At 45.5% G+C, this 121,896-nt stretch overlaps 4 protein-coding genes across 6 annotated transcripts; 2 read left to right on the top strand and 2 right to left on the bottom strand.

Moving 5' to 3' along the window:
* The first annotated feature begins 500 nt into the window (after positions 1-500).
* On the top strand, positions 501-19,855 carry CHIC1 (cysteine rich hydrophobic domain 1). Its single transcript, XM_014877130.2, has 6 exons — positions 501-701; positions 6,973-7,027; positions 13,296-13,451; positions 15,053-15,109; positions 15,300-15,359; positions 16,047-19,855. The coding sequence occupies exons 1-6, from the start codon at positions 532-534 to the stop codon at positions 16,095-16,097; spliced, it is 549 nt and encodes a 182-aa protein (XP_014732616.1). The 5' UTR covers positions 501-531; the 3' UTR covers positions 16,098-19,855.
* Positions 19,856-23,258: 3,403 nt separating this feature from the next.
* LOC106853708 (uncharacterized) lies at positions 23,259-44,449 on the top strand. The gene is made up of 16 exons (XM_014877133.2): positions 23,259-23,367; positions 24,190-24,229; positions 27,060-27,144; positions 28,276-28,382; positions 29,064-29,122; positions 30,149-30,259; positions 32,476-32,606; positions 33,282-33,406; positions 34,352-34,457; positions 35,448-35,646; positions 36,522-36,548; positions 37,080-37,137; positions 37,601-37,656; positions 38,650-38,854; positions 40,679-40,837; positions 43,353-44,449. Exons 1-16 carry the CDS (start codon positions 23,274-23,276, stop codon positions 43,483-43,485), a joined length of 1,695 nt encoding a protein of 564 aa, XP_014732619.2. The 5' UTR covers positions 23,259-23,273; the 3' UTR covers positions 43,486-44,449.
* A 1,552-nt stretch (positions 44,450-46,001) lies between these two features.
* On the bottom strand, positions 46,002-74,604 carry LOC106853707 (ligand of Numb protein X 2-like). 2 transcript variants are annotated; one of them, XM_088172973.1, is made up of 10 exons: positions 74,486-74,604; positions 62,013-62,453; positions 59,379-59,605; positions 57,909-58,105; positions 56,350-56,715; positions 54,265-54,444; positions 53,103-53,277; positions 52,752-52,962; positions 48,933-49,091; positions 46,002-48,063 (listed from the first exon to the last, which is right to left on the bottom strand). In XM_088172973.1, the coding sequence occupies exons 2-10, from the start codon at positions 62,399-62,401 to the stop codon at positions 47,928-47,930; spliced, it is 2,040 nt and encodes a 679-aa protein (XP_088029099.1). In that variant the 5' UTR covers positions 62,402-62,453; positions 74,486-74,604; the 3' UTR covers positions 46,002-47,927. The 2 variants fall into 2 exon arrangements, with proteins under 2 accessions (XP_088029099.1, XP_088029097.1); XM_088172971.1 differs by lacking the exon at positions 74,486-74,604 and adding an exon at positions 70,146-73,080.
* A 26,807-nt stretch (positions 74,605-101,411) lies between these two features.
* LOC106853766 (ras-like protein family member 11A-like) lies at positions 101,412-119,009 on the bottom strand. Of its 2 annotated transcripts, XR_015806654.1 has the most exons (5): positions 117,872-119,006; positions 116,541-116,597; positions 114,229-114,311; positions 109,011-109,721; positions 101,412-104,448 (listed from the first exon to the last, which is right to left on the bottom strand). XR_015806654.1 is itself a non-coding variant. In XM_014877226.2 (4 exons), exons 1-4 carry the CDS (start codon positions 118,014-118,016, stop codon positions 109,254-109,256), a joined length of 753 nt encoding a protein of 250 aa, XP_014732712.1. In that variant the 5' UTR covers positions 118,017-119,009; the 3' UTR covers positions 103,439-109,253. The 2 variants fall into 2 exon arrangements, 1 of the variants encoding a protein (XP_014732712.1); XM_014877226.2 differs by having other exon boundaries at positions 103,439-109,721; positions 117,872-119,009.
* Between the last annotated feature and the right edge of the window lie 2,887 nt (positions 119,010-121,896).

Raw genomic sequence — 121,896 nt, 5'->3', positions numbered from 1 at the left:
TGAAAATCCAGTAAGGCTTTTTTCCCCGGTTTCCCTGCAATCCGCGACTTCAAACTCCCCTCGGGAGCCGCTCGCGCCGGCTCGTGACCCTCGCGCACCTGAGGGGTGGGAACGGAGCTCGGGGGAGTTATCAACGCTAACGACAGCGGAGCTAATTCCGCTTCCCTGGTAAACGGAATGCTTAGAGCGAGGCTCTGAAAACAAGAGTTGAACGAGGTTACCCCGGCTCCGCTATAACCACCACCATTAACTCCTCTCAGCAGCTCCCCGTGCCGACTCGTTACTCGCCGCCCGAGGGCCGGGCGCGAGCGCACCTGAGCGGCCACCTCCGCTCCCAGCCACCTCGGGGCAACCCGGGGCAACCCGGCCCAGCCCGGCGCCATCCGCCGCCCCTCGCGGCTCGGTACCGAGCTCCCCTCAGCGCTTCCACAGCCCCGCTGCGCCTGCGCGCCGCCCTCCCGCCGCCACCGCGGCCGAGGCGCGGCCCCGCCCCCCGGCGCGCGCTGCGCAGGCGCGGCGGGAGGGCCGGCGATGAGCGTCCTGCTGCCCAATATGGCGGACTTCGACACGATCTACGAGCTGGAGGAGGAGGACGAGGAGGAGCAGGATGAGCCCGAGCCCGTGGTGCGGAGCCAGGAGCTGCCCCGGCCCCGCGACGCGCCCGATCCCGTAGCGGTACGGGGCGCCGGGCACATCACCGTGTAAGGAAGGAGCGGGGGCAGCGTGAGGGGCCGGTGTGGCGGGGCGGTGGAGCCGAGCCGGGAGCGCCGGGAGGGGTGAGGGCAGAGGGAGCACCGTGCCCCGGCCCTGCCGGCCCCAGCCCTGCGCCCCCTTCCCCTGCTGTGTGAGGGGAGCTGTGCTTTCAACGTGCGCATTTTCCGGTAGCTCGAGGGAACCCTCAGCCGTGAATGAACAGCCGGAGTTGGCTGTCGGGTGCAGAGGCTGCAGCGCAGCCCTGGCAGCCCTCCCTGGTTGCTCCTCTTTATCCAAACAATTTGTTAGATAAAAAGCAAAGTCCACGCGATGCGAGGACGGACGGGCTGTTCAAACCATCTCGCTGTGACCCTTGTGTGCCACAGCCGAGCCAGGGAGCCCCCACACTGCACTGCAGAGGAGGCTCCTGCCCGTGCTGTACTTTATCTGCTCCAAACTTAGTTGTGAGTTTGGTTTAGATTGAGTGTTTTTATCGCTGGAACACAGCGTGAGCCAGAATGTTTGCTGCTCATTTAAACAGTTGAACAGAAGACGAGCAAGCTGTGTTTCCTTATATGTAATGTTTACTCGTAGGGATTTTCTTAGTATTCCTGCTCCAGCAAGCTGAAGAATTAATAGAACTAAGCGCATCCTTCACAAGTTGTTGGTTGTCACGTTAATTTTCATGGCAGGGAGGGAAGTATTGAAATTTATGTATTGCAGAGACCCACCAAGCTTGTGTTGCTTCGGCTCTGTCTTTGGATTGGATAAAATTCACATTTCTCTCTGTGGATAGGTGCAGTGTGACCTAGCTCCCTGCAGCAAAAGCACGGGGTGGGGAAGGCTCTCCCATCCCATGGGAAGTGGTCTTGGATCTGCTCCTGTGTCCTCATGGAAGCCTGGAGCAGGCTTGCCTTGAGCTGCTGCCAGTGGGGAGTTGCTCTGCTGCACCGCAGTGCATTTGCTCGTGCAGATGGAATTTCTTTGTGTCCTCACCCCAAATAGCTGCTGGCCTGACTAAAGGAGAGGTGGAACACGAGCAAGATGCTCAGAATACCAAGTACTGTCTTAGGAGTTACCTGATTGGAAGTCCTGAACTGGAAAAAAAACATTACATGCTCATCTGCTTTGCCTTCTGCGATGCTTTTTGTGTGTTAGTGGTGTTACTTGCAGTTCCTCCTTGGCTCCAGCATCGTTTTGGGATGGGCAGGAGCATCTCCAAGAACTAGTGATGGCTACATCAAAAAAAGCACTCTTGTCTTGTCAGTGAACTGGAAATCCTTAGCTAGCTACATGCCCTTGTAACCACCCGAGCTGAATCCCCATCCAGTTTATTTTCCCTTTCTCCCACTCCTCTCAGTTTTCTTCCTGTAACAGGACCTACCTGCATGGTAGGAGGCAGCTTTTATTAGCTCGTGTGTATTTTTAAATCTTCTTATACTGATAAAAACAGTTATTGGATGTTACCAATAAAATGCAAGTAAACCCTGGACACTGGAGTCCATTTTCCTTACCTCTTCTTAAATGGGAACTGGTTTGCTTCCCAAAGAGTTTGTGTGTTGGAGCTCTGTCACTTTTTGATCACACAGATGCTGCTGCTTTTGAAATCAGTTGGCTGCAGAAGCAGCCTGCTCCAGTTACTGAAGGGAGAGACGTCATCCAGGAAAACCTGGGTTTGTTTTCTGAACCTGTCTGGAGTGCTGCTAATGAAAATGTCTGTCCTGACAAGTCAGACATTGTTAAAAAAAGAAAACCAACTCTCTGTATAAAGCCATTGTTTTCCTTGGGTTTTTGTTTCAGATGTCTCCTGTTCCTCAACTGATACTGGCCTTCTTGAATACTTTTGGTGCATAGAGAAGGGATAATTCTCAAATTCCAGAGTCATCTGCTTCAGCTTTTCATGTCCAGTTCTCTTATGAAACTCCCAAGCTGGTAGATTCAAACACCGAGTTTCTTGCATGAGAATTTTTATTGTGACCTTGTCAGTGAGCTGCTCACTCTAACAGAGTAACTATTCTGCAGTATCCAGCAGTACTAAATATAAATTCCAAGAGTTTTCTGAGGCTACTGAGCAGAATCTTGCATTTCCCACTTTACTTTTGCCAGCCCTTCTACCCCTGTGTGTGATAAGAGTGACCATGTAAAGTGTATTTGTTCTATTTTAGTCAGAGAGGATGTGTGTAAAAATGGTTTGCAAAATCTGTTCATCTTGTCCGGGATTCTTTGAAAAAATTCTGTCATATTTATTGGTTTTTAAAGCTTTTGAATTTTAGCACAGATAAATTACTAGGTCCTACTAAATGCCTTTTCTTCTGCAGTTCCATTTTGATGAGTTAAAACCACCTTGTTTGCTGTTTCTCTCATAGTCAGTGTGACTCTGCTTGGTGTATCCAAGTATCTCCACACAGACATTTGTAGTGAAGACTGAGTCATGCCTGGCAAAGCAAAGGCAATAACTTCCAAAAACAGAGCAGTAACCAAACTGTAACCTGGTTATAGAGTTGCATTTATCTGCTATAATTTCTCCATATCATTAAGTCGGTGTGGATGGATGGTAATGAGGTAATGAAATAACCATTAAACATATTTTTGCCATTAGTGTCCAGCTTCCTGCTGAAGTCTGCAAACCTCCTGGTTTTGGCTGGAAGTTACCTTTTGGTATTCTACCCTGTTTTCTGTAGGTGTGTCCCAGGGACCCACAGTCCAGGTGCTGATGAAAAGTCTATTTTCATCAGCTGGAAGACAGTTGAGAGAACATTTGATTATTATCTGGTATTGTTCCACCTTCCACATATTTAAAACAGCAAATGACCTCAGCCTTCCACTTGTTACCAAAAACTTTGTTTTCCAAAACATCATCCATGGGTAAGGATTCTTGGATAGCTCTGTTGGCTTCACAGGAAAATGTTCTGAACTGGGAAATGTTAAAATGTTCAAGGAGATTGCAGCTCTGGGCTCTTGAGGAATGTCATCTTTACCATCTAATGCTGGCCAAAGCTCAGCTGATACCTCCTCAAGAGCAGATCTGGGATCTGAGCTCCACCCTTGCACAGAGGTTCAAAATAACCTGGATTAGGTGTGGGGGAAGGAGCTGTGCTTCCAGGGGCTTGGAGAGCTTCACTAAACAGGTTGAACTTGTGCAGTCTAGTAAGGCTGATTGCTATCTAGAAATACAGGAGTGGGAGAAATGAGAATGAGTGAGGTTTAAGTCAAACAAAATAAAAAGGCAAAGCACCTGTAAATATTTCTCTTCTAGCTGTAGGAAAGTGTTTCCAAAATCTTCCTGTTTCAGTTGTGGGGACAGAAAACCTGAGCTCCTGCCTTGTAAACTAATGAATGTTATCTTGTGGTACCTGTTGCAGGTGAGGTTTGCAACTGGTGGTTCAAGATGTTCATTCCAGCCTTTCAGTGAGGGATTTCTGCATTTCTCTTATTATAGCTCCTAGGACAAGTTGTGTTCTCAGCACTCTACAGATGGAGGAAAATGAGGTGATGGGATTTGCCTGATGCCATCCATGAAAACAGGGAAAGAGGGCCAGAACTGGCAAGTGAGGTCATCCTAGTTCCATTGCAGCCTCTAGGAAACAGTGCCTGGCTTTTCGAGGTACTTGTCATGCAGTGAGAAAAGTGCAACCAAAGGACGTGGGTGACTGAGCTCAATTTCTAAATGTTACACTTTGGGCAGCTTGCACTGAGGAGTCACAGAACTGGCCCAGAAATAAATCACAACCAACTGCTGTTTTAAATGACTTAAAGGACAGCTACTGCAATTGATGTTACAGTGATTTTTAAACATACTGAATTTTAGAAGATTTCACATGCCTGCTCGTGCTAGATCACTAGTCTGTTGTAAGAAGTCTAATTAAGTTCATTACCTCCTCATCAAGAGTTGAGATTTTAACTTCTTTACTTGAAAGATTCTAATAACACGTCAGTACTTTTACAAACTTACCTGTAAACTGTAGAACATCCTGCTTCAATATTTTTATTTTATTTGGTTGTTGAGTCACCCCTGTTCTCCATCTTACAGGAGTTGAACGTTTCTGAACTCTGCAGTAAATAATCACAGAATAGTTTGTAAAATTGTGCTAAAGACCATCAGTGATTCTGACTCAAAATAGTATTTCAAGGAGAGTTAAAACATAAAGTTGAATTCTTTGGCCACTCACAGGGGTCAGTGTGAGAGATGCCTTGCTGTAACTCAGGTTTCCTGGATGTGCTGCCACTGAAAGGAGTGATTTGGCAGCTAATAAAAATTAGGGGGTTTTATTATGTTTCATGACATCAGCTTTGAAATGTAACCCAAAACATACTGTGATCTTGTATTCCTAATCAGATTTATTAATCAGAAAGCACTGCTTTATCTTGTTCTTTATGGAAATTGGGGTGCAATGGGAATTTTAATGAGTGTATGTGATCAGTGAGATAAAAGACACTACCTGTGGCTTAGGAAGTGTTTGAACTCTGAATTGTTGAAGGTCAGAGGAGGGTTCTGAGGAGCAGCTGGTCCATGTTTGTTCTTTTTTTTCATTTCTTTTGCTGTTTCCTAAGCTCCTGCTCCTGGCCTCTGTAAGAATCAGTGCTGTGGACAAGATGGACCTTTGGCATGATTTAGTGGAATTGGTCTGTTATATGGGTGGAGTGAATAATTCTTGAATTTTCTAGTAGTTCTTTTATTGTGTTGTCTGATTGCTTCTACTTTGTGATCATTTCAGGTTGTTCCATTGCTGATGCACAGAATAGTCTGTGTTCCTCAAAGCAAGCTTGTGAATGTGCTTTAAAATTTTAGTCTTTTTTTTTTTTTTTTGAGACTGAAAAGACTATTTCATAGCTCTCCAAGCTTCCTTAAAACTAAATATATAACATTACAAAACCTGGACGATCTCAGCTTAAAAAGAAAAGGTACAAAATGTGGAGGCTGACTTGCCAGATTATAGAGAGAATGGAAATGTGCTATATTAGTAACCTTTGTGCCTGCCTAAAATCTTACTGGTTTTACTGTTTGGGGTGTTTTGTAATGTTTTACACAACTACTGCTCTTTACAAGAGGCTCTAACTTAAATTATTCTTTGAAGGACTGGATTGAACTTCACCAGTGTTGTTGCCAAACATTTCAGTCACTGGGTTTCTAGAGACAGCACAAGTTTTTCTGTTCTGCCTCTCTCTCTTCTTTAAGGTTGATTTGACTTTTTGTTGCTTCTGAACAATTTCCATTGTCAGTTTTGGGTATCTGGGTTGTTACACACTGTATGTGTGATATCATGATGTCCAGGGGAAGGTGCTGGAACCTTTAAGGTCCCTTCCAACCCAAACCATTCCACAATTCTGTGATATTTCAGCAATATTGGTATTGGTAAAAAGGTGTCAGTTTGACTCAAAGCAAAGTTTGTTTCTTCAATAACTCCTTTAATACCAGATGTATTTGTGCTCTTCTTTTTGGCAGTGATTCTTTCAGATATTTTGATTTTTTTGAACACAGATACTCAGGAGATAGTTTAGCAGAGCTGACTTGATGTACAATATATTTAACTTTTCATCAAACATACAGATTGTAGCTGAGGGCCAGCTGCTGCTGTGTTTTGTTAAATTACTGAATTTTAAAGGTTCAGGAGTTCTGGAATAAATGGTAACAGGTTTACAAGCCAAATCCAGCTCCCTGGAGCTTTCACTGGTTGTAATGAAAATATTTTGCTCAAACTCCAGAACACTTCAGTGAAGAGTAGTCACAGTGGTACCCAAAACTTAATTTTCTTGAAGTTCATAGTTGTTGTAAAAGTGTCCTTTGTGTAGGCTGTTACTCATTTTGCATGAGGTACCACAACTCAGCCCAAAGGAAGTTTTTGAAACCACATCTTATCAATTTCTAAGATGATGATGATGAATGGGTTCCTTAAAATAAACATCTATTGCATGTGGAGCAATTGCACGTGTAAGAAAATAAAAGGACTGTTGAACCTGGGATTTCATAGCTGAAGGGTTTTTTCTTACAGAAATCAAAGATTGAAGCTTGCTGCCATCCAATTGGAAAAGAATTTTTGCACTTCTGGAGGTACTGAAGTAAGGCACCAAGCTGTGTTTGTGTCTGAAAATGCCTGGATGGTACACGAGACCTTAGATTAACTTTGATCAAAAGCTCGTGAAATAATGCAAATGTAAGGGCAAAAGAAATTAATAGTGGTTTCTTTTCAAAGTAAAAACTCTTATTGCATTTTTTTTTTAATTAAGGGAAACAAAATAAGTTAGGTGGAATATATTTTGTTTGTCTCTTTTGTTTTCAAGGTTTGGCTTGAGCAACAAGTTTGATACAGAATTTCCTTCTGTTCTGACAGGGAAGGTAAGTGTGAGATTAAACTGTTCTTTTCATTGGGAAGAGCCAGTGCATCCAGTGGTTTCTGTGTTGGGTACCTGAGCATGAACCCACTAAAAACTGTTACCTGTGTGACCCAGCTGCTCAGTGCCCTGAGTGGAGCTGGAAACAAGAAGGATTTGCAGTGATTGTTATCATTATTGACATTCCAAACACAGCAGAGCTCACCATGGATCCCAGTGTTTCCATGCAGACCTGAAAGCAGCACTCACTTAACCTTGCTTTATAAAAACCTGGAGTTTGTGCTCCCTCCTGGCTGAATTAAACCAGCACAAATACTAGACCTCTCTTTTGAGTATGCCTGACAAGCCTTGGGTTTGTTTAGACAAATCTCTGGAATTGAATCTGTTTTATCTGAAGCTTTACAGAACAAAACATAGTGTTAAATCTACAAATTAAATAGGTTTGGAGTACTTTTTCACAAATACTGTTTGGTGTTAATTAGTAGTTAATTCTGAAAATTAGTGGTGACAAGTCTCTTGCTTTCTCTGGAGTCCTGTCATCCTATTTAATGCAAGTGTAAGAAACTGTAATTTGTAGCTATTAATTCAATCTTCACTAAATTCTAAGTTAGTTTTAAATTATTTTTGTAATTGTACTTTTTTAATCTTTTAATTGCTTAATTCTTTTTCTCTTAAACTTTTTTCTTCCTGCTGTTTCACTCTCTAGTGCTTTATTTTTGCTCTGATTTATATTCCCCTCATGTATCTTTTCCAGAATTTGGGAAGAAAAAAGTTTATTTGGCTCTTTCTACCTTGTCTCGTGTCATCCCATAGAGCTGCACTCCCTCTGCAGCCCCTTGCAGAGGTTGAGTCATAGCAACAATCCACTAAACACAGCTGGAAGGTTGTTCCTGCTTCTGCCAGATCCATCTGGGCTTTCTCCTCCTGCATTTTCACACCACAGCACCACGAATAAAATCCTTGTGTTGAGGTTGTCCAGCTGTTCTGACAGCAGGACCCCTGAAAAGCAGCTTTTGCTTGGGGTTTTGGGGTGCTGAAAATCAGCTTGGGAACTCTGCCCTTGCTTTAGGATCTCACTGCTGACAGCACTTTGCATTTCACCACCTTGTCTGAGGTTTATTCTTTTCTGGGAAGCTCCTTTCTGATCACTGAACAGCCACAATACATTTTGGAAAAAACTATGTTCTTTAGTTCAAGTTGTAGCTTATTATAAATAAGCCTCTAGAAAATCCCAGGCAAGAAACATGAAAACTAAATTTGGTTCTATAATTTCATCTCTTTTTATCTCTCTAAAATATATTTGGGTTATTAACAACCAGGTCTCCATTTTTTCATACCAGCATCAATGGCTGTCACATTTTCCACTTGATTGTCCTCCCCTTGTTAAATAGACAGTGAACAAAAGCTTAATTTAAAGTTCACTTGGGTGCTTGGACTTAATTTAGCAAAGAAAGGAAAGAGGAAATTCTTCTGTTGGCATTTACCCTTTGTGTTGTGGGGGTGTAATCAGTGCTACAGGAGTGCCATGGGCAGGGATTTGCTGCATACAGGGATGTTCTATGTTGATATTGTTGATATTCTGTTACCTTGTGGATTTGAGGGGCTTTCTGAGCAAGGAAATGAATTCCCTTTTGTCAGGGGAAAGCACCAATCAAACCAGATAGTAAACACATTTTTCTTCCTGCCTGCCACATGCTGCCATGAAAGACATTAAAAACCACAGTTGTGGGTCTTTTGGTTTTTAATACTTTTGTCAATTGCAAGAAATAAAAAATCTGCTTCTTCCTGTGGTTGAGGCAGTCAATCATTTTAATCCCTATTGAAAATGAAAATTCAGTCATTTTTTCCAGTGAGTTTTCCTTCAAATACCCTGTTAGATAATTCACAATAATCAGTATTGTAGTCAACTGAGACCCCACTTTAAGACCCTCTGTTGTTAAAATGTAATTTTTTTGCTTTTTATGAAATCAAAATTTATGACTAACAGTGATTGTTTATATTTACAAATTGGGATTAAAATGTTTACTCTGAACTTGCATTAGTCCTCAACCTCTGTAAGACAATGTCATAGTTTATTCATATTGCCTGTGTAACATTGAGTTTAATGGCTTTGCTGTCCCCTGTGAATTGATATTAATAATAAATCCCATCTGCTGATGGAGTGTAAGAGATGAAGCCACTAGATGGGCTTGATGGAGTTCTCAGTCCTGGTTTTCTTTAGAATAAATACAGATGTAAAAGAAGTAGCTTTTTAAAGCAGGATGAAAATCCTAATTAGAGAAAACTCTGTAGCCCCACCTTTCTCCCAGAAGCACAAACCTTTGGGATTTATCCACATTCTTGTGTTAGTCATTTACCTAAGCTTCCTCCCCTCAGTTTGCCCATCCAAATAATGGTGGCAGCAAACCTGATTTTCTTTTTGTGAAATCTGGAATCTCCCTCCTCCTTCCCCCATTTTCCCAATCTCCCAGTTTTTACAGAGACTGCAGAGCTGTTACAGGTTAGCCTACAGCTACATGCTTCTAATTACATCTTCAGTGTTTAATTGAGACTTAATTTGTTGCTTTCCTTGGGAGAGGTGAATGTGTACGTTAGAGGGTAAAGCATAGACAATAAAATAATAAAGGAGAGGAAAATCCCAGGTATGTCAGATGTTTGGCCTGGCTAATTCAGCTGGATTAATATTTGTCTTGCAGGATGAGACATAAACTCACCTAGTTTGTAAATCCTGAGCCAGGCTTCTCTCCAATTGAACATTATAAGAAATAAGATTTGACTACACTTAATACAGAGGCAATATTTAACTTTTAATACTGTAATTGGACCTTGGCCTAAATGGGGATGGTAGTTAAATTTAAATCGTGTGTGCTACAGGTTTACAGGCTTATTAATTCTCTTAAACAAGCTTTTAACAAAATATTCTCTGTGATATGGAGCACAATAGCATACACTGCTCCAGGTGACCAGAAAATGATGGAGGCAGTGATCCTTAAGGGGAAAAGTTGAATTTCCTGCTCTGATCTTGAAACAAAAGGGGTCCAGCCCAGAGAGGAGTGTGCAATGTGAGCCATAAAGTGAGGGCTGGGCATTGTGGTGCCTGTGATTGATAGGGCTGCTGATCATGGTGATTGAAGGAGAAAGATCAGGCCTGCTGGGCCTTGCTGGCTCCTTTCCTGTGTTTGGAGATCCCCTGCATCCTGTTGTAAAATATTATGACACCCCCTCCTTTCCTTTTATGTGTTTTTGTTTTTTGCCCTCCTAAAAGGAGCTAATGTCACTTCCCAAGGTGTACAGCACAGCCAGGAGCAAAGTGCTTATCTCATTCTTTTCAAGAGCCAGACACAAACTCTCCAAGAGATTTCCAGAATTAGTCAAAACCAGCATTTCTTAGGGAGCTGTCTTTGTGCAGGAGGAGCTGTTAATTCTGTTTGTTTGAAGTACATCAGGCCCTTCACATACACCTTTCAAAAGCTCTACCTGCAAGAAGACAAGAGTTAAAATTGTGGCAGAAAATCAACAGTTCTGTGGTGACTTTCATTTGGATGCCATTTCATTATTACATTAGAACAGTTATTGACAGGTATTTTGTTCTTAGTCACTGTGTAACAATGTTTAACTGTCACTGAGCTGTAAACTGAGCAACTTAATTGTGATTTCTTCTGTTTATCACAACATGAAGCTTATCTTGGTCTCCAGTTCCTTTAGTTTCACATGAAGATGTGCCATTACTGACAGATATATTTGTTGTGATTCCATTTCCTAAAGGCAGAAACCATCCAATAGTTTGGGTTAGTCAAAAGCATCTTAAGTAATTTCATCTGATGTTGCAGCCAAGAGATTCACCTTTACATGAAAATATTTGGTGAGTTAGCAGGTAGTGGTGCTTTCAGAATATTTTATTAAGGTAAACATCAGACCAAAATTCCTGAAATGGGAATGTTCTGTTGCTTAGTGGCATCCAAAGTTGGTTTCTGGTTTAGCCATTTGCTCTGCAGGAAGGAGAGTACTTCAACTTTCATCTTAAATTGTAGGAACATGTTGACCTGATGTGAACAGTGACTCCCTAAAAATTATCACAGGAACAGGGAATTTCCCTGTGCTTTCTTCTCAGGTCCCAAATTTTTCTGCCAGCTGTGATCTGAGAATCTGGTTGAGTTCTCTTGGTGTTGGATGTTACCACTGATAAGGGTTATTGTTGTTAAACTGAATTCTGGGCTGTGCTGTTCCATTGTCTTTGGCAGGTTTGTTCAGCTGGATTTGGAGGCTGGGCTGTGTTGTTGTCAAGGTCCAGTAAACTTTGTGTCTGAAGGAAAAGGAAACGTTCTCTTTTCTTAGGGAGTCTCATTGCAGAAGTATAAATGGATTCTAGGAAAATAAAACTACTTCTTTTTATATTTCACATAAACAGAATGTAAAATTCTAAAAGATTTATCAAAGGAAGTGCCATTTGTAGATTATAAATATGAGGCCCATGGAAACTTCCTTAGGAGTTGAGAATGCCAATTAATGTAGGAATCTCAGTTTGCTTTGAGGCAGTGACTGCAGCAGCTGTGTGAGGTTACTGCAAACCACCACCCAGATGTTCTTTCCTACAAAACTCTCCCACGTTGAAGATGAAATGGTTTTGCTCATGTGCATCTGGTATTTATTATATCCCAGTACAAGATCTGGCACTGGCAAAGAAATCCATAAAACCTTGTTCCAGAGACATGCAAGTACAGGACAGTTTGCTACATTACAATGAGATTTTTTTTCATTGCAGACGTCTCAGTACAAAGGATCTCAGGGGGTTTCTTTGACCATTTTCTTTTTATTTTTTTTTCTTAAACTAGGGTGTCTCTTGTAAAATAGGCAATTTTTTTAGTTGCTCCATTTGTAGATGTAAAACAAAACAGTCTAATGTGGGGGGGCAAAATAATTCCTTTCTATGTATTTATTCATTCCTGCTATAAAATAATGACACTTAAATTATGCTCTCATGTTATTAACTGTAGGCCTGGCTTGTGTGCAAGCCCAGCTGCCCCCTGACTCTGTAGTGCCTGGTGAGCTGAATGGCCAGGAAACAGATGTTGGATTTATTTACTCCCTTCCCTGCAATACTTTCAAGAATTCAGCTCAATAGGCAGAGGCAGCAGCATCAGGTCCTGTCCATTTCCTGCCCCGTGGCTTTGCCCCTGCTGAAAAGGATCTTTGTCATTTAATGAACTTTTGTTGGTGTTGCTGCCCTTGTTTGCAGAGTCAGATGAGCAGAGTTGGGCTTGCTTGCTTGGGGGTTGTGGAGCAGTTGCACAGCTTTGTGTACAGACTCACTTCGGGGATTTGCAGGAAAGATGGGATTTTTAAAATGGTTTTGAGTTGTGCCTGCCTGGTCAAGTCTCTTGTTGGTCCTGATTTATTCTGCTTTGTGTGTTTGCTGGATTGTGTTAGAGTCAAGGGTGTCATCTTGGAGTCACTGCCTCAAATCCACGTTTGACTTGTCAGATGGAAGTGACTTGGATTCTGTAGGGAGATGAGGGATTTGGGGTATGTGAGTAGGTGAGAAATGCAGTTATTGGAGGAAAAAGTTTTCTGGTACAAAATGGGGGTTCCACTGTGACTCTGCAGTGACAATACAGGTGTAAAATTCCTTAATTTCAAAAAGCTAGTTTTCAAGAAGTAAGCTTTGTTCCTAACCCTGTCCGAGGTGCATTACTCTGCCTTAAATACAATCCAGTGTATTTCTTTGTAGGCTTCCCTATTTTAGGAAGCAGCCACAAGGGAAGCTGTGGCTTCATTATGGGCCACTTCAGGAAGTTCTTTGTGGACAGAGCCTTCACCCAGGCACAGTGTAGCCTTAGAGTGGTGTGACATTAATTTGGACAATGTTCTCCCCTTTCTATTTTTACTGCAAAGCTCCCACATTCCCTTGGAAAGCAGAGATCTGTCATTCTTCCACGTTTTTGCTCAGTGTAGCCAGTGCATGTATTGGCCAGCTGTGTCCCAATTCTGATTTTGTCTGGGCTCACTGTGTTTCCAGGCCCATTGATTAATTACTGCTGCAATAAATATGGAGGAAGCTGTTCATCTAAAAGATTTGGTTTTTTTTAATTCAAGTTTGTGCAGTGCACACAACACAAATGAATTTGTTGCAGGAAAATGACTTTTCATGCTCACTGGGTGACCAGTGCTTTAGAAGATGGTGTCATTTTCTATTTCATTTTAACCTGTAGAGGCAATTTCTGAGAAAATACACCTGTGCTGGCTGTCCCTGAAGTTGAACCCTTGTGTTACAGGTGGCCCCTGAGGAATTCAAGACCAGCATCAGCAGAGTGAACGCCTGCCTGAGGAAGAACCTCCCTGTCAATGTGAAGTGGCTGCTCTGTGGCTGCCTGTGCTGCTGCTGCACTCTGGGCTGCAGCCTGTGGCCTGTGGTGTGTCTAAACAAAAGAGTGAGTCCCTGTTTTACTTTATTCCATGGATTTTTAAATTATTGGTAGGATTAAATAACTTTTCGTAATATCTTCCCTGTTTTAAAACCCTGGTTTGGCCTCACGTTCTAAAAGGTTATTCTGGGTTTCATTTAGAAAATAGAAAAAAAATGAAATTACATCAAATTAGCAGTTGGCTCAATAGTTTTAAGAACAGCAGATCTCATCTCAGTTCAAACAGCATGGAATATATGATACCCTAAATTTCCAGGATTTCTCAAGGTCTAAGAATTGAGAACTGAACCTTCATGACCTTCAAAGAGTGGCAGAATTAGACTGAAAAATCACTTTTCCTCTTGACACCCCCATCCCCACTCCTTCCACCCCCTAAATAAATATTTTTAACATCTGAAAATCACTTTTTTTATATGCAATAGACACCATAACATTTCAGAGCTGGGGTTTATTTGCTATATTTTACCGTGCTGTTTCTGTTAAGAACAATTACAAATTTATTTTCTAAAGACTTCTCCCCCCAACACAAAGTTGACCACTCTTGTAATCAGGTCCAAAGTAATAATTTTGAAAAGCACTTGAGTAATACCAGGTAAACAGGATCTCAGTTACCTCTGTGGTTTACATTTGGAATTGATTTATCACAGCAGTAAATATTGAGGAAGTGCATTAAAGTGTTAACTTGTTGAAATGCTCATCACTGAAGATGCATCACTAAAAAGCTACAGGACTTGTTTTAGTTCATTTTAACTGCCTTTATAAATGTAATTATTGCAGAGGTTTATGCCTGAGAGATACAAAAGGAGTATTTGCAGTTTTAAAGCTACTGTAGCAGTGAAAATCTAAATAAAAGCCCATGTGGTGATGGTGTATTAATTATATGAAATTCTCAAAGCTACAGAGAATATGCACCAAGTAGGGAAAATGATGGCACTTCTGTGGGGTGATAACAATCATGGAGTGATTAAAATTAAATGTACACCGTGCAGGATCATCACAGTTGTCTTTTTGTGACCTTCAAAATCACTGAAACTTGAGAAATCATCTCCTCTCCACAGTCGTGGAAAGAGCAGGACATGAAGGACACATTTGGTAGCCAAGAGCTGAAAATAATTTGTGAACTGGAGTTTGGTAGTGAGAGTTTTTTCCAAGATCCAGATCACAATTCCATTAGCAAAATCTGGAAATTAAAGGTATGGAAATGAGTGTTTTCAGCAAAACACCTACAATGAGTGCAGGATTTGGCCAGGAGAATTTGGCAGACTCTGTTTTGTTGGCCGTGGGAGGTAAAAACACCAAAATCAAAAGGATCTCTTACTAACTAAATGAACTCTGGAAAAGCCACAGGCTTAAGCTGGACTTGATCTTAGACATTTTTCCAGTGATTATAAGTTAACAAAAAACCCACGAGTGTTTCCTTTTTTGAAAAAAAGGGGAGTGGGAGGTTAAAGTGATAAGACTTCCATTTATTTCTTCTTTGCTTCGTTCTACTTTTATAAAACTTAACTTACTATAAATTAAGCTTAGCCAGAAATGCAGCAGTGAGGTCCTTGTGGATGAGACTGGCTGCTGAACCATTCCTGATACACTTCTGACTTCCTTTCTAGACTAGAAGATCAATTCACAAGTTATTAGAATGGGAAAACAACAGACTATATCATAAGGTAAGAAATTTGTAGTTTTGGTTTTTTTCAGCTTGAAGAATATTGGCAATGAAGGATTTTAGAGTCTTGTCATAATTCCATACTTTATCCTGATCCTAAATAACAGATCTGATAATTCAGTATTGCTAATGCTTGTTGCATTACCCATCCAAACAAGGCTGTGCTAATCCTTTGTTAATTATTTCCTTAGCTTGGTTTGCACTGGAAGCTGAGTAAAAGGAAATGTGAAACTAGCAATATGATGGAATATGTGAGTATTGCTTGTTATTATTGCTAGTCAACAGAACTGTGATTAAATAAGAGAAAATCCTTCACTTAATGACCCTGTACAAAAAGATCTCCCAGACAAATGTGCAGTTTGGTTTGTAATTTGGAATGAGGGAGACCCACTGGGACTTTCTGCATTGCAGTGATTCCCACACCAGCACCAGTCCATAGTTCCTTAACACTTACCCACCCTTTCCAGTGGTATTCATCATTCCTTTGATTCAAACAATTGTGCAGGAATACTGCATCTTTATAGTAATGTGGTTTTTTGGTTGGACCTTTCCTTTTGTGTTTTTGTTTTGATTTGGTGGTTTGTTTTTTTTTTGCCAGCTCAAAATTTCACACGGTTGTAAACAAGACAGACTTTGTAGGAAAGCAGAATTACAAATTTTTCTGTGGTTCTGCCACTCCCCTATCCACTTTAACAGGTAGCTAGGAAGGTTGTGGAGGTTTTAGGGAAAGAGATCCACCCCAAAAACAGCCAAGCACCCAGAATCCCTCTATTTCAGAATGAGTGGAATCTCTGTTACCCTGGGGAACATTCCCTCCTCCCAGACTATCTCAGATCTATTTAGTCTTAGGAATTAGCTAATGTTCATGGAAATTGTGTTGAAGCTTTGAACTTTTTGGTTACTGTCTTCAGTTCTTGTCTTTTTCCCTTCTTCAACAGGTAATATTAATAGAGTTCTTACCAAAATACCCCATATTTCGACCTGACTGAGGAACAACATTGGTCTTTCATGTTACCTGTCATTTTCTACCCTTAGTGCCTTGTAGATGATTTTGGAAAGAAGATGGTCTACTTTGCTGTGACTTAAAAATGTTCTTCAGTAGAAATCTTCCTTGCTGTTACTTTCTTTTGTTAAGAAGAGAACAATTTGCACATTTTTTTATGTTAAACGAGGCTTCTATGTTGCACTCTGAATTTTTAACATTACCAATAACTGATAGAGTTGCCACTAGGGATCTTAACATCAGTGCTGCTTAAACTTGTTCTGAGCATGCTGCCTTATTAATTTCTCTCTTTGCTGTCCTCCAACGTGCATCCTAAAGCTGTGTCATCCTATATTTCATCCTAAATGTTGCAATCCTAGAAACCCTCAGTAGGAATGTCCAGGTAAACTCCAGTAGTAATGATTTTAGTAGAACCTGCTTGCATAGGACTTGCAATCAACAGCACTGGTTTTGTCCTGCACTTTGCAAAATCATCATTTACATTTAAGGGGGGTTCATTATTTTACCCACTATGGATTTGTAAATATTGACTCTTTGCATAATGTAAAGTGTGGTATGCCAAGGTTTACAGAATGTATTATAGCTCTTATTCTATTGCCAACAGTCCCCCAGCATCTGGTCCATGTGCTCGTTCCCCTGGGATTGTACAGCCCCACCCACACTGGTTTTATGGGAAAGCCATAAAGAGTTTGTACATATGTCAGATGTGTAGGGCTCAGTTGCACTTTGTTTAGTAAATGGATGAAAAATGCATAGCATTTCTGTCTTTTATTTGGAAAAGTATTTCAGGTGGTGCTTGCAGCACCTGAAATACAAAGCTGAAATCTTCACCTCTGCAAAAGCTGTGTTTGTGGGGTAGATGGCAGCTGCTGTTAACAAAATACCCTCAAGTCTCTTTTGAAGTGAGGAATCTATGGATGTTAAGTTCTGTTTTGTTTTGAAGTCAGGAAAGATTGAGCTCGAATTGGAGATCTTTGTTACAAAGGGGAAAAATTAGGAACAGCCAAATCCAAGCTGAAGTAGCACCTTTGTTATTGTGGTGTGGTTGTACTTCAGCATTTTCACAGCCCAGTGGCATGAAGTCCCTTCCAGTGGAAATAGGTTTTATCTCAGTCAAAGTGGAGTTTCAAAACATGCTGAGGAGAGGAAGTGCAGCAGTTGAAAGGGCTCCTGAATATGTTTTGGCAGTCAGGCTCTGTCTGGAGAGCCAGGAAAGCCTTGTGGAATTCAGTATTATTTTGGATTCTTCCCTGTTTGCCTGATCTCAGGAAGGGAAGTCATTGTAGAAAACTTCCTCTAATGGCTGACCTAAGCAAGAGCCCTCGATAAAAGAAAGCAAATGGAAATTGTTGCCAGTTCCCTGCCTTTCCTAACTAGAAACAACACAGCCCAGCAGATAACTGAGCATCTGCAAGTCGTGGTGGATTTCATTATCAGTGTCCAGGCATTTCTTTGCAGCATCTTGACTCCCTGCAGCATCATCCCAAGTTGCTTTTTAGTTTCAGGGTGACTTGGGGTTTCCTCTGAATGTATTTGCATCTCTCCAGTTTGCAATATGCTATTCAAATACAGTATTTGTAAGACCATTGCATTCTAATACCTGTAGTAGGTCAGATTCCTTGTACACAGTGTTTACAGAAGGCCAGTTTTATGCAAGTTGTTACTGAAAGGGAGTTTGTGCTGTTTCCAGTCCCAGACTGATGGTTCAGAGTCTGAAATCTGCACATTTCATGCAGAAACTTTGTTTGACTGGTAGATTGGTGACAACTAAATGTGTAATTGCATTTGTAACATGAATAAAAACCTCCTGTGTTGTTTGAAATTATCATTAGCTACACCTTGCAATCAGAGTTCCTTTGCAGAACCAAGCAAAGTGTTGTCTCCAATTTATTTCCTTTTTTTTGGGGATGAGTGTTAACTGGAAGCAGAGAAAATAATGGCAGAAAAAGGCAGAGTAAACCAAAACTGAAGTGGCACACCCAGTTCTTTCTTTGGGTTTCCCTGACAAATGAGTTTCTGGAGTAATTAACAGAACAATGAAGGTTTCTTACTGTTCTGCCAGAACTTTGTTGTGCAAAAAAACTCCAAAAAATCTCAGCAGGTTCTGATTTTCTTCTTCAGTGACTGTTTTCTCCCTCTGCTTTTCCAAGTGGGAGAACAGGCACTTCCCATGGAACCACAGAATGGGTTGGGTGGAAGGGACCCCAAAGCTCCTGTCATTCCACCCCCTCCTTCCACTAGCCCAGAGCTCCATCCAAACTGGCCTTGAACACTTAAGCACATAATATTCATTTGTAAAGTTTACATAAATCCTATATATTTTAATTTGTCCTTAATTATTAATTGTGCAGTCTTCAAACCATGAATGGGTCTCGTCTTTGTGTTTTAATTGACATTTAATTATGTGGCCATAAAGGAACTGGTAAAGAACCAGAGCCAAACCTGTCATTTACAGTAAGCTCCATGTTTTAATAAGCAGATAAATTTGCATTAAAATGCAAAACCAGCAGCAGTATTATATTTGCATGTGAAAGACACAGGATTCATAGCTCACAGAAAGGTGAAGGCAGCTGGCAGCACTGCTGTGAACTCTATACACAGGTTCTTTTTACTTGGGCTGTCCTTTAATACAAAAACATCACAAGTAATTCTGTGTCCCAAGACTGGAAATCTCATTTTCGACAGTAAATGATCAGCATGAGTTGGTGAAGTGTTCCATGGAGGATATCTGTCAGAATTTGTAGCAATGTAACAGATTAATGTCAGCAGAGTGAGTGCAAGTGCTGGAGAAAGTGCCTTGGCTGGTTCCAACACCATTGTGAGAGAAGGAGAAAAGGGATCTGGTCCCTCTCAGGAGTGGGAGTTTGCAGCAGATTTTTAAAAGCAGCTACTGTCTACCAAATCAGTGTTTATTTCTTCACATCAACATGTTGACACTAATTTTGTTTCTAGATTTTATCCAGGAAATCTTTGGGGTTATATCTAGAAAGTTTTGTGTCTGGAGAGTGCTGAAGGAGTGCAGAACTCTGGCAGAGGATCAGAGCTCTCCTTAGTGATTGGCCACCTGCTCCTGCAAAGGTGTTTTCCCAGAGGAGGAACACAAAAGTGTTCAAACATGCACACCCAAGTCTAGGGAATGTGGGTTCAGTTGTAAATGGGTGACTTTAAAACAGGAAAAAAACATTATTACATTAGTATGGTTTTGATAAATACAAAAAAAAAGTTCCTATGTTTTTCTTCATAGGTACAAAACTCCGTATGCAAAACCATAAATTGGTATTTATTATTGTCCCACTGACAGTTTACTACATTTTCTTGTCAACACACTACCATTGGAGCAATAAAAATGTCGAGCTATTAACATTCACCATCAATTATTTATCACTTTAGTAAGCAATGTTATGTGATTCTTCTGCCATTCTTTTGTTTTCTGCTTTTGGTGTTCTTACAGTGTTGTAACATACTTGTATTGCTTCTGAAAAGTGGTTTTGTTTAAGCTGTATGAAACTGTGTTCTTAACACTTTTATTCTGTTTACAAGTGAACAGCCACTTTTTTAACAGGACCTCACATCTGGAGAGTTTTCTCTCTATTTTTTATTTTAAATGAAAATAAAATTCTAACTGAGCTTGCTTTCTACAATTTACTGCACTGGCTTGTGCCATTGAAAGAAGCTGGAAGTCAGACATGCTTCATCACTTTGAGACATTTTTCTTTAATTAAATTCAAAGATGAAAACCTTGAATAGTGCAATGTGTTTATGGGAAAAAAAAATTGGAAATTTTCTGCATCTTTGGGATGGCAGCAGTGGTGGGGTGTGTCTGAGACACACCTGCTACAGCCTTGGCTGCCTCAAACAACAAGACTTGGAAAGCTTAGGAAGGATTTCCAAAGGTGAAAACTGCAGAATGATCATCCAGTCTGATTTTCCTGGTGCTCTACCTTCCTGCCAGGACAGTGCTGGAGTCCCCATCCCTGGAAGTATTGGAAAACGTGTGGAAGTGGCCCTGGAGGACGTGGTTTAGTGGTGACCAAGGTGCTGCTGCTGCTTGATGGCTGCACTTGGGGATCTCTGAAGTCTTTGCCAGCCTTAACAATTCCATGGTTTGGTTGGTGCCTCACAGACCCTCCCTTGTAAGGACTTCTGGAAGGAATCTGTCCCTGCAGCATTCCTCTCCAAAAGCAGAGGTTTGCTCCCAGCTCCCAGCTCACCAGCCCGAGCAGGGACAGCGTGTGAGGGTGAACAAATCCCTGCCTTCCAGAGGGGTTTGTGCCCAGCACAACGCAGCCCTTTGTGTGTGTGACCAGCCTGGCTTTGGAGCTGTGAAAGCAGCGCTTCAAACCAAAGCCTCTGGCTCATCCCTGAGGGAAAAGCTCACATTCCTGACAGGGGCACGTGCAGTGTTTTTGTTGGAAGTGGTTTTGGGCAAACCCAGGAGCCGGCGGGGCTGACTGGAGCACCGAGCTGATTCTGGATGTTGGCAGGGAATGTTCCTGGGGTGTTCAGCCAAAACAGGGATGAGGGGCTGAGTCAGGAGTCAATCCCCTCGGGGGCTTTAGGAGATGGAATTGCCCAGACTTAGCAGCAAAGGCCTGTGTTAAGGATATTTGGGATTTGGCCCTGGCTATTGGAAGGCAGTCTCAGACCTGTTGGTAGAGTAGCTTTGCTGTGCTGTCTGTGCCAGTGTATTTATAATGCTGTGTCTGTCAGCACTTGAACTGTTCTAGCTGAGTTTATTTTTCTAGTGAAGCTTGGAGAGACTTAAACCCTTCATTTCTTAGACCAAATTAAACGTTAGCCTCCTCTCAAAAGCCAAGTTCTGTTCCTGTGCATCCTGCTTGCATTTATTTGAATTAATTTTCCTGGAATAGGAGTGACCAGGAACAATATTCCAGTTAGTGGCTCATGGCCAAGGTATTTATTTCAGTGTTGATAGTTTCCTCTCTTGTGTGACAAGAATGTGATCCATTAAATCTAAAGGGTCCCATTTGTCTCCTTCGTGGCTGTATTGTATTTCTGATCCATAGCTGTTCTGTGATAAATCTGGGGCTATTTCTCTTCAGCCACTTGTAGTTTATACAAGTTCCCTGCAGACATTCTCATTATCAGTCCAGACTCAGCATCTGACACTTTGTACTGGTGAATCTCTCAATATTTCCATTACTGTGTCTTCCCAGTCCTCCATTTCTCCTTGTATTTGTGTTCCCAGTCTTCCTGTAAAAAGTGTTTGCCACAGGCTGATTCAGTCTGCAAAATTAACACAAATGAGTTTACTAAAAAGATTAGTTCACAGATTGATGCCTGAATTTTGCTTATGATTTTCTAAATGCCCATTTACTTACTTAGTCCCTGACCTGCTTGAAATATTTCTGTTATTTCTTCATCTGACTGAATCAGTAATTTCCTTGTTGTGGTTTATCTGAGAGATCGAATCTACCTGGACTTGGTTGATTTTCATCTGTTTATTTTAGAAACGTGCAAACAGCAGATTTGGGTCTGGGCTAAACTGCTGAATTCTACATTTTCCCTAATCGCTGATTGTGTTTGGAGAATGATCCTTTCAACATATTCACATTTTATTTCACATGCTTTATGTAAACCTTACGATCTCTAGTAGCCTTTCTTGAGCAGTAAATTAAAATTTCTGCAGGAAATAGGTTTGTATATTTCTATTCAGTGATTACAAATATAACCTGAGATTTTGGCTAGAAAAGAAACTTCTTTACAACAGTGTTGGTCCCATGGGATAGGTAATAAAATTGGAAAGAGGAATTACAGTAGCTCTCAGACTAGTAAGAATTTAAAATTAAAAGGCAAATATTAATCAAAAGGTGATGACTGATCTGTATTTACTGTAAATCATACGGTGTGCAAGCTTGGAGGAGTAATTGAAAACTACTGGTTCTCCAGAGAGTTTCTACAGGGATCTCCTTGGACTTTTTTGACAGTGAAGTGTCTGAATAGAGCAGCAAAATTCATAAGGAATTCTGGTTCTATTGGAAATGGAAAACAGTGGAAAATGGAAAGCCACTGTTGAGGTTTGTTGGGGAGCAGCACTTTCCCACCTCTGGAGAGTTAACCTGGATCCTTGGGTATCACCAGGCATCAACTCCCGGTGATTTTTGGATTTTGGATCCAGTTTTATGGTGAGTATTCGTTCAGCATTCCCAGTGTAGGGTCCAGCAGGGCACAAGGAGCAGGAATGGACCCCAGCCACACCGGAACCACAGGGTGGAGAGAGGGAGTATTTTAACCCGGGATTTTTCTGGCACTGTTCAGTGCATGGAACAGGTAACTTGCTTCAGGACTCTCTATAGTTTTTGTGAGCATTAGTGCTGAAAATCAGCTTGCTCTGAATTTCCCTGTGGCACTGATGGAGTTGAGGGCTCTGGACGAGAAGAGGGTGATGCTCCCACTGATGGAGCTGCAGAAGGAGCCTCAGGCTCTGCATCTCCAGGCTGTGAAATCCAACACAACATCCACCGAGGAGCCGCACAGGTGCCAGCCGCACGCAGCCAGTCCCGCCCGTGTCCCCAGTGCTGGGGAGCAGTGACACGGAGCGGCGTCCAGCGCTGCCCGCCAGTGCTGCGGGACTGCTCACGCCCTTCCCGCGGGACACCCCTTTCCGGGGCGCCTCAGCCCGGCGACACTGCCGGCGAGAGGCCGAGAGGTGAAAATCCCGGAAAGGTGAAAATGCCGGAAAGGTGAAAATTCCGCTTTATGGGAGACCCGGCCGGCGGAGCCGCGGGCAGGGCCGCGCTCCCCTCACGGCGCATGCGCGCGGGGTTGGCGGGGCGGGTTTGGCGGGCGAGCGGCACCGGGGCCCGGCGGGGCTCGGAGCGCGGCTTTAGGGCCCGGCTTTAGGCGCCGTGAGCGCGGCTCAGCGGCTCTGTGACCCGGCGGCGCTAGGGCCCTGCGGGGCGCTCGTCGGGCGGCGTTAGGGCCCGGCGGGACAGCGCGGGCGGCTCTGGGGCCCTGCGCGCCCACGCCGGGGGTCTCGCCACCCCCCCCCCTCCCGCCATAGAAGGAGCAATGGCGGCGCCGTAGCGCGGCCGCCGAACCCCCGCCCGAGCGCCGCGCCCGGGCCCGGCGGGAGCCGAGCGGGGCCGCCGCTCCTCCTCCTCCTCCCGCTGCCGCTGCTCCCCGCAGCCCCGCGGCCGCCATGGCCACCGAGCTGGAGCCGCCGGCCGCCGGCGCCGTGACGGGCGCGGCGCCGCTGGAGGCGGAGGAGGACGAGGAGCACTGGCTGTACGGGGGTAGGTACCGCCGGCCGCGGGGGCAGCGCGGGGCCCCGGCCGGCAGCGGGCCCGGCCCCGCCTCAGGGCCGCCCCCGCCTGCGGGGCCGTGCGGGACCGGGGGCGGCCCCGCGGGAGGGAGGGACCGACCGGGCATCCCTCCATGGGCCCCTCAGAGCCACCGGGCATCTCTGCCTAGGCCCCCTCAGAGCCACCGGGCATCCCTCCATGGGCCCCTCAGAGCCACCGGCCTGTGCCCCCCGGGCCCACAGAGGCACCGGCGGCCGCCCCCGGCCTCCCTCTCTGGGCGGCTGGCGGAGTGTTATTGTCCTTTATCAGTAACACGGATGCACAGAGGTTAAGGCGATGCTTTGTTAAGAGTTTCAGGTCGCTAATCACCCAAACCGTGTGAACCCCTGGGCTAACGGGGCTGGGATGTGGCCAGTATAAACCACAGGATTTTATTGAAACGTCTTTGTCCTCCCCATAGGCTTTCCACATGATTGCTTTTATGTTTCTTCTTCCCTGGCACGTTGAAATTCTATATAAAGACCTTCATAAGTGACTTCAGTTCCTGTCAGATAGTTGTCTCTGTTCTCTGAGACTCAAGATATATATTTTGTTTGGTGTGAGGCATCACCTCTGCAGATGGGTGGTGTTTGTTGGTTGGAGTTTATTTTTAGTTGTTCCATTTCTAGTTGAACTTTGTTGAAGAGAGAGCATTAGGGTTATAGTGCCTTGGCACCACTGAGTATTTCTGTACCTGTGATGCCTTTTGTGCTTGAATTTATCTTTTTTCCTTTCACTTGAATAATTCCTTTGTTCTTACTATTGTTTTTGCAGATGACACCACTGGTAAGCAAGAAGATGGACCAATTTCTGGGTGAGTCCTGAGGCTGTTTATTCATTATAACAATACATGGTGTAAAGATTGAGCCTTGTTGAGCAGAGCTCTGTGAATGCTTTGGAGCAGTGCTGCTGCCAGGAACAGCAGCCTGTCCTTGCCCCATCCCATGGGATCATCCCCAGCTGAGGGTGGCAGGCATTTATGGATGTGGAAGCTGAACTGAATGAGTGGACTGGTTTGATTTAGAGCTAACTTTTAGCCCTTTTTTTTTTTTTTTTTTTTTTTTTTTTCTCTCAGCAGTTAGTTTCAAACCAGATCTATTTTCCAGTTTAATTCCCTGGGAAAAACGATGCCCTGAGTGAGGACTGGCATTGTGCTGGCCTGGCACTGGTAAAGTTGGGCTGTGCTTTAGTCTGGGAAAGGTAAAAACTTTGAGCTTGGGTTAAAATACTCAAACCAGCTCATTCTGTGAGATCTCTCAAGTGGTGTGGGTAAGACTTGGAGGTAAAACCAATAATCAGTTTGGCTTTCTGTGTGTGGAAGGGATTGTCTGTCCTAGGTTATATTTCCTTTCTGTTTGTAGCTATGTGTTCAGCAGAGCTTGGTCTCAGCACAGGATTAGCTGTTTGCTGTTTTAAATGTAACATTTTTCAGAAGGCTTGGTTTTCCCTGGGCTTGTGTGTGTTCAGCCCCTTCCAAAGTTCAGTTTAGTGTTTATTATCATTGTAGGTGCAGTGTCTGGAATGTTGAGGTAGTTACAGACACTGTCCTACTTTTGTGCTTAAGGAATATGAAAACTTGTTCAAATAAATGAGTGGTAAAAAACATGGTAAGTTGTTACCTAAAAACATCAAATGTGCTTTGTGAGGAGGAACAACTTTTAGAGAGAAATTTACAGCTGCTTTACATAAATCTGCTGTTCCTTGTCACATTCATCTGAATGTAATTTTACTTTACAAGCAGGACTAAAAATCTGAATTTTCAGCAACTGTCTCCAATAACTGCAAAATGCAGGAAGGAAGAATATTAGTGGCCATGCTGGCTTTCTTTTTTCCCCCCCCTTTTTATTTTTTTCCCCATATTTCTTTGTTGCACAATGAGAATGTACCTAAATGAAGAGCTGTGGGGTGTTTTAAGAAAAATGACTCTTTGTTTGCTCTGCTGTCAGCAGCTGCAGCTCCAGGGATGCACTGCTGGCTTGTCTGGGGTATTTGTCCCCAGCCAGGGAGCAGAAATCTGCAGAGTTTGGGATGCAGCATCATTGATATTCCCAAGCCTAAGGGATGTGTTAAATGCCAGCAGGATGCTGTGCTGTCAGCAGTGCCCAGGATTGTGTTGGCATTCTGGGGAAGTGAAATCTCTGCCATGTTTTTGTGTGCCCAGATGATGCTGGGGACCTGTCAGAGGGGTTAGGAAAAGGCTCCTGGTTCCCAAGTGTCTCCCTGAACTCCAGTTCATACATTTTAATGCACACCCACAGATGCTTCATGTGACTTGCAGCTGAAGGTAGCACTTGTCACTGTTCCTGAGCACAGTCATCTCAGAGTTCTGAGGAGATTCAGGGCTGGAGGTCAGTGCTTGGATTGGGCAAAAAGGTTTTGGATCCATCAGAGAGATTTTCTTCAGTGGTCCATGCTTTGGTCCTCACATCACAGCCTGTGTCTGCAGCATGGAAACACCTGGAGGCAGATTTTCCCTCTGACACCTTGGCTGCCTTTTATACCTGCAAGTGTGTGCAGGTGTCACATCAGGAGCTTGGCACCCATGGGACCTGTGCTTGGTCAGCTGCCCGACCTTCAGCCCTCTTTTTCATCTCAGCCTGATGAGTTTCTTTGTATATGGGACTTCCCCAAAATGGGGCTTCAGTTATGCTCAGATTGTTTGTTCTTTGTTTCACACTCAGTAGCTGTTGTGTTGTTTTGCCTTTCTCGTGTGGTATCTCGTGTCACTCTGAGGTGGCTTTGATGTGACCAGTGTTTGGATTCTCTGAGATGTTGCCTGCTCCTTTTTGAAGACAATCCTGTGGATGTCTGACAGGGGATTTTAAATTAATAGCAACATCTCCACAAAACACCGGTGGAGAATTAGGTTGGCCTGAGCTGTTCTGATTGTCCCTCTTGAAAATCTCAGAATTATTTTGAAGTTCTGCTAAGTTTTACCTATGACATTAGAGACAAATAAGGTCTCTGTATTTCGGTTCTGTAACACTTGGCACACTCTTTTTTAGCATGTTTACATCAGTTCCACTTTCTTGCTTGGCCAGTGCAATAAACAATGTTAACATTTGTACAAACTCTTTAAACTGGAGGTAAATCCAAACCTGACCACTGTTTGATCAGGTCTAATTTGTAATGAGTGAGAAGAATGGGTGCATAACTATCTGACTTTTCCTTTTGGAATTTGAACTACTTACTGTAAACTATTTGTAGAAATATTTGTAAAATCACTTTTTCTTTAATTTCTCTGGGACAGATGCCTTTGCTGCTGACTAAATGCACGTGTAATTATTAGCATCCTTAAGGAGGAGGTGAAATTTTGCTTATTATGGTCTTATTCTTATCAGTTGTGATTGTGCCAAATCTGAGCTGAGCCAGCTGCCACTGAGCTGTTGAGTGCTGTCAGGTGCTCTCTGGATGTGTGAAACTGATTCTTCCCAGCAAAAGCAAAGCCAAGGCAGGAGGATGGATTTTTTTGTCAGGTGGTTGAGCAAATGCCAGCAGAACAATCACACAACAAGAATAAAGCATTGTGTGAAAGTCACCTGGGTAAAGGCTTTAGAACTGGTTGTAGGTGACCCTCCAGGCTGGGCTTGTCCATTTTCTGTTCTGTGTCGTGGTCACTTTGTTTTCTCTGTCCCCTTCTGCAGACACACAGAATCTGCTCACCCTCTGCAGGATGCCCCCCAGGAGAGCCGGCCTGTCAACAACGAGGACAGGGAGATGTCCCAGCATGTACGTGGGGATTTCTGTGCTTCTCAGCACTCCTGGGGACAAACAGGGAGTCTGAAGATCCTGGTACTGCCTAACACTTTATATTTGCAGTGTTGGGATGTACTGCCAGCCATTCCCAAGCAGCTCCAGCAACAGCCTTGTCTTACCCTGCCTTGAGTGGTGGGGAGGGAGCCCTGGTGCAGGCTCTGCTCTTACCCTCTCAGGAGGCAGATCAGGGTCTCTGATGCTGCAGTCTGGTAGGAAAAGCAGAACACGATGTGTTCCAGCTCAACATTCAGTGTGACTTCTGAAGGACATGTAAAATATGGGAAATACTGGGATAGAAAGCCCAGGGTGCTGGGAATGAGTTTAGGTTCAGGCTCAGACCTCTTAGAATGCAATCTGATGGCTTGGTGCTGAAAGAGGAGGAGGAGGAGGGTTGATTCTCTCCACCCTCCTCTCCTGGGCTCTTTGATGGGTTTGTTTTCTGCCACATCAAGAGGGTTCATGCAGGGTTCTGACAGACCCACATGCTGTGGAAAAGGAGGAAGGGTGAGGGACACCTTCCTCATGCAGGGTGAGGTGTTAATTCAGCCTGTGCTTCTCACAAAACTGCACTTGCTGCAGATCTGCAAGATTTCTTTCCTATTCCTTTTGTGCCCAGCACTGGGGTTGCACTGGAGTCAGATCTGTAAAGTGAAGTGACTTGGGGGCTGATTGTGCTGAATCAGCCAAACCAAACTCCTCAGCAGCTCTCTACCACAGAAATTGTGGTGAGAGAATATTTACCTTGAGGTTCTTAGGTGAAGCCTGGTGAAAATGTATTTTGGTGGTTTTCATTTGTGGTTGTGTATTTGACCATGGCCCTGGTGAAGGACGTGTGTCAAAAAAGCCCCAGCTCTGAAAAAGAGTGGGGCAGAGGAGCTGAGGGATGTGGTGAAATTCTTAGAACTGAGCTAAACCTTCCCCAGGTTCACAAATATTACCTCAAATTTCATGTAGGGCTAAATCTTCAAAGGACACGGGAGTTTCTCTGTGGGCAGCTGCCCGTCGTTGTTGAAGGCTGTTCAGGAAGCTCCCTGAGATTTGGCTGTGCTGGAGAATTCTCAGTTGTGTGCATTGATGAGCTCCTGTGTGCCTGTGCTGTTGCAGGCCCTTCCCAGTGGTGAGGATGATGAGGATGACAGCGACAGTGACAGCGATGACGACGACGTGAAGGTCACGATTGGCAACATCAAGACGGGAGCGCCGTCCTACATGTGGGTACTGCTGGCTGTGGGGTTTGCTGAGGGAGCCCAGCATGTTGGGGTGGAAAGGGGGTGAGCTGAGAGCTGCTCTGGCTCAGGACACCACCATGGGCTCAGCAGCTGATGGGCAGCTCTGCCCTGCAATTGCTTGTTGGAGAATCCATCTGGAGAATGGGAATGGTGATGCTGCTGGAAAATTAACTTACTAATTCCTGGGCAGAATCGAGGGTGGGAAGTTCTGTTTAACCCATCTGTGAAAACTTCCAGAAGTAAAATCTGTATTGCTAAGAATTTGCATCAGCTGTGAATTTACTAACTTCCAGCTGTCTGATTTTTCTGTGGCTCAGAAATGGCGAGGCTGGATTTGAGAAGCAGAAAATTATATTTTTTACAACTCTGCCTAATGTGCATTGAACAAAAATAGTAAGACAGCACTTTTGCTTGCTGCTAGCAGCCTTCCTCTTACACAAGCTACTTACCTGTGCTTTGCTGCATACTCTAATTTTTCCACTTTATGGATAATTTCCTTCTCTTGTTGTAGAGGTGGTTTCACTCTGATGGATGACTCTGAATAGCAAACCCAGGTGAAATAAAGCATCTCCTGAAGGGTGTCAGGGCTTGAATATATTTTGCATGAGAATCTGTAGCCAAGTAATTTGTTCAAATGCCAATGTAGTGATTCTTTTCCAATAGGGGAACTCCTATGAATCTAAACTTAAAAACGGGTAGAGGCTATGGAGCGTCAGCTTCAGGTATTGCTGTTATTTTTATCCTTCACCTTTGCAGTATTTCACCTACCTGGCACTGAGAGCTGCAGCAGCTGCAAATTTGGCTCTGTTTGAAAGGATATAGAGTTAATGTATACCAGGAATAGGAAGTGCATTCCCTAAAAATCGGTGTTCCCAGCATAGTCTGAGGGGCAGGATGCAATGGAGTGATTTAATTACTCATCACTGAGCAAGGTGATAATAATTCTGTTCCAACTAGGAAAAAAATACATTGATTGATACTTTTACTATAAAACCCAGAATATTTCTAAAATATATTGTTGCACTGGGGCTGAGCTTTTCAGCCCTGGAAGGAACTGGAACTCAGAGTCCTGAGCTACTTGCAGAATAAAATTCTAAAAGAAACAAACTCTGGCCTTGAGTATCAGCTGTGTTTATTGGGCTGCTGAAATTTTCCCCACCATTCAGTTTAGTTTCTACTATAAATTGACTCTTGGGTTCTGTCCTTCCACATATGTGAGACTGTCTTTTCCTGGGCTTCATCTACTCCCTTCCACTAATTGCTTTATCCAAATGAATTATCTTCTGATTGAGAAAATAAGAACAGATTCCCCTTGTAGATTCTGTACCTGAGTTTTGCAGGCTCCTCTTAGTCCACTAAAGACTGGTCCTGAAAAAGTCTCTTGTTAGGAGAAAATGTGTCTGTCTTAGGAGGGGAAAATAAATACTTTGCCTGGGGATAAAAAAATAATTTAATTTTATTTTCATTTGGGATAAATTTCATGCATATCCTAATGATTTGCTCTGTCTGTAGTACCAATCTGGGTTGAATTTGCTTCTCTGCTGTTCAGCTGCAGGTGCTGCACACCCTGTTTGTTTATGGAGTGACTGGAGTCCTTTTTATTAAAAAGCTGATTGTGGTTACCTGCGTGCTGTAAAGCCAGTGATTAATTCACTGCAGTGCTTTGTTTTTGCTGGATTAATTTGCTGAGCAAATGAGTGGATTAAAGGCATTGCATTAAAAGTTGTAACATCCCTCTCTCCCCAAAGCCAAGCTGCAGCCCAAAGGTATTGACTTGGATGCTGCAGGGAATATAAATGGATTGCCTGTGATAGAAGTGGATTTGGATTCATTTGAAGACAAACCGTGGAGGAAGCCAGGTGAGGCCTCACAGTTCCTTGTGGTAAATATTTTCTGCAGTTCTACTTGTGTCTCTTTATTTTCACATGTAATTTCTGTCCATTTATTGTTGCCAGGGAACAGGGAAGCTGGAACAATGTGTGTTGCTCAGCCTCTGCTGCCTGGCTAGACAATCAATGGCATTTACTGATTGAACAAGCCATGCTCTACGTAAAATTGGGTTGCATTTATTGCAGTAATTGAACTTCCCTAAAGGGAGCAGCTATTTTTTTTTAAATGGTCTGTTTTATTAATTCCCTACTTCCAGAGAACATTGCACTGATACCAATCCAATAATGCTTGGCCTTAAAGGCAGCTGTGTGGGGTCAGGATTTGGGTGTTGATATTTGTGCAGGAGCTTGTTCTGTGTCCCCAGGCCAAGCCCAGAGTTGTCCCTGTGGTCCCTCCTCATTTGGGTCCTGGGGCTGCCCACACTTATTTGTAGGAGGGAGATTTCTCCTCTTACAGCTGTAGGATGCTACAAATCAATTGCTGTTTTTCTCCTGATACAAAAATAATTGAAGGAACTAGACATCCAGATTTTTGCTGTGCTATTCTCATAAAATGTGCTGTGATTAAACGTCAACTGAAACAAAAAGTCCACTTAACCTTTTCTCAGCCATCATTTTTCTCCCTGCCAGCCCCTGTATTTTATTTATCTTTCAGCAGTATTGCTGTGCTGAGTAAGTAGAGCTTTCCTGAGGTTGCCTGTGCTGTGGTCTGGGTATCTCTTGCCCACAAGAAGGGCACTCCAGTGCTGAAAGCTCCATGGGCATGTCCAGGTATCAAACCAGCACTGAAGCACCCTGCAGACAGTGCAGGCAGAATGGAACAGAAGCTTTTCTTCTGCAGGGATATTTTCTCCTTGAGTGCCAAGTGAGACAGAGGGGAATGGGAAGAAAATCAGTTAGAAAGGATACAGTGAAGTTCAAAGATAAAGCATGGACACGGTTGTGGCCATGCTGACATCCCTGGACCAAGATAGAGCCAGCTGGCCCTAAAACAGTGTTGGAATGCAATAGAGGGAAGATTTCTGCAGAGCTGTGTGGTCTGTAAGTTTATTTTAGATAGCAAGTAACTCATTACTCAACAGCCTTTCAAGTTTATATCCTTTACAGTTAATTGTTCAGCAGCTTGGTATGTCTTTGAGTGAGGGAGTGGAAGGAGAAATCCAGTGTGGAAGAACTGATAGAGGCCTGAAATAGAGGCTGATAAAATCGACGAGTAAATGTTGTGTTGCTGAGTCTGTGTGGATGCAGTTTGCATGTTTGGGTGGTACAGCAGGAAGAGTGGCCAGCCCAGGAGATAAACCTCACTGCTTAGACCTCACAGTTAAACTAAGCTCAGCTTGGGCAGAGTTCTGCTTTGCCCTTGTAGCAGCTCTTTGTTTTGGTCTGTGTAGGAATATCTTTGTGTGGGGGATGTTTGAGGGACACCTCAGCAGGGCAGGAGTTGCTTTGTAGTGCTGGGAGGTGGGAGGGGAGCTCCTGGAATTCCTGCAGCTGGAATTGCCCCTCTGCATCTCTGGGTTCTTGGCAAGCAGTTTGTGGTCACCTCTTATTCAGAAGTGCTCGTGCTGAATTAGCACATTGCACAGGAGACTGGCAGTGGGAGATAACACTCTGGGATGGCTAATTAGGGTTGTGACTGAACTTTAGTTACTTGTGCAGTCCGAGGTGCATCAATACAAACCTTCCACTTGAGCTGCCTTTCACAAAATGGGCGAGCCCCAGAATCTCCTCTCCAAACAGCAAAGGCACTGATGGTCAGCAGGGGAATGTGTGGGCTTAGTTCTGCCAGGAAAAAGGTTCTGTGGCTCCACCCCATTTTTGTGGTGGGGGCTGGAACTGTCACTCCTGTGCTGTGCCCAGCATTCAGCTCGTGTGGACAGTTGGAAAAAACCAGCCTGAAAAAATCAGGCTGGTGAATAAGTGATTGCAGGGAGCTCCCGATGGCCTGTGGAGGTGCTGTGCTGTGTGTCCCAGGGGTCCCACTGCTGCTCAGGCCATGTCCCCCTCCCACCCAAGGTGCAGCCACTGTCTCCTCTGTGGCACCCACAATTCTATGCCAAGGAAAGGCACAAGCTGGGCTCTCTGGAAAACTTCTGTTGCTTTAACTCTTTATGTAAGCACTTAAAGGACAGCTTGAGAATGCAAATGAACAGAACCTCTGTGTTAACTCCTGCTCCCTCTGCCAGGTGCTGATCTTTCTGATTACTTTAATTATGGATTCAATGAAGAAACATGGAAAGCTTATTGTGAAAAGCAGCGGCGGCTTCAGCTGGGGCTGGACCCTGCTCCTCCCATCAGCACTGAGAACAAGATCACGGTGGGTGACTTGTGACTCCTGCTCCTGCCTCCAGGAAAACTGGGATTATGGTTGTAGTCACAGAGATGAGGGTGTAAGAGCACGAGATATCTCAGTTCTGAACTGTTCTGTGTTCTTTCAGCAAGGAGAAATGCAAAAATGAATCATTAAAGATTCGATCTCTGTTGAAAATCTTTTCTGTGTGGAAGGAATAGTTCCATCAGCCTGACAGGTTTGAACCACTACAGCAGAGTGAATTTCCAATTGACTTTTAGGGGTGTCTGCTTGGAAAACTCTCTGGATGATAGAGGTGCAGGGAGGGGAGCTGGGCCCCCAGGGTTGTTTTGCTCACTGCTGATGCTGCAGTGGTGTGGCTGCCTTTTGTGTTTGCAGACTGCTTTGGCCATCAGCCTTGCAGGAATCCACGGTGGCCATCAGAACTTGAGCCAAATTGTCAGTACAGCAGGTATTGCTCATTCCAGTTTTGACTTAGTGACTCCATGGAAAATGATATGAGTTGAATAAACTCATTACAGGACTTCTGATGGGAGACAGTGGACAGCAGGCTGAGGCTGGAATGGCCACTAGGTGCCAGAAATGGCTGTGCCTTGACTGAAGAATGGGTTGCTGTGATTGTTCCTTTTCTCTGGCTGAGGGTTAATCTCCATCTTGTGTGTTATCTATTTCCTTCCATAGGTTCAGCAGGGAAGAACAGGCAATGCTGAAAAAGAAGTGGAAAACAACATCATCAAAACAGAGTTCAAAACAGACTTCTTGGCTCTGGTGGGAGGACGAATGAAGGCTGGGCCTCCTCCCAACAGGTAAGAGAGGAGCATGTTTTTTATGGGGGCACCTGGGAACCACCTGGGCCATGGCTGAGTCTCCTCAAACTTCAAAGAGAACTTTTTAAGCTTGGCAGGAAGCCAAGTGTCACCTGCAGCAGGGCAAGCCCTGCCTGCCCATTGCCCCCTCCTTGGTGCAGGGAGGGAATCCTGGATCCCAGCTGATGGGACACATCTCTGGGAATGGAAGGAGCCAGGCAAACACCCCAGCTTTGAGGGCTCACACTGCTGACATTGCTTGTGCTTGCTTGGCTTATTCCCACTCCCACGATGTTAATCTTTGCCTCCTCAAGTGGAAGTGGATTACGAGTTTGGCAGAGGATAAGAGGAGCTGTTGGTTCCTGAGCCTGTGTGCGACGCTGCTGGATGTGTGGTAAAACAACTGAGTCATTCTGAGGGGCAGCCTCTGCTGGGGAAAGCACTTGGCCCTTAGCACATCAATGGGGTTTTATCAAAAGCTTCAGAAGAACACACCAGAGGAGCCTGAGCTTTGGGCTCGGGGTGTTTCTGTTGCTTCACTCACAAAACAGCTTTTGCACACCTGCCTTGCAGAAAGCAGCCCTGCATCCCAGCTTTACCCCTTGGCTGGGAACCAACTCTGTGCTTCAAGGATGAGCCTTAAAGCTCTGCTCAGTCTGTTGGATTTGAGCACTTTGGGGGCATTTCTGTCCCGGTGTGCAATCCCTGTTTTGACACCTATTCGTGGTGGCTCTTTGGATCACTCTGGGTGTTCAGAGAGCCCAAACTCACCCCTGCTCAGAGGGAAATTGTTCAGGAATGCAAACGGGTTTCTCATCTTCTCATCCCAATTTGAGAGCTGTTTCCCTAGTGGGAAAGAAAGCATGAAAGAAATCTGCTGACAGCAGGGAGAATTGCTCCTTCTGCTGCTTGTGAGCCTAAAAAGATGCGTGTGCTTTGTCCCAGGAAGCTGGGTGGGACCATCGATGTGATCGGGGGCCAGGCAGGCACGATCCGCAGGGTGGAGGGGAGACGTCGGGATAAACACGCCTCGGAGGAAAACCCCATCCAGGTAAAGCTCTGTGCTGCCTCGGCAAATTGCTGATTTTATTGCACTTCTGCTGAACCCTGGGCAAAAGTGTGTGTGTTCCTCATCTCCCACGTCTCAGTTCATACCTGCAGAGCAGCAGGTAAAACACGGACCCTGTGTGAGGTGTGTGCATGTATCATTCCCTTCTGCGGGCTCAGTTAGTTTCTGAGTTAAAAGCTTGGTCTTGCTAGGAGCTAGATTTGTCCTTTAAAGACCAGTTCTCCCTTTGGAATGGTAAGGCTTGAGTTCTTTCATCATCAGCTCTCCCAAAGTATTTCTAGGAATGTGTAGCTGGGAATGTGTTCTGTTGATTATTCCCTTCCACTGTGGGTTTGGAATCTTCAGATCTGCAGTGAAGTGCTTGTACCTGGAGCTGGTGTTTCTCTGTAGTTTAAAGTAACATTTAGTTTTAAAGCAGTTGGTGCAGCCCACACCTCAGACTGAGCCTGGGCCTGTGTTACTGGATCTAGTCCCTTGTAAGAAATGAAAGCCTGAGTTTAAAGCTGGTCTCAGTTCTGGGCTTCCCTGCCCAGTGTGTGACCATAATGTTCTGGCTGGTTCCAAGGCAGGAAGCTGCAGGGTCTGAGGACCATCAGGGGCCAAACCCCCTTCTCTTAACCACCTTCCTCCTGCCAGCACTGCTAACTTACCATAAAAACCTGAACATGGAACCTTCCCCTTCTAGGCCCAATCCCTTGGGTTTTTCTCCATGGTTGTGTGGTCTGTTTATTTTTTAGTAGTCGGTTTTCCAGATTTTGCCAAGAAAAGAGTTAGCTGGGAAAGGGTTGTTTGCTGTTCTCCCCCTCACAAGCACTGCCAGCTTCACTTCAGGTCACTGTGCTGCCTCTGCATTTTGGTCACTCTTCAGGCATGGCCACAGTCCTGTTGTGGTGATGCTGCCAGCACTCTGAGGGTCCTGCTGCAGGAGCCAAGGAATTAAAATGCTCTTTTCTCATTCCTGTACCCCCTAAGGTCCTGGGAGACCATGGCAGTAAGCCCCAGCCCCCCCAGCAGCCCCAGCAGCCCTCCCAGCCCCAGCAGCCTCCTCAGCAGCAGCCCTTCGCTCCACCGGCAGGGCCCCCGCCTCCCCCGCTCGCCGGGCCTCCTCCTCCTCACTTCCTGCACCCTCCTCCTCCGGTGACTTCTGTTCCTCCTCCCCTGCATCCTCCAGGTACGTGGGCGCTCCGTGGAATGGGGGTTGGGATGTTCCAGCCTTGGAGCACATCAGAGGTGTCAAGGTTCAGTGCCATGGGAGGGGTGAGCACTCAGGGGACAGATCCTTACCCTGGCCAGCCTTTGTTCAGTCTCCATCAGCCTATTTAATGTTTGCCCTGAATGCTTAAAAATGGCTTGGGGAAAAAAAAAAAAATCTCTGGGCTCTGTTTCCCTGAGGGAACCTCCCAGTGCTACTGATCCATTTGCTTTATTGATGGAAGTCAAGAAGCAGGTTCCTGTTTCTCTGGAGGAAGCTGAGAACTGTGGTTTCTGGATTAAACTTTTGAAGTGGGGGGGCACATTCTGGGCTTCTGCTGGTCCTGGAGCAGCAGCCAGGATCTGGAGAAGGCACCAGGAGCACTTCATGTACTGACTCCTGCCTGGGGAGGATTCACTGCAGCACTCAGGGGTTCTTTTCCCTATAACTTCTCCATGGTAGCTTTTCCTACTGCCTTGGATTAAAATGCTTGGCAAAATGGAGAAATGGAGATGGAGACACTGGAGTGGAACCTGCAGCAGATTCTCCTCTCCAGCTCCTTCAGTTGTTCTGAATCAATTGTTTGTGTGTTCACACTCAGGAAAGGAGTTCCCCAGTGTAAGAGAACAGCAACATTTTAAATTACAAAGGTAAAGAGATCATAATTTGAGAAAATTGTATCATTTATAGACTAATTCCCACTTAGTAGCACCAATTTTTCTGCTGCTCTCTTTGCTCCAGTATGTGAGATTTATTCAAAGTTGTGCTTTGAGGTTTAGCAGAGAGTCCATGAAGTGCAGAGAGGCCACACTTTCCCTATTGGCCTCACTTGTTTTTCCTGCTTATTTCCACAGGCCTGCCACCTCCAGGTCCAATTCCAGGTAGGTGTTACCTTGTTCTTAATAACAGCAGCAATTTTGATCACACAGGTTCAGAGCATTTGGACTAAGTAACATGAAATAGGATGGCAGCAGTTTAGAGCACAGTTAATTTGAGATAAACTCCAACTGAGCATTGAAGCTGGGCTGTTTATCTTCTACTCTGACATAAATCTGTAGGTCAGAATATTGATTGTTATATTCTGATCAGAATGCAATGTGTCTGCATCCTCAGAACCACTTTTCCTCCATAGAGCTGTAAGAGTTAATTGTTACTCCTTGATGGATCTCATGTTCAGTATTTATAAGCCAAAATAGAAAGTAGTTTTTGCTGTTTTTCTTCCCATATCCCTAACAAAAACTAACTAGAACTTTAGGGTGGGAATTTGAGGGGACCATCCTACCCTGAAGGAAAATTATTCCATTTTAAACAGGGTCTTGTTTAGAGTAAAAAGATGCTTTAATGCTTTTGAACTGTGAACAGCACTTGTGAAGCTGCAAGATCTTGGTGCTGATTTACCCCTCTGTGTTTAGGGTTGTTCCCACCCCCTCTGGCACCACCACCAGCTCTCCTCATCCCAACCTTGGATGGGTAAGACCACACCTGGGTAAGATCATGCCATGGGAGCAGCTCCCCTGGAGGAAGGGAGGAAGGGAGGAGAACAGAATCAGAGCTGGGGATGCATGGTCTGCTCTTGGGTTGGGTGAGGGATGAGAGCAGAGTCTTGTCAGGAATCCTCTGTGCATTCACCTGGATTTGTCATGTTCAGGGCACAGGAAGGAGCCAATAAAATCTGGGTAAAGCCTAGAGTAGTTGATGGCATGATTTCTCTGGAGGTGCTCCAGGTATTTTGTGAGCACTGGTGCTTTCCCAAGGCAAGCAGAGGGATCATGGCAGGTTTGGAAGCTGTGGCAAAAGCCTTGAGCATTTCTGGTAGTGGGATTCCCATAGGAGTGCTCCACAAACCTCCAGGAAAAACAGGGTGGAGCTGCAGCACAGCCAGAGCCGTGGGGGTCCCTGATGTCAGTAACTCACCCCCTTTTCTCTCCCAAAGGCAGCCAGCCAGCTACAACAACAGGCAGCCACCTCCCTTTGGCTACAACTCTGCAGGTGAGCACCAGCAGGACCCATCCCACTGCTGCTCTCTCTTGCCTGGCTCTTGGCAGCCCAGGCTTCTCTGAGGCTGACACACACCATGGCTGCTCCCAGACAATCCCAGGCAGGGGCACAGCCAGGCTGGCTTTGGTGCACTGGGTGTTGTGCAGATGTGGTGCTGCAGTTTTGTGGCTGAGTGCTGAGGCTCAGGTCACTGTTCCAGTGTTCCAGGGCAGATCCCCAGCACAGAGAAGCTTCCCCAGTGCCTCAGCAGTGTTCTCCTGCCCATTTGCACACACTTGAGCTCGCCCTCACTCACAAATTCTCCCTTTTCCCCACTCTCATGGATTAGCACAACCATCCACAACTCCTGAGCTGGCATCTCCTCCCCGAGCTTTTGAATCCCTCCTCCCCCCCGTCACCCTCTCCCTTGCCTACAGGCACCATCTCCTGTGGTTCTGTGATGGAGAGGCAGTGCCAGGATTTCAGCAGATTCCCTTCCCTGGTGCAGCCCCAGTTCTCTCCCAGTCCTGTAGTGCCCAGCTGGGAGTGGCTGCTCGTGGCTGTGCTGAGCGCTGGGAGCTCAGGGAGCCCTGCAGGGCAGGGTTGGGGGAGTGGCAGTGCCAGCCCTTCCCAAGGAGAGGAGTGCTGCCAGATGTGGCACTGCTTTGGGATACAGCCTCACTGCTCCAGCAGTGACATCCTTCACTGGCCCTCCCCAGGTGCCACCCTAGAGCAGAAGGTACCCAGTGGGACGTGGGACCCTGTACAGGTGACCAAGAGCCCAGGGCTGACAGAGACTGTGCAGTGCTGCCTGTAAATGCCTGCTCTCAGAGAAAAAGTGTTCCCTGTCCTTAGCAAAGTGCTGGAAGGGAAGGGGAGGACAGCAGGGAGTTGGGCCATTGTCCCCTTGGATCTCTGCTGCCAGAGGGGGTTTTTGGAAGGGGAGGGACACGGGGGATGCTGGCCTTGCTCTGGCTGACGGAGGGTTCTGCTCTCTGGCTGCAGATTCAGGTTTCATCAGCTACCCCCCCATCTCCACGTCCCACACGCCCTGGGTGACCACGGTGGACAAGGGCACGAGCAGCTCCAGCAGCAGCCACTGGGAATACTCGGGCTCCAGGCGGGACAGGGAACGGGAGCGCGAGCGGGAGCGGGACAGGGAGCGCGACCGGGACCGCGACCGCACCCCGACCACCAGTGAATACAACAAGTGAGTGCCGCCCTCCTGCCGCCCTCCTGCTGCTCCCTGCACCGCCCTGGGACACCTCGGGGTCTGGCCAAGCCGTGGGTGATAGGGGACGCCAGCTGAATTCTCTGGAATGTCTGGGGAAGAGCTCCCTTGGATCAATAACTACAGCCCAGAGCAGGGGCTGTGTCACTGATTTCCTGTCTCTGGGTCTGGGCTTTTTTGTTTCAATCCAGCAGAACCAGTTCCTCTTGCTCTCCCGCGAGGCCAGTCAATGAAATAGCCCCTCTGTGTTTACTCAGTGTTTCACAGTTCAGTGTGAAGCACTGGCTGCAGGAGCTGCTGCTTCTTGTCTTCTAAATGTCACTGTCAGATCAAAGGACAAACAGCCTGCTCTGCTCTGCTCTCCTGTGGGGCTGGGAGTGCCATTCCCTGGGAGTCAGCCAGGAAATGGGAGCAGGACTGCAGAGACCACCTTGGTGGGAGCACTTGGGAAAGGACAGGAGGCTCGGAGCCTCCCTGTGTTATCTGACGTGGAGGCTGGGCTGCACAGACTTCCCAAACCCATCCCTTTGGTGTTCAGTCAGCAGCAGCCTCGGTGTTTTGCAGGCTCCAGGCTCAGAAATGCCAATAATCACTCAAAACATGATCAGAATGTGCATTCCTGGCACAGAGTGCTTCCTGCCAGGGAGCTTCCCAGCACAGGGAGGGAGAAAACAGGGCAGTGTGCTCCTAATTTTTTTTTTTACTTTATAATCTTTGGGGCACTGTGGATGGGAGTGAGGTGGGGGGGGGGGGGAAGAGAACAGAAGACAAACTTGCTAAAATTGGAAAAGCTCAGACTCCCCCACTTCCTTGTGCTGGAGCCAAGGCCAGGGATCAGCTCTCCTGAGCACATTGCTGGCATTTCTAGGTGGTGTTGGAGCACCCTGGTGCAGGTCAAAGCAGGGCAAGTGGCCTTTGGAGCACTCCCAGCTCATTGATCCTGGATATTTGTTTGTCCAGCCTGCTTCCAGAAGTGTCAGAACTTCCTTTCTTCCAAGTCTGAGTATTGTTCCCACAGAGGGACTTGTTAACCCTTCAGATTTTGCCTTTCAGGAGTTTACCAGGGGGATGTACAGATGTTTCTGGGTGGGAAGAACAGGGGAAATAATTTTGAGGGGTTTTGGTCTGTTTGGTACTTGGGCTTGTTCTGTTCGTGTGAGTCCACCAATGTCTCATTTTCCTCTGACTTGTTATTTAAAACTGTCTGAAATATTTGTCCTAAAATAATATGGTTCTGAAATGCTCTGTATTTTTTGGTATTGTAAGCTTGGAAGTCTTGAGTGTGCTGGGAAGTGTCCAACCCGTGCCAGGAGAGCCCTTTGGTTCAGTTCAACATTGTGACAGTGCAGTGATGGGTTTGGAAGTGCAGGGCCCAGGGCACTTCTGCTGGGTTTTGGTTTTCATGGAGTTTTATTTTAATGTGCTTGAGCTCCTGGGAAATGTGTGTGCCCTGAGCCAGGGTTAGAGGGGAGTGTGGGATGTGCCTCAGTTTGGGGCACACCCTGCCCGCTCCTGGGCATTGAATGCGGTGCTTTGAGCAGGTACAGAGGTGCAGACAGAAACTGTGCTCACAATTTGGGGTTTTGAGCTCGTGGAGAAGAAAACAGAAAGGAGACAAAGGCTGGGAGGTTTTCTGGGCCGTGTGTGCAGAGGGAAGCCCAGCAGCGATGCGAGGAGCCGTGTTCCTGTCCCCGAGGCTTCAGGAGCACCCGCGGGCAGTGAGAGGTGCCGGCTGTCGCTGGTGACAGCGGCTCAGGCGCAGGGGCCGTGTCCCTGTGCCCACAGTGTCCCTTGTCCCCGCAGTGACGACGAGCGGTACCGCTACTACAGCCGCGAGCGCAGCTACGACTTCGAGCGCGATTATCGGCGCAGCCGCGACCGCAGCCGCGAGCGAGAGGAGCGACACCGCGAGCGCCGCCACCGCGACAAGGACGACAGCAGCAAACACAAATCCTCCCGCAGGTCAGTCCGGGCTCGGGACACTCTCGGGATGCAGTGACAGCTCCCTGTGTCCCACAGCCTGGGGCGGGAGGGACCCTCTGGGACAGGGAGGGGAGACATCGCGGGGGAGTTCCCACTCAGGACTGAGCTGGGCTCAGCCTCCAGCAGAGCTCCCGTCTTAAAAGGACTCACAAAGGCGGTGCGAGGTCATGACAGACATCTCTGGGGACAGTGACTCCATCACCTCCCTGGGCAGCCCATTCCAATGCCCAATCACTCCTGTGAAGAATTTCCTTCTGCCTGCACTCAGGAATTGAGCAGGAGGAGCAGAGCTCTTGCCCAGAGCCTGATAGTGAGGGAGGTGATGGTCTGCACGAAGGTGAAACTCCTGGGGCAGAGCAGCCTGTCCTGAAATCACAGCTTTTCTGCAGAAAGTGGATTTACAACAGATGATCTTCCTGGAAGAGCAATCCCCAGCACAGCAGCAGCTCTGTTCTCTGGGCTGAGATAGGTCCTGTGTCACTTCACACCCCATTCATGACTTGTCCTTTTTTCTTTATGCTTCATCTCCCTTCTTTGAGATGAAATTCCTGTCAGCTCTGTAGGTAATTACCCTTATTTTGAAACTGGTATCAGAAAAACTCCTCTGTAGTGACTGGAGGAAAAAGGCAGTTTTTATCCTTAAGGAGATGAGTAAGTTTTCAAGGAAGGATTGATTGCTGAAGGGTTGGAAGCAAAATGATAGGAAGAAAGACTAAGACCATAATAAAAATAGAATACAGAACAACTGGAAGCTGAGCTGGTATCAGACAAACAAGTCATTGGCTTTAGGGTTATTTCTCAGCTGCTTCTATTCAGAATTGAAACCTTGGAGTAGATACCTCACTGTAGGAATCCAGCCCATGGTCCCCTCCAACCCAAACCAATCTGGGATTGCCTGCTTGAGGCACACTGAGGTTTGAGCCTGTTTGAGGCATCTGCAGATGAAAGGGTTTCATTTCCAGCTTCCTGCAAACTGAGCAGTCTGCAGGAAATCACTGACGCTGCTTTCAGTATTAAAGGACAGTGACATTGTCCCAGCATCAGCCACTGACACATCGGCCACGAGGTGGCTGAAGGTGTTTTGTGGAGAGGCAGCAGCCTTTTATTTTTTCCCTTTTTTTTTTTTTTTTTTTTTTTTGCTTTTAATGACTGTGAAACCATTTATTAAACCAGTCAGAAAATTCCTTGAAGCCAGGAGGTTTTCAGCCAGGTTCAGCCAGTTCTGTCTCTGCTGCTAAACTGGAATTCCAGCTGTGCTAAGAATTGCTCTGTACACCTGATGCTGTCCCTGCTCATGGAGCTGTGCCTGCACAGTCACAGTTCATCCTGGGATAAATTCATCTGCTTGTTCCTGCACTCTGGGCTGTGCTTTAATTCTGCCACTTCACACCACAGTCAGCTCCTGAGAGCTCCCTTGGTTTGAACCTGGTAGAGAAGCAGCAGAAAATCTCCAAATGGAGGGGCCAAACCAGAGCTGCCCCCTTTTCCTGGGGCAGGCAGAGCTGCTCCTGGGGCTGTGTTGGCTGCGTGGAGCAGTGGCAGAGCACAGGCTCAGGGCATGCACAGCCTGTTCAGGCCTCTTCTGCCTGGGATTGCTCCCACATCACAGAAATCCTGGGTGAACATCCCCACTTATCCACCCACGTGTGGAAAACTGGGTGAGATAAAGGAGTTCCAAAGCACGAAGGCAGTGAAGAGCCAGGTCAGGTGTGAGGCAGCAGAAGCAGAAACAGGATCTGCCTCCCATGGGGAACCCACATTTCTCTCACTCCATTGATCTCTTTGCTGCCTCTTGTCCAGGGATTTCCCCAGCAAGTCCAGGGATTTCCCCAGCACACTGAGGGAGTGAAAGCTTTAAACAGGGCTCAAGTTTAGGACTCCTCCTCTTCCCCCTCCCAGCCTCGGTGCTGTGTCAGAATTGTTGGAGCTCACTCAGGAGTGGAAGAACAACAGGTGTTGCATGTGGACACTGCCAGGAGTGGCAGAGTGTGGCAGTGGCAGTGTGACAAGGGCAGTGTGCGACTGTGGCAGAGCGTGGCAGTGTGTGACAGTGTGGCAGTGGCAGTGTGACAGTGTGTGGCAGTGGCAGAGTGTGACAGTGGCAGTGTGACAGTGTGTGACAATGGCAGTGTGTGACAATGGCAGTGTGTGACAGTGGCAGTGTGACAGTGTGTGACAGTGGCAGAGTGTGACAGTGTGTGACTGTGGCAGTGTGACTGTGGCAGTGTGTGACAGTGGCAGAGTGTGGCAGTGTGACAGTGACAGAGGCAGAGTGTGGCATTGTATGACAGTGGCAGTGTGACAGTGGCAGTGTGACATTGACAGTGTGTGACGAGTGTGGCAGTGCTGATGAATCTCAAAAATCGCCGCCGTGCCCTCGGCACCGCTGAGGTGGCTCCCATGGGTGGGGATCAAAGCCCCCGTGCCCATCACTGGGTCCCTGCTGTGGCAGGGCTGTGTCTGATGTCACTTTGTCGCCCGTGTCCCCTCTCAGGAAGCAGCACGAGAGCGAGGAGGGGGAGAGCCACCGGCGCCACAAGCACAAAAAGAACAAGCGGAGCAAGGAGGAGAAGGAGGCGAGCGAGGACGGTGCCCAGGAGGGAGAGGAGCAGGACACCAAGGAGTGAGGCAGGGCCCCCACCGGGAACTCACTCCTGTGGAACCAGCATGGCATTGGTGATGTTTTGCTTGGGGGGGTGATTTTTTTTTATTATTATTTTTTACTTTTTTCCAAGGGAAGAGGCTGACTGGGCGAGCCGTGGCACAGCCGGCAGTGCTTCGGGAGCCGAGGCTGCACGTGCCCTTAAACTTCCTTTTTTTTGTTTGATTTTGATACAAGACAATACAGCAGTACTAGTTACAAAGCACTGAGCTACTCTACTCATCCACATCCCTAGGGAGAACTTTGGTGTATCAGATCCTATGGTTTCTGATGGAAGATGGCTTCAGCTGAAACTAATGCAATTAGGTCATAGTTCTTGGTTCTTTTTGTCATCATCATTCCTTTTTGAGAACTAGGACAGTAAGTGCAACTTGAAATTTATTGTCCAAAGAACAGCGTGACTTAGATCCCAGGAGCCAGCTTAGAGTCTGGTGTCCAGTAGTAAAAAGTCTCATCCCCAAATAAATTTCTTTATAGCTACAAAAACAGCTTCTGATTTCTCCGTGGCCAGCTGGGTGTGTCAGGAGGAGCTGCAGGATCTGCTCCAGGTGGGCACAGGGGCCTGCCTGGATGTGGCAGCTTCCAGAAGCTGCTGAGGGAGTTCACGCAGCACAGTGTGCAGAGACTCCAAAACTGGCTTTTTTTATCCATTGCAAAGGTAGTTGTGTCATGTTACTCCTCTGCGTGGGGAATCAATGAAGATCCATAGCAAGAGCATGAATTTCTCTTTAATTCCTTTTGACTTAACTATTTTATTTCCTTTTTTTACTAAGAGTTGACTGAATAACCTAGAGTGCAGTAGAGAACACCAAGTCCCAGTTAGCAGTTTGCCCTCGTGGGGTTGGCGTTTCTATTTGGGTATCACCAACACTCCTGTCCAATGCATTCCTTTCCCTTAGATCCCAAAATAAATTTAGTCAAATTCCAAAGTTTCTTTGGACTTAGTATTGGTTGGGGAAGGGGCAACAGAGATGTTTCTGGGTGGGAAATAATTTTGAGGGGTTTTAGTCTGTTTGGTCCTGGGGATCCTGCCCTTCTGTTCGTGTGAGTCCACCAATGTCTCATTTTCCTTTTACTTGTTATTTAAAAGTGTCTGAAATGTTTGTCCTAAAATAATATGGTTCTGAAATGCTCTGTATTTTTTGGTATTGTAAGCTTGGAAGTCCTGAGTGTGCTGGGAAGTGTCCAACCCGTGCCAGGAGAGCCCTTTGGTTCAGTTCAACATTGTGACAGTGCAGTGATGGGTTTGGAAGTGCAGAGCCCAGGGCACTTTTGCTGGGTTTTGGTTTTCATGGAGTTTTATTTTAATGTGCATGAGCTCCTGGGAAATGTGTGTGCACTGAGCCAGGGTTAGCTGGGATCAGGCTGCAGGGTGTTCCTGCCTGTGCAGCCACACTGGAGCCCAGATTGGGGAATATCACTCAGTGCCCCTGGGCAGCTCTGCAAGCTGCAGCACTCCCAGCTCCTGGCACCGGGTGTGCAGGGAACAAGGGAATCCTCCTGGCAGCTGCTGCTCAGGGCAGGGCTTCAGCTGGCAGTGCCCAAAAGCTTTCAGGAGAATGGAATGAACTTTCTGTGCCCCAGGAGAAATCCAGACCAGAGTGGTGAGGAGGAGTCGGGGGTGCTTGGTCTGTGCTCACTGGCACCACACAGGACAGAGGTGCCCCCTTCCCTCAGGGGGGGCATTTGGTGCTGGCATTTTCCAGCACAGGAGCTAACCTGGCTGGGGCAGCCAGTGCCAGAGGGGGCCTGGGCAGTGCCCCCAGGCCCTCTGAGCTGGCTCTTCTGCCCCTGGAATGTTGCAGCCAGGTGAGGGGGTTGGTCCCAGCCGAGGACCTTTCTCCCAGCTCTGCATGCCCAGGTGTCCCCGGTGCCTCTCCAGGGGCGGCCAGGGCTGTTCACAGCCACTCCCCGAGCTCCTGCACTGTTGGAGTGACACAATTAATGGTGGGCACACCCAGTCTGCATCCCACCAGTCCTGGTGCTGCTGTGGGACTGGGAATTGGGAATCCAGCATGGATTCAGTCAGGGCTGCACCTCCTCCTGTGTTACTTCAATGAGCTGGAGCCAAGTCACAGGATATGCTGAGGTGCAGGAGACCTTCACTAATGGGGGCAGGCAAAAGCAGGCAAAGCCCCAAAAGGGGCCAGGAGCAGCTGGGAATTTAAGGTAAATAGTTTTAAATTGGTTTCATTAGGTAGAGATAAACTGTTTGCCTTTACTATCAGGGAAATGTAAAGGTTTGTTGGAAAATATTTGTGTTTGCATCAGGAAGCTGCTGCAGGTTTACTGCTGTTGGGATGTGGGGTTTAGTGTTGTTGAGGGATTTTTCCCAGCCAGCTCCTTTCCTGGGAGAAGCAAAGACAAATTTCACTGTTTCCTGCCATGGGGTCACTTTTTGGAGCAGTCTTGCTGAGATGACCTGGGGGCATAAGCTGCTACATGGAAAGAAGGGGTTAAAGACCACACCTCTAATGCACATTTTTCAGCAATATTACAATAATTTATAAAGGCATCAAAACAAATTCAACATCTATTAACAAGCTGATTTCGGAAACAAAATTTAAATTACGAGGACATTTTGGTGAAGTTGAAGGCACCTTGAAAGGAGATGGAGTAAAAAAGGTTCTGCAGCCTCCTCCTCCCTCCACTGCCAGCCCAGCAGCTCCTCCCTCCTGCCCCACGTTTGGGGCAGGCAGTGGGAATCACCCTCTCTGTGTCCACATCAATATTTACTGTTCCAGGCACAGATTCTGCACATTGATTGGAAAGAGATAAAAAATTGCTTCATGTTTTTATGTCCCAGCGAGGTCAATGATGAGTTTTCCCTTTGGGGATTATTTTGCTCTCAGCATTCAGTAGAAGAAGAGGAAAGCAGCCCTGGAGCCCAGGTAGCCCCAGAGGTGCTGTCAGAGTCCCCAGAGGTGTTGCTCAGCCCAGCCAAGGCTGCTGGGAGGGTGGAGCCGAGGTTCCTGCAGTGTCCTGGGCTCTGGGACAGGCCCTGCTGTCCCTGCTGCAGCTCCCAGAGCAGGAGGTGAAGTCACTGTGTGTAAACAAGGCCCAGGGACAGCAAATGCCAAACTGCCAGCCCAGGAGAAGCCTCAGCCAGGGCTGCTACAAGGAATTGAACATTCATTCGAGGCAGCATTGACACAGGGGACACACTCCTTGGATTCTTACTAAGCTGGTCCTGCAAAAGGTGCAGCAGAGGCAGCACAGGAGAAAAGATCTCTCAGTGCAACCTGGTTTGAGGAAAAAAACCCATCATTTCTACTGCTCATGAAGCTGCTAAAAAAGGGAATTGCTTCAGATGGAGTTTGCATTAGGAACTTTCACAGTGTCAGAGGTCAAACCACCCTGCCTGGGCTTCAGTTCTTTAATTCTAAATTTTAACTGCACAGTGGGTTTGAACTGAAGCCAGGCTGGGCACAGTCACCTTCTGGAGGTGACTTTTCCTGGAGCCAAGGATCCTTTGAGCTTCCCCTGATCCCATGAGTGGATATTTTGCTCCAGCTGGAAGAGGGACAGGAACAGAACTGGAGGAGAAATCTCACCTGACAGTACAGGTGCTCCTGTCCCTGCCTGAACTCTGCCCCTCATCACTGGAAACATAAAAATAAGACAGGCATCAAGCTGGGCCAGGGCTGTCTGATCCCAGCCCGTTCCCTTCCTCATCTTCCTTCTGGGGAAAAGCTGCTTTAATCAATCCTAAAACCAGGAAAACTTGTGGGCTTTAAATGAACCTTGCCCCTTGACCTTTGGTAAAGTCACATTTTGCAACATGGTATTTCAATGAAACCCCTATTGCTGATACCTTTGAGTGGTTCAAGCTGTTGAAATTGTCCCTTTGAAATAAGTCAGTGGAGTTGGCAGGATCCTAAATTGGGGTTTGTGACAGGACCCTCATACAGGTAACAGCTCTGAGTTACCCTGGGGTTTTAATGGCTGAACACATTCCTGGGGTTATTGACACATAAACATGAGCACTGGGAAATCCTGATAGGTACAAGTGCCTAAATTGGGTCCCCCATCCTTACAGATTTAGTAGCTGCTTCTAAAAGCTTCTGTTTTGACCCATTCAGATACTCAGTGGAAAGCAGAGCCCTCAAATCAAGGCAAGCCTCAGCAGCCTCCAGGGCAGGCTGTGGAGAAACACTGGGATGAGCTTTCTGTGCACCACCAATCCTAAGGGGCTTTGAGGAGCCTGGGAAGCTCCACCAGCTGTTGCATGAACCCTTACTTTGAATTCAACATCCAGATTTGTTGGTAAAGTGTTGTCCATGAAAAGGAAGCAAGGAGTCTTCCATGGCAGTGCACCAGGAGCAGGAGTGGAGCAGTCCCTGTTTCCCTGTCAGGTGTGGCCACTGCTGTTGGATACCTGGAAGTGTTGGGGGTTTGCTGGAGCTGTCACACGAGGCTGCCTGGCCAGGACACCACAGTCAGGGTCACTTTGTTCCTCTGCTCCTTCAGCATTGGGATTAATTCCGAGTTGCTCATTCCTATTGCTGGCACTCCGTTCACTGCCACGATTTCATCTCCACACCTGCCCAAAGACAGGATCCAGTCAGGATAATGAACCCAGGTTCATTAACCCTGTACCCCCGGTCCCCCTGAGCCCACCCTGAGCCAAATCATCAACTCTTGAAAGAACTTTTTCCCTTGGGGCAGAGGGGAGGAGAAAAGGAGGACACTGCTGGTGCTGGGTGGCAGCATAGGGAGCTCTGCTGGTAAAACACTGATGCCCCACGTCCCTCCTGCTACTCCCCAGCAGCCCCACTGCCACCATCAGAGGTGTGACAGGGACCTGTCCCCTCCTGAGGGGGGCTGAGGCCCCACAGCCCTGGCCCAGTGCTCCCACCTCAGCTCTGGGAGCAAAGCCCAGCTCCCTGCACCCAGCTGGGTCCCCTCCCTGTGTCTGTGGCAGCCCTTGGTGCCCAGGAGCCAGCCCAGCACCCCAGAGATGCCTGTGGGGCCGTGCAGCCCCACCCTGCTCCTCTCACCGGGATCTCTCACCAACAACCAGATCAGCAAAGCTCCAGTTAAGGTTCCTGCACAGGCGGGCTTTTGTTGCTTGTGTTGGGATACTTTTCCTAATTTTCCTAATTTTTTATACTCTGGAACCTCCAAGATTCATCTCAAACATCCCCTTTCTACTTTTTCCTAATGACTCAATTAAACCCTTCACAGTTAGGTTTTAAAGGGCTGTAAATTCCTTTTGTTGCACCTTTATGGAGAAACCAAAACACCACTTAACGCAGGGTTTACTTTGTTACAAGTTTGGCAACAGCATTACCTCCCAAATGAGTGATGACAGAGTCATTAACCTGGAGCTGAGCTCCTTCCAAGGGTCAGAGTCTGGAAACCCCCCCAGCCCTGGTGGTGCTGATGATTCCCCGGGTGCCTCACACCTACTTGAGTTTCCTGTCCCGGAACGCAGGAGTCCCGGGCACGATGGTTTTGATGAAGAAGGGTTGGTTTCCTTTGCTTTCCTCAAAGCCTCCCACGATGCTGAAGCCCCAACTTTCCAGGTTTCCTTTACTAAGGACAATATCTTGACAGAAGTGAAGGTAGCTGTGTCAAAAACAGAGAAGTTATGAGGAAAATTGCCTGACCAGGAATTTATGTTTTCCCTTATGGAAAGCACAGCTCTGAACAGCCTCATTTTCCTGTATTTAGGATTTGAGACACCCCTTTGCAAGGCATGTCAGAGGGTTAATTTTCAAATGGGATGATGCCAGTCCTTTAGAAATCTTTTTTGAGTATTGAGTTAAGAGCTAAGAGGAAATCACCACTCTCTAAAAGGTTTTGGGACCCGCAAGACTCCTGAAAAACTTAATGAATTCTGCTAATGAACACCCAGTGACAAACCCAATTAACTGAGCAGCAGCTACACCCATGCAGTTAATGGCAGTAGAGGGTTTTAATCCCCTCTGCACTGCACTGGGACAAGGAAGGTTTTCAGCATCACTGGCAGCAGGTGTGAGGTGCAGCAGCTGCCAGGTCAGAGCAGGGAGGGGTTCAGGAGGATCCAGGATGTCCAGTTCTCACACTGGGCTCCTTGCTGAGAGCTCAGTTCTGGATGCTGCCCAGCGAGGTTTGTCTCCTCAGGGAGCCTGGGCAATGTGAGATGGAAGTGCCAGCAGCACTGCCCGAGCTGGTGGCACAGAGCCCCTGGAGCCCTGGCGAGGTGACACAGGAGGTGTCACACGGGAGGTGTGGCAGCAGCGTCTGTGTGTCCTGGCTCCCAGTCCGGCTGCAGCTCAGGTTACATCCTGGCACCGCCGAGCTGTGAAACTGCTGCTCATCATCACCTCGCTGAGCTATTCCAGCAGCTAAACTTTTCCTAATAAACGTTTTTGCCTCAAGGGCTTTGCTTGAGCGGTTTGCAGAAGAGTTTCAGATTTCAAAAGCCTTCCCAGTTAACTTCTCACCACGAGAAAGATCCAATTATCTACTTTCAAACTGTAATTTACTTTTGTAGGAGTTTTTCACACATAAACACCAGGAGACCCAGCTCGAGCTTACTGATTCCTCCATGGTTTCCTTCCACAGGTACCACACAAAAACACAGCTCTGAGCCATGGCTGTGCTTCTGCAAATAAATAGCCCCGAGAGCAACAGTGGCAAGGGCTACATCAGCACAGAACATAAATAAAAACATCAGGGACATTCTCCAGGAGCTGGAAAGGGCTGTTTGCTAGGAATCCGTTTTCCATATTAAAAAAAAAAAGGTTCTAGGAAGAGAAACTTTACTTTACTACGATCAAAAATGACTGTGGGAAAAGAATTTGGGAGTTTAGGGAAGGTCGAGGTGCAGGTTTTATGGTGCCAAGCACGCTGCTGAGCTGGCAGTTCCTGGTCCCTGGTGGAGTTTGCAGCTGCAGCAGGGCCAGGACTGGGAGCTCCACATGGTTCTTGTGGGAAGAGTCAGACTGGAGTCAGATAAAGCCCAGGGAAGAGGGTGGCAGGAAAACTGCCCCCTGAAACGTCACAAGCCACACAGTGCACTGGGTTTTCAAGAGGCAGAGGTTTCAGAGAGGAAAAATAAATCAATCTCTAAAGTTTTGGATCCAGGGTATGTTGGATTAGAACACGGGCCCAGTCCAAACCAGCTTTTGAGCTGGTTAAATCCAGTGGCTGGATTTAACACAATGCTAGGAAGAAATCAAAGTTTCTCTTTGACAGAAAGAGAAATCACAGATACAAGAATCAAGGCCTGAATGAAACACTGTGGGCTCAAGTGTTACAAGGATGAAATACACTTCCCTAGCCCTGAGCACTCGTTTCAACTCACACCTTTCAGCATCAAATCTGGATTCAAACTAGAAAAATTACATTCCTCTCAAAGGAAAGGGATATTTCTGCTGGAGCAGAGGAATAACTGAGGAAAAAAAAAGCTGAACAAACCCTAAACTGCATATGCAATTAGCTTTGAGCTTTCAGCCTGCAGGACATTCCAACACAGCGAGGCCAGGGCAGCCAAAAGGAGCAGATCCCAGTGGAACAGCTGGTGCTGGGTCCAGTTTGGGCACTTTTTGGGGATTTTCTGTGTCAGTGTGGTGCACACACAGGGTCTGTCAGGGCCACAGAGCAATGGACATTCCCCTGCAAAGGAAACCTGGTTTGGGTGGGTCAGGACCTCTCTGCAATGGGAACCACAGCACAGCAGGTGAGGGCACAGGGATCTCAGAGCACCTCCCTGAGCCAGCCTCAAGTGCCAGAGGCACCTGAGCGTGCCCAGGTGACAAACAGGGGTTCTGTGGGTGACCAGCCAGTGGCTCCCAGGTGCCACTGGGAGCAGGTGGGAAAAGCAGTGAGGAAGCACAGGAATTACAGCCCTTCTTAGTGCTGGAAACAGGAGCAAGATCCTGTCAGATCCCAGAGTGGAATAACCTTGCTGTGTGCCTCCTACCAACCCTCACAGCCAGAGCTGCAGACACATTCCAAGGCCAGAATTCAGGCTGGAGTAAAAGGAAGTGAAGAGCAGAAAGGGCACCTGGAATCACTGCTTGCTGCAGGGGAAGTCAAATGAAGGGGGAGCATCAATACCAGCAGCAAAGGAATTTCCAGCAATGCATTAAATGGAGGTAATGTCAGCACACTCCTGAAATGAAGGCAGGAGATCCAGGAGAAGAGAAGACTCCAGTCCCTGCAAGTCACCTGAGAGCCAGAAAAACTGGGAAAGGAAGAAAAGCCCAGCCAGGTTTTTCCTTGCTGAAGTTCACTGCAGCAGCAGCACAAGGAACAAACACCAGGCAGCACCTCAGGGTTTGTACCCAGGTTTGGGCTCTGCAGGTGCAGCCAGGGCCAGCTCACAGCAGAGCTGCCTGGAGCAGCCAGGCCAGTTCCTGGGGGAGCACAGGGAGAGGGGAGGAGCTGCTGAGCACAGGCCAAACACAGGAGACACAAAAGCTGCCTTTCCTTGGGCTGCTTTGTTGAGCAGGCTGCTAAGTAACACAACAGAGGCTTTGTGAGTGCTGCTTCTTTAGATGTCTCAAGGAACAAGGCTGTAAATGATCCAGGTTTCCCACAGGGGGTTTGGCTTTATGTTCCACCTGCAGATGCTGCTGCAGTCAGCTGGGATGACAACAGACCCTGCTTTTCACAGTGTTTGATGTAACTGCTAAAGGGAGGGAGCCCGAGGTTCACCTCTCCAGGAAGGAGAGGGAAATTCAAGCTTCTCTTGGAACTTACCAGGTTAAAACCTGGGCTAAGCCTGTGCTGCAAAGCTTTGGAAAACTCAACTGTGCAGATTCATTTCTGCTTCGTGCTGAAGATGACACAGTTACAACAGCCAAGAAGAGTTAGACTGAAAGAATGTCTGCCCCTAAGTGAGATGATCAGATCAGAAATTCCCAGACAGCCCAGGGCTCTTGGCTTGTGTTAGGGGGTGCAGAAAGAGCCACAGAGAAATTTCAGTCAGTACTTTAGCAAGGACTGTATCTAACACTGACTATTTCTCTTTTAAAAGGGGGGTTTCAGGGCTTCTAAAGCATGGTCACTCTACAATAGGAGTGTGGGAATGATGGGTCACTCCAGAAAAACAGTGGAAATTCCTTATGTACTCATCATTCTATGATCTCATTGGAATGGGGCTTTCCACTGCCTTTCAGCTAAACGGGAATACCAGGAATGCTTCCAAGTTCATCAACAAAGTAATTAGTTGCTAGTGTTTGAGTGAAAGTCAACCCTGTAATTAGCAGCTCTCCATCCAGTCCATGACAAACCTACCTGGGCAATCCAAGCCACGTGATCCAGAGGGGAGACCAGCTGAATCCCTGCTCCCTGATGTCCAGGGATGGCTCTGGGGAGTTCAAGGAGAGGATTTCCAGGGCTTTCAGTGTCACTGAGTGGGAAGCTGCATTGGATTTCAGTGCTGAGACAGCTTCATAGTAGTTCAGATGAGTCAAATCAATGCCATTGATGCTCAGAAGTACATCCCCTGTTGATGAAATAAAATGGGATTATTACAGACCCTTGGCTATGGAGCCCATTTCAGCCTCTCCTTAGTGTCCCAGTCCATCTTCCACTGAAAATATCCCACAATTCCTAAAGGATAAAGGGTCTGAGAGCCTCCCTTACCTCTCTTGATTCTGCCATCCCTGAAGAGGCATCCAATGGGCTGCACACTTGTCACATAGATAGGGAGCTTGTTTTTGTTATCCCTTCCACCTCCAATCGTGATTCCCAAAGATTCCTTTGGCTCCTTTTTTATTGCAACTGTCTTCTCATGACTTACATACCCCTGAGGCAAATCCTACAAAGCAATGACAGCACAAAATGCAGCTTCATTAATGCATTGAACAGGAGAAGCCCAGCTCTGGAAGACAACAACGTTTGTCTCCTTCATCCAGAGCATTCCAGCAGCGTTGCTGGAGGGCAAAGTCAGCTTCCCATGTCCTTGCTGTGGGTGGGAATACAGAGCAGCATTTCTAAGGTGAGCCATCAGTGCTGTCCCAGTGATCCCAAATCCATTTGCTGCAGGGAGATGCTCCCTCTGAGGAGGGGGATTTTGCACTGAGGAACAAGCTGTGAGCTCATCTCAAGACTGCTCATGCCAAGCAATGAAGCTCTCCCTGGCTGAATTTAGGTTGCAGTGAAGGCACACAGAGCACAGGCTGTACAACAGGGTGTAAATGCTACTCAGGGATTGAAATGCAGGAACCACACTCCAGCCATGCAGGAGAGCAACTCCCTGAGCTCCAGGGACACTGAAACACACCACTCCAAGTTCTACACACAGATTTTCTCTCTGGGTTCAGCACACTGGGGATTGTCCTCTTGCTCCTGCTGTTTGTTGTGCCCCACAAAGGGGTGGCAGACCCACACTGCAGCCACAGCAGCACCACGGGGCCACCTGGGGATTCTTCTCCTGGACCATAAAGGCCTCTGGCTCCACACCAGCTCAACTGCGTGTCACTGCAACACCCTCGGTGTGTGGGGCTTGATGGATGGCAAGAAGCAAATCCCAAAAAATCTCATGGCTGGCAAATTTCTCATTGCCCTTTCCAGACAAAAAAAGGATTAAACACCAGCTCTGTATCAACACTGAAGAAATTTTGAAACACCTTTTTCCCTTAAAGTGATATTTCCCCTGGTTCTTCAGTACCAAAAGCCCCAAACCTGCCCAAGCAGCAATGGAGCTGCTGATCAGCCTTCTGTGATAAAGCACCATCACAGAACAACACCATGCATTTACTAAAGCAGGAATAAGCAGCAGCTTGGCCTCATTTCCCAGCCCCACCTTCTGGTAGTTGGATTTCCTTCTGTAGTGGGTCTGGTCTGGTCGTCTCCTGTGGTGCACTGGGCTCCCCCCATTGCTGCTGCTGCTGCTGCTGTTGGAGGTGCTGCCATCCTCCACTGGCTCCCCCAGCTGCACCCCAGGCTGCCTCAGGATCACAAAGTTCACTCTGGATTCCGTGGTCTGCCCAGAGCAACAGGGAGTGGAAATTAAAAAGACAGAAAAAATGGGTTAGAAATGAGGGACAGCCCTCATTGCCTTGGGGAGAGAGAAGGGCTGGCATCAGTTCCTACAGAGGTTCTCCAACAGGTCTTCAGTGTGATGCAAAGTCTTTTGTGATGAGCCAGGGAATGTGATTGGAAAAAGAAAAAGGGAATTAGCAAACATGAGTCAGAAGGAACAGGAGTAGAGGCAGGCTTCACTCGTGCCTCCCTCCCCCACAACGCCAAACAAGAGAAGTGGAAAGGGATGATTAATTCCTGCACTTCGGTGCAAACAACCAAAATAGCATCTTGTGTTGTGCTACAGAGTGAACAGAGCTGGAACCCTGGCTGGTCCACACACAGTGACATGACAAGCCCTGGATGCTTTTATTGCATAGGAAGTTGTTAAAGCTCTTTCCCTTCCAGCTTTGATCATCTATTGTTCACCTTCTCCTATCCATGTTTTCCCCAGAGTAGCTCTGGTTAAACACTTCAGCAGCTGCATGTCTGGCCTTGGCAGGGCTGCAGGGGAAGTGCTCCCATTGTTCCTGCTGCTCTCATTGGGTTTGTTCCTTCAGATCACCTGATAGGACCTCATTGTGAAGGACTCACTGGGGGAAGGCCCACGGCTCGCTCGGGGCGTTTCCTGCCCTGGGTGACAGAAATGAGGTTGCTGCTCTCACTCCTTGTCACAGGACCCTTCTTCCCTGGCCTTGGAAAAGGGACTCTTTAAGTTACATTTAAGCAAAGATTTCAATTAGCCCTCAAAGGAACAGATCATGTTTTCCAAACAGTCGCAGTTTTACACAAATGTCACTTCCAAAGAGATTCAACCCCCAAACTTCATTAAGCCAGTTCTGAGACTTTGGTTGTTGCTTCCAGTGGGATCAAAAGAGTTCCTCATCCGGGAGCTGTGTGTGCACATTGCAACAGGAATGCAGCAGCACTTGTGGGATGCAAACAAATTCTGAGAGGCCACAGAACGGAAGCACAACATGAAAAAGGATCTCAGGGCTGGAACTCTGCTCTTTCTCCCATGGCACTGCACTCCTCTGATAACTGTGAGGAGAACTGGCCCTCCCTCCTGCTGACCTCACATCCTTTCTGGGATATAAACAGAATGGGATGAGGTGCATTGTGTCAGGATCTGTAGATAGAAACACAGACTGGAGGCACTCGCCTGGGGAGATAAAGAATTTAAACTGATCTGTGTGATATCTGCTGCACATGCAGCAAGCCTTAATCCTTTAACTAGAATTCCTTGCCCACTCCTTCCACCAACATCTGGCATGCTGCAACAGGAGCACATTCCACAGGGAAAGACCACCCTTCTACCCATTTAGTACCTGGGAATGTTTTTAGCCTGAGGTGCCTTACATCTTTTCCAGTCTCTCTTCACAAATACGGGTAAAATGGGGAGAAAGGGCTTCAAATCAGTGCACAGGGATCTGTTCTGTGCTGCCAGCCCATCCCATCTCCCAGCCAGCACCTTCAGCGTGACTGTTGGAAGGACAAGAGGCTGCCCTGATGCCTCCCTGTCTGCTGCATGAATCCACACAATGCATCCCAAATTCCCTCTGCAAGGCTGAGAGGCTGCAGACACCTCACAGGAGATGCAATCTCCTCAGATGAACTCCTGTGCCATGAGCCACTGCTTCCCCTCAGACCTGTCAGGGATGACTCACCATGGATTCCCACTCCTCGTGTTTATCTTCATTTGGAAGTGGTGCTTCCCACACATCCAGAGGGGAGTCACTTTCCATGAGAGAGATTTGGGGGAATGCAGCTTGCCCTGGTGTGTTCTGTTAGCCCTGGCTCAGAACAGGAGCCCTGCCATCAGCCACTCTCAGCCATTTCCACACAGCCTCTCCATGTTTGAGCTCACCTGGATTATCTGGGCAGCAGCCTCAGGAGTTCCTTGCCTCAAATCCTGGCCATTTATTGACAGGACTCTGTCATTCCGACTCAGCTTCCCATTCTTGGCTGCCAAGCCTCCCTCTAAGAGATCCAGAATAAAGATCCCTGCCTCGTCAGTCTTCCTGATCAGTTTGATTCCCAAGGGTTCTGAGCGGTCTCTCTTTACCAAGGTGACATGGATCACTTCCCGGGCCGTGGAGCTGCAATCCTGCTGTGCAGCCTTGGTGGAAAAGCCCTTCTCCTGCAGGACCATGAGGTGGAGAACAGGGCCTGGGTGGCGCAGGAAGGAGACAGCCTGGCAGTGAGTCACACTGCTGATGTTGACGCCATTCACCTACAAAGACAAACAAAGCACTCACTAATCAGAGCCCACGTTAATTAGGCACTGTCCACAGTGTGGGGCATGGCCAGGATGGAGCAGGATGGAAAACTCCCTGTGCAATCTCTGACTCTGATGCACATTAGGGAGCAAAGTTTTCAAAAAAAGAATGAAGAAAGCTGATGGAATCAGACTGTAATTGGTGAATAACTAAGGACAGGGACAAGACAGGACAACCCACACAACTAACAACTCTAAAAATGTTCAGTCATTCCTTCCATGCCATGTAAATGCAGATCTGCTTTTCTTTAATTTCCAGCATTCAAAGTACAGGCTTGGAGAAGACCCAAACCTCCACTTTTGAGTGGTCCATAGTCTACAAGCTTCTGGAATCATCCATCTAATTATGCTTTTACCAGGGTGACTCTGAGAAGGCAACGTTTTGCTTTGCCTTTTTTCACATAATATTCTGTGCAGTCTTTTAGGATACTAAGAGGGCTCCTAAGTGTGGGACCTGTCTATTTGCTGAGACTGAGACATGGACAATCCAACTGGATAAAACAGGAATCACTCCATTGATCCACCTGAGAAACCAACTCAGAGATCTCATCAGCCACTCGTGTGGGGGCTGCCAGCCCTTCCTGATGCCCAATCCCACGGGATAATGAGGATTTATGGCTTGGGAGATGATTGGGCTGCCATGGCTGGAGGTGCTAACAGTTGTCACCGTGTGTACAAGGTGTCACCTTGGTCACCAGGGCCACACAGCCGTGCCAGAGTGGGCAGTGCCCTGGCTGTGGGTCAGGCTGGGGCTGGAGCTCTGCATTACTCACATTTTGGAGCTGATACTCACTGCCAGTCAGCAGCTCTCACCCCGGACCTGCCCACGGAGAATATGCAGCTTAAGCAACACGGTGGAACAAGCAATTGTGAGACTTCCTAACTAAAGCAGAGAAATGGGGCTGCTGTGTGAAATCTTTTACTTTATCCAAAGCAGCCTGAATTCCAAAAAGCTGTCAAATATGCAAGAGAAATATAAGTCTGGCTGGAAGGAATGCCAGAAGTGTTCCTGAGCCCCAGCAGACACACAAAGCTGCTGACACAGAGCAGTGCTCTAAAACCCTCAGCTGCAGAGATTCCCCAGCTTTTCCAGGCACGCTCCTCCCCCAGCCAGTGGAAGCAATGGGGCAGCCAGGGGGTTTCCCTACCTCAAGGATGTGGTCTCCAGGAGCAATTCTTCCATCAGCAGCAATCACAGAGTCCCTCAGCACTTCCTGAACAACGATGTTCCCTAGGGGGGTGTCCTTACCCCCAACAATCCTCATCCCCAGCTCTTCCTCTGGATCTTCCCTGTGGATTTCGATGGTGGTAGTTTCAGCCACAAGACTGGTTCTATGAGGAAGATCTGGTTGTGGAAATTCAAGAGAAAAAGCAACACATTAACAGATTTTTCCTTCAAGAGTCAAACCCCTGGCAGGTTGTGTTCAAGGTAGCATCTGGAAGGGAAACAGCTATCAGGAGACCTAGGGTCACATAAAAAGCTTAAAACCCCTCTGTTTCTTTAGAGTTCCTCCAGAATTTTCCCCATTTTCTCCAACTCTTTATTGTTGCTGCTTGGGGTTTATTAAAAGGCATTCAGTATGGTTTGGCTATATTTAGAGATTTATTTTTCTCCTGTGACAGCTGGCCTGCTAGAAGCACGCACATAACAAATTCCAGTTTCCATGATGCCCATGAGGGAAAGGGACTACCCAGCTGTAATTACTGCTCTGCAACTTCCTTCCTCTAATTTCCTTTGCTCCCCTTTTCCCTTCCCCCCTGTAAAACAGGAGGAATGTTTGGCTGTTTCACAGCATACTGGAGATGAAGCAATGCTGCACTTTGGAGATGAAAATTGTTGTCAGCAAGTCCCAGCACAGGGACACTCAGGCAGGCCCAGCACTGCCTGGCAGGGTGAGGGGCAGATGTCACACCAGGGATGCAAAACCTGCTCCAGGTGTGCTTTGGGAAAAAGCCAACAGGGAACTGAACTGACCTGTGGGTTCCTCTGTCCCAGGCACAGGGGGTGGAAGCTGAGCCTAACTTTGAGACAAGGCACTGAGGTTTCCATGTTGCTGCCTCCTAACCAAGCTGAGCCAAGCACTGCTACCCTGGAGTGGAGATGGTGATTGGATGTGCAAGGCTTTCGGAGCTGCCTGTTAATCCAAAACCTAACTAATGCTAGCAAAACACCAGGAGGGAGGTACTGACCACTCCAGCAAACTGACTGTATATTTAACTTTCCTAACAAAATGAAAAAGAACCTGGAACACTTCCTAGTTACTAATTATCTGGCTTCTGCAAGGGCTTTAAGTGTTCCAGGTTCACATGGACAGGGACTGCCTTTGTTTCCCCACAGAATGCTGCAAACACTCACTGCAATCTAACAGTGAGTTTCTCCAAATGGTTTTGTACAGTTCTGTGCTTGTGAGCAGATTCTGCCACCCCTGATGCACACAAATGCATCTCCCTTCTGCTCAAGGAAGAGATGCCTCTGATGGCTACTACAATGGCTGAGTAGCATCAAGGATGTCTGACAGGGCTGGGGACGCTTAAAAAATGAATTTTCTGAGATAACTGCCTCATTTGTCTATTATGAAAGGTAAATACATAGTTCCACTTCTGTACCAAACTCTCACCTTCTTCAGTCTCCTCAAAAGCTGGATTAACCAGTCCAGGCTCTGCAGTCCCCAGTGACACCACAGCAGCTCCAGAGCTTTCTGCCACAAGTGAGGAGCCTCCACCTGGGACCTCTGGATCCTTGGGTATGTTGGTCTCCCCCTTGGCAGAAGGATCTTCCTTCCCTTTGGAAATGGGATTCTTTTTCCTCTGGAGTTCAGATTTGTATTTCTTAAACCCAGGACACCTGGAGAGAGATTGTTGCTGTCAGTGACTGTGTCTGCCTGGGCAGGTGACCCAGCACATGAAAGCTCTGTGGGAGAAGCTGGTTCCAGATCTCACCAGTGCAGTGCTGGTTTCTCAGATGATAAAATTGGTTCTCATTTCACCTTCAGTTTCTACTTAGGCAAGTATCAGCTTAAGTGCAGGCTTGTTATTTCACTACTTTTGAAATTATTAAGCAAATTAATTGAAAAAAAAGAACATAATAGAAACAGGAGTCTCCCTTGCTAAATATTTACCTGGCAAACACTCCATGAAGAAAACAATCTTTCTTAAATAGAAGCAAATACTGAGCTCTGACGTTGTAGAGATCACTATGAATTGTACCTTGATGCAAAGAAAGTGGCTCAAGTTTCAAGCTCAGCTTTGAATTAGGCTTTGTTTTAACACACAAGAGCAGCAAGGGAGGATTGGGCATTTTCTGTTGTGGACTGAGACCTGACCCTGGAGCTGGTGCACTCCCAGTCCATGCAGGGGATGGCTCTACCTGAATGGGAGCAATTGAATTCCTAATCCCACTGTCTGCTCCCCACAGAGATCCCAGAACTGGGATGTAATTGTACCCACAAAATGTGCCCTGGATGCAGATACATCACCAGCCTGTCTCAGCACTAATGGGTAAGGAAGAACAGCTCTGTTATCACCAGTATTTATATAAAAGGTGACAGGTGAGGAGGTGATAAATGCAAAAACATCACTTTCAGAGACAGGAGTAGTATTGGTGTTTATCAGAGTCACTTTTCCATTTAAACTGAACTATTTACATTCTGGCTAAAGAAGTCTCATCTCACTATTACTTTCTCTGGCTTATTCCTACTCATTTATTCTCCAAGCAGTAAAATAACCCTGAACTTAATGACAGAAGCTGAATGATCCACTTGTGCACATGTCCCTCTTAAGATACCAAAACACAAATTCAATTTGCAAAAGGCAAAGGAAATCCTCCAAGAAAATAAGTTACTATGTGCTTCTTATTTCCTTAAATCTTTTCCTATCAGTTAATCTCACTTAAAACAAGAAAACACCCAAATCCCAGTGCAATTTTCTTATCTGTATTTTTTTTTCCTCCCTATTTTTCAGTCTGACTGTGCCCACAGCTTCAAATCTTAGGCTACTCTGTCCCCAAGATAGATTCAAGCAACTGTGGAATATATGGGGGAATGATATAGTTTCCAGGCAGGTCTGTAATGTAAACATTTGAGGTGCCTCCCTCCCTGCCCTGTGTGTAACTCCAGTGCCAGAGGGATTACTGAGTGACAGGAGTTTACTGATAACAGGGCAGATTTGCAGAGCAGAGGAAGGCCCAGCCCTGGTGTGAGCCATGGCCCCAGCCCCAGCAGCCAGGACAAAGGGCTGCTTCCAGAAAAAGGAGATTATCAACTTTCACTGCAGGGAAAGGGGCACCCAAGCACCTTCCACCCCTTCCCCTGGCTCTAACACGAGCTCTCAGCTGTGGGGACTGAAGACAAGCAAACACCACAAGGGCACATCCTTGGCTGGAGCTGCAAAGGTATCCTAAGTGTACCTGTTCCTTCGCTGGCTTATTTTTAAAACGTGTCATTGCCACAACAAACTACAGCTGAATGGATCAAGCCTGTGGCATTTCTCACTGCTGACAAATACACCCTGCCAAGGAAGGTCTGTTCCACCTGCAGCAGGGCTTGCACTTAGCTCCCTTCCCTGCAAATCATTAACTAGGTAGGAACAAGGGTTCTCCACACACTACTGCAAGAGCTGTGTCACCTGCACTCCTTTTAAAGTGACAACGTCCTGCCTGCCAACAGCTCAACCAGCAGTGAAGCACCAAAAATCTCCCTTCCTCTACACAAGAGGAACAGAAAAAAAACATAGTGATTTTCATTTGCTTCTGTTTCTCAGCAAAAGAATGAGAAGATAATGGAATTATAAGTAGGTGATTCAGCAAGTGCATAATGTGCAGCTTGGAGGGACCTGCACTATTTGAATCACAGCCTTATGTACTGCACATCTTAATTGGACCAATTAAACTGGCAGCACTGCACAATCCCTTGTTTTCAGAGCCTTGACTTTGTGCCTTTCTTCTCTGCACAAGGGAAACAAGAATAAGCTTGTTTGTAACAATTCCAGAGCCGGTGCCCCAGTTCAGGACCCACAAATGTCTGGGTATTTGACAGGTTTAGTGTCTGCAGACGGCCTGAGGTGAGCAGCTCACCCTTCTCCTCCAGAGCACACACACACACAATTACACTGTCCTCAGCCACCCACTCTGCAGCCTCACCCTGGCATCTCTGCTGTCCCACCTTGCCCCAGTTTAGGAAACTGCTCTGAGAATGGCTGGTTCTGCCGAGCAGCACAACAGCCCTGGCAATAACAGGATGGAAAGGGGAATGCACCTGTTGTGCAGGTGAGCTTCCAGCTCACAGCGCTGCATGGTCTGCTGGCACTCAGCCTTGAAGGGACACAGCACAATCAGCTTATCCAGCAGGTTCCTCACCAGCAGGCTGGACTTGTGGCACTGCTGGAAGGAGAGCTTCTTACGATCCATGGGACAGAAGTTATACTCCTGCATGAAGTTCTCAAGGCACTTGAAACAGTACGTGTGCCCACAGGGCGTGTCCATGGGCTGCAGCAGGGGCTGCAGGCAGATGTGGCAGATGAGCTCATCGTCCACCTCGTCCTGGAAGTTGTACAGGTGATTGTCCAGCAAGGGGTGGGCCTGGCCACACTCACAGCACAGCTCGGGGACTTGGCACACGTTTTCCTCAGTGACGGGGTCAGCCATGGCAGCCAGCAGCAGGGAGGAGATTGTCACACAGCAGCACTGCCACGGACCTCTAGGGAAAGGGAGAGAGAGAGATTTCCAGCCATGCTTTAAATCCAGCAATTAAAAATTAAATTGTATTCCTGCCTTGAGCTTCCTCCCCCAGAATGTGCACCCCCACCTGCCCCCCGTAGGGCTCTTCCTTCCAGAACCACCCTGTGAATGAACAGCCCAGGGATCAGAGGGTGCAGGGACTTCATTCAGCACGGGGATAAACCAGAGACAGACTAAATAAACCCTGCCCAACACAGGGACAAGAAAAGCTGAGACAAAAACTGCATGTTCTTGAGGGAGAACAACCCAGAGAGGGAAGGGGAAGGAAGGATACACAAGACAGTGATTTTCAAACTTCCTCTGGCTTTCCAGATTATACCAAATCCTTTAAAGACGTGTGTGGTGAAAAGCCAGTTTGGGGACTGCTGGTTGTTAGGATTTTTGTTTTGTATTTGGGGGGTGGGGAGGATGAGGCAAAAGAAGAGGAAGAAATTTCAAAAGAAACTTAAATCTAAACCACATTTCCTTCCTTTCAAGCCCACTCCCTTCAAAAAAATTTGTTTTAACAAACAATGCATTGTTCCCCACTCATCCATGCCGAAGTTCCCCCATGGAAACAAATTTCCTATAAAAAGACTGAAGCTTCCTAAGTGGAAAAAACGTAAAGAATAGTCAACATCATTTGTTGTAATATTGGGAAAGAGGATTGAGCCTCACTCAGCTCCTTCCAGCCAAGGAGAGCAGGATAAGAACAAACTGAGTCCTTGTAGCTGCTGCTCTGATTTTAACAGAAATGTGTTCAGTCACATCCATTTTGAATCTTGCCTGTTGTAATTAAATATAAAATTCACTTGAGTTTCCTAGCAGATTACAGACACAGGGATGACTGCAGGGAGGATTTTTTTAACCTGGCAGTTATTTTAATGAAGTAGGAAATGTGGTATTAAAGGAAGCAAACTACATTACACAGTGGGAGGGGGTTGTGGTGATATTTTGAGGAGTTTGTGATTGGTGGGGTTTTTTTAAGCAAAGAATCCCAGCCTCTGAAAACACACAAAAAAATTGCAAAACTGTGATGAAATGGAAATTTTTGAAAGATGATGTGGAAAATCGCTGAAAACAATGACTTTATCTGGAACAGGTAAAAGCCCAAGCAAGAGGGAACACTGGTCTGCACCAGTGCCTGGAGGACACAGCTGGCACACAGCAGAACTCAGGAGGGGGGAGACAAGAACAATAAGATAGCAGGAACAGCAAGAAAAAATTAGTCATGGGTTTCTTATAAAAATCATACATCACTCCAATTAATTGTCAAGGTAAGTCAGCTATTTAATTAGAGGGAGAATGTATCACCAACAGAATCAGGCATTTCACAGGCGGATTTTACCCAGCCACAGGAACTTGTTCAGTTCAAAAGATGAAAACATCACTGTCACAGTTCCAGGTGGGTACAGCAGGAGTTGTTTGCTCTTCTCTCCCCTGCTGCAGAGCCAAGAAAGCATCTTCCCCCTTGAGGGAAGCACTCAGGCTGGCTGAACATCCCTGACTCTTCTGCTTGCCTTCCCTCCTTAACTCCTGCCTGGCTGACTCAGTGCTCCCCAAAACAAAGCACCCATGGAAATGAGAGCAGGTATGTCCATGCTCTCCTCTCTCAGAAACCTCCCTGCTGTTTGGTGCTTGCCTCCACCTAAAACAGGCAGCCCTTGGACTTTTTATCAGTCTTCAGCTGATCTTGAACGATCTTACAGGTGCAAAAGGAACATTTCAACATCAGACCATCACTTAACATCTCCTACCAATTCTAATCAATCAGCTCAGCACCAGCAGTTAATGAAACAAGGAGCTTCCAAGGCAAACACTACCCATCAGAAATACTTGTGCTTCGGGTTGGACTATTTGCATAAAACTTTGGCAGGTGATGAAACAAATCCACTTTCTCAGCAAAAAACAAACCCCACAGTAATTTTGCTGATAAACTACTTTTATTGGGGGTTTTTCGGATTATTTACCAAATTCATTCTCTACTCTGTGTTTAAAGGTTACACAAGATGAATCCCATTGATGAGTAATTTCTGAGCAACAACTTTGGAAGATAAAAATGTCACCACAATTTTGCTGCTCCAAGCTGATTTGCTGTCTCACTCCTAGATCCTCAAAAACAAGGGGTGAAGATTTCATTTAAAGGTGCCCAGGTGAATTTTACTTTGACACCACTGTCCCTTCAATCAGGAGGACACTGCTGCAGACACCAGGGAATCCAAGGCTGACACCTCAGTGATGAAACCCAGCCCAGAGCCTTGGGCAAGGCAGGGCTGAGTGAGCAGCATGGGGAGGGCAGCAGGCTCAAACAAGCCTCAAAGCAGAACTTCTGCAAGGGGAGAATTGCTAAAATCTCACCCAGCACGGATGTTGCTGCAGCCCAACAAGGCACAGTTGAAATGTATAAAAAAAATCAGTTTCATCACTGACCCAGCTCCCCTCAGCTTCAATGAGCCACCTCAAAAGTCACAAAGAGTCCACAAGATTCCAGCTTTGATACAAATTCAATCCTCAGCAACCCAACCTCAGCTCCTCTTCTGACCTCCAAAGGTCAGACCAACCCAACCAACCCCTCCATCCTTGTGTTGCTTTTTTTGTTCCATCATTCCTCACTCTCCAGCTTCCTTCTACCAAAGGCTGGCACCTTCCCTGCTCCTGCCTTTCTGCAAAGTACTGGAATCTCTCCATGCCTTCTCACTCACATCAGGATCCAGCTTGGTCCCCAGTCACTACACACTGACTGCATGAAATTGTTAAAGCCTGACAAGTGCATGTGCTGCTCTAATGGACTCTGCTGTTCTTAATACTGGAAATTCCTTTATTATTCTAAATAATAAAGAATTCTTCATTATTTCGAGAGTAACACACCCCACCCCCGTGCATCACAAAGAGTTGAAGGAAACAGACCAGCAGAAATCTCTTTATAATTCCTAATTTCTTATCCCATAAGAATTTATTTGGGATCACCTTTATCTTTATTACAAAAAATTAGAAAATCACTGTTGGCTTTTTTTTTTTTTTTTTTTTTTTTAATAATAGGATTCCTGGTACAGTAACACTGACTCAAAGACTAGACTTTTTTTTTTAAGATGACTTATCAGGTAGCCTAATCTGTATTCCTGCCAAAGCAAGACTATTCCTGACAATATTAGCACATTGCCTATTCTTGTTTTAGCTCTGCCAGGGCCCAGAGCCACAGATCTGCCTCCCTTGCACATCTACAACACTGTTAATAGCTCTGGGAGGGGTCTGCCAAGAACCACACCAGCACTGAACCCCTGGGCACCGTTCCTGGTGGGCAAACTGCTCATTCCCTGCTCAGCAGCCCAGACTTGGAAACAGAACTGATGACTCACTTCTACAGCTTAAAAAAAAAAAAAAAAAAAATTAAAAGCCTTTTTAAAATCGTGATTATCTAAGAAATCTTCCCAAGCCCGTGCCTCCACTTGTGCTGTGACTGAGCAGGAGCTGTGCCTGTGGTACCTGGCTGCCCCAAGAGCAGCATTCCAGCTCCCCAAGCACAGCTCTGCCTCCTGCGTTTAAGGCATTGCACCACTGTTAGTGAGGAGCACAAATTCAAGTTCCATTCACTCCGGGCCTGCCTGCTCACACAATTCCACTTTGGCCATAATGGATCTACCTGAATTTCATTTCTTTGAGAGGTAACATTGCTGCTATTCCCATTTAAAAATTGAGAAATTCCATCAGCAGAGGCTAAAACAGACCCAGAGAGGCAGCAGCTCCTGGGAATTGAACACTTTGTTATGGCTCTGAAGAGGGACCTACCTAAAACCACATAGGAAACTCTGGGGGGAAAAGAACAAAATCATTCTGTTCTTTTAACTGACTGATTTCTAAAACCACAAATATGGTGAGTAAGCAGAGCACATTCCATATTGCAAAACACAGAATCATGCAGCCAGTCTGCAGCAAGGACACAAAACACAAGTGTCAAATTCTTCCTGAAGGATATGGGTGACCAGACAATGTCTCAAACACCTGAAGTTAATAACTAATTTAAAATTTAAAAAAAAATCAAATAATTGGTTCTCAATATGAAAAAAAACCAGTTGTACTGTGGGAAATATTTTAGAAATGCCATGGTTTCTGCTTTTGGGCAGCTGTAGGTTAGCACTGGCATGTTGATATAGAAATACTGGGCTGAAAACCCAAATAAAAGCTGGTTTGGGAACTGTGGGGCACGTGCCCCACATCTCCTGCTATGTAACACTTCACTGCAATAATTGTGTCAGTTATTATATTTATAACAACATTTCCCTGGGAGACTGGAATTGCAACATTCCAACTAAAGGCTAAACAATTAATTAATTTTTTTGGGGTGGACAAAACAAGCCAGCACAATCTGGATGAAGATGGCTGAGGGCACTGACCAAACCTAAAAGCAAGTTCCAGGTGGATTCTGATGGAGCAAACCCAATCCTCTAGAAATAAAATAGGAGAAAAGGGGACAGAGCTTTTCCTAAATTTTTTCAAACAGTTTTCACTCCTTTAAGAAGTTTTGGGTTTCACAGAATGGCTTCTTTTTTTTTTTTTTTTCCATTCCAGAGACAGAAAAAAGTGCATTGAAAATGTGTTCTGTAACAGGGGGGTTTTGCTGAATTTCATCACTGCTGTGATGGAGGGTTCATGAAATGAGACAGGTTTTATAGGACAGGCACTGCAGTCCTGGCTGAACACTTCCAGTGTGTTACCACAGCATTTCACAACCAGCACTGAGCTGTCCTTAGTTTACACAGTGGCACAGAAAAGTGTTGAAATAGCAGAGGAATTTTATAAACAATATTGAAGGGCGCCAATTTTACAAAAAAAAAACCCACAACATCAAACCCAAGAATGGTTTCAGGTGTTGATACAATTTCCTCTTATCTTTATTATTTTCTGATATGGCTGAAGATCAGGCCATTGAATGTAAAAATCTGGAAATGGTGCATTTATACAGCTAAATAAGAAGTAACCCTTTCACTAATTGAGCTTGCCTTGAAGCCACAGGATTTCTAATGAGCCACCTCCAAGAACTGCTCAACACTTGTGTGAACAGTTTGACTCAGAAACTCTAAATCAAAGCTGCTTTACTGTAATCAATATCAAGAGAAATGGAAATTTAAATTTCCATTGTCCTCGTCATTTTTTATACCCATTCTTTAACCAGAAATGTGAAAATAAGTTGTATTTACCTCCCTGGTGTTTCTGTGCTCGTTAAACAATTTGGTATTTTATCTGCCTCAGCTTTCTCCACCAGAAAACAGAAAGGCAATTGTATTTTCATTAATTCTAATCAGAATCATTATCCTGTTAGAGCAGAAAAGGGTTTTTATCCCAGGAAACCCTATCCTGAGAGATGAGCTAAAAGCCTTGAGTAGAGCAGCACAATCCCAAGGAGTTTTCTGCTGAGCAACTTTTGCAGGATCAGCTCTGCAGCATTGATGGATCTCCATTTTCGACATAACTCACTTTGACAGATTTATAAAACTTTTATAAAAATCCTCCAGACTTTTATAAAAATCCTGTCTGGTTAGTATATCTGAAAGTTCAACACAGGGAAAGATCTGTAATACTCACTTTAAAAATCTTGCTAGCAATCAACAGCTTAAATTGCAAGCATTTTTAATTTGAGGAGAATGAAAAGCTGACATGAAAACTTAAGAAATTCTAATTTATTTCTCTCACTACCACATGCTCAGAACATTTGCTTCTGTCTCAGTTAATGATTGCACAGAACAGTAACTGTCTCACAGGACCCAGAGTGCTAAAATAGCAGGGTTAAACAAATGTAATCTCAAAAATTAATCCCAGTTCTTTCTGCAGAGCAGGAGGTGCTGGTGTTATCATTCTGTTCATATTATCTGGTCAACAAGAGCCAATAAATTTCCTCTCTCCTCCCTTCTTAAGGAATTAAGCTTTCCACCTACACTCTTCTTCCAAAGGGGATCCAACAGTAACTATTTTAACAGTGCTCAGAAAAATGGATACATTGAATGCCATCAAATTGAAGACAAGTGCTGCAGAAAAAGCTGTTTTATTGATGTATTTCTTCCTGCTTTCTCACCCTTGCAAGATGCTTGCACTGTATCCACCCTCCTTTCTACACCATATTCCACACAAACACACAAGTTGCTCATTTTGTGCTCACAGGAATTCTTCAGTCACTTAAATCAATTTGCTTCTTTGCAGAATTTGATCCAAATATTCCTATGGAAGTTTTACCACCACAGGGGTAGATTGTCTTTTTTTTTTTTTCTATTGTGTATATAATCATCTCTCCAGGAAATTAAATACTCCCACCTCCACCCTCACCTACATTTCCAATTTGGCAGCTATCTGCAACTCTATCCCTAAAAATCAGTTTGACGTTTGTGGGAGAAGCTTTCCACAGAGAAAGAAGGAACGGATTTAATCAGTAATTAATAACCAAAGCTTCTCCCACAACTCAAAAAGCCCAAAACCAAACAAAGAGGGATTAGGAGATGTGATGTTAAGATTTGGGTTCACCTGAATGAGGTGAGCACCTCACTTTCCAAAGAGCTGTGTTCTGGGAACAGGAGGTCAACACTGAGTGTCTAATGGCAATAAATGAGTGTCAGATGCTGTTACCTCATCACTGTCTGTGTGTCTAACTCCAAATTCCTTCATTCTAGAGAGAGATGCAAGCAAACCTGCACAGCACTGTCCATTTGTGATCTGTATTTGTCACACAGCTCAGAAACAGGCAATGCTTTCTCAGCACAGCACTTCCAAAGGATACGGGGCAAGCAGCAGACTGTGCACAGTATTTTATTTAACTGGATGTGTTAAAAGTCCCTGTTTGAATATCTTCACCAGGGTGGTCACATCAGAGATATTTAAAAGTAATGTGAGAAGAGAGGAGGTGGGAAGAGAGAGACTCTTGCATTTGGGAGACAAAAGGTATTTCTGTAGCTCTAAGCTTTGCTGTCTTGTGAGAAACTCCTACAGAGCTTTAATCTTTATCACATTCTATCAAAGTGCTACTTTAAAATGAATTTCAGTTAAAAGAAATTAATCTTGGCTACTCTCAGCCTTAAGCATGAAATAACTCATTTTCTAAGTTCGTTAAAACACAAACAAGGAACTCTTGTTTTCTACAAAACTTTACCACAAGCAATCCAGCAGCATGAAAGCACTTTTGCACCTGGAGATGAAATATTTCCTATCAACAGACCCAGTTTCTAACATCAGAAACACCAGATTAAGGCTTTGCTGTAGGATAAAATAGCACAGAACTCCTCATTACCTGGTCCAAGTCTCAGTTTCAGCAGCATTATTTTTTTGAATGGTGTTCTGTTTAAAGAGTTTGGCACTTGGAATCTCAGCTCCACAGAATAAACCCAAGGCAGGATGGCTGAGAGTCACTGTAGAGGAACCAGCACGTTTCCTCTGGCTGGCTCTTCTTTCCAAACAGCTCCTGTGCCCGATGCCATGGGTGACAGCAGGGTGACAGCAGGACACATTACCCTGCTCAGACTTCCTTCCACGGGGTAAGAGGGCTTTTTATGCAAAGTACCTTCCAGCCCAAGCTTGTTCACACTTACTAAAAAAGCTGAATTAAGAGCTAATTAAGTCTGTAATTCCCCTTTACATTCCATCTCACCCTCAGATCGTGGTAAAGGGGAAGGAAAGAAAGAAAACAAGTTACCTTCATTTAAACAAAACGAAACCTTCTCAAACTGTGGCTCCCCAGGGCAGCTGCAGCTGAGTTCGAAGTGAACTTAAACTCTGCCAGTGCCTCTGGGTAGGCAGAGCTGTGCAACCAGGAGCTGAAATGCCCTTCACCACAGGTGACAGCTCCTAAGTAAATAATGAAACAGCAGAAGTCAAAAAAATAACAAATAAAAGTCTCTGGATTAAGATTACCTTCCCCTAGAGACAGACAGAACAGTATTATATCTCATTTTTAGAAGACTTGAGACACATTCTGCTGTTTAAGACATCTGTGTTAATGGTTTATGAACTTACACAGGTGCACATGGAATTGAAGGTGCCTTTTCATCCAATTTCGTGCCGTTTCTCCTGCTGTATCTTACTGACTTCAAACAGCCCTCACAGCTGCGGGAAGCAAAACTGCAAGAGGCATTTTGTATTTGGGATGTGTTTCTTTTCAAACCTTATCGGGATTTAAGGCTGTGTCCAAGCTGGTAGCAGCACTTTAAAACCCATTGTTACGTTGCCGTATGGGGCACGCACTTGCAATATGGGCGAATTGATAATTGTATTTTCCCTTGTTCTAAAAATAATTTTCAAACGGGAGGGGCTGCCCTATCGCCTAAAGGAATTGAAGCAACAGAGCAAAGTCCTTGAGCTGTTCCCAAATGAGTGCAGCAGCCACATTCCTCCTGAGCCGGCCGTGAACGACCTGCCTGGGGAGGGAAGGGAAGGGAAGGGGGAGGAATCTCCTTTCTCCGCTCGGTTTTCACCCCCGGAGATTCGGATTAAAGGAGCTCCTGGTGTTGCTCTCACAGGGAATTGGGGTTTAGCCTAAGGACTAAAAGGCCCAGGAGAGCCGTTATGTTTATTTTTATGTATCCTCCTCGAAATAATCACGCGGCAATTTTTGTTCCCCATCAGTTGTGATCACGCACAAGAGGAAAGAAATGCTCAGCTCTCAGTCGCAGGGCAGGGACTGCCGCCGTTATTTGCGGCGTAGAGATCTGTAATAGCATTTATTAGGTGAGAACAATTTCTCTGTTATCAACCCCCCAGCTTAGATAAGTCAGAGAACTTTACAAATAGGGCTGCTCGTGATTTACTGGGCTTTCAGCAACGGCCACACTGATGTCACAGGGATGTGAGTCCCTTGAACCCTCAGGGGAACAGGGCAAGTTTTATCTCAACTCCTTTTTAACTGTCAGAAACTCAGCTTTTAAAGAGACTTCCATGATTTAAGGTAGAGGCAAAAATTAGGCAAAGTTAAGACAACGCTTTTAAAAACCACATAATCCCGTCTAGTGCTTCCCTTCCAGAATATTCCAAATAAGGAACACTGCAGTCTCCAAACAAAATTTGCACAGGGAGCCTCTAAACTTAGGGGATCACTATATAAATATATATATATATTTAATTTTTTTAAGCCTTTGCCTGTAAGCTGCTGATTGTCTCTCCAAATTCATCCAGCTTTATTCCATTTCTCTTCTTCCAGCCTCAAGTGCTTTTTCCTGGACCTGCACATTAATTCTTACTGCTCATTCATCTAAATCTCCTCTAACCCTTCAGATGGCTTATGAGATACTGACTCATGGGCAATTTCTTATCTGCAATATCAGAAAAACTGCCGGATATTTTCATATTTTCAAACTTCATTCACGTCAAGAAATTTCTAAGCCAAGAGCAACGTTTTATGTGCTATAAATCAGGGACTATAAACTGATGTGGGACTGTCAAATGCAATTCCTAACAACTGTATGAGCAGCACCACTAAAGTAAACTGAGAAGGAAAAGCCAAACAAGAGGGTTTTGTATTAAAGCAGCAAAACATATTCAGGCCTGTGAGTAAGGCAACAGCTGCAACTCCTCTGGGGAGATCCACACGAGCAGAATGAAATGATGCAGCTTCATTTTCAAAGTGAAATCAATAGAGCTGTTGCAGCAGGAAGTTTTTATTTTAATGCAGAAAATAAGATATATATGGCAGTGCAAGGAGAAAATACAGCAGGGGTGTTTTGTGAGCTACAGGTATTTTATTATGCAGGGATATATACTCTTTTAGGTATGGAAGTCTAAGACTCAACAATCCCATATAAATGTGTAAATTCTTTTATTAACCACATTTGGGGAAGTACTGCACTACTGTAGTTTACAAACTCATTAATTAAAATTTCCAGGAGTTACTGGAATTGCCGTTCAGGGAGCACTAAGTTTATCCAGAATCAATCTCACCCTGTTTCATCAGGTATCTTCAAACCTCAGGGAAGTTTTTTTGGAGGTCATGTAGCTGCCAGGTCCCTTCTGGAACTGTTTCTTCCACCTTTTGGAGCCCTCATTCCCCAGGCCATACGGTTGGGTTGGTTTCTTAACTCTTGCTCACCTCTCTCAGTAATCATTTGGTTAAAAACTTGAAATTTGTCATTCAACAGATGTTCCTTTCTGCTGCACACCACAGGTCCTCCTCTCCCATTCATCCCACGGCTTTTATGCCAGTGCATCCCTGTAATTTAAATGAATCCCATCTGCACCCAGCTTGCATGCTAACACTTCCACAGGGAGAGTGAAGGTGTGGATTTCCAGCACAGCTGAGTTTTCCAACTGGGGAGTCCCCAGAGAAGGTTGGCCTCCTGTTTATCATTTCCCTGCTCCATCCCCAGCCATATGACCCCTTTGTTTTGCCCTGCACAAGCACTGGTGCTGTTCTGACTCCATAAGCTGGTCCAGGGAGCAAATCCCTTTGGGAGAAGGAATAAATATTCCCACTGCCTTAGGCCCTTTCAGCAGCAGACACACTACATCTGCTCAGGGAAACCGTGAAAGACGACGTGGAGTGTGCAACATCAGAGAAAGAAGTTTTGTTTTGAAGGAGCCATGTGTGCAATCTGCTCTCCCTTCGCTGGAGAGCTGCCAAAAGAGCTGCGGCATCAAGGACAAACGTCAGCGCCGTCCCTCAAAGGCACAGCACACAACTGGAGCTGCTGCGGGAGAGCTCCAGTCCTCTCCACCACCCAAACCTTGGGCTGCTTGAGCCCCCAGGGCCTCAAGGATTACACAGGACAACTCTGGGGTTCTGTGACAGTGACAGAAACCTCGCCAGGCTGCCAATTATCTCCACTGTGCCCCTGCTGTGACACACCTTCTGCACAGCAGAGACCTCCCCCACCACTTACACCTGCGCTTGAGCTGAAGTAATTTTTCCTGTGGAAACTTTATGTTCTGGTCCTTTCGCCTTGGCTAAAAAACTGGAGCAGAAGTTTAAATATGACACTTTTTCGGCTTGGTAAGCAGCAGGGAAGCACTCATTTTGCATTTCTGACTTTCCCGAGATAAAGTAGGTCCCAAAAACCGCTCAAGGAGTTGAAAATGCCGTTTCAAGTGGGGCTTAAAGCAAACTAAGCCTGCAGTGCCACCGAAAGGGGCAGTCCCGCTGTTCCTGCCACCTCCTGCGCTGGCATCAGCTGCCTGATCTGCTCCTTTTGACATTATTCTCGAGATAACAAGTGCACGCAGCCAAGATGAGCATGATCACCCCTTCAGCAGCACACAGTTTCACCCTGCTTTACACTCCTCATTAAAAAAAAAAAAAAACAACAAACCCTTCTTAAATAAAAATCTTTCCAGACAGATGGTTACTCTTCGGGTTAAACTGAGCCTTATCATCACCTGTACCTCCTACCTTTAAAGTATTTCCAAAAGGTCCACGTCCTCCCCTTGCTGTGCCTGTTTATCTCAACTTCTATTTATAGGCTCTTTTCCCCCTGCATTAATTACCAGCAAACTCGCCGACTTTGCCGCTCTCCGTCTCCTAGCAAAGACATTTTTGTCCCGCTGCCTCCCTGCGACCCCCACAAGCAGAAAATCGCTGGGTTTGGTGGGGAAGAACTATGAAGAGTTAAACCCTGGGGCGAGCAGCCTTCACCTGCGCTGCCCGTGTCACTGATAAGGGACATTGGCTGCGGTCACGGCCGGGAGCCCTCGGGACGGCTCCGCTGGGAGAACAGGAGATTCGGGGATCCGACCTCAGCCCGGCGGGACCCTCAAGGGACCCCGCATTCCGTCAGGGACCCCCGTGTCCCCTCAGGGACTCCACATCCCGTCAGGAACCCCTGTCACCCTCAGGGACTCCATATCCCTCAGCCCTGCGGGACCCCCCGAGCCCCTTAAGGGACTCCGCATCCTTTCAGCCCCGGTGGGACACCCCAAGCCCCGCATGGACTCCCGCACTCAGCCGGTCCGGGCTCCCCGAGTCCCTCAGGGAACCGCAGCCCGGTGGGAGCCCCTCGCCTCCTCAGGGACTCCCAGGTTCCTCAGTCCCCCTACACCGTCCCCGCTCACCTGCGGCCGCCGGGGACAGGAAAGGGCTCGCTCGCCGCCGGGATGGGGAAGGGAAGAGGCGCTGGAAGCCCAGCGCCAACCCGGCCTGCGACGGCGGCGAGCGCGGCGCCTCCACCAAGTTTCCGGGCGGGGAAGAAAGTCGAAACCTACGTGAGAGGAGGAGGAGGCAGCGCAGCCGCCCAGGTGTCACTCGCTCGCCCGCCCGGCACGGCTCGGCCCAGCCCTGCCCTCCCCTCACCGCCTCCGCCTCCTCCTCCTCCTCCGCCGCCGCCGCCTCCCCGGGCCGCGCACACCCGGCGGCCTTGGCCCGCCCCGCCAGAGGAGCCGCGGGGGCTGGGGCGGGACCCGGGCCTCGACCGCCCGCTGCCCTCAGGGCATCCCCGCTCCCCTCGGAGCGTTCCTCCTTCCCTCAGGGCATGCCCGCTCCCCTCAAAGCGTGTCCTGGTCCCCCCCGGCTTCCCGCTGCCCTCAGTGCAATTCCCCCTTCCCTCAGGGCATCCCCGCAGCCCTCAAGGCAATCCCCATCCCCTAGGGCCATCCCTGCTTCCCTCAGGTCAATTTCCCTTCCCTTCGTGGCAATTGCCACGGCCCTCGGGAAATTCCTGCTCCCCTCAGGGGCAATTCCTGCACCCCTCAGGTCCATCCCCCCAGAGGCAATTCCTTCTCTGCACAGAGGCAATTCCCCCTCCCCTGAGGGCGTCCCCCTCCCCTCAGGGTATCCCTCTTCCCTTCAAAGCATTCCTGCTCCCCTCAGGGACAATTCCTTCTTCCCTCAGGTCCATTCCCATCCTCTCAGGGGTAATTCCTGCTCCCCTCAGGGACAATTCCCCCTTCCCTCAGGAGGAAGGATGGCACTGGGGACAAGGAGTGCTGATATCCCTGTTGTTTCTATAAATTCCAAGCATGTCCAAATTCCAGTGTTCCTATTGAACTCCTGGGAATTCTCCCGCTTCAAACCAGCAAAATGACAAACCACACATGTGGGGTTTTAAAGTTTCCAAGTTGTGTTAGCACTGTGTCCAAGTTAGGAATTCCTCCCAAAGGAAGAGACCGACCCCACAAGACACAACCCATCATAGTTTCTGGGTTCTAATTTCTTTCTTCTGTTCATTACACAGCCTTGGAATTGCTCTTTCTGCAGACAAGAAGGTCATGAAGTAATAAAGAAGATGACGTTCTGACAATAAAGAAAACAGAACTTTAAACCAGTGGTTTAGAGGAGGATTTATTAGGAAGGGAACCTTTGTACACTGAAAGGTAACGTAGTGTAGATGGAACGAGCACACGCCTGTCTGCATTTGATCATTTAGGATATCCCAGAGTCGCTGATACAGACCTAAATGGAGGGAGGAGAAAGTGCTTTTTATGTCCTGAAAATACCTTCTCTGCTTTCATAGGGCTGGGGATCTGCATTATTCAATAATATTCAATTAATGAGAGAAGAGACCATCTTTTATTTGGACACTGGAACTAAATTACGTATAAGATCTTTTACAATGCAAGTCATTCTATGGTTTTATATCAGTTTTTTAAATTCAGGTTGTCCATTTTGTGTCAAATTTTCTATGGAGTCTTTCTGGTTCTTTGCTACCTCATTAATTCCTTCTGTTCCCTGTTTTTGTCTGTTGAAGTCTTCCAGTGAGGGACTGTGAGCTGTTTGGAAGTGAGTGAGGGATCTTTGTGTTGCACAGGTGAGGCTGTAGGAGGTACACCAAAGAGCAGCAAGGGCCTTTCATTATTTTATTTAGATTATTGTTGGAAATCTAATGGAATTGGGGCACACCAACAATCCATCTTTGCCCACATGAGATCCGTGTTTCCCCGGGACATGAAGTGTAAGATGTTTTTATAGGGCTCAGCTGAGAACTATGATCCAGCTTTGCAAACCCATCGATTTTGGTTAGGATAAATTCAATGTCAGATAGGATTTCCTCTGAAGCACCAAGGCTGAGGAGGCTGGGTAGCATCCATCAGATGATTGTAAATAAGAAATACTTTAGGAATAAATCTGTAAGTGTATTGCCAGCTCAGATATGAGCACCAGAATCTGGTGTAGAGACATCAGGCTGGATCTGCACCCCAAACTCACACCTGAGCCTGAACTCCTTAATCCAGAACTCATTTACACTGAGCAGCCTGGCCTGTAAATAGGCAAAGCTTAAGCTGAGCTCAGTAGAGCTGGAGCACTCCCGAGGGGAGAGGCTTAAACCTTAGCACAGAACCATTCCCTCTTCTGTGCAGCTCCGGGGTGAGGACAGGAAATGTGTGGGTGAGCTTGAGGTACTGGGGAGACAAACCCCAGGGAAATCTCAAATGGATGCAAATCTTCAAAATGAGGAATTCTGTCGAGTTAGCACTCGCTGGAGATTTTTATCAGGTGTTTCTGAGTGGACAGCGTGGCCATACATAATTAAGATCTGGTGAAAGTTTATTGTATAAGCGTGCTGGAATTCTGGTTTGGTTTTGTAATAAAGGAATCCCACTGAGTCATGGCTCCTAAATGGACTCATAGAGGACACAGGTCTCTTCTGCACAGCTAACACAAATTGAAGGAACTGAAATTAATTTGTTTTTTAGCCCAGGCGAAAGCAGCCACATCTTAAATAAGGCTTGGCTTGATGACATGAAGTCTTTGCTGTATTACTGGTTCCTGCCCTGGCAACAAGGCACACCAACCCTTAGCTCTGCACTGTGAGCCAGATCAGGACACTGATCCAGCTGAAAAACAAACCAGGTGAAAATCTCTAGAAATACATTTTATATTAAATATAAAAACACGTTTAAAATAGATGGATATCTTTTTAAAGCCAGATAGAGTTCCCCAATCTAGTTTATAATTCAGAAGTGGAATGGATGGATGAGATTCTTCCCAAGAAATGCTAAGGAAGCAAGAAGAGCAAAGTGGCTAAATATGAGACTGATCCTGGTGAAAAAGGATCCCAAACCACAGCTGAATATTCAGTTTGCAAAGTGTAAATTAATTGCTGCACTGGATTGTTGTGCTGGCAGTTAATGTGTTGTGTAAACCTGAAGAGAAGGCTCAGATGTGAGTGTTTTGCATGGAAAACATCTCAATATTTGGGAGAGAAATAGTTTCTGGGGTAACACTCAAATGGTGACTTTGGTTAAATTGTTGTTGGTGAGAATCTCAGTCAGCTGTGCCTTCTCTCTCTCACAACCTCACACTCTGATCTCCATTATTGAACACCAAAATTATGCACAACTCAAGGAGTTTCTATTTACTAGCAGTTCTGCTGAATTACTTGTGTGGTTTTGAGAGCTACAAAGACTCCCTGTCATAAAATCCAGCAATCTCAGGTCGAGTTTTATCTGCTTTCACTGCTGATAATTTCCTGTGTGTGATTTGTACAGTAACCACAGTGTGGGAAAGATTATTATTGTCCACACACCTGTGCAGTGCATGTGTCTGGATTAAAATGCAGCTTTTTAGCAAACAGAATTTAAAATATCAACTGAATAAAGTTGCATGTTTACAGATTATGAATTCTTTTATTTCAGAAGATTCAGCTTTTTTTTTTTAATCTGAAAAGAAGTATTCAATAATCAAAATAATCGGAAAAATAACAGCAGGAAAATTGGATGAGAAAGCAAAAAAACACCACACAAAGATTTATAGATGAGCTTAATCCCATTAAAGTTGCATAAAACTTGGTAACTGTGTGTGTGGCTGTCCTCTTGTGGGAAGGTGCAAGGAATATACGAGTGCACAGCATTAATTTGGGACTCAACTTTGATGTTTCATCACAAACAAACCGAAATTCCCAACCCACACAAGAATGTAAACACAATTAAAAAACAAATCCCACAAACAAGGAGAGAGAGTCATCCCAGGAATTTATGATTAAATGCCCTGGAATCTCCCTTTTGTGAAAAGATGGAAACGTGTGTGTGTGAGGACTGAGGGCATTCTGGTGAACACAAGGTCCTGAACACTTTGTTTGGATTCATTCTGACAGATTCTATAACTTTTTTGTTGTTGTTTTTGCAGTATTTTCTGCAAAATATTGTTACCCGTGCATTGCTTACTGTGTTTCCAAAGTCCCAGTATTTGAAATTTAAAAATGGGAGCCAACAGACTATTAAGGAATAAAACACAAGAACCTTGTATGTGTTAGTAATGATTTAGGACTATTTTACATTATCTTTCCTCGTGGTGTTTTATTAACAGTGGGCAGTTATTAACAATGTTGGAGTACTTTATTTGATGGATCTGTAGGATGTTTTCATTAGATGTAAACAGACTGATTCTCTGCTTCCACAAAAGTGCCTCTTGGCAGATATAAAGAGGGCATCTGGATTTTCTTAGGAGGGGAAAAACCCATCTGGCTTTTTGCAGTGAAGCAGATATGATAATATAAGGATTAAAAAAAAAATACATGAAGATAATCACTTTCTGGGTTTGTTGTGAATACTGAAGTTTCTCCCTTAATTTTTAAATGATACTGTTGAAATGCTGCAGCTGCTTTGTAACCAACTCAGATTTCTTTTTATCACAATGCTTCTGTTGCAGTATTTTCACGGAGAGTTCAGAAATACTTCACTTACTAAAAAAAGATAGTGTAGCAATAAATAAAATAATATTTCATTAGGCCAATTTCAGGTCCCACAGAATTCTCCTTTATTATTTTACAGGAGTGGACTTGATCTTTGTGATGCTTAAAAAGCCTGACTCCCTTTCCTTATAAATTTCTTGAAGAAAAGAGATAAGGTACCAAGTTTCCAGCAATTATTTCTATATAGCAAGTATGGTGCTCAATTTACTTTATAGCCTGTAATTACATCACAATTCTCTTAGTTAAAACTGATAACAGATACTGAGGAGACTTGATGCAATTCAGGAATATTATCTATACAGTTTTGTGCCTGGGAGCCACTGCTGCTCTCTGATAGAGAGTCTGTAATAAATAATGTGTTCCTGCAGGGTTTAGAATTTGACCTCCAGCCACTTTTGTTCTGCTAACTGGTTAAAAACAAACCTGATTTTCTGTCTGTGTTTACGAGCTCCTTGGGCAGCTGGGCCAGAGGAAAGGGCTGTGTGTGTCCAGGGGTGTTATCCTGTCCCTGACAGGAAACAATTCCCCTTGGGGTCCTGAGTGAGGCTGTGCAGCTCTGATCTTCCTGGAGAGGCAGGAGGCACAGGAAATCTGCAGCGCTGCTCCTGTGGGGGGCCCAAACTCCCTGCCACGAGGTTTGGGGGGAGCAGGAGTGACCATGGAATCCAGAGCACAGTGTGAAATTCCTGGAGCACCTTCAGGGCTTGCTCTGTCATTGCTGCAAGGTAATAGAGCACCTTTATTTCTCCAGCATAAATGCAAAATCCTCAGTAGGTGTGAGTTTAAGGATTTGATCACCTTTTATTTGGAGTTGTCTGCCAGAGGATAATGCTTGGCCCAGGCTTTCTCCAGTTTTCTGCTTCAGCAGGGGCTGCTTGGCCATACAATGTGTTGAAGACACCTCCATTTGGGAAACTAAACCAGAGATCTCCTTGGTTCATGCCACCACAAAATCTTTCAAACCATTTGCAAAAGAGAATCTCTCAAGGTGTCTCTTGTTTTGTGGTATTTCACTCAGCCATGCATTTACAGCCCACACTGGGCTCAAGAAATAACTGCAGCAAGTCCTGAGTGTCAAACCAGCCATCAGCAGTGGGACCAGGAACTGTGACAGCTGTGCAAAGAATGGAAAAGGATAAAGATAACGGTCCTAAAACTCATAAAAACTGACAGGTTCCTCTCATCACTTCTTCATCCACAGCTTGCTGCAAGCCCTTCAGCACAGCAGGTGCCAGAGCAATTTAAATGTGCATGTAGAAAATATCTCCATAGGGATTACTCCTCTGATGCCTGATTTTCACTCACTTCTGGAGCAGGAGAGGCTCAGTGTCCATTTATTTAACAGTGTTTAGCACCATCCTCCAACAGGGTGAAGAAGCATCACAGTATCAGGAAATGTTGAGATGTTTGTGAGAGAAACAAAATGTACTGAGATAATTTGATATCTCTTTTCTCCCTGGAGTTTCCAGTTACTAACGTTGCCCTGGAATACCTTAGGTATTTACAAATCAATTTTTAATAACAGCAATATACATCCCAAAGGAATGTGGCATGGCTGCAAGTCTCATCAAGCTCTAACACAGATCTGGAGCCATACTAGTTAAACACATTTTTCTTCAAAACTTTGCTCAGGCAAAGTGACATATTTGTAGTGAGACTGTTCAGTCTACACCAAAAAAAGAGACATATCCTGAGGAAAAACAAGATCCATCCAACTAATTGCTATGTTCTGCAGCTGGAGCTCTGTTTCCAGAAAATAGCTAAATATAGACATTCCTGACTGGATGGGTGGGAAGCCAAGGCTCCCTTACAGCACAGATACCCACTAAATAGGATTATCTATTAAAAAGATAATCCACAAGAATTCATTCTGCACTGAGAGGAGCTCAGAGAATGAAGCAATACAGCTGCTTCCAGTACAATTATGTAATTAATAGGACTTCTCTGAAAATGCCACTGTGAGCTCTGCTAGGAGTTATTTCTCACATCCCTGGACCAAGCTGCTTCATTTCCACATGCAGAGGTTCCATTTTGTCAGCTGTCAGTCAGGAGCTCTGCACTGTCCCAGCTGACCTGCAGCTCTGGGTTTCCTGTGCCTGCTGCAGTGCCACTGGAGGTGATGTGAGAAGGAGCCACAAATTCGGTGCTGCTGTCCCAGATTCCTTGGGAAGGACACTGCAACCCCAGCTCTAGGATTTTACATAATCTTGGTACTTGTACATCACTTCTGCTTTTCTAGGTGACCTCTAAAATAGAAGTCTGAAGTGTCACAACAACAATACAGATGTAAAAATAGAATAAACTTTTCATAGGAATATTTTAACACAGTTCTGTCACAGCTTGGAGCTGGGTTTTGGCAGACCCAGTCATTAAACCCTAGATACTTCTGTAACCTGCACTTCAGGGTCTTTTCTGGGGAAATGTAATTCTGCAGAGTTGCCACCTGAAATTCTGGACCAGATGCCACAGATTTTCTGAGGGTTTTCATGGATGTATTACACGAGTTTGCTGGCCATAATTATGGGTCGTTGCAGTAATGGAAGTCCTCTGGGGTGCTTCCTCATTAAGCTGAATTCAGCTGCAAAGGATGGTGCTAAATCCAGTTAAAAACAAAGTGCTGCCTGGGACACAGGACATCCCAACAGTGACTCTCAGTGATTCTGCCAGGTCTTGTCCTGAACACTCAAGTCATCATCCCCGGAAACCAAGGATTTTGTGCTTTTGTCCACAAGACAATTTGAGGATATTTCATAGGCCCATCTTGTCAAACGCCAGAGCAGCCCTCAGAGACTGTTCTGACCAGTTTTATCGGCCTGGCTTGAATTTAAACTATGCATGACTTAGGAAGAACGAGCTCGTTAAATACATTCCAGAGGTGACTTAGCATAAGAAAAAAACACACCTCTTCCGTGCAGGGCTAGCAAATGTGCTGCTAAGTCAGGTGGGGTTGGCCTGTGAATAATTTGCTTGGCTCAAGTGAAGATTTTGCTGTCTGAACATAATAAAAGAGGTTGGGATGAGGCACCTCTGCCTCCAGCCCAGTCATCCACACTTGTAAGATCTTCAAAATACTGAAAGAAATAATAATAGTTTTAAAGGAAGAATGAAGGGATCTGGTCTGAGAGTTACTTTCAGAAATGGAATATGTCTGTGACTGCAGATATTTTAAATAGATCTTCACCAGAAGAGCTTCCATTTGTGTTTTGATCAAAGTGTTCCTATGATGGACCTGGACAGAGCCTGCTCTGTTTCAATACTCTCCTCATTATTGCACAGTAAAACAAGAAATGTACTCAAGAAATGAATAATAATTTTAATAAAAACTTAAGGGATGCTGGGTGAATTGGAACAGAGATCTGTGATACAATATTCACCGAAGTACATAAATTAAATCTGTTCTTTTGGTCATAACCCACTTTAATTCCCCTTTTGGTTGAAATTCTTCTCTGAATTGAGAAGAAATGCAACAGCTACATTGTTTGTTCTCCTCAGAGAAGGGGTGTTCAGGAACCAGGTGCTCTGGGAATATCATCTGCTATATCCCAGTGTGTTTGCTGACATTTGACATTAAATCTATTCAAGATCAGAAATCGCTGCTCACTTCTAGTGTTATCCTTTCTACATTTTCAGAAGATTCAATGGTCAAAGTAATGATCATTATACATTAAAAACTGAAAAAACCCAAATAAAAAAACCAACCAAGCAAGCAAAAATGCCAAACCCACAAATTCTACATCCCTGCTTAAGTGAGGGATATCCAAATTATTAATCTGCCTACCAGGGCTTAGCTAGTTAAGAATTTCTTCAGCTGTGGGACTGAAATATATCCCCAAAACTGAATTACCCAAACAATATTTCCAACTGTCAACTCCATCTCGTAGATCCAGCAATTCCCTGCTGTGGCTGAAGATGTTTTTTTTTTTGGTTGTGCAGCTCACAGGCCATATTTTATCCCAGGACATCTTTTGCTTTCTGGCCCAGCTGCATTCCTCAGCAGCCATGGCAGTTCCCCTCTGCTGATGAGTCCACTGGCAAGTTTATCTTCTTTTCTCATAACCCTTGGTCTTTCTTCATCTTTTTCCCAGTCATCAAAAAGCATTTTGCAAATATTGATGTGCAGATTTGCCTGCTGGCAGCCTCCCAGTTTCCAGTTCAGGTTACTGATTTAGAAGCTGTAGTTTAGTCACTACAGGACAACAAAGAACGTGTTTAATAGAACTCGAGGAGCTGCTTTTATTCTTATTTACATCTGCTTCTCTTTGTCTTTATTCTTTTGCTAATTGTGGAAATTAGCTCAGCATTCCTCTTTCCTTCTACAAGAAGGAAGCTTCCTAAGTGACTTGATTTGCTGCTGGGGAGAGGAAGGCTCATGTGTGGAATTTTGGGAAGAATTTGCCAGATAAGGCCCCAAGTCCAAGCCAGGCCTGCTATTTTTATCCCTGATAGGACTCTGAGCTGCAGTAGTGATGTTACAGTAGCAGTTAATTTAGGGTTCAAAGCAAGGTGAAAGGCAACTTGATACTCTGTAATTTTCTATTATTAAACATTGCTTATGAAATGTTACTTCTGAAAAGGCTATTTTGTAAGTACATCACAAAGAAATTCCTTTTTCTTGGCATGGAGATCTTGCTCCTTGTGGATCTTGGCACAGAGCTGTGTGAATCTATCACATTGTTGCAATCCAAAGCAAAGTTTGGTTCACATAAAATAATGATAAAATGAAATAAGGGAAATAATCTGCGTTAATTAGGGCCATTTGTCTATGTACAAACAAAAATGCTGACACCAACACAGACTCTTCAGTTCAGCAGAACCTCTGCAAACAGGGGAGTTCTCTGCCTGACTACAACAACTCTGCAGGGGTGGCTGTGAGTAAAGGAGCAGGACAAAAACCTGGCCCTGGATGACACCAAGAGTTCTCAAGCCCCTGCCCTGTGTGGTCAGAGTAGAGCAAATTAAGATGAGGTTACCCTGAGCATCATGTGGTAGCTGAGGTATGAACTTTCTTTCTGCTCTCTGCTCTCAAGTTGCCTTTATAATAAAATTCTCAGTGCCTTCTTTCCCTTTTCCCTGAGGAATGGTTGGGTTTGGGCTTTCTGCTGGATATTCTGGCTACTCTGAGCTCAGCCCTATGGGGGAAGCAGGATGGAGAATGAGCCCTGCTCAAACCCCAGGTTTTGTAGTGGTTTCGCTGCTTCAGCAGAGAGATTTGTGGATTTATTTTCAAATCAATTAATGCCTGCATTATTTTAGTATTTATACAGTCTCAATTTATGCCTACAAGCATAGGAGGTAAAGTGCTCCTATTCAGTTTTTTCCAATCTGCATTGCTATGAGCACATACACTGCTAATATTACTTACATTTGGACTTTTATTCCTTTACCTGTAACATTTTAGCTACAAAGCATAAAAAATCCATGAGGATAATCCCATCAATCCAGCTGTTTGTAATAGTTGTGACTTTCTGCTTGTCCTGGAAACCTGATGGTTAAAACGCAGCTTTTTGGAAACAACTCATTATGTTTGGTAACAATTTCAAAGTTCTTTCCCTTGCCCATTACTAACGAAGCTCCTTAGTGGCAGGAGAGCCGTGAAGTTTCTTTGCTTGTCCCTGAAGGTCGCCTGCTGTGCCCAGGGGCTGTCCCTCCCTTGGGAGCAGTGCGGAGGTGAAGTAGGAGTACCCTCTGCTGGCACATTTTGTGCTGGGCTCTGTCCCACAGCTCTCCAGCCTGCTTCTCTTAGTCCATAGCACATTTCCCAGCTATCCTTGACACACTCCCCTTCAGAGGCATTTTTATACTTTAGTAACTTTTACTATTCTACCTAAATTTGGTATTTTTTCATCCTAGTGTGGTGGTGGTGTTGTAAATAATTTCTTTCCCTGCTTGGCTTTCAGATCCTTGAGTTAAATGTTTTTTCCAACAGTCAGCACCTGGACAAAACATATTATGATTTGTTTTTAAGTGCTGATACACTTGATATCATACATTAAATATGGAATGCTGATGGGATTCCAGATCACATTCCAGGGATCACAGATAAACAGTAAGAGTCTTGAAGAAGTTTCTACAGCAGAAATCTAAGGGGGAGAAGAGTTTTGGTTTCTTTTCAACCACAAAAGCAAATCGCAGAGAAGAATCGCTCTTCTGAGACTAGGAACTAAAAATTGTCTCGGGTTAGAGGTGAATCCAGGCCCTCTAAGAGTTTAGCCACTCTTAGCTGAAATTCAGAGAGGAAATCCTGGGATCTGAGTCCTTTGGTGAGTCTTGAATACAATGGACATCGAGCATAGCTGGGAGAAATGAGGAGTTGCAAATCAAGATTAGAAATCCCCTTGGGGGAGAAGGAGGAACAGATTGTGCTGCCTGTGGTTTGCCCCAGGGCTGGTTCTGAGCATTCCCTCTCCCAAACGCTTCAGTAGATTTTTAGGAAAGAAAAGCCCCAGTTCCCTCGGGGCCCTCATTGTCCTGCTGTGTTTAACTCTGCTGTCTGCCCATCTCTGGCACAGAGGAGCCTCCTGCCTGCTCTGGGGCCCCTCGCAGATGTTTGTAGGGATGTTTTATAACGGGGCAGCTGCCGTCCATTGATGGAAAGGCCCAGAAAACCACGGCAGTTGCTCTTTCAGCTTCTTCAGTGACAAGTGTCTAAAGCAAAACTTGTTCTGTAACAGCATAAACCCACCCAGAACATCAAAGCTGTCACTGAGCAAGCAACACAGAGGACACGACAAAATCACACATAAAATAGTAAATGATTGTATTTATTTTCGATGTTTACCTCAAATAATCCTTTGGGGGTCTGAAACAAAAGCAAGGCAGTGCTCGGTAGGTGTCAGTCCTTTGACACTCATTCCACAGCCCCAGCGCCGCACCCATCAATTGGGTAACAGCTGAGCTGAGGAGGAAAACAACACAGCTGGGTTTCCTCTGCTGTCCTTGACACCCGGGCATCTCTGGTGACTGGCACGGCCCTGCTTGGATGTGTCACCTTGTGAGACAGCACTTCTTGGGGCAGCACCTTCCAGAGGTGTTGCATCAAAGAGGAATTCACTTCGGAGTGTCTGTGTTTCTGTGGTTGGTATTGGCTATGAATTATTAATCACAGCTTTGCAGTTTACACTGCAGCCCAAAATTCCATTGTGTTCCCAATTCTGTCTAAAATAACCATTTCAAAATGTTTTGACATCTGCTTTTTTTGGAGAAATGGGATCTGCTTTCTTTCCTGATAGCCCTGTCACACTGTGAAAGGTAGCTGGGAAATACCTGGTGCTTTACAAATCCAACAGAATTTGCAAGTCTGAAGCTGTGTGATTACTGCAGATTGAGAAGTCTGTTAAAGGAATAGATTTGAATTTTCTCTTTCCAGGATGGAAGTTGTGAATCTGGCTTTGCTTTGCTGCTCTGATTCGTATTTAGAATCAGACATAAGTAGAGCTCACCTCAGCCCCTTCTTTCTTGGATTCAAAATCTTAGTGAGGTGGCAGATTTTTGACTTGAGATTACTTGGCTTCTTTTGTAGGGTCTTGTGATTTGAACGATTTGTTTTGAGGAGGCTTTATCTGTCTTTACCGGGGCTTTGTAAACTGAGGGGCCAGATCCAGCTGAGATCAAAAGGTTCCCATCAGATTAAGGGAGGGAGGTAAATGAGACCCCTTTCAGAATTCAGAGACACAGACAGAGCTGTCATTAGCAAAGCAGACAGTGGGATTTCTCTTCTCAAGCCATAATTATTGGCCCTCTCACACTCATATGTGGTTATCAAACCTTGTACCATAATAGGCTATTGATATCTCATCCAGTATCCCACACTAAGTTATGTTGGATAACTGCAGACTACAGGAAGTGTGTTCATCTGAAGGACAGAAAACAGAAATGGGAAATACCTGTTATTGTATTGGTCCAGTAATGCATTCATTAGGGCCTTGTCAGATGAGGGTGGAAAAAGGTTTAGTGTTTCTTGGCTTGACACTTTCTGAATCCTTCTTTAGCTTCCCTCTTCTTCCTCATCCTCCCAAAAACAACACTCACACCAAAGTGCTTTGACTTCAGAACTTCAATCTTGAAATACAGTTCCATGATTTTCACATCTCCATCCCCAAAAGTCTCACCCAGATCACCTAAGCTATTCCCTGAGCATATGCGTTGAAAATGATACAACTTTTTGAAGTTTTTTTAAAGTAACTTTAGTCACGGGTTTGTTGGCAGTTTTTGTGACATCTGCAGACCCCCTTAAAGTAAATGAATATGGCAAACTTCCAGCAAATTTAGAGATTTGGGTCCCATCCTTGCCCCCAATGTAGTGTCAACAACACACTCAACATTTATCATTTTCAGCTATCAAAAGGCAGTCACAATATTTGCCCGACTTCTTGAAATGACCGGAAATCCTTCAAGGAATTAAACCTACGTATTAAATCCCTCATGTAGCTGGGTAAGTGGTAATTGAAATATCTGTAAGTGCACGGCACGGTGTCCAAGAGCCTGCCAACGACCTCGCTGCCATTCCCGAGTACCCAGCCGAGAGACAGCGAGCGTGTGTGAGTGTCTGCGAGAGGGTGGGGTGGAATATTCATGCCATTGAAAAGACTCACGTTGTTACTTAACAGCTACATTAACCTCCTGTCACAAGTCATGACCTTGTGCTGACCCTGGCCAGCAGAACAGCCCAGCTCTGAAGTACAAAACATGAAAGTGCGAGAAGGAAGGAGCAGAGGAGGAGGAAAGCTCGGCTCTTCACGGCAGAGGCTTCCAAAGGCATTCAGACAAACGCGGAACAAAAGCCGCTGTGCACGGGCCATCCCCACCCAGGCACTCACTCGCTGGGAAGGGTTTTCCTGGGGAGCCTTTCAGAGCCAGCTGCAGCCTCGCACGACCTTTCAACTGCGAGCTTCCTTTTAATGTCATGCTTTGGTAAAGCCAAGAGAAGAGGCCGAGAGCACACAGACAGCAGCCTTTAGATCTCTTGTTTCTGTCCTGTTTGCACAAGTGCTGCTGGAAGCTCGTCCCACCTGAATTTCCAAAATTCGGGGGAGGTAAAAACTTCACTATCCGAAGATGCTTCTTCTATAGCTTTTTGGTCCCTGGAGTAGTTCTGATAGCAGTGGTGGGAATGAAAAGCCCAACTCTGCAATGGCAGTATCAGGAAATGGGCAAAGTGACCCCAGTTTTTGAAGCAAGAAGGAAGAAGGTGGGATCTGATCGGTACAGATGAAAGGTAGCAGGAATTTATTTTGCAAAGAACAGCTGGAAAAGTTCTGTGGAGCTATAAAAGGGTACTTTGAAGGCAGGCTGGGAATCTCAGTGAGGGCTGTGGAAAGATGATGAGAAATTCCTCCTGGTGAAAGGCTCTGAGGGGAAATATCAGCTCACAGAACTCACAGAAGCTTAGGCAAAGTGGGTTTTTTCCCTTTTATTTTCTAACAGAGTGGCAACAAAAGTGGTGACACCTCAGGGTGGCTTCAATGAGCCTCGAGGAATTATTCCCATGTTTTGCTGACCACAGATTTTGGTCAGCAGGCACCTCACTGCTTGGGGAAGTGCTGACCCATCTGACCAGTGGCTTATTTATTCATTTGTCCTCTCCAGCAGACGTCAGGACAGGATGTTTTAGAGGAATTTCCATAAAGAGCCTTTCTAAAATAACCTGCTTCAAAAAGAGGCTCTTGGTGCAAGCAGAGATTGGCTTCTGTTCTGAAGCTTGAGGTTTATGAAAATCGCTGTTTCTCTTTGATTTTCCAGTAGTAAATAATTATAGGTTTGACATCCTCAAGCTTTTAAGTATCATGAGTCAGACATCCAGCTATGAGATGGTTCATAAAATTCTCACTAACCTAAAAATAATAAACACTGGGCTATTTTTGCTTTCTTCCTGGATTTGTATCCTTTAGGGTTACAGGTTTTGGGTTTTCTCCTGTGGCTTTTTAAATTGTCCTCCTTATTCTGAAGGCTGAGGACTACATGTGCACAGCAAATTCCAGCAGTGAGGTCACCCAGAGAAGCTGGACAGCTCTCAGGAATTACAACCAAACCCTGTCAGCAAGCAAAGGAGCCCTGGCACAAAATGCTAGAGGGTAACCAGGTGCCAGGCCAGGAAGTTCCCAGATGTATAAAGCCATATATTGTCCGAGGGCTGTGTGCTCTGTTTGATGTCCAGGAGGCAGCAGCACAGAGCCCTTCCCTGTGACAACAGCCAGGCCAGGCCAGCTGGGCCCTGCTCCCCTCCCACTTCCCTCTGCAGCTCCTGCCTTCAGCTCAAAGCTGCTGGCCCGGCTCTCCCTGTTTACATGTTTCCAAATTCAAGGAGGAAAAGGGAATATCAAACAGACCTGGGCTCTTTTGAAGTGGCTGGAGGATGCTATCAGGTCCAGGGGGTGTGTTGTGCCTTTGAGGCTTGTTTGTCTTTCCCTGCTCCTTTAACCATTCCAGTCTCCAAACCACCCTAATCCCAAAGGAGTTGGAACCATTCAAATTCCCAAAGCCATCCCAATCCCAATGGAGCAACCCCATTACAGGGCTGGGGTGGTCTGTGTTAAACCCTTCTCTGTGTGTTTTTCAGACATGGAAGTTTCTTTATTTTGTTGAAATCAATGACTGGACTGAAATAAATTATTGTCTGCCAGGAAGAAAATAAGGGATTTGATTTGTTTTTTAAGGAGAAGGCTTTGTCCCTTGGCACAGAACTTCCTCCTTTAATGTCAGCTGCAATTTTAGCCATTTGGGGACCTTCAATCATACCCACATACCATTAAATAATGGCCTGAAAATCACCCTGCTCCTTCTCTCAGCTTTAGGATTTAAACCAGGAGCTCGCTGTGACTTCGGCTGCATCCTCAACCCCTTGTCTGTGCCTGCTCTCTCCTGGTCGCTGCCTGGAATTGCTGCTCGAGCACTCAGGAGCGTGTTAAAGGTGAAACTCAAAGCACCTGGAATTTCTTGGGGTGTATTTCAGGACAGCCCCACTTTGCCAAATCTCCTTTAATGTCAAAACTCTTTTATAGGTGAAAAAGGGTGTTTATTTCAATCAGAAAGTAGCGAGGAAGATAAAATTTTGAAACTCCAAATTCTTGAAGTTACAGTCTTGAATATCAATATTAGGGGGGAAAAAGCCCAATAAAAATATTTTCAATTCATTACTGAAAGCTTTGTTAAATCCAGGCTCTGATTCAGCGAGCCTTTTTATAGATTTTTATAGATTTTCCAGGAACTGGACTAAAAGCAGCTCAGACATAGAATCACAGAATAATTGAGGTTGGAAAAGACCCTTAAGATCATTGAGTCCAGCCACTAACCCATGTCCCCAAGTGCCACATTTACACATCTTTTAAATCTCTCCAGGAATGGGAACTTCCCTATCCAGCCTGTTCCCTCCTTCTGCTCTGCTTGTTGCAGCCAGCAACAAGTTGAAATGTCCTCACTTTGATTCCATGTACCCTTGTGCTGTGCTACTTGCATAAAATATAAAAGTTAAAATTAATTTTAAAAATTGTTTGAAAACTAAAATGATCAACAATGTCTCTGGAAAAAAACTCCCCCCGAAAAAGATGAAAACATTTCTTGACTGTTATTTAAGTTTATTTTTCCCCTTTGTTTTCACTTTAAAAGTATGAAAAGTATCTGTTTTGTTTATATGAATAATTGTAGGTATTTGAGGTTTTAGGCAGCTGCTATTTCTGTTTGTAGATCGATTAGTTATGCCCTAAATGGAAAGCAACAAGAATTTTTCTTTCTTTAGTGTTCTAGCCAGTGAGTCCAGGTAACCAGGAAAGGCAGCAGGGCTGAAGTTTTGCACAAGCTGGATTCTTTATTATCTGGGCTTTAATCTTGCTGTGATCAGCCTTTTGTTCTCACCTCTCTAGGCCTGGTGAAGGCAAAGCTGGGTTCTACAGGATCCTCCTTTAATTTTCAGATTCCTGGGACACCTCTGCAGAGCTTAGAGTGCAGCAATAGGGGAAAAGTAACTTTTCAGCTAAAATCATTTTTCACATCTCGTTCCTTACCTGGAAAGGGTTTCCTCTGTTGTTGAAAATCACTGTTGGGTGATTTTTATGTAGGAACAATTTTCAAAGGTTTGGATTTTGAAACCAAGCCCTGGTGATTGCACAGGGTGTCTATAACAGAAAAAGTCTGCACAATTCAGATTTGAATGATCAGAAATCTTCCTGAGAACTTTATGTTCTGGTGTGGCTTGTTCTTAGATTTTGGGGTGTAATGCTTAGGAAAAAAAGGTTGGAAGCAGCCTGAGATGTCCTGGCTAATCTTCCCTGGATGATATAGAGGGATTGCATTGAATCCTGTAAAAAATTACCTCCTATAGATTGGTAGACTTTGTACTTGACTGGTTATAAAGCATGGGCAGAGATTAAAGAGTCATCTTTAATTGGATGCCTTTTTAGGGTCCAAAAACATTGTGTGATTTCTTTTCCTTCTGACTATTGTCTTATGCCAAAATATTCTCCTCTATCTCCTGTGATTTGTCATAAAATTGCTATCCTACTCTTAGGGACGTGGTGATAATTTCCATGACAACACAGAAAGCTTCCAGAAACAGAGATTTCTGACTAAATATATGAAGGTTGTTGAAAAGCACAACTGCGAGAATTCTGCCTACCCACTGTAAATAACAGGCAGGAAAGGTTACATGATCTCATCTTTTGAAACTGAAATGTTCTTCACATCATGTTGATTTACTGAATGTTGGAATTTTTTTTTTTAATTGGGTGAACAAACATCTCTCCAAACAATAGCAATAAGCCCTTAACATGCTGATCCACAAAGCCTTGCTCTGTGTCATGGTCTTAAATAAAAATACACAGAACAAATACCCAGAACTGAGGCTTTCTGACAAGATGGCTGGAAACAATTGGAACACTTCTAATCCAGCATTTGACCTGAATGGAAAACTCTGTAAAAGTGCAAATGTAAATGAAAAATATGCTCAGATCTCAGCCTGCAGTTTAAACCCGTGATAAACTAAATCCTAAAGGCTCGTGTTTGGAAATGTTCAAAAACAAAGAGACTCCAACCCAGAGCTGGCATTTTCCTTGTTGGCTGATCGACCTTTGATGGAGTATCCAGTTGTCTTGGTGTCAAATGGCTTTTTAGAGCATTTTTCCAGGATTTTAACCCTCATTCCCTGTTACATGCACAACACCCCTGTGTTTGATGCATTCTGAGGCAGGATCAAGCCAAGCCTTCAGCATCTTAAAAAGAGAAGAAGTCACTGGGCCATGCCCAGGGTGCAGCAGGGTCAATTCCATGGAGTTCTGTGCTGGGGAAGGAGTCAACTTTTGAATAAATGTATTTATGGGTTTAGAAAAGCTCTCCCTGAAAGCAATGCTGATCATTGCCTGCGTGCTGCACCCACACTCTGCAGTGACTAACAGCTCCTAATTCATGCTAATAACTTCCCAGAGGAAAATGGCAATGCTTGGCCTTTCACCCTGCCTTGCTCTTTTATTGTGGTTCCTCTTTACACATCTCAAGCCATGCAATTTAACCTGGTGAGAGAACTGGTGGCCATTGCCATTGCCACCTTTCTGCTGCCTTGATAAATGCTCCATTTGCATGGAAAATCATGCAAATCAGCTGTTGAATTTTTGCCTTACTTAATTGCAAATCTGGTTACTGCTCTGTGTAAACAAGCTGGTGGCGTTTTGTTTGCTGACAGAAAAAAAAAACAAAACCAGAATTAGGACAGTTTATATTTGGCAATGCTTGGTTTTTGTGGGTGGCTTATGGCCTAATCCTGATGGAGACATTTGGTTTCTATTGTATGCTAGAAAATAACAAGATTTTAGGAAAGAAATCCTGACTCTTCTCGGTGTGAAGTGTTTGACTCAGCCCTGATCCATTTTTTTCCCTTCTGTTATATTAATAAAATCTGAAGTAGCAAATGAAAAGGGATTAATTGCATACTGGCATCCAGCAGCTTTGGTTCTGTTTTCCCAAATTTTCTGTTGCTACTTTCATCGCTAAAAGGCTGTAAAATGTTACAATGCTCTGTGGGTGAAATTTCATCTGTTTCCCTTTTCTTTGCAGAGGTAGAAATAATTCCAAACGGGGAGGAAAAACACTTTTGCAGATTAGTTTTCCTGTTCCTTAGTTTTCCTGAGAAAATCCAGGAACAATATCTCTGTATATGGAGATGCAGCATGGATATCTATGTATATTTATATGCAGCATCCAGGGACACCACCCCTCTGCCCACAGCACAAGGATAATCTCAGGATTGGGGTTTGAGGGGGAAAAGGTCCCTGGGAAGGGCTGGGGGACTGTGCTGTGCTGTGTGAGGCTCTGGCCTTTGCCAAGCAGTCTCAGGTTCTCCAGAATCAATTCCCACCTCTCCTGGTTTGCTGTCACAGCGTGGCTCAGGATGCTCTGAGTGCTGCCTCTGAGCAGACTTTTCACAGAGTTCCTTTGGAGGTGTCTGTCACATTCCAGGGAATTATGCAATAAAAGCCACCCTCATTTCCCCTGCAGATTTTGTGTGTGTGTATGTGAGACTCAGGAGATAAATTCAGGAGATTCCCATCTCCTGCTTATCCCAGACAGCCACAGAAATGGGAGCTGGGCACCTCCATTCAGGTTCTTCAGGACCTGATCCACAGAGAAACACCTGGCTGGACAAATATTAATGGTGATGTGATTTGGGGGGAAAAAAGGAAATCCATTTTTTCATACAACAGAATCTTAAATTGGATCAGCCTCTCAGATTTGCAGTGATCCAAAGGACATTGGCTTAGCCCTATGACTCCTTTTCATTCCACAACAGCCTGTGGTATTTTAGTGATAGGGAACTGTGGGGAGCTACATAAGCCTTGCTGTTCTGGGCCAAAAATAGTTTCACAAGAAGTGATTCCTGCCAAAGAATTGGTTCTCTTAAGTCGCAGGCTTTGGCCTCAAAGTGTTGTGGAATGCCATGAGCTCTAAATGCAGGAGGAAAAACATATTTGCAGTCAGAGTTTTCATTTCATTCTATCAGTGGGGACGCCGAGTAGTATAAATAAATGAATTTCAGGAACAGGCTGTATCTAGCTCTCATTAAAGGAAGATTTCAAAAATTGACAGATGAAGTAAATACTGTATTAGCTCTGCCTGTTACAGCCATGGCAAAGCAGCCCATTTGGAAGCTGAATTGTTTCCTGGAAGCACATAAGAAAAGAATGTGTTCTACATGTTATTTTAGCACAGAAAGTTTGGGATGAGCAAAGTCCTCCTTATGCCCAAATTAAGAGCCCAAATGCTGCTCTGCAGCCTGTGATGGTTTTTTGTGCTGGGCAGGAATTGCCCATCAGTGACTGTAGTTACTCAGCTCCCAGAAATATTGAATGCAAGGGAAAACTCCTGGGAACTGCTGCAGGAAATTTCACCTCCAGCTCATTTTGCTTCTGATGTCTCAAAATAGAGAGACCCTGAACCATGGGGAGATTTGATAGAAAAACAAGACAAATATGATGCAGTTGTACTCCTCATCTGTGCCAGCTCCTTGGCTCAGAGGTTCTGTGCCACAGGAAGAGCCACTGGATCTTTGAGTGCCCAGCTCTTGTCGTTTGTCCCACTTGAATTTTTCAAGGAAGTAATGGCCAGCATTAAAATATGTGGGTTAATGAGATCATATCAAACCTATTCCAGCTGAAAATTTAATTTTAAAAAATTGTAATCTCTTCATAAAATGAACTAGCAGGGCCTCTCTTTAGGTCTTTGCAGTAGAAGTTCATGCAATGTACAGCAAATGCTGAGGCAAGAAAATCTCTCCTGTAACATGAGGGCAGAGCTCATCTCTCCACACTAAATATTTGCCACACCAGAGAGTTGTCCAGACTCTCCTTACAGGGTCTTTTAGACAAGGTTTTATATCTATTGTGTAAGGTTGATATATATGATGTGTCCAAATAAGGGAAAAATAGGTTCCTCTCTGAGACACAATTCATCTCACCCTGGCAGAGATATTTCCAGATGTCCAGGATAAGACAAAATGTGCCCTTCAAGTGCTCACTTCTCCCAGTTGTAGAGAGAAGTTGGAAAACTTCTGGCCCTTAGATATATTTATGTGTGCTCTGGAGAGATCCAGGGGTACTGACATTAATCTAGGCTGTGTGCTCTTCAGGGGTGCCAGCAGATAATCCCCCTGTCCAGCTCTCTACCTATTAACAATTACAGAACATTCTCAGCTTGGATTTTCTTTCTTGCAAATGAATAATTTCAAGTGTTACAGTCTTAGGAATAATTTAGGGGACTTTCATTATTTGTGCATGGTTGTAGTGTCACCCAGAAATATGTTAGAAAAAGACAAAGGAGACCAATTTAAAATTCGGGACAAATCTGAGGAATTCAGTAAGAAACTCTCAACTGGGATTCCTGAGTCTAATTACTTTGCTTGAATTTCTCCTGTAATTTATGGCAGCCTGTCCAAGCAGAAATCATTCTGGCAGTGCTCCAGCAGACTGACAGGATACAGGTTAAAACCCATCCAGCTTCCAAAGAGGTGGTTCCTCCCTCCCCACTCCCTTTTTTTCCACATTATATCTCCGAAATGAGCAAGCCCAGTGCTGAATCTGAGCTGAGGACTGAGGTTTTGCACAGTCTGGCCACATCTCCTGCTCTCCTCTGCCTGGTGAAGTGCTCAGTCCTCCACAGATTTGGTCAAAGTCTTCATCTTAAGGTGGGGAAAAATGAGAGTTTTGAGGGAAATATTATCACTGGCTCTGAGACTTTCCAGTGTAAGATCAAGCACCCTTGTTTTCCATTGCTGTCTGCATTAGGATTATTTTACTGGAAGTGGTGCTTGCTTCATGTCACCAGTTCAGGGATGATCTGGCTGTTACCTGTGACACCTGCAGATAAAGAGGGTCACCTTCCAAGGCTTTCAGGGAGCAGGTGTGCTAAGGAGGAAGTTTTTGGGTAACTCCTGCCCAGAAGAACAGAACCATTAGTGTGAAAACACAGGAGTGGTCCAGGAGGTGTCCACAGCATCCACAGCTGCCCGGGCTCCCACTGGGCACACACTGAAAACTCCAACATGGATCTTTCAGCTCAGACCAGGAGACAGAAATTGAAAATGAGTGGTTTGAAAATGTGGCTAAGCAGAGCCCAGGATGTACAACACCCCTGTGGGGAACCTTGGTGCTGGAAAGGCAGGATATGGAATAAATCTCTTCGGTTGGGAAGCAGGAACATCTTGGCTACCAGTAGGTGTCATTGCAGGTTTGCAGTCACTGGGGCTCCAGCCCTTGTGACAAGCACCCAAGCCACGGTCCTGCTTCTTGGAACTTCACCTGCTGCCATGGATGGAGCCAGCTTCTAATTCCCACGGCACTGGGAATCCGTGGCCACTTTCCTCAGTAATTCCTGCTCAGCGTTGTTCCTTAGCTAACAAACTTGTGTTCAGCACTCCAAGGGGTGTGTAGCAAGCAGTTTTGTTTCTTCTGGGCATACATTCCACACACCCAAAGAGGGCACCTTTGGGAAGGCCTCTCTCTACAATGGAAATGTGACTTGGCCAAGATTCCTAAATCATTGTCCACTGAGCCAGTCTCAGATTTCAAAGCAGCCCAGGCTGCTTGACTGTCTGGAGACTGGATCTAGAAATACAGCCTTGGTATTGCTGCTGTACTGCTCTTTGGGTGGATCAGTTTTCTGCCTCCCTTGCCAGGTGGCTGCAGGATGTTTGTGTCAGCAGCAGGGAGAGGAGCAGCCCGTGGGGCAGAACAAGCAGGTGGAGGTTGCAGTGGGGCCCTACTCCCAAACATCCAACCCCACCTGAGCTCCTATTTCCATGTGCTATCTCACATGGACATAAACCCACATTTGTACCCGCTCCAGGCTCTTTGGATGTCACAGATAAAAAATACAATCACAGCTTCAGCCTCCTGTGGTGGGACAGGTTTCCTGCTCCCAGTTACTCCTGTCCCACACTGACTATGGGTGGCCAGGGCCAGGGCCAGGGCCAGGGAAGGTCTCAGGCAGCCCCATAAGTGCCACTCCCACCCCCAGCTCTGCTGTAATTATTTCACTCTCAGATTGCATTTCCTGTTTCAGAGCTGCAGCACAATGACATCCATACATGTGCTGGAATATACTCTGGCCTTTCTCTTCCTGTGTTTCTCCTGACTGATTAGAGAAGAAATTCTTGTTCTCAGTCCCAAGGCATTTGTTCTTGCATCCCATTACCGTGATCCAATTCTCCAGAGGAATGCCATTCTTCCTGTAGGGCTCTGTATATGAATGGTGCCTCCCGACTTTACAGCACCAGCGAGTTTCACTCATGTGTTCTGACAGTCCATGCCAGGGTCCTGCAGAAAAAATATTTTACAAGATTGGTTGCAAGTCTGATCCTTCAGCAATTCGAGTAACTGGCCAATACCAGCCCAGCCCTTTTTAGTCCATTCTGTTATCATTTATTTTTTAAATACTTTCCTATCTACAGCAAAATTCCTACAGCAAGTCTTGTTTTCTGTGGTTTAACTGTGATGTCCCAGCTGATATTTTGCCACATTCTGCCCTGATGTCTACATGGATCAATTACACACCCATGGAGATCTGGTGAGCTGCCATTCCCTTCCATTCCATCCCCACATGCTTGTTTGGATGCCTGAGTGGGAGCAGTCAAAGCACATAGTTTGGGACTTTAGTAGTGGAAAATATTGGCCCTAAAGTCTGGTATAAAGAACCCCCCTCCACACAGCCCTTCTGTCCCTCACAAGTGGCACAACATAAACCTGAGTGTTCAGTGACACAGAAAATGGAAAATGTAGGGAGGATGCTACAGAAATGAGGTACCAATGAAGAACCAAGAATAATTACTTACATTATAATTGACTTAATAGAATGCAGAACTAACTTGCTGTTATCCTTCCTTTAAAGCCTAACCTAGCCTAGACTCCCAAGTCTCAGATTTGTGGGACTATAGAGTTATTTTAGCCAGATAGAAAGGACTGCCATGCACCTGCCCAGCATCTTCAGCTGAAGGATTGAAAAAAACCTTGTTGATCTGCAGGGCAGCTGCAGATCTTTTCTCATGGCCTTGTAAACCCATCAGTGATCTGGGAAGCACAGCTGTGGCACCAGACAAGGTTCAAGCTCCTTTCTTCTCCTTCTTAGAATTCAAATTAAATTATCTTTCTTAAAAGAGGGTGGAATTTCAAGGCAAAAATTTGTTCAAGAAGCCGATCCACTGAAATCAAGTGAAAAATCTCATGCACACAGAAGTACTAATAGAAAAATGGGTTGACAATGGCAATGTAGGGGTTTTTTTGGGCTGGGTTGGCTTTTTTGTTTGTTTGTTTGTGATTTTTTGCTTTGTAGTTGCTTGAAATATGATCCTACTAAATTCATGTTTTTTAAAATTCCTAGATGTCATGAAACTCACATAATGGACTGGGCCAAGTGGCTCCTTATAGTTCATTTTATTTCCTGCTCTTTTCTTCACAGGTAGTGATGATCTCTTTTTGGAGCATCTGGACTCACTGCAACACTGAGAGGTAAGTTTGGTGTGAAGAATCAGAAAAGCACTCAGAAATCTTGGTGTTTATGCAGCTGCCTCCAGCATCAGAAACAGCAGAGGGAGGGAGACACACCAAAGAAGGAACATAATCAGAAAACTGAATTTAAATAGTATGACCCAAATTTTCCATGACTGGTTTCATCAGTATCTCCTCAGTTGCTTTTATGCCCTGCTAAGTAACAGCCCAAGAGAGTCCTGTTTATTTTTATGTGAGAGCTCTTTCTGAGACCTGGATTTCTGGGCAGGCACAGCTCCTGCCATCACTGATGTTGTAATAAATGAAGATGTTTGGTGAGCTGGGATGTTCCCAGGACACTGCCACATCTCCAACTCACAGCACTGGGAGAGCTCATAGCAGAGAACATCTTTTAAACACTGCTTGAGCTTTAAAGGCAGGGAGATGCTGCTGCTGCTGCTGGATTCAGGCTTTGTTTGGCTCCCTGAATTCTTGTGGTCAGATTATTTACTTTATTGTGCCATTCAAAAGCAGCAGGGAGGTAAATTCTTTGTCTGTGTATTTTTCCATTGATGTTGAGCAGGGCTGGATGATTACATGGGTTGTGCTTTGTTAATTATGAGCACTTAGAGAAAAACCCCATTGCATTGTTGCTGCGGAGGGCGGGTGAGTGTGCAGCCTTTCCAGAACAAATTCCCAGCTGTGCAGCTCCAAGGGCACGGCCACATCACACCATGGTGTGGATTGTGACCAAACCAGCTCCCAACCTGGCAGCAGCAGGGCTGTGTGAGCATTTTGCAGCCAGGATTGTTAATTAGGACGCAGCTTTCTGCTAACGGAGCTCTGCTGCTTGCAGGGCTGGGTCTGGCGTGGCTGCACTCCCTGGATGCACCAGCAGGACCCCACAACCTTCTGCACCACACAGAACCCCTATGCACCTATAAATAACCCCTTTGGCTGCTGCTGCAAGAGCAGATTTGTTATGTGATAGTCCCACAGGTGGATCAGGGCTCCCACATCCCTTGGAGCCATCTGGTCCTGCACAAAAGGGAACTGGATATCCCAAAGGCATCAATCCCAGTCGCCAGGAATTCTTGGGCCAGGGTGAATCTCACTGGGCTATTCCTGGAAAGTGAATGCAAAATATGCACGAGGAGCTTAAAGCAAATCGGAGCAGAGTTTTGTTTACACAGCTCTGAAACTTTTTCCGTGTGATTTCATGGAGACTCTCAGAAGATTCCAAGGCTGCCCTGAGAAGGGTGCCCTGCTTCACCTGCAAATGTGGAACTGCCTCCCCAGCCTCAGAGATGGCTTTTGCTAGGGATGATTTACAGTCTGGGTTAAATCCTCAGCTGGTAAATCCTCAGTTAAAGCCAACAGCTGGATTTCTTTTGATCCCCAAAACTCTCGTGGTGCTACAGCAATTTACACCACTTGAAAATGTGGCTTAGGCACATATTAAAAAAAACCTCCCAGGCTGCAGAGAGCATTTGCAACAGGAAACCCTGTGTCAGAGCAGTTATATTCCAGATCCCTCCCCTGGAGAATATTCACAAGGTGAAGAGGAGGCAGCCTGCCAGCCCGACCCTGTTTTAATTCAATTCCCTGTGAGGCATCAATCTGGGTTTCTACTTCTGGGATTCACTTGCCTTAGAAACAGTTGCTCATTCCTAGGTTTATCCAGAAGCTACAGAGCTCTTGTAGCTTTTGTTTGTAATTAGAGAGCAAAGTTTAATCCCCACTTCCTGCTCTATTAATAACAAACCATCAGCTCTTCTCCTGCACAAGGGAGCAGCAATTGAATATTGAAAACACTCTGACACCTGGCTTGCACACAGGGGTTTTGATCAATAGGTCTCGAAACACTTAGCAAAGGAAGGAAAAATCAATTTAATTTCACTGCAACTGAAGCACAGGGGTGGGACAATCCCTCTGCAGTGCTCCTGGCCCCTTGGATTACACTGCACCAAAACATGCCCAGCAGACAGGGAATGTGAAGACATGGGATCAGAGAAACTGCTAGTGCCCCATAAAGGACATTCCAAAACACACAGAGAAGCACTAAAAAAGAGATTTTAACGAGGATCTTTCAGTTCTGTTCAAAGGCTGAAGCTGGATGCTGAAAACTGGTGGGTCTGGCCTAGGGAATTTTTATGTGGCCAGTTTTAGAAACAGAATGTTTGGAGCTGTGGGCAGGAGTTTGACCTTTTCCTAAATCACTCCTAAAAAGAGTTCTAGAATCCTCCTGCATCTTGAGCCTGCATCTTTATCCTGAAAGCATTAGAAGCCACGTCTGCCTTAAAAATAGGATTTGTACCTCTCAGCCCACTGAAATGCTCGCTGTCCAGCTTTCCTGGCTGTATCATTCACCACTCAAAATCCACTGTTAGCAGCTCTGTTATTTAAATCTGTCTGAATCCCGGTGACAAACTGGTCTGAGGATTTCCTGCCATGAAAGGAGTTTGTTTTTTCCATGCAGCTTAGGGACGAGGGGTGTTGAGCAAGAGGATTTGTCAGCTGATTCCCTTCAGACGTTTGTTATCATTTGGTGGGAAGATGCAGAATTTACTATTCTCAGCAGTAGGTTGATCTACCAAATGTCTCTGTGTTCCTGCCATGGGCTGGGGAGGGGGATGTCCTTATCTTTGCTCCTTGGAACGAGTGTTTGGGGCATAAATTGTGGGGTCACTGCACTGATGTGCCAGCAGCCAGGGGCTGCAGAGGTGACCCCGGGGGGAGACCATGTTCCTGTCACACCCCATCACATGCCAAAACATCAGCCCCACAAAGCAGCACGTGGTGCCCTTGCTCAGATATGCTTCAGGAAGAAAAACAAGGATTTGGGGTGGGCTGAGTAACCCAGGGTGAAAGGAGGTCGAGACTGTTGTGCTTGGCTTAAGAGGGAAGGCACATAGTGCATTTAATTGTTTGTGTAATTGTTTACATTTTCTCAATCCTTGTATCAGTGATTAGAAGTTTATGCTGATGGGCAAAAAATTCAGTAATTACCCAAACGAAAACTTTTTGTCCCTGGCAGAAGAGGTGAAAACTACAAGGAAAAAGACAAACGTGATGCTCTGATCTGTAGAAATGCGTTTTGACATGGAGACAGCCATGACTGAGTGTTCTGTCCTTGTAGGAGGGCCTACAAATGAAATCAAACCAGGCCACTCTTGGTGTAAGAAGTGATGGTTGGTCCAAAAAATCAAATTAATTTGAAGTCTGCTTTAAATTGACGTTTTCTGCACTGGGTGGGGCACTTTGGTGCACAGAACAGACCTGGTTTCATAGGAAAAGATCCACACAGGAAGGGAAAACAAATACAGCCAGCAGTACCCCCAGAGGAATCCCATGTCCTGCATGTGCAGGGTGCAGGAAGGACTGGAGCTGCACTTTGGGCAGAGCAGCTGTGAGAAACTCGAGGTGCATTTTGCAACGTGGCGTGGGAACCGTGCCTGGAGCCGAGCAGGAGCACGAGGGAGAAGCAGAGGGAGCCTGGAGCAGGAAATCCTTCAAGTCCCACACATTTGCCCATGGCTCCACCACAGCCATCCCAGCTGGGTCGGGGCTGCTGGAGAATCCATCTCTTTTATTTCTCTGGATGTGTCTCTCTGGATTTAGCAGCTCACCACTCCATGCTCCCCCTCTCCTCTCCCCATCTCTCCCACACTTTGACCTCACACCACGAAGCTGTCAGAGTGAGGAAACAGTTTGAGCTGAAACATTCATTCCACATTACGTGATTCTAGATTAAAGGCAGGAAGCGTTTAACCCTTTGAGAGCCTTTCCTCTCATCCTGGGATGCCTTGGCTTTCAAACTCCTTGCAAACCATGTGTAAGTGGGTGATGAGCATTGATGCCTTTCAAATGTCTTGTCTCACCAGTGGCTCTTCCCAGAAGCCACAGCACTGGGATTCAGGAGTGTCTGGACTTTGCAAACTGAGCATATTCTCTCAGCCCTACTCAAGATTTTTGATTCTTTCGGTGCTGAGATGGATTTGCAGTGTGGGGAAAATGTGCATTTCCAAATGTGTGAAGGGATGAACCTCTGGCTCCACGTGTTTCACTTCATTCCACGGTTTGAGGTTCAGAAGTGCAAATGGCTAAAATTAAAGCTACAAAAATAGAAAAAAATGAGGACTTTCAGCGACTAGCACTCAGGATTTAGAAACAAAACTTCTTGCTTTCTTTAAAGCTGCCTAATAAATAACTCCCACAGAACAGCACTTCCATATAAAATGTATCATTTCACAGGCCTGACACAAATATGTATTCTGGGCTTTAAAAGCTGCTCTTTTGGCAGATCAGGCCTCTCCTGAGAGCCAGCTCCTGCTCTCCAGCACAGACTGATGAACACTTGTCACATATATTTGGCATCGGGTGCTAACTCGGGTTCTGCACTTCATAGGTGGTCTTGGCAGCTAAAAGGGTGGAGGAGAATGGCAACTCCAAGCCTCCATTGCCAGTGCTTGCCCTGGGAACAGCAGCACCATGGCACACCTTCAGGAGCAGAAGTGACTTTGACATGGGCCTGATGGAACCCCGTGGGCTGCAAGGTGATGGAGACCTGGGGATTCACCACTGCTCTGAATGGATGTGGATGGGAAACACCAATGGCTCTCCCAGGCCTGGATTCTGAGCTTCCTTTCCAGCAAAGCATCTCCAGATGTGTAGTTCACAGAAAGAACATTTTGGTTCAGCCTCAGAGAGATGATAGTTCCCAGTAACCTTTTTTTTGGGCATTTGGGAGGTTCCTACAGATGTTGACCTCTGGCACGGTTCCCAGGTGGAGGGATTGGAGCACAGACTGTGGAGGCAGAATTGTCACCATCACTTCCTCTATATCCAGCCTGTCACCTTTCCCAGAGCTTGAGGGAGGGTCAGTCTCCCTTATGGAAAATCAAAGGCAGACAGGAGAGTAATTGAAAGATTGGATTTCTCTTTTATTCCCTGACCCCACTGCTCTTTGCTGACAGTCACAGAACTGCTAGGTAGAGAATGAAGAGCCTTGTTCATTCAAAACCCAGAGTTATGGAATGGTTTGGGTTGGAAGGGACCTTAAATCCCATCCAGTCCCACCCTTTGCCACGGGCAGGGACAGTTCCCAGTATCTCAGGTTGCTCCAAGCCCTGGCCAGCCTGGCCTTGGACACTGCCAGGGATCCAGGGGCAGCCACAGCTGCTCTGGGCAGCCTGGTCAAACACCTTTGCTGACAGAGCATGAGTTTGAGTTCAGGTCCCCAACAAATGCAAAGCCACGACCTTCATCAAAAAGAGGGCATCAAGAGAATTGGCTGTTACATTATTAATGTGATGTTCCAAATCAGCTTTTTCATCATGGCATAGGAAAATAGTGGGTTTTGAAGTGAAATAGAATGCAGAACAGAGAAGAGTGGTGGGCTCTGCAAGCATGTGGAAACCTGGATCACAGTCAAAAGTGAAATAATTCAACTCTCTCTGTGAGAGTTCAAAGACAACCTCAGAAAAAACCCAACCTCTGCTTATCTGGTGAGCTTTCTAACCAGCAGAGAAGGTACAGAATGTCTCCAGATTCAGCAAAACCCCCTGTAATATCTTTTCCAAACGACCAGTTACTGATTGTGAGTGTTCTGCATTACTGCCCAGAGAGAAGAAAAACGTCCTTAGGAACAGTCTCCACAATCATCCCTCATAACAGCACAGACATGCATAGTTTCACCCATCATCCTTGGAAAATGTGCAGCTTCCCCCTGACCTGCTGGAGGGGATGGGAAGTGTCTGTGTGATGAGATGCAGAGGCTCAGTCTTGAAATCCTTCTTGGATAAGAGGGAAAATGTTAAAAATGTATCTTCTAAAGGAGAGAGGATTGGTGTGACAGCTCCTGAATGAATTGGATCCCAGGGTTTACAGTCTATCAGCTCAGCTCTCTGCTTCATATTTGGTGTTTTTCCATCTGTAGGAAAAAGCATTATCATTTAGGATGAACTTTGTCCACTTCATGACAGATAAAATTATTGCACCAGCTACAGATGAAGGGAGATGAGAAGTGGGTTTGCTGCATCATTTTCCATGCTCCTGTTTATTCCAAAATCTTCAATAATGGGCAAAAATCTGACAGAGCAGAAAATCGCCAGCTGTTCTGAGCTCCTTTTTCACTTGCACAGCTGCTTAGAGAAGAGAATCTGTCTGGTTAAACCAAAGGGATTTCAGAAGAGAGCAGCAAAATTTAAGAACTAAACAGGTTTAAATAAGCAATGACTCTGCAAGATAATAAGCTCAACATTTTAAGTACAAAACAAGGGGAGGAAATATTGAGCTAAGTCAGTGAGAGCTCTTGGGGAGAAGTGGCAGGAATTCAAAGCACAGAGTTGTAGCAGTGCTTTAAAATTCTTTAGGTAAATAAGGTCAAAAGACTAAGTAGACACTCTTGTCTTGTTATAAACCGTGTTTGGAGTTCAAATATTTGGAAATAAATTTTAAACTAGCCAGCAAAAGTATGTTTCTAAGCCAAAGGAAGAAGAATTGCAGTAGTTTTTGCTTGCTAAGTTAAATGAGAACAAAGGCATGAATGGAAAGGGGCAAGGAGGGCAGAGCCAGTGAGAAGTTATCAAAGGAAGAGTCTTGCTTTGTCTCCATTGCTGATAGATTGGATCATCTTCTCTACCCCATTGTCCCTGCTTTGGAGCTTTTCAAGTGAAGCTGGAGATCTATTTTAACTTTCATTGCGTGGTTTTCCTGTGTGAGCCCCAGAGGAGACGAGCACAGCTCAGCAGAGCTCTGAGAATCCACGAACATGAAATATTAGCAAGCATTTCTTTGTGTTCTGCTGCCTCAGGGCCGTGTGCTGGCTCTGCAAACACAGCAGTGGGATTTTGACCCCAAATCTACTTTGCCAGTGGGCAGAGGGGAATCCAGCAATAACAATCAGCTGGCAGCCACCCAGCATGCCTTGGAAAACAATTAGACAACTGTTTTCTGGTCCAGAGCAAGTTTCTTTTGGTATCTCAGAAAATTATTCCTTCTTCTTCATTTGTGCACCTGGCACAAATCTTGGGAGCAGCCAGGTACCCTGGATACAAATATTTCTGTCTGACCTATTCCCTGAAAACAGGATCTGAATTTTCTGGTTTTCTCCTCTGCTCCAGGTGTAAATGTGGGATCCAAACAACAACAGAGTTCTAAAGGAATGCAGAAGCAGGATGTGAGTTCAGATGTAAATATTTCAGCCATCCCTATGCAAATGGGGGCAATTCCTGGATTTCTCCTTGGTGATTCTCTCCCGTGGATACTGGAGTGTGTGACAGGTATCTGTGACCTACAGGCAGAGTTATTCAGATGGAGAGATCTGGCCAAGATCATCAAGCAAGTCACAGGAAAAGTTGAAAATAGAGCCTGATTTTCCCTTTTCCCAGATCACACTGTGTTTCCATGGGGAACCACTGGGCATGTGTGAGAAATGCAGCTGACAGGAACACAGAAATAACCATTAAGAAATATTTGCAGTGACTCCCAAGCCTGTCTTGGTGTTGCTGTAATTGTGAGGTGCCAGCCTGTCACTGTGGCTTTGCTCAGTCCCTAACACAGCTGAAACTGAAGAGACTTTTCCCAACTTTTAATGACATTCCTGTGCAATGCAACTCACTGTGCATACCTTGAGGGAGGGGTACAGCCTGTGAGTTGTTGTAGAGAGTTGGGAATTAATTACAAAGGACACAGGGTTGGAGTTCCTCTCAAGTACTTGCTCAGCTGTGTAACCTTGGGGCAAATCACTCAACTGCTTTGTGCCCAAGTAAACCCAGCTGTAAAACCATCTTGAAAACCAGATGGTGCTTAAAGATTTAAAATGCTCAGGAGAACGATGGGGGATGAGAAAAAAAAAATTAAAAGAAGGAATTCTGCAGCTCACTGCTGTTGGTATTGATTCCAGTGGAGTTAATCTGAGCTAAATCAATAGAACTGAGAGGAGAATTTTCTTTGTTATCTAAAAATCACCCCACGCTCTTAAATCCTTGTTTTCCCTCTTCCCTCCTTTATGGCAGTACTTTCTCTCTAGAGGGTTAATTTTAAACCTTCAGTAGAATACATGTTTTCCCCTGGCAGCCTGAAGTTTCTAATTCAGGATCAGGTTCTACATGGCTAAACTTTGATCTCGTACAGGATTATTTTTAGGCACTTAATTCTATAGCATTCTTTTCTCCCTGCTTTTCGTGCTGCCATTCAGCCTTGCCTTTGGGGCACAGTGAGGTGTCCTGGGGCTCATCTGTTGCACCCCAAATAAAAATTCTGAGCTTTATTGCCTTCTGTTAGATGGTTAGTCCTGGCTTAAAACCAGTATTTGTACTCCTGGTCAATGAACAAAGGAAATACTAAAGTTTCTGGAGCAGAATAAATGTTTGCCACATGTTAGTACCTAAGAGAAAACTTAAATGTTTCAATACTTTTTGGCTTTAGCAAAAATGTAGGGTTTTTTTCCCCCCCACAGGAGTGTGGGAATACTTATTTGCATAAGGAATATTTCCAAAGCAGGGTATCTTAGGTTGTAAGATGGGAAAACAATAGATTTTAATGTAAACAAGGAATATTTAAATACGTGACACATGAAGCAGCCATTTTATTCACTACTCAGGGAAGACCTTGCATGTTTTAATTAATCACTAACGAAACTAAAACACTGACAGGTTTGAATTTTGGTGACATTTCTTCCCAAATCAGAAAGGATTTGAGCTGAAGGAAGTTGCAAACTTCCAAGAGCTGGAGCACAAATTCAAACCAATGTCAGCAAATTGTTTTCAGCAAATCTAGCCCTTGTCATACAGTACTGGAGTGGCAAAGTTGTTCATTGCTATTCAAAATTGGTGATCATTTTTCCAACACAAAAATAGCTCTGTTTCTGTGTGTCCTGCAAACTTCTCTATTTCTTGTTATTGAATCTTTAGACTCGATATTTGAGTCCTCCAATCTCTAGATTCAATATTTGAGCTGTGCTATCATTAATTTAAAACATTGAAATTCCATGCCATAAATATCAAAGTGCCTGGGATGATTAATGACACTGCTCAAACACTAAATTGTTAATTAAGCACAAGGCAAAGTAAAAATTCTCTGATATAATTTGAGTCCCTTTTTGGATGATCCAACCTTTCCCCTCCTACTACCACTTGAAACTGAATTTAAAACCAGGTGCAGGGCATTTGTGGGAATGAAAGACTCTTCAATGAATCAGAACACAAGACATTCTCAGATGAGCAGCTGTGGAAAACAATAAATAAAACAGAAAGTGAGCTGGAGATAAGACAAATCCAGGTGATAAAATCATGGCTAGAGCTGTCTAATGTAGGGAAATGAAGAATACAAAGCACATTTTAAAGCCCTGAGCTATACAAATACTCATCAGACTCTATTTCCATTTTTGCTGCTCCTAATGAGGAAAAGGTTGATTTAGCTCAGTCTTGCCAGATGAAAGTGCAGCTGGGAGTGTTTTTCCATATCCATCAAACTCGGGTTTCCCTCCAGTGTCCCTGAGTATAAATCGCTGAGCTTGACTTCATTTCATGGTCCTTGAATTGCTGTGTTTGAAGAAGAGGTTGGTGCATCCTGAATTTGACATGGCCAAGCCCTTTCCTCCCCATCTCACAGAGAACAGAGTGCTGGGAGCTCTGTGCTGGTTTATTGGTTCCAGAAATCACTTTATGGGACACAGCCCCAAATCCCTGGATGTGCTGAGGCACAGGCAGACTCTGCTGCTGGGATATGTCCTGACAGGCTGGGATGCTCTGGGAGCTGCTCAGGGGAGCCTGGGTTTCACTCAAACAACAAAATAATGAATTCCCCAAGCCAAACATTTCAGGCATCATAAAATCTTTTCTTCTTAAAAAAACCCCAGACAACCTAATGATGTAAATATGTTTCATGTGAAGGCTTTGTTTCTTTGAAAGTATTTTGAACTTGAAGTCTAACTTTAAAAAATTAAGAGTTTTAGGTGACCTCCTTGCTCTTGATCAGTGCTATTTTTGGGCAAGTTTTAAACCACTCTGATCTCTTTCTCCCTTTTGCCATGTATGAAACATTCAGAAAAATGAGAAATGCCGTGGAGAAACTGACTACAAAATGCCGTCACGAGTTTGTATTTTGCCCAAATAATCGCTTTCAGAAGCAGTCACTGTGCTTTCAAACAAAAATAATCTGAAAAAATAGTGATTTTTAAAAAATCTCCCTTTAAAGAGACATTGTAAGGCTGAAGTTTGCATATGAACAGATCTCTCCACATTGCTCAGAGCTCTTTCTTTCAATTGATACTTCTCACTATTTGTGCTCTTGGTTTAAATGAATTAAATCATTTTTTTCCAGTCTTGCAATGAAGCAGATCCTGGTCCATTTTTCTTGCTCGGTACAGCTCCCATCACTCTCCTCATGTCCTTCTGTAATTCACTGCCTGTGTTTGGGACCACAACCATTCCCAAGGGGAGTCACATCTCTTATAAGCAGGATTTCATTATTCTCAGTAACAAAACCTACCTTTTAACACCAAGATATTTGACTGCACCCCTTTCAAACAAAAAAAAAATTTGGGACGATCTCTTTTTTTAAACCACAGTTTCGAAATCCCTGCCCCAGAGAACAAATTCTGCGAGTTCCTTTGCTGAGTGAGCAGAGGCTTTTGGAGAAAGATGTGAAAGGGTCTCTCACACAGCCCCATGGCTGAATTGATGCCCCTTTTTTCCACCCAGGGCTCTGGAACACAACTCCCGGGCGGCCTCATCAAAGCGCGGTGGCCGATTTGCCTTTGGAAGTCAGAGCCTGCTTCAAACGCCTCTTCAAGTCCTGCATGTTGGGCGACTTGGGCCTCACGAGGTGGAGTCCTCTCCTCTTCTCCCCGTTGCAGCTGCTGCTGCTCCTGCTCAGCTCCTGGCACAGCTGCTGGAAAGCCTCGTGCACGCCGTCGCAGTTCTCCCGCGCCGACACCTCGCTGTACGTGCCGCCCAGCTCGGTGGCCAGCTGCAGCCCTTCCTTGGAGGACACCTGCCTGGCCCTCAGCAGGTCCCCTTTGTTGGCCATGAGCAGCAGGGGGATGTTGGCGTTGGGGTGGATCCTGCGGATGTGCTGGTGCAGGGGTCGCAGCAGGCGGAAGCTCTCGTAGTCCGTGATGGAATAAACGAACACGAAGCCGTCGGCCCAATAGATCGAGCGGTTTATCTGCTCCTGGCAGCAGATGCTGTCTGTGTCATCCTGAAAAAACAACAGGATTTGCATGTCAGGGAACAGCCCCAGACACAGCTGGATTTTAACATGGGGCTGTTTGTTCTTTTACTGCCAGAAACCTCACTGGGTGTATCAGAGAAATTCCCAGTGCCAGCGTGTCCAGCCTGGAGAAAAGGAGATTCAGGGGGTGCTGATGCCTAGAGGAGCTGGAACAGAGGCTACACAGAGTTAAGGGAATAAAATAGATATTTATTGAGAGGCCTTCAAAGGCCACAGCCTGGCAGTACAAGTCCCTCTGCCTGGACGATTCCAAGATGGAAGCAAAAGAGAGCTTGGTCACGAGATCTCACACCTTTATGGGTTTCAGTCCATTTGCATGCAGGAGTCACTTGTCCAATTAATAGCCTCAAATCGTGACTTTTCATCCTCCTTGCTTGCCTGCTTGCCCACCCTCCTCTTTTCACGTTGTTTATGCTTAGAGCCTGAAGTTTGAAGCAGTTGTCCTTGAGTCCTTAGCTGGACTAGGACTGTTTTGTCTTCACCACCCAAGCACAACAGCAAAGCACACCCAAGCAGAACAGAAAAACCTAAAACTTAAGGTATCAGGGCCTGGTCACTCCTTACAACTCCCTGAAAGGAGGTTGTAGCCAAGTCTGCTCCCTGTGACAGGACAAGAGGAAACAGCCTCAAGCTGCACCAGGGGAGGTTTAGGTTGGGTATCAGGAGGAATTTCTCCATGGAAAGGGTGGTCAGGCTTTGGAAGGGGCTGCCCAGGGAGGTTTGGTGTCCCCATCCCTGGAAGTGTTCAAGGAATGACTGGATGTGGCACTCAGTGCAAGGTGGGGATCATTCACCCCTGGAGGTCTTTTCCATCAGTCCCTGATCCCACACTGCAGGAAAGCAGTAATGTGGGGTGGAGAGGGGTCAGAGCAAATGGGTTAAAGAGAAAAGCCAAAATACTGCTTTGAATAGTCAGTTCTGAATTCTCTTGTACCCAAGCAGTCAGAAACTCACACCCTTATTGTGGATAAAACTGTGATGGGCTCAGTAAGAGCATAAAAAATCCATCAGATTTGTCACACCATGACAAGTGAACAGTTGTCCCCCAAGGTGACTTTTCGGGCTTTTTCCAATTCTTTATTCAATGTCTCCATGGACAGAGATTCTCACTAATTCTGGTGAAGCCTGCCAGGTTTTCCTGCCTTGCAGATCCCCAGATAGTCAAAGTTCTTTTGAAAAAAAAATCAATTTGTTACCAAGAACCAACGACTGGAACTGAAAATCAGGTGAAGTCTCATCAGTAAATTGTGGAGCAGTGATGGGTTCATGTCATCTTTTTCTGGTCACACATTTCTTGAGCCCATCACCACTCCTATTTAGAGCCCCAACAACAACCATCTCTGGGAATACAAAGCTCAATAGAGCACTGTGGGCTTGAAAAGAGATCAGCACACTTGTCAGGATGAAGCTATTTCCAGTTAATCCTCTCCTCTTTGTTATCCCTGCTGGGCAGGGATCACCCAGCCAGAGAGGGAGATCCCTGCTGCAGCCAAGCTTGCTTTGCAAAACTAACACTCCTGTCAATATTACATTTCTGCAATGGTGTAATTTTTTTTATATCCAACAAGCACATTCTATGTGTATTTTAAGGGGAGTACAGCATCACAAATAGAGAGCTCGAATTTTTATTATTGTTGCTAAATTCCACCCAAGAAATTTTCATCAGCTTCAGTGAGACTAATAGAAAAGACATTCCATTTTCTATTAATCTGTAGAATACGTATCTGCCATTCATTAATTCTAACAGAATTTAGTATTCAGCACTCTCTCTCCAAACAGATCACTTCTATTTAAACCTAAATATGAATTATAAAGCCTAACTTCAAAGAGCAGAGGTGGAAAAGAATGAGTAAAACTGATCAGTTTTTCTTCTGGCAGGTCAGGCAGTAAAAGAGCTATGGACAAGCTCTTCTGTGAGGAGGAAGCAGAATTTCTGAAGGGTCAGAGTGTAAATTAGGCTTAAAACTTTCCTCAGGAGTTCTTCCAGCCAAGTGCCCTTTGTAAATATTTCATTATTGCCCACAGAGGCACTGACAACACCTTGAGGTTCTTTGCCCTTGCCAGCTCACAGCTAAATCCTGTGAGCAGTGAAATTGGTTATCAGATACTCTTATCACTCCTCCCCAAAGCCCAAAACAGAATGATGAAGAGTGATCCTCCCCAACAGCCTTGCTGGAAAGGTTAATGAGAGTGAACTCCAGCCAGGCTGGGGCAGGCTTTGGGAAGAAGGGCAATTTGAATTTGCACTGTTGGGGTCTGGGCTGTAGCCAGTCTGGGGATAATTAGCCACTCTCCATGTCCTGGAAGCCTCTTTTCACCAGCAAAACCCTTTCATGGCAAAAAAAAAAAAAAAAAAGGGAACTAATTGCACTGGCAAGCTTTGAAAATGGGTTTGAAGAAGGTGCACATCATTCAGAGAACAGCAGAAATTCTTCCTCACTCCAGCTAGGCCCACCCAGTAGTGAGATGGATGGATGGATGGATAATCCCAAGTGGAATGCTTTATTCAGGAAATCAAAGGCTAATGGGCTACTTTTAAAATGGAAATCTCTGCTCCAGAATGAATTTTAAAACACACAGGCCTTTGCAGTGTATAGGCCAAGCAGCAATGAATCACCCAACAAAACCTGCTTCTGTTTCTCTCTTACACTTCCACGTTTCTGGGGGCTTGAATCCTGACTGTTTCCACATGATTTCCTCCTGAAACACTGTACCCAGCCTGCAGAGTGCAGGAAACTCTCTTCCTTAAGGATTTAAATAAAAAATCCAGCCTTTTCTCAGTCTTACCCTGTTCTGTCACAGTCCCTTCAGTTATTGCAGATACATCATTTGAAGCTGACAGACACAGGGTGAGATAAGCGTGTCTGTGGGAGATCTTGGAACAGGGACTGGGACAAAGAAAATGGAACTCCTTCCTAACTAATTTCAAATAATTTCTCACTAAGCAGCCTCAGCTGTTGGCTTGACTAATTTTGTACAGCTCTGGAGTGACCAGACTTAATTAAGGGCATTATTAATTTAAACAGGAAAATAGCATTTATGTGGTCTGAAAACAGGAGCTAGATTATTGCAATCCCTCCTTTGTCCACGGCACAGAAGACAGAGGGGATTCCCTTTGTTAAATGTTTATCAGCAATCCCAGTGGGGCCCAATCTCTCCCCTCCTCTCTGCAGGACAAACTGGCAAAGACCTTTGTGCTGCTAAATCCCACTTGAGTATTTGGAGAGCTTCCACTGCAGTTTTTTGTTTGCTTCTGAGTGTCCAGAGCAGTGAGGGCTCCTGCCCTCTGCTCTGTGCACCCCAGCCCAGCAGAGAGTGGGATTGCAGCAAAGCTTTCCCCTTCATCCCCCTCCACTCACAGAAGCTGGAAATGGGAACTGCAGGAGCTTTGTTTATCCCGTTGTGTGAATTTGGGATGGAATTTACATTTACAGCACAGAGATGCACACGTGGGTGTGTGCAGGTAAAACAAGGGGTGCAGAGTGTCCAGGACAGCTCTTGCCACTCGAGGACAGAAGGTGCTGTCCCCATCCCAGCATATATTGGCCAAACCTCAGTTTAGACTGAGGTTAAGGCCACACCCAGAAGTTCAAGCCTGGTGGTGCAATGAGAATACCTGATTTTATCACGAAATCTCTGCTGTTCTGTAGGAATTATTACTCATGAGATTTCCACCGTTCATGTAACCCCAAATTTCATTACATTTCCTGTTTTCATCCTCTTGTTCTGCACGTGAAGCAGATCTTCAAGGATAGAAAGCATAAATCCTGCTTGGAAAAATATTTCTAGAAAGAAGTTCCTGGTAGCATATTAAATCTAGAATATAATAGAATCATCAAATCATTAAGATTGGAAAAGGTCTTTAATATCATAATAGAATTATTGAATCATTAATACTGGAAAAGGTCTTTCATATCATCAAGTCCAACTGTCTAGAACACTGATAGAAAGAAGAGTGTGATAAATGCTAACACCTTAAAAAAAAAAAAAAAAGGGAATTCATTTAAAACCAGAGAAAGGAAAGCAGGGCAAAGCACCATAGCTGGAAATGACAACTGCTGTGAAGCCTGGCCCCTTGGAAAGAAACACTTCTCTAAATCTGAGACTCTTTGGGTGTGGAGGAGGAAGGTCCAAGCTGGGCCTCTGGGCAGGTGAATTTTCTGCCATGCAGAGACAGAAACCACTTGACATAAAATAAAACAATCAAGCTGTTGGCAGGAGGGAACCAGATTGTGATTTCACTGCTGTTTAGTAATGTGTTGGAAATAAAATCGTTTTAATTTTGACTTGCTCCTGAAGGAGCCTGATTTAACACCTTCAAGAGCTCGTTTTGGTGGAGTTTCAGGTACCTTGATTAGTCTTGGGTTTGAGCCCAGGTGTTTTCCTGCTGCTAAGCAAAGTTAATTACAGATGGAAGTGCTGGCAACAAACATAAGACAGAAGAGTGTTGAAAAGCACAGAGCAGTTGTTTTACCTCCAATGAGACAAAGGGAGTATCCTGCACCTGCAGAGACATCTGCTCCCCATCTATGGTGAACTTCCTGGAATACAAAGCACCTGGGGGAGAAGGAAGATTGTTAGTCAGGGACTGTACCAGGGAACCAAAATTAGAAAGGAGAAGTAAAACTGGACTGTTGAAATTCAGAGTTTGGAGATTTAGGATGAGGAGCTGCCTGTAGAAAAGTGGGGTGTTTGCTCAGTGAAGGGGGGGGTGTGTTTGCTGTGTGGGGACATGTCCTGAGTGTACAGCCACCCTGGGGACAGGCAAAGGGCCACTCAGGACTGAGTCACATCCTCAAAGTGAGCACATAAATCCCATTCAGGTTTCCAGTCCATATTGTTAACTTTAAATGTAAGTGCAGTTCACTTTTTATAATCACAAATGAGGACATCCAGGTGTGGTCAGTGAAAGGTGTGAGTGTTTCCTGCTGCATTTTTCTGGATGTCTTTAAAAAAGGAAAGGGCTCCAGTTTCAGACACAGAGTGAGTGACTCTACACGAATCCTCCAGGTGCTCTTTGGGGTTTGTGTGATTTCAGCAGAGTTTGGTTGAAATCCCCAGAGACTGGACACTTTAAACCTGACTTTGGTTAATCTGGAGGACACAGCCAAGTGCCAGTTCCACCCATCTAGGCCTGATCTGGCTCTGATCTGAGCCCTGCTATCCTGGGCTTGAACTTTATTTTGTTACTGCAGCTGAGTTAAATGACAATGAAAATCTAAGTCTTGATCTTATGAACTCTGTGGTTGGGACAAGGTCAGCTTCAGAGGTTGATGTCATCATCGTTTTTCTTTAGAATTTAACACAAGTCACGTGGGGCTGTGAAGAAATGCTAATCCACAGCTGCTGTGTACAGCCCTTCTGTCTTACCCCAGCACAATTGTCACTGCTGCCTCCAGAACAATGTCAAACGTGGAGAAACCCACCCACTGGAGAGTGAGGAATTCAGATCAACAGGGAGCCCGGCTAGTGACAGTAATGTCCTCACTTCTGAAAATCAGCTTTGATTCAAGTAAACAAGTGTTTTTATTCCAGTGGAAAAGAGTCTGAGCTCACAGAGCGTTTTCAACACAAGGAAATTAGCACTGAATCTCACATTTCCTATAGTGGTTTAATACTGTGAGGGGATCCAGCCCTGGTGGGATTTAGTTTGTATTTTAAAATCAGACCTGATTTAAAGCTGTAAAGATGGTTTTACGAGAAGACACTGCACCCCTGAAGGAAGAGCAGACAAGCCCCTGTTCCCATTGCATGATGCCCTGCAGAACAAAGAGCAGGTGCTGCCAGGCACTGCCCCTGCTCTGCCTGGTGATGCTGGCACAAGGAGAAGCAGGGCTGGGTGACCCCAAGGGCACTGCCACCTGTTCCTTCTTGCTGGAATATTCACTTTTCCTGCAGCATGGCCATGGGCCCGGGAGCTTCATGGGAAAAGCACGTGGGTCCCAGCACTGGCTCTGGCTGCAATCACTGCACAGCTCCCAGCTCCCACTTGATGTACAACCTCCCAGAGAAGAGGTGACACGAGAGAAGGAGCAAAAGTGCAGCCAACCATCAGGGTTACTCGGGGTCAGTGAGGGGCAGCTTTCAGACTGCATTTCCTCACATCAGAGGTGTCTTGTGCTGCTCCCTCCTCATCCTCAGCTCAGCAAGCATCTCCAAAGTGAAGCATTTTCTGAATTCTGCCCACCTTCACCCCAGAAATGTGAGGTGACCGATTTGTGGGATGCCATGGATCCATCCTACAGCACTGGCCAAATCGGTCAGAGTTTTCCTGAACCAGCTCACATGAACACAATGCCTGGATTAAACAAGAAAGGAATGGTTGCTTTGCTTGTCTTATGCAGAGAAGGCTTCAATTTCGAAGTCTCCCTGGTTATAAAAGCCCCCGAAATAAAGGGAATGCACAGAAAAATTCTGAACTACCTTTTCCACCCCTCAGAATTCCTCTGCCCTCCCTGGGGTTGCAGGAGGAGCAGCATTGGGTTTCTGTGGTTTAGTTGATGTGTAGTTTGCTCCTTGAGCCTGTGTTTCAGTATAGGTATGTCCCCAAGCAAAGCTTTTACTCTGATCCTTTTCCATCAACTTGGGGAAAAAAAAAACAGCTGAAAGGATCATAAATAATGAGCCTTTGATTTATTGCTTTCATAGCTCGAGGCTATTAACTGAAAATATGCACCTTATGGACATCTAACACCACTTGGCTTCCCTGTAACGTGCACCAGCCACAAAACAGAGGGGATTTCTTTTCCAGCTCTCTGCAGTGCTGCTGGGGAGAGCAGAACTCACCAGTGTTGGCTTCGTAGTCCCCAATAAATCTCTTTGTGAGGAAGCGCACGACCAGGGCTGCAAAACAAAGACAAAAAGATGGGTCCTGAACGAGACCCCAGCTCCACCTCGGCACAACTTGTGGAACACACTCCTGCAGGCACAAAATCGAGTTCATCTCTGGATTGCTCACGTGTTGTTCTGCAAGGGCTGCTCTCAACTCTCAACGCTCACGGACAAAGATGTGGGGCCAGCCTGGGATACCTAACACGGAGTTTTTCACAGCTTGTATTGGAAATGAGCTCTCAGATTCAGGGTGGCAGCTCGGCTCCCTGTGATTGCAGGTAAAGCAATCTGTCCTTTGCCCTGCAATAATTAACAAGCCAGTAGACTGCAGCTAATCCAAATTTAAGCATTTTATGCCATGCAAGAAGTGAGGCTGATGGATGGAATGGTTCTTTCCAGCCTTAAAACCCCTCACAAAACCCATTAGTGATATCTAATCACAGCCAGCACCTTTGGCCTTCTTATTCACCTTCACCTCAGCTGCTTCCTTAAACTCTTTGATAAGAACATTTTCCTTTTTCTGCATAAAATATTTAAATCCCATCATAGCAATAGTAACTTATATTCCTGTAGTGCTTTGATCTCAGTAGACTCCTAGTAACTTGCAAAACCACTTAATTAAGAGTTAAATAAAATGTCTTATTCTGCAAGCAACATTATTTTATAATAGATTTAATTTCAAACAATAATTTTTATCACAGGGATACTGGGTCATCCTTTGCCACCCTTAGATGAAATTGCCTGTGCAGCTTCAACAAACTATTTAAAAAGTCTTCAACAAACTATTTAAAAATAATATGAAGATGTAGCTGCTTCAAAGCCAAAACAATCAAACATTTTGCTGAATCCCGTGGAATCACAGATGTAATAAATCAATCTGCTTTTAATAATTCCTGAAATCATCCAGATATAGAAATGCACCAGTGCTCCCTTTACCCTCTTTTCTTCCCCTCTCTTTTGCAGAATAATAAAGGCACATCTCATATGCTGTGATTTGTCTGCAGAGCATGAAACATTTACAGCAGGAGGATAAAAGCCACCTTTTGGGGTGCGGAAATTCAACCACACTTCAATAATTTACACAAGACCGGGTAGAAACATTTGTGAGTACAAAACTCTCTGCTGGCTGCTCACGCCTCACAAATTCTTTTAAAAAAAAAAAAAAAAAAAAAAAAAAAAAAAGCAAATTGAAGTAGTTAAGCTGTGACAAAAGCCCCAGTTTTGGGCAGTCCAGGAGCTCGGAAGCCCAGCCGCCAGGAGAAGCGGGGCACACACCTGCGACTTACCTGTCTTGCCCACGCTGCTGCCTCCCAGCACCACCAGCTTGATGATTTTGTTGGGCGCACAGTCCAGCACGGGGTACTCGGGGATGGGCAGCAGCAGGAAGTTGGTGGAGTACTGAGACATCGTCTCCTCAGGGATGAGAAGCATTCCAGAAGGGATGGCTCCTCAAGCCGATGTGCGGGAGAAAAGCAGCAGCGCGGCTCCCCGGCGCCTGTCCTCGGCTGGATCTCCTCGCAGCGAGAAACCCTCTCATCCCACTGAAGCTTTCCCGAGGAATGTGAGAGCGCCCGGCCTCCTCCAGCCGATTCCTGTGCTCAGACAGAGCCTTTGGAGAGCCGAGGGAACTTTTTGATCAGCCCCCGTGAAAACTGACTCCAGCATCCCGCAGCCAATCACGAGGGGACCGGGACATTCCTGCAGCCGGCATCCAGCGCTCCTGGATCCCTCCCCACCGGCTGCTTTATGTGCTGCCCCTTGGCTGGCTGCTCAAAACCCAGATTTTGGGGCTTTACAGCCGTCACGGGAGCGCTTTCAGCGCGGTGCGGTCACCCCTTCATGCTCTGCTGTAATTCTGCTTTGAATAATCCGGTTCTGCCTGTCCAGTCCCTTTGGCTTTCCAAAGGCTCCAGCTCCGCGCTCTGTTGTTCTCTCTGTGCCATTGTGTGCTGTCCTTCCACAGCCCCGCAGATGGGACCCTGCTCTTCGGGATAACAAACGCATTTCCATCCCCCCAACCAGAGTTTTCAGGCAGCTGTGGGATATTCCCAAATCCCAGCTGACACCTGAATCCTCCGGGATACATTTGCTTTGCTTTGTGCGTGCTCTGAGTCCTAAAGGGCAGCGTTGGGGTGGGACACTGCAGGCTCTCCAAACACAGGGAAGTGAATTTAGGGCTGGTGACAGACTTGGGAAGCTGAGGAAGGACTGGATTTCTTTCAGAGGGAATGAATTTTCTCTAGGAAAACGGAGTGGGGTTTTAGGACAGCTGGCAGGGTCTGTGGGATGACAGCCTGGAACTGAACACTGGCTACAATCAGCTCTCAGTTCTCTGGGATAACAGGGAGGGAAGAACACTGAGGAGGGAGTGACCCAGATAAAGCAGAATTGCAAATAATATGAAACAGATGTAAATTAAACTAAAAAAAAATAATGTAGTTGGAAAAACTTCTCGGAAGGGAGCAGAGGCAAGGCTGGGACATGGACTCTGTCAGGCTGTGTGGGAGATGTGGATGGGAATGGAGAGCAGGGTAACCCCCAGAGCTCACAGAGACCTGGGGACGCAGCTTTTTCTGCAGGCAGAAGATGGGCTGGGCTCACTCTGGAGAGTTTGCAGCCCCCAAAAAGCCTCTGTGTGCCCAGCTGCTCTCAGGGCTCTGCTGTGACCCACAGCACACATCTGACCCTCCCTAGCAGGATCCAGAGCCAGGGTGGCTTCCCAGGGATGGGAAATCAGGGCAGGGTGTAAATCACTGCTCCTGCCCAAAGCTCCCATCCCAGTTTGCACACCAGCATCACCCAGGGCTGGTGAGTGTGAACTGCCCCAAGGGAAATCCAGCTTGGGGGCACAGCAGTGAAATCAGCACAAGAATCCCAAGGTTTATGGAAATGTCACTTTTCCAAGGTTCTGCTCCCCCTCTAAAACCTCGTTGTGCAGCAGAATTTGTGCAGTGATGCTCTGCGAGCTCCCAGCCTTGTTCCTGTACCCATCCTGGCAGCTGATGAAGAGGAGGAAAAAATGTCTGGAGGCTGATGCAGCTCATGGAACTGGGAGAGAGCTGCTGGATCCTGTGTCTTCTGGGACATGGCTCCTCTGGGAATGGTTTGCAAATCTTCCAGTGTCAATTTGATTCCAGACTTTTGCAAAACCCCAAACCTTGAAAAGAAAACATTTTCCAGGAAATTTCATTACCGGGGTGCTTTAATCTCCCACAAGTTTTGTAAGAAGAGGCAAAATGACAGGAGGAACAGGCAAAAAAGCTCAAAATCTCGTGGTCAATTAATAGGGCAGAACTTTGAAATGTGTTATTGAGCTGGACAGTGATAAATTTGGGATCAGTTAGCAGCAGTAAGTCACTGTCTGCCTCTCGGAGTGCTGGAACCTTTGTTACCATTTGCTATTAAAAGCATATGTTAGTGAGTAATATAAAAACATTCATCACAATAGTCGTCCTCCAAAACCAAACAGTCATAGATCTGTCAGCTCCTAGGTGGCCAGAAGAGCTCCAGCCCAGGAAAAAAAAAAAAAGCCAGATAAGTTCAGAAAGACCATGAAGAATATTCTATATGAGCAAAGACATTCCTAGAAGAAAACAGCTCTGCTGGCTTGCTCCAAGAGGGAGGCACGTTCAACTGGAAAAAAAAAAAAAAAAAAGTTAAAATCATTTTGGGTAACCAAATGTGGTGCTGAGGAACACAAAAGGGAGTCAGAGGCACATGGAGGCTGAGCTTTGGTCTGGATGAATGCGAGGCACACAAAAAGAATGCAAACTGTGCTCCAGTGATGCTGAGCTTGGATGTGGCACTCGAAAATCAGGAGTCGCAGCCATGGGCACGGAGCAGCTGCTGCTGAGCAGGGACAGGGAAACTGCTCCATGTGCTTGCAGGGCTGGATCTGCTGCTGACACGGGAGAGGGGATGTGTGGGGGCAGGAATGAGACAGCAATGCTGGAGGAAATGTTGAACTGCTGCTCTTGGCAGCTCTGAGGGCTTCTGGTTGCTTAAAACAAATGTGAAAGCAGTTGTAGGCTGCGTGTTGGAGGCAGAGCAGAGGAGTTCGAGTTCTTTTGCTAATATGGTTCAACACGAGTTTCTTCTGCACCAGCCCAGGCTTCTTGTGCTTCTCCCCAAAGCTCAATCCACCCCGTGCAGGAATCTCTGTGCAGAGAGAAGGGCTTTTAGAACAAATCAAAAAGCAGTTTTCAATCTACTCTTCCCCTCCTCTTAACTTTGAGGCTTTAATTCTGAAAGGATTCAAGCAAAATACAGAATCAAGCCCAGAGGTTTTCAAACATGGTCCTTATCTGATTTTCTCTATTGCCAGAGCAGCCTTTTCACAGAGTGAAGCCACAAAGAAGGATTCACACTCTTTGAGATTGTATAACCCTTGGCATGTGGAATAATAATTGTTTTTAAAGGAGATATTCATTGTTTGTGCACAATGGACTTATATTTAGCTAAGAAACCCATGTTTTAAATTCAAATTCTCTTGGAAAAACAACAGCTTAAATTAGAGGGGGAATGTTTGCAAAACTGAGAGTGGCTTTGGGAACATTTGGATGGCTCTGGAGGTTTCACTTTACCACCCCTTGGGCTGCTCATGCAAAGATCTGTGCCTTTGCATGGTGCACAGAGATTGTTATTTCCACACCAAATTTTTTACAGATTTATTTACTGGTCTATGTTTCTTTTGGCACCGTTTGTTAGAAGATTTTCTATTTATATTGTTGTTGGCCCTCCTACACATCTTCAGACATGAAGCTTGCTAAAAATAAAAATATTTGCCATGACCATAGTGCCTGTCACAGGACGATGTCAGAGTGCTTTAAAACTGGTTGTAATTACTCTTCATGCATTGTACAAAAGGAGTAAGAGACGAGCAGAGCCAGAGAGACCTTGCTGAAATCCCAGCAAGGACTGGAAACCATTGGGAAAAACGTTTCTCTTTTTGCCTAGCTCTGGCAGGAATGATTTTTCCTCCAGAAGTTGATTTGTAACCATCACATTTGCCTCTGGTACAATCTTTCATAGGATATATTGATGTTAGGGGGACTTGGAAGGTGGAATAGGGCTCTTTTCAGGGCACAAATGGGAAATGTGGCTGTGGGGATGTGAGCAGATGCTGAGACAAAACTCGTGGCTGGTGGCTGAACTGACTCCAACCAACAAGAATTGATCCCTGCAGCTCTCTCTGCCCCTTCTTTGTTGCAAATTTGGGCCCCAAAGGTCACTTCTCACACTGCACTCAACAAAAAATTGTCTTTGAACCACCTTTCTGCTGCCAGTAACTGAATACCTCAAAGCTGGGAAA

This window comes from Sturnus vulgaris, chromosome 14 (genome assembly GCF_052056855.1).
Source record: "Sturnus vulgaris isolate bStuVul1 chromosome 14, bStuVul1.hap1, whole genome shotgun sequence".
Classification (NCBI taxonomy): domain Eukaryota; kingdom Metazoa; phylum Chordata; class Aves; order Passeriformes; family Sturnidae; genus Sturnus; species Sturnus vulgaris.
Note: the sequence above shows the minus strand (reverse complement) of the source record. Positions and strands in the feature narration are given on the sequence as shown.

Excerpts from the sequence above, each read along its gene's own strand:
- LOC106853707 (XM_088172973.1), bottom strand. The coding sequence starts at position 62,401 with ATGGCTGACCCCGTCACTGAGGAAAACGTGTGCCAAGTCCCCGAGCTG. Across the intron at positions 58,106-59,378 it reads TTTTGAGGAGACTGAAGAAG|ATCTTCCTCATAGAACCAGT; the intron begins GTGAGAGTTTGG and ends TTCCACAACCAG. Across the intron at positions 54,445-56,349 it reads CTGCTGCCCAGATAATCCAG|ACCACGGAATCCAGAGTGAA; the intron begins GTGAGCTCAAAC and ends TGCTCTGGGCAG.
- LOC106853708 (XM_014877133.2), top strand. The coding sequence starts at position 23,274 with ATGGCCACCGAGCTGGAGCCGCCGGCCGCCGGCGCCGTGACGGGCGCG. Across the intron at positions 24,230-27,059 it reads GAAGATGGACCAATTTCTGG|ACACACAGAATCTGCTCACC; the intron begins GTGAGTCCTGAG and ends CCCCTTCTGCAG. Across the intron at positions 35,647-36,521 it reads TCCTCCCCTGCATCCTCCAG|GCCTGCCACCTCCAGGTCCA; the intron begins GTACGTGGGCGC and ends TTATTTCCACAG.
- CHIC1 (XM_014877130.2), top strand. The coding sequence starts at position 532 with ATGAGCGTCCTGCTGCCCAATATGGCGGACTTCGACACGATCTACGAG. Across the intron at positions 13,452-15,052 it reads TGGTGTGTCTAAACAAAAGA|ACTAGAAGATCAATTCACAA; the intron begins GTGAGTCCCTGT and ends CTTCCTTTCTAG. Across the intron at positions 15,110-15,299 it reads ACAACAGACTATATCATAAG|CTTGGTTTGCACTGGAAGCT; the intron begins GTAAGAAATTTG and ends TTATTTCCTTAG.
- LOC106853766 (XM_014877226.2), bottom strand. The coding sequence starts at position 118,016 with ATGCTTCTCATCCCTGAGGAGACGATGTCTCAGTACTCCACCAACTTC. Across the intron at positions 114,312-116,540 it reads GGACTACGAAGCCAACACTG|GTGCTTTGTATTCCAGGAAG; the intron begins GTGAGTTCTGCT and ends CTTCTCCCCCAG. Across the intron at positions 109,722-114,228 it reads CTCCCTTTGTCTCATTGGAG|GATGACACAGACAGCATCTG; the intron begins GTAAAACAACTG and ends TTGTTTTTTCAG.